This window comes from Lissotriton vulgaris, chromosome 8 (assembly GCF_964263255.1).
Source record: "Lissotriton vulgaris chromosome 8, aLisVul1.2, whole genome shotgun sequence".
In the NCBI taxonomy this organism is placed as follows: Eukaryota; Metazoa; Chordata; class Amphibia; order Caudata; family Salamandridae; genus Lissotriton; species Lissotriton vulgaris.
The window spans coordinates 478351951-478496129 of NC_141696.1; the positions used below are offsets into that span (position 1 = coordinate 478351951).

The 144179-nt window shown below is 44.0% G+C and overlaps 2 protein-coding genes across 3 annotated transcripts; both read left to right on the plus strand.

The window, feature by feature from the left end:
- The first annotated feature begins 15146 nt into the window (after positions 1-15146).
- Positions 15147-102334, plus strand: LOC147697206 (zinc finger protein 425-like). The gene is made up of 5 exons (XM_086934274.1): positions 15147-15283; positions 50190-50363; positions 54607-54733; positions 80194-80277; positions 98634-102334. Exons 2-5 carry the CDS (start codon positions 50325-50327, stop codon positions 99599-99601), a joined length of 1218 nt encoding a protein of 405 aa, XP_086790400.1. The 5' UTR covers positions 15147-15283; positions 50190-50324; the 3' UTR covers positions 99602-102334.
- Positions 15175-38837, plus strand: LOC147697207 (zinc finger protein 212-like). Of its 2 annotated transcripts, none has more exons than XM_086934276.1 (3): positions 15175-15283; positions 23169-23295; positions 37184-38830. In XM_086934276.1, the coding sequence occupies exons 2-3, from the start codon at positions 23262-23264 to the stop codon at positions 38140-38142; spliced, it is 993 nt and encodes a 330-aa protein (XP_086790402.1). In that variant the 5' UTR covers positions 15175-15283; positions 23169-23261; the 3' UTR covers positions 38143-38830. The 2 variants fall into 2 exon arrangements, with proteins under 2 accessions (XP_086790402.1, XP_086790401.1); XM_086934275.1 differs by having other exon boundaries at positions 15279-16140; positions 37184-38837.
- Positions 102335-144179: the final 41845 nt, after the last annotated feature.

Here is a 144179-nt window from a genome sequence, read left to right on the forward strand (position 1 = left end):
ATCATGTCCGATGGTAATCTTCTACCGCCGTGTGTACCGAGCGGCTGCGCAGTTTACGACGTAGCTCCGGCGCCCCAACTTGGGAACAGGTCTTCGAGCTCACTCTCAATATCTATAAACGCAGGGATTTCTGGACCACCCAGTTGGCTCATATAACTGGCAGAGCGTTTCAGCAAAGAAATCTTCATAGATTAGGCAGATTGTACAGCCCCGATGCAGGATAATTAACGAATCTTGCGATGGCTCGCCGGAGCTCTGAAACTAAGCAGCCATCTTAGGTAAGCTCCGCCCATATATATATAAATATATATATATGTATTCCAATTGATAGCGCTCTGCAATTGAAGACAACCATGCAGCGTTAGTTTCATCCTTTTATTGCAGGGCAGCAGCAACGGACATGGATTTTCCTTCAAACAAAGTCCACCATTGTCCTACGCCTATCAGAAGCAATCTTCCTTAGTCATGGCATGATGTTCATTAGTGGGAAGAAAGAAGCAGAGTCTTTTGAGGTGTTGCAGGTGATAATTAGTTCCGCCCCATTGGGCGTGTCACCAGTGAAGCATTCTGGTTAATGTAGTACCAGGCATAATGTACTCCATAGTGGATTCCGCTTTCAAATCCCCTCAACACTGTGTTTTCCATCGGGTTGCTCTCCGGATACACCCAGGTCCGCTGCTAATTTCTGCTGATTTCTGCAAGGCACGTTGCTCCATTCAGCGTGTTTACACGGAAACACAGGGTAATCTTCGTGACCCAAGCCAGTCACAATATACTCCAATTGATAGCGCTCTGCTCTGCTATACATACATACACACACAACACCCATTTATGTCCACTAAAAGAAACAAAGGCTTAAGGGATGTGATAGGTGATAGTGACAGTTAAAACATACTGTTTTAAAAGAACAAATCAACAGAAGTTCATCAGTTATAGTTAACTCAATTGTTATCTCAAGTAACTACAACTATTGCCCCAAAGTAACTATTACTTGTGCCAGAGGGAATCCTCAGAGGTATTATGTTCAGCTCCGCAATGGATCCTCAAAAAAATATATAATAATTTGGCTCCTCCCTATATGGCCCAGAGTGTCAGGGTGCCTCATCTTATTTTGTGTTATTTTGCAGGGCTTGGGAACCGAGTCCCTGAGTCCTAAGATGGCGGCCATAACTTTTCCTTCAGGTTGCAGCCAGCCAGGTTGAGCTTGCAGATTTGTGGATCCACCGCAGATCCACTGTGGATCCTCAGAGGTGTGAAATATGCAAATATGTTTTGCACTGTAATTTCTCGAAAAGTACTGAACGAATTTACAGCAAATTACAAAAAGAACACTTTTTGAACAAATGTCTTGCTTTCAGCCAAATTTGATGTGATCCCGTTCTGCCATTTTGGCTGCAGCTGCGTATAATTTTCATATGGAAAAATTAATGATGAAACTGTGTTTTGGGAACCCCCATCTTTCTAAGCCCCTGCTTGAAGGATCGCCTCAAATTTTTCCATCAGTGATTTCATTTGCGATGTCATCAGTAATGTAAACTTTGATGTCACTGACCATCTAATGAGTGATGTAACATGTGAGGTTGTAAGCAGTGCACTGCGGGGGTGCAAGTTATAGTTAGCTCAGCTAACTATAACTGCTGAATTGTACGAGTGAAATGTCAGGCTAACTATAACGCCCATATAGCCTTTTTTCCAGTGAATTTCTAAGGTTTTTAAAATTATATTTCCTAACTATACCGGCCGAGTAACCTTTGATTTTTTAAGTAGCAATAGTGTTTGCAGAGTAATGGGGAAAGGGGACGGGCTACTGATCAGCTCTCAGAAAGCCCGCTGTGTAGGACTTACAGAAAGTACCAGGAGGGCTTCTTGGTCCCCAAGAACCCTTAGCATCCAAGAAAAATTCATTCCCCAACCAGTAGTGTGCCAGGAGATGTGTTTGCAGAGTGGTGGAGAAAGGGGGCGTGGCTTCCGAAGACCTCTTAACAAACTCACTGTGTGAGACTTGCTGGAGGTAACAGGAGGGGTAGTTGGCCCTCAACGACCCTCAATAGCCAAAAGGACTTCATCCCCAACTAGTAGTGTCCCAGGAGGCGCACTTGCAGAGAGGTGGAGAAAGGATGTCCTTGATGATTGCACAGGTAGTGCCTCTGTGATTCTATAAGTCCAATTGCCAAGGACACACTGCGAATATCGGGTGTTTTTGACGAAGTGTAAAACACATATATAGACATATTTTATATAAAGTTTCAGTGTAGCTATTTAGTAAGATACTAATTTAACTTTCCCCTTTGTATTTATTTGTCGAAATAACTACATCAAAAATGCATTTTTCTTATTCACAGGAACACCAGACATTGCAGTGACATCAGTAGTCACGAATACAAATGACAAAGTGTAAAACAGATATATAGACATATTTTACACAAAGTTGAGTCTAGCTGTTTAGTAACATATTGGTTTAACTTTATATTAACAACATATTTCTAAAAAACAAGTTTCAAAACATAACTTTCAACATCTGAACTCATGAACACAACATACATTTCTCAGAACAAATTTTTTGAATTCCTCCTATCCCAGTTGCCATTTTTGTTACCATGAAAAAAAACTTGCCGAAAGCACTAAAATAAATTCAAAAACAAAACAGAAAATCATGTTACTGAGAAATAAAAGAATATCATTGGATAATACACTTTTCAAATAAGAAGAACACACCCATTTATCTATCTTGAACATTCTTTAAGAGGAGTTCATAGTGAGCAGATTTGCGAAATGCACAATAAGTTACAAGACATTGTCATGGGGTACAAATAAAAAATATTCTTGCGGGACTAAGTACATGCTTTGCCATCTAAAAACGCACATTACCAATAGTGTAAAAACAGAGAAAAGATAAAGCAAGGCTGAAGGACCCTTAACTTCAATACCAATTGCAACAACAGCAGAGAGTTCCTTCAGAAGTCCAATCTCAACTTGAAGATTTGGCTCCACAGTTTTTCCAGATGGCATCATACTGCATGGATTGTGGAATTGTAGTGAGTCTATAACAGCACTTCGCAACTCTGCAAAGAATCATAAATGTTGATTTTTTTTTATGTTTGGCCCTTCATAGTTTTTCTACATTAGCAGGCATTTTATTATGTTACAAAATGGATATCTAATATCTATGAGGTCTTCATTTTATTATCTTATAATTTATTGTAACACTACTTACATATAACATGCTGTATGGACAAGTCAATGCATTTCTCTACAAATAAATACACAGCTAACTTTTGCCAGTTATAATTATTTACTTTTTTATTTTTTAAATACAAGTCAACAATCTGTGTTTGAATCTTCTAATGAGTGTGTCAACAACATATTTATTATTTATTATTTATTTATTATTGACATTTATTGAGCGCACGGCTACCCCCAACAGGGGTGTCCCAAAGCTGAGGATTGCGAGCAGATGGGGAAAAATTAGCAGCCAGAGAATAGAAAGGTCTTTAATATGCCCCTGAATTGAGATTCGATGTCAATGAGACGAAGGCTGATGGGTAGGCAGTTCCACAGTTCAGATACCACCACTGCAAAAGCTCTACCCCCCTTTCTCGCAAGGCGGAATCTGGGAGGGAGTAAGAGACGGAGGTGGTTTGATCTAAGGTTGAGAGATGATTGGACTAGTTTTAGTCTATGTCTAAGGTATCTGGGGCCTTTTCCGTTCAGAGCCCTGAAAACTAGTACAAGGGCCTTGAATCTAACGCGAGCAGTGATAGGAAGCCAATGCAACTTCTTCAAGTGGGGTGAGATGGAATAACGATAGGGGACTTTACAGATCAGCCTGGCTGCGGCGTTCTGCACGATCTGCAGCCTGTGTAGTAGGTAGGCAGGAAGTCCTACATACAGATAGTCCAGGTGCGAAGTGACCAAGGCGTGAGTCACTGTCTTCAGTGACTCAGTGGGGAGAAAGGGGGATATTTTTTTAACATGTGGAGTTTACCAAAACATGCCGAAGTGACTTTCTGGATCTGGGTTTTAAAGGATAATTCGTTGTCGAATTGGACTCCAAGATTGCGTGCCACCTTTACCGGGGAAGGCGGCGGATTGAGTTCCGCAGGCCACCAGGTGGTGGGTGATATGGGAGTCTCTTGATTAAAAAACAACACCTCCGTTTTGTCCGTATTAAGTTTTAGCGTGTTCAGAGTCATCCAAGCTACAATATTGGAAAGACAGGTTCTAAAATTTTTAAAACCAAGGGGTGAGTGGTCTCTGATGGAAAAGATAAGCTGAGTATCATCAGCGTAGGAGATCACTCTAACCCCAGATGTCTCAATCACCTTTGCCAGGGGTGCGACATAAACATTAAAAAAAAGGGGACTGAGGGCAGATCCTTGGGGCACCTCACAGCCAAGCGGTTTCTTGTCTATAGACCAGAATGGTCGGCACCATACTTGTTGTGTATGGTCCGTTAAAAAGGAGGTGATCCAGGCTAAAGGGGTATCACAGATCCCCCATCTCTAGGAGTCTGTTCAGGAGGATGGCATAGGAGACCGCATCGAAAGCTGCGGACAGGTCGAGGAGCACAAGCATGGCTACCTCTCCCTTGTCCACACTCTCCCGCACGGTCTCTGAAACCTCCAAAAGTGCTGTCTCAGTACTATACCCGGTCCTAAATCCGGATTGTGAGTCTTGTAGGAGATCATTGCTTTCTAATATACATACATACTCTGGTTTTTGAGACCCCACTATGTTAAATTTTGTAATCTCTTTTTCAAAACTATCAACTGTAATATCTGTGTCCTGCTCTGCAGCTCCTCCTCTTAACAACTCTTCATTTTCCCTAGAATCCTGCTCAGGACCAACTAAACGAAATTGCACATGATCACAAACCTTTTCTACGCCTGCCACAGTATCATGCAAAAGTATATTTTTAAGAAATGACTTTGTCCTCTAACCAATAGCTCTTTTTTTGTTCACCACTTTTTCTTCATTTTGCCCCTTTTGAGTCTCAGTTCTGCATAGATACTGTAATTGCTTCTGTTCCTTTTTCTTCAGAGTTTTTGTAGGTATTCTGTCTGAAATTATGCAGCTATTGTTCTGTAAAAATATATATATATATTTAAATTTTCTTTCTAGTCAATGAACCAACTACTTTACTACTGGCTTACACAGGATACAAAAACAGTTTGTATGTTATGTTGCAGTCTTAAATATACAAATTAACCGACCTATATAACTACAAACACTTACTTTAATGTACCAAACCCAAACCAAAACACAAAACTTAATTTATTAGTTACCTCTTAATATTATAGCACCCTCTCCTACAACACACCTACACCATATCTCAGGTCTCACTTATTCACGCTTCAAGACTACTTTATCCCTTATGTACTCAATTTTAAAATAAACATCAACCAAAGTGTAAAAGTACATACAGTGTCTCAATAGTGTAAATCCAAAACTCAACACAAGAGCTATTAATGTGCTTCTCTACCACTGTGTCACTGGTACATTTAGTGTTTCAATACTTTTTTACTTAGATGTGTCAGATTTAAATTTGGAAATTTTACCTATTGGTACTCGCAAATTGCGCATGCAATTTCCCATTCATTCCTATGGGCCTGTAGGCCCTAAGGAGTGAATGGGAAGCCATTCCTTAATTGCGACTCGCAATTTGCGAGTCACAATTAAGGAATGTTTAGGAATCACTATTTTAATATTGATTCCTACAAGCATTGGCTTTTGAGAATTCTTAATTGCGATTCCTTAATAATCGCAATTAAGGACTCGCAAAAGCTTTTCTTGAGGCATGTGCCTGTAAAACTTGTAAAATACGTGTTTCTGGTTGAGTACAACAATACTCCTGGGATGATTGGATAGATAGATAGTGCCTAGGTGATTCTCTCAGAATATAGGTAGTGCCTGCATAATTCCCTGAGTATGAAGGAACTACATGGGTGGTTACATATCTGCATAGTTAGTGCCTGTGTATTCACATGACTATATTGCTACTTTCTGGGTGATTGGATGAACACATGGGTGTTTCCTGTGTAGTTCAATGAGTGCATAATTAGTGCCTGAATGAGTGGAAGAGTGCTTGTGTAGTACCTGGGTGATTGAATAAGTCTAGATATCACACTTGATATATAATTGCATATATGGCTCTCTAAGAGCATACGTTGTTCTGTTACTCAGCGTGCACATGCATCAGTAAGTTTCTAAAACTGAAAACAACAATTTAGTATTTAGGGGAGACCCTGAACAATGCCTCTCATATACCTGCCACCTACAAAGAAGAACGACAGAAGAAGTTGCACAGCAGAGGAGACTGTGGAGAAGAACTGACTTGGCCCCAGCCCTACCAGCCAGTCTGCAGTTTCCGGAGATCCTGCGCCAAAAGTCGACTTGTCCTGCAGTCAGTGACCTCCAGACTCCCTGTGAGGGCTGACTGCTTTCAACAAAGTTTGGCTATCCTGCGAACTGCAGCTCTGTTCCAAAGAAACTCCAAAGAAAGACTCTAAGCCTGCCGAAGACGAAGAAACTCGATGCCTGGAACCGCCATTGCACCTGTTGCCTACGGCCCGAGTACAGGTGGCACATTGGTCCCAGTGAGGTTCCCCAGTACTCCAGAGTCCAAGTCTACCATGAGTTGACCCCTCCAGGACTCCCCGACAATGCCTGCATCCTCTGCATGGAGAAACCCCCAACTGCGAGTGGCCCTGTAAGGTGAAATCTGACCTCATAAGGCACCCCTACATCTGACCGCCATGCGTCCTGGAGAAGAGGACCTGAGGTGCACCTACATCACTGAGCCCTACAACTTACCCGCCCAGCTGTTGGTTCATCCCGGAAGACTTCCTGGACGAGCCTGCATCCAAAATCCAAAACCGGCAACCACCATAGGATTGCATTGGGGTCCCAAAATCTCCTAAGCACCCTGCACCCAGCTGTGCCTACGCCGCTGGTGGTGTGAACTTGGTGCTGACCTGGGACCCCTTTGCCCTGACCTTACTGCTAGGAGTTTAGCTCCCAAGACCGAGTGGCCTGCCCATGAGCAGCCCCAAACCGAGGTGCCCCCAAGCCCATTGGCTAACATTGGGCCCCTGCACTCTGCACCCGGCCGCCCCAGTGACGCTGGTGGTGCAAATTGAGAGCCTAACTGGACCTTGGGGAACCTTGGTCCTAACCCCCAAAACCTATTCTTGGAGGACTTTTACTTACCTGCAAACCGATTATCTTCTTTTTCCCCAAAGGAACCAATGAGTAGCGAGTTAACAGCCGGGGTGTTCAGGACTCAGTTCCGATTGTATCACTGTTACTAATAGACATCGACTTTGCACCGGCTTTACAGGTCTTCTATGTTGTATTCCCATAATCCATTGTGATGGAGCCCTCTGAATCCCCTGTGTGGGAATAATTGCTATCTGGCACCAGTGTCTTTCTCGTTGTTTCTTCTTTCTATTCTAAACTCAATAAATATACCTTTGAAAAAAAAAAATGAAGTAAAAGCTATCCTCATGGCTAAATACACCTGAACTACTATCTCGAACACTGTTAGTACTCTGCACCGATCTGTACTACATGTTTGACCCTTTTGATTATTTGTATTAACTGTCTTATTACTCACATGTTTGGCTTGTAGCCTCCTATTTGTAATGTTTGACCTATCTGTCTGACTTTGCTCCCTCATGTACTTCTCTTTGTAAAGCGCTCTGATATCTGCAAGGATCTTGTCCGCGGCTATATAAAACTTTCTAAATAAATGTGATTTGTTGTTCCTAAAAAAAGTCTGTTGAGCAGAACTTTTTGCATTGAAAACAAAGTAACTTTGCTTTAAACCCAAAATTGTATTACTTACCTGTCAGTGGTAGAATGCAGTGTGTGATATCCCGGCATATCACCTTCAATACTCAAAGTAACTGAAAAGTAATCTAAAAGTACTCAAGGGAATTTATATGTATTCTAAATTGTTTTTAAAGCAAATACAAACCTGTAACGATTTCAATTTCACCCAGAAATGCATTTCCTTGTGGAGTTTTGCATTTGAAAGCATATTCCACTTACCTGTAAGAAGTCCTGCTTAGCTCTAAAAATAAAACATAAGTATACCTTTTTATACTTTCCTAATTTGTCTGGATTCTGTCTCTGAGTGTGTGTAATCAGGCCTTGATTGAGTAAATACAATAAATGCTTAACACACCCTCCTGATAAGCCTAACTGCTCGACCAAACTAGCACAAAGAGAGCTGTTAAGTGATTATCAAATTTAGCCTCTGCTATACCTCTGGGGAACCCCTGGACTCTGTGCACACTATACCTTATTTTGGTATAGTATATACAGAGCCAGCCTCCTACACTGGGCCTGCCACAGGAGCCGCAACCCTTGGTGGCGGCCTCTTGACGTCCTGAGGACCCAGCGTGGCGTTTTGGGGATGCAGGGCACCAGCAGGATGACTTGACCAGTGGGCTGGCGGAGGCAAAGCTCCAGGCTGCGTGTGTCCACCTCCACTGCTGCCATGTCCATGCGCTGAGTTTTATTTCTTCATCAGATTTTGTCAATTTCTCCATCATTTGTTTCTTAAATCATGCAATGCCTGTTGGTCACTCTCCCCCTCAAGTTCCCTGTTAAGCTAATTCATTTCTTTACAAATCTTTGCCAAGTCCTCCTGAGGCTTGAGCCGGGAGAGACCAACGGTTTGATAATATTGCTGAATCTTGTTGTTTTAAATACTAATCTGATTTTTAAAATTTGCACATACCTTTTAATATTGTTGGCACTTGCACTTTAGCGTGGCTTTCACTCCCGGGGTCCGCTCCTAGAACGCGGGACTCCCATTTTGGGAGTAGTTTTGTTTAGAGGGCTAGTCTTTACGGCCCGGGGGAGATAAAAGTGAGGCTGGCACGAGCTGGCTTTCTGTAGTCCTCCTGAGGCTTGAGCAGGGTGAGACCAACGGTTTGATAATCTTGCTGAATCTTGCTGTTTTAAATATTAATCTGATTTTTAAAATGTGCACATACCTTTTAATACTGTTGGCACTTGCACTTTAGCGTGACTTTCACTCCAGGGGTCCGCTCCTAGAACCCAGGACCGCCATTTTGGGAGTAGTTTGTTTAGCGGGCTAGTCTTTACGGCGCGGGGGAGATAAAAGTGAGGATGGCACGAGCGGGCTTTCTATAGTCCTCCTGAGGCTTGAGCCGGGAGAGGCCAACGGTTTGTTAATCTTGCTGAATCTTGCTGTTTTAAATACTAATCTGATTTTTTAAATTTGCACATACCTTTTAATATTGTTGGCACTTGCACTTTAGCGTGGCTTTCACTCCCGGGGTCCACTCCTAGAACGCGGGACTCCCATTTTGGGAGTAGTTTTGTTTAGAGGGCTAGTCTTTACGGCCCGGGGGAGATAAAAGTGAGGCTGGCACGAGCTGGCTTTCTGTAGTCCTCCTGAGGCTTGAGCAGGGTGAGGCCAACGGTTTGATAATCTTGCTGAATCTTGCTGTTTTAAATATTAATCTGATTTTTAAAATGTGCACATACCTTTTAATACTGTTGGCACTTGCACTTTAGCGTGACTTTCACTCCAGGGGTCCGCTCCTAGAACGCAGGACCACCATTTTGGGAGTAGTTTGTTTAGCGGGCTAGTCTTTACGGCCCGGGGGAGATAAAAGTGAGGCTGGCACGAGCGGGCTTTCTATAGTCCTCCTGAGGCTTGAGCCGGGAGAGACCAACAGTTTGATAATCTTGCTGAATCTTGCTGTTTTAAATACTAATCTGATTTTTTAAATTTGCACATACCTTTTAATATTGTTGGCCCTTGCACTTTAGCATGGCTTTCACTCCCGGGGTCCGCTCTGAGAACGCGGGACCGCCATTTTGGGAGTAGTTTGTTTAGCGGGCTAGTCCTTGCGGCCTGGGGGAGATAAAAGTGAGGATGGCACGAACGCGCAGCGGGCGCGCCGAAGGCGTGCCGAAGGCAAGCCCGTCTGCGCCCGCCTGCGCCTGGTCCGCGCCTAGCGCCATAACCCCTGTGCAATTTCTCCACAGCACAGTCTCATAACAAATTCTCGAGATGAACTGCTAATGTTGAATTAAAAGATTACAACCTCTTGTAGTACATCACTCAAATTTAGGAATGAGCCAAAGAGGTGCGAACATTGTAAGGTGCACTTCAGTTATAGGACAGTGAAGAAATTGATCATTCAGGAAAAATCAATACATATGGTTAATTCTAAAGTGTTTAAAGCGGTGTCAATCAATGGAGGTTCACTAATAAAACATAATACAGAACTAGCAGAATTGATAGAAAGTTAGATATGGTCTTTATAACCGAGACCTGGGCAGATGCAGCATCAGATCCAGAGCTGACATTAGCACTCCCCACAGGTTACTCTATGACTAGAGCTGATAGAGAACACAAGCGGGGGGGCTTGCCATCATCTCCAGCGAAGGATTGAGAGTGATTGGATGTGCGAAAGGCAGCTCACCGGACTGTGAAATATTATCCTTCCAGATAACACTCAATAACAACTATACGCTAAAAGGACTTCTTATATATCGCCCACCGAAAGCACGAACCCTGCTGATGGAAAATATTAGCCTTTTTTTGGAGTCCAGTACAAATTGTTCAGACTTTACAGTATTAGGAGATTTTAATTATCATCTAGAAAGGGAAGATGATAACAATACTGCAGCGTTCATTGATGCAATGGCAAGTTTCTCTCTTGGGCAGATAGTCAGGCAAGAGACGCCTATTGCAGGGCATACCCTGGATGGAATTTTCACTTCTAATCCCAGGGTAGAAGTGTCGGAAGTTATACCGGTCTTATGGTCAGATCACAAAGCCATAATGTTCACCGTACAGGATAATTGGCAACAAACAATACCAACCAACACCCAGGCCACAGTCATCTATCAAGATTGGGCAAAATGAACATCCCAAATCTACAGGCTCTACTAGGGGCATCAAAACCAAATTTGGAGCCAGACTCTAATGCTATGGTTAATAGAGTTAACTCCTGGGTTAAAGCAGCTGTATATACAGTAGCCCCCAAAAAGAGCTCTCTATCCAAAAGGAAAAAACCCTCCAAACCTTGGTTCTCAGAAAAACTTAGAGAACAGAAAAAAGTATGTAGAAGGTCCGAAAGAAAGTGGAGAGCTAACTATGATGAAACTAGGTTAGTAGAATATGCACACACCTTGTTAGACTATAAAAAAAATATTATTGAGGGCAAAAGCAAATACTTTACACAGAAAATTTTGGAAAAGCCAAGAGCTCCAGCAGAGAGTTGTTTGACACAGTGAAAAAACTTGCTAACCTTCCAGAGAATTCCCAGAAGATGAATAACCCAGAGTTTTGCAATATTCTAGGACAATTTTTTACTAACAAAGTGAAGACAGTATGCAAAACCTTTAGAGATAGTAATAATTCGTCTTTTGATAGAACTAAGCCAGGGCCACATACACTAGCATCCAACATTCGTTTTTCCTTCCTCCTGCCCACGGAGGAACCGATTACCCAAGTGGTAATGACTACTAAGCTTGGAGCCCCATCCGACCCTTGCCCTCCTTAAGTCTTTCATATGTTCACAGAAATGATTAGTGAGCAACTTAGAACAGTATTTTTGGAAATAATACTGTCAGGTCTGTTTCCAGAGTCTTGGAAAACAGCCTCAGTTTGGCCTCTACTAAAAAAAAACAACCTCGACCCTACTGAACCGGATAGTTATCGGCCGATTTCCAGGATCCCCTTCTACTCCAAGGTGTTGAAGAAAGCACTTAATAGGCAGATTGCAACCTTTATTTCCGATGGAGATCTCTTAGACCACTCACAATATGAGTTTAGAGAAGGCCACGGAACAAAGACAGCTCTGGTTATGGCAGTAGAGGAACTCAGAAGAACATTGGATGAAGGAAGGAAGGAAGGCCGCCTTGATTTTGTTAGATCTATCGGCGGCCTTCGATACGGTCAACCATGGAATTTCAATTGGTAGACTAGAGGAGTTGGGATTCCAAGACACCGCCCTTACTGTACTGTCATCATATCTAACGAACAGAACTTTTGTTGTAGAAATGGACAGACTAGCTTCTAAATCTTTTAAACTGCCATGTGGGGTGTCCCAGGGTTCATCATTGAGCCCCACACTTTATAATATTTATGTGGCCCCTCTGGCAGCAATTACCAGGCAAAGCAGCTTTTCTGTTGTCTCCTATGCTGATGACACGCAGGTGGTGGTATCAGTGTCAAATAATATTGAGGAGACAGCCGATCGCTTTACCAACTGCATGTCACAGATTAAATATTTGGATGCAGAACAATTGCCTTAAATTAAATTACAAAAAAACAGAGGTTTTGATACTAGGGTCAAATACCTCCTTTTGGTCCCCAAGATGGTGGCCAGCTGATTTGGGCGATTGCTCAACTCCTGTCACAAAGGTTAGGAACCTAGGGGTAATATTTTATGAAAGACGGACATTTGAATGTCAAATTAATAAGCTTGCCTCCACCTTCTGGGGCATTTTAAAAATGATCAGAAAGATCCGTCTTTTCATCCCCTTGGACGCATTAAAAACGGTGGTCACAGCCCTGGCCCTATCACGACTGGACTACAGCAATGCCTTATATGTGGGACTTCAGTCACAGCTCCTACTCAGGCTTCAACTAATGCAAAATGCAGCGGCAAGACTGATTCTGGATATTCCTAAATTTGAATCAGTCTCCCACCGACTGAGAGACCTCCACTGGTTTCAAGTGGGAAAGAGAATTACATTTAAGTCGCAATGCGTGGCATATAAGGCACTATAGGGGAAAGGGCAACTGTACCTGAGAACACATCTTAGGAAATACATGCCAGCTAGAAATTTAAGGTCGGCTCAGGCACACCTACTGTCAATCCCTAGGTACAAGCAAGCTCGCTGTGGGTGGCAGGAGCTTCCTTTTAGGAACAGCGAAGATCTGGAATTCTCTACCTATGTTGATAAAAAACAGCAAGTCGCTGATGTCATTTAGAGGACTGCTGAAAACATGGTTATTTACAAACTGAATGGTCAGAGGTATAATGAACCTGCAAAGTTCAACATTCCCGTCATTCATAGCGCCAAGACTCCCTTGGGCATACGTGCGCTCTATAAGTCTGTAAATCAAATCAATCAAATCAAATCAAGTCCAATTCAACATTAAGATCTTCACCATGTCCTAAATTAAGTTTGTGGTGAAGTCAGCCCAGCCTTGGATGTGGGGACTCATAGGTGGGTACTGTGAAAATACTTAATCACACTCAGCTATTATATGATCAAGGACACTCTTGGGAACTGGCTTGGTAAAACCAAACCTTTACATAAATGTGGCCAATGTAAGGTCTGCAAATATACAGGTAATACCAAGGAGCATGTCCTAAGCACGCTAGGGGAGAGAACCTAGGCGTGCCCGAATATATTGACTAAACTCCTTAAATTCAGGATAAATGCCAAGTTGGGGCTAGTTAACAATATGGAAGTAATCATGCTGCACCTGTCACATGTTGAAATATCTGCACAGGAGTATGGACAGAAATATTTGTCAAATTAATAATCCTGAAGCTTGCCCAGTGCTGCATTCGCGCTCCAAGTCAGCGACTCTGTCAACTGTTGTGACTAGTATTATCATAATTTATTAGCATGCTGAGGCAGCTCAGATCCATGCTGGGACCTCCCTTACATGATATTGTTTCTGTTTGGTTGCAGTCGGGTCCCAAGTGGAGAGCCTGGATAGACTCCTGTTTGTACCCTTCCATTTCTGGTTCTTTGCAGCAGTTTTAAGATCTTCTTAGATTTTCTTGTCGCTCAAATTGATGTAATTTCTGCTATTTATATGCTGCCATTGTCTTAATTGCTTGATTTTGGCTCACAAAAAAAGGTCACTCATAGTCATTGAATGCCACTCATAATTACATTGAATTTATGAAAATGTCACAGATAAGCAATTTGAAACCTTGGCAGCTTAGGGTGACCAACCGTCCTTAAATTTCATGGACTGTCTGTTAATTGGAAGTCACGTCCGTTGTCGGGGACGATCCCTCTTATAGACGACTTTTGTCCGTAATTTGGGGTGTGACAGTGACCTGGACTGCTCAACTTTGAGAAGCCTCAGTGTTCTGAGAGCTCTCTGCTGGGGGCGCTTCGCACTCCTCTGTGTTCAAGAGCAGCCCCTCTCCAGCCTCTCACAGACTCTGATGGACCCATTGTCCTTCTGTCTGCCAGCTGATTGTGGCATACAGAATGACAATGGGACAGTCTTGGCAATTTAGCCATGTGGGGGGCCTGAAGGCAAGGAAAAAATATAGCACATTAGATGGAAGTAACATTGACCAGTTACTTTTAAAAAATAAGCATATGCAATCGGTCACACATTTGTACAAGTTAGAGCTTTTGTTTAGCTAATACCGAATATAAACTTCTTTTGACTTGCACTTATGTTGGTTGTCTATTTACTTATATATTATTGCACGATCTCCTCAGATGGCTTTAAAGCGTACCTTTTTGTCCCAAAGTTTTGTCCTGAATTTTGACCTTCTGTCCTGAATTTTGACCTTCTGTCCTGAATTTCCACCCATGCCAGTTAGTCACCAAATGGCAGCTACGTTCGTTACTGACGCAGCACATCTTTTGAAAAGGAGCACACCAAATGGCTCCACCTCTTCCTTAGTTAATAGCATAAAATGCATTATTTTAGGATTAGCTCGTGACTAAATTTCGAAGCGTTCATTATTTTTCCTGCCAGAATGCCTGCAAAGTATTTGGCTATAATTGGACTACATTTAACTTTGTCACCTCGTCCTGGCCAATGTCCACGTTACAAAAAGAAATACTCCATTGCTCATCCCTTTTGGTACAACTGTCCAGAGGATAGGGGATGGTTGGGCTCCGACCTCTCCCTCCCACCAGGCAGCGTGTTCGGCACCTGACTGTATTTTCCAAGACGTACTAGTAAGGCCCTACGTGCAGAGTGTAAAGGCAGTATGGAAATGTATCTCATTTTACTTCCATGGGATACCAGCGTATGGTCTGTGATAGCCAACGTGAAAAATTGTCATAAGCGGTCTAGTGTTTAATAGGCTGTGTGGGCTACGTTCTATGGCGGTTGGTTGGCTTTCACATTACGTCAGCGCGTAACGTGATCAGCCTTCGAGCGTTCATTGTGTAAAGTGTAGTAGCCCAGACTGATCTCGCATAGTGTAGGATACCGAAACAACAGATTGCAAGAGGTGTTCGCGACAGGGCCTTTTTGAGTCGCAGTCCTCGTTGGTGCCAGCATGCACCGCCTGTAAGTATCAAAGCATTGGGTAGGACGGCGGTTTTTCTGGGCAGTCCCTGAAGGAGAGCCGAGTGATGACGATTGGCAGTACAATGAGTCTTTAAAGACACTGCCTGGGACTCGATATATACACCAAATATATAAGGTCGACCCCCGAGGTAGTTAAAAAAAAAAAAAAAACACCTTCCAGCAAAAGAAGCAGGGTCTATAGGATTTATTGTCTCTTGGGGAAGTATACACGCACCCACATTTACAGATGGTCTAATGTGAGAGATGCAAATACATATTATCACTGTGTGCAGTATAATACAGTATATATCTACACAAACGAAAATGTCACGCTGACACTTTGAAATGAAGTAATGGCATGCTGGACGAAAAAACACCCTATAACTGACAGCATGATATTATTGAACGCACGGAATGAAGGCAACTACGCGAGGAGGTCTGTGCAGATAGAAGCTTTATGCCACTGAAGTCCCTTTCCCAATGTACCATGTTGCCATCTGTTCATATATGTCGCAGTGGACCCTTTCACTGTCGAGAATAAACGTAGAACAATTGTCACCGTATAATTTTAATGGAAATTAAGGGTAAACTTTCAGTACGAAGAATATTTATCAAACATAGATCTGGAATGTGTACGAATAATTCTGTCACAGGAGCTACCATTCATCCTTTGCAGACGTAGATCCAAGAGAGGGGAGCGGGAAGGGAAAGATAAAGATTGTTCACTTCATCTGGATATAAATAGATTTAATTCAACTGAAGGACTGGATATGATCATCCCCGCGGCGTGACAGCAGAGAAATAATCGTTTCATCTGGACATTGGGTCGAAAAATGTCTACACAGAGCAGTGCTAAGGTAAGACAAATTACATGATCTGTACCGAACATCAGCTTGTGCTCCAAATTCCCAAGTTTTTTACATCCACTTCATAAAAATCGAACAATACACTTGCTTGTAGGAAGGACATGTTTGGCAGACCGAATTGTGCAAGAAATATTCAATTTATCTTGAAAACCTATCTATGTACTACAGCGAGAGCCACGTGTGTTGAGGGAAAACGTCTCCCGGAGATTGTGTTTACCTATTCCTCCTGCGATTGGTTTTCTGTTGAGTATTTCATGGGTGCATAATTGCACTGTGTCAGTCTTCAAGTAGATGTGCACACTTGATTTAGTATACTCGTGATGGAGAAGGTGCGCCAAACAATCAATTTAACTACTTTGTTGACTTGCTTAGGCTGATGACATGCGAGAGACTGCTCGAGCTCTTTGGATCCCTTGCTATAAGAATATCTTTCTTTTAAATCTTGTTTTGTATCTAGTTTTTTGAGCAGTATTACTATCCCTCGTGGCTTCTGACACGTTTGCATGTTGACCTAGTTAAATCGTCAAATGAAAAGAAACTCTTAATAGGTTGTCTGTGGCACGAAGCCATGCACCATTTGCATAATGTTAAACTAACCATTTTACACAGATTTCAAAGTAAGCTGGTCAATAAAATGTAAAAGCGTTCATTCTGAGAACTAACTTACGAATTTGGTCTTTGATGCCGATCCTAATTAATGTGGTTTATACCCGATATATCTGACCCTATAGGATCTGTGGCAGTTGGTTCACAGGACTTAATAGTGACCTTTTCTTTGCTGACAGTTTATTCCACAGTCCATGACGTTATACAACTACCTAATGCTACCTCGGAAATGCTCGTGGGTTTCTAGTCTAAAAACAAAACACGTGTTCCCTCTTTCTGCAATGCTGTTGACACAATTTGTCCATATAGGATCCTTCTTAATTGATGTATCATACTTTCTAAATGGATCACGGCTGTATCATTACACCCGTACCATTTTACTTCCATTGAAATGGGCGACCCCAAGTTACAAGATACTATTGCTACAGCAAAGGAGTTAGAGCAATCTGAGAAATGGATGTCAGCTGTTCAGAATGTCAATGTACATGTGATTGGTACTGAAGAAGTGTGTGTTGTGAAAAAGGTTGATGAGCGTCGTACTGAGGGACGTACCACAAGTACTTTGGGTGCAAGCCCACGTGTAAGGAGTTATGCAAGCATTAGGAAGTTTGACAAAGAAGAGTGGTCAGGTGTATGCTATAGATATGGTAGTAGTATACACATAGAATAATTTTCTGGTTGTCCTGCTATTAATAGGGAGTGCAAGAAAAGTGGCCGTGTAGGTCATTTTGCATGTGTTTGCAGAGATTTGAAAAAAAGATGGGGTCAGAATAGGGGTAAGGTGTCATGTGCAACTGAGGTATGTGAAATCAGACCTATATGTGAATGAGAAAATGTATGGACGACGAAAGAGGCATAGTTCTATCCATCCAGGAGAGTGGGGAAAATTTTGCTGAGGATGTGGTTAGAAGTTCCCCCAAGTGTGTGGTACAGATTTCTGGAGTGGAGTTAGATTTTATGGCAGATTCTGGTTTTCCTTGGTCTATTATTAGTAGGAAATATTTTAAAGAAAAGTTCAGAGAGGGTTGGGGCATGGAGGATTTACACCAGTCGAATATTGTGGCAGAGAGTTTTGATGGCTCCAAGATAATGATGGATGGCTATGTGTGTGTAGTAATATATGTCAAGGGGAGAAGTGCTCAGATTAAGCTCTATGTGGTAGTAAAAAGGGGTGAATGTATTAGGGTTTAGAGAACAGTTGAAGTTAGGCATAATGCTGATCCCCCTGATGCGAGGATCCTGAAATTGTATGTGAGACAATTTGCGACAAAAGTGTTTCGTTCGTGGTAGAATGCGATGGAGAGAAATGGCTGAAAGAACATTTTAAGAGTGTGTTTTCTTTGAACTTAGGTAAATTGAAAGACTTTACACACAAGATCAAACTGAAGGATTGAGCGGTTCCCGTAGACAAAAGTTGAGGGGTGTGCCAATCAGTGTGAGAGGTGAATTGATAGATATGCTGAAGGATTTGGTCAAAGGAGGGATTATTGAAGAGATTGAGTCGAGTGAGTGGGTTTCTCCCATAGTTTTAGCTTGTCAAGTGAATGGGTTTCTCCCATAGGTTTAGCCCGTAAGCCTGATCAAAAGTTGCGTTTGTGTGTTGACTTGAGGGCGTTAAATGCTAATATGTTGATTGATTGTTATCCATTACCTAATATCAATGAGGTTGTTTCTATGCTGAAGGAAGCAAAAGTATTTTCCACATTAGACCTCAGATCAGCATATGTCATTCTAGCTAAAGTATCCAAAAGTCTGACTGCAAGGATCACACCACAGGGTTTGTTCCAGTTCACAAGAATGCCATGTGCTCTGGCTTCTGCTGCTTGTGCTTTTCATAGGGCTGTGTTCCACATTTTTAAAGATATTTATAATTATGTTAAATGCTTCCAAGATTACATTTTGATATTTTCCCATAACAAGGAAGATCATTTGCAACACATGACTGAGGTATGTGACAGGTTGGAGAAACATGGGTTGACACTTAAAGGTAACAAATGTATGATGTTCAAAGATTCAGTAGAATATCTGGGCTGTTCTTTGCCTGGCAATGGAGTAGTACCTAAGAAATCAAATGTAGATGCTATTATAATGCTCCTGCAGCCACAAGTAAAGAATAGTTACTTTCATTTGCTGGCATGTGTGAGTATTACAGCAAGTTCTTGGAGAACTTTGCCACCAAAATGGAACCACTTAGAGAACTGTTGAGGCACAACGTACAGTATGTATGGTCAGACAGGCAACGTGTGGCATTTGAGAGCATTAAACAAGAAATTGCTAATGCTCCTACATTGAAACCATTCTGTGTAGGGAAGGTGTTTTCTAACTGTGATTACCCGGGATGGCAAAATATTGAATGTGAAGAGAGTTGCAAGATGTAATGTCATGGACATGAACGGTGAGGACATGAGTAGGAATGACGACACAGAGGAAAGACGTTAGGGTTTCCTGGTGAAATTCGACATGAATGCACCACATGGTTATCATGATGTGGATGTCAATGAAGGTACGGGGTCTTTTGACCGTATCAAAGGAATTGCTGATTCTGTGAGTTCAAAGTTAAAGGGAAAAGCAGAGTCAGACATGTTCCTATAGGATTTGCTGATTTTGTAAAATAGAAAGTTTGTTTATTTGTTTTTGTGTTGTTGTTTCTCTTGTTTTATTTTTGGGTGGTCAGGAATGCTCTTTGTTTTGTTAAATGGTTTTGGAGGGGAAGGACGTATTGCATTGTGACTTGTAGTATAACATATTTGCATACGTTCTATGCACATGCCATGTTATGTTTTGTAGTGCATTCTAGACTCCGGGTGAATGTTAATCCTGGAATCCCTGGATGCACTGCAGTCAGTTGAACTGGAGTTGTCCTACTCTTAAGACGCTATGCTGTGCTGTCAAGAATAAACTTCTTATCTGAAATGGATTTTTGGAACCTAGCCAGGATCTCCTCTGAGCTGGGTAAATAAAATAGGGCCTGGTATTGTTTTTCAACATAGTTGCTGCTCTTCCTGTGGTATGCCACGTATGTATGTATACATTGTTTCCTCCTGGAGCGATTCTTTATGTCTTTACCTTGACTGGATAATAATGTTCCATTATTTCTGATTTTCAGTCTCCTGTTTCATATGTTCTTAAGCTTCTTCTCTTTGCAAGTACCATCTTGCCCTTGGTCTATGAGGTCCTTGTTCACCTCGCGTAGGCCTAGATTGAGATACTCATGGAGAGTTGAGAAGTTATCTCAGACTTTCTAGAAGAGGTCAGTCCTGTATCTTTTGGAGATGGGTTCCTCCTCTTTGTGGCCATTGTTTGTGTATTCATTGCAGGGAATGCATTTAGTTTATTGTCCTTATTACTGTTGGCGTATGGACTCAAGCTTCTGAAATAGCAACATGTCTGGTATGTTTTTCTCTTTTCTGTAGCCATAATTGTGGTGTAGCTCACCGCGGCCTCTGTGGCAACCATGCTATCTGTTCTTCCCATTATGTTGTGCTTGGTGGGCTCCCTACTATCCGCAGAGGTTAGCTCCTCCTTATTCTCACTTTTCTGTAATGGAGGCCTTGTCGGGTGATTCCTTTCCCACTGGTAACTGTATTTTGCTTGTCTGCTACTAGGGCCTGATGGGGTCCTTTCCCTGCACCATTTGTCATCAATTGCACCCAGCATGGCTCTCAAGACGTCAGACCATCTCCAGTACTGCTACGCTCAACGTCATTTTCAGGGGCAGTCACTTGTAGATTCCTCTCATCGCTTACTTGCGGGTTAATCTGGCAGGACCACTTTTTTTCATTGCTGTGCTTACCCTTCACAGGACCCTACATATGTGAATTCTCATATTTTGGTCTCGGGGGTGTTCAAGTAATACGGTTCTGGCTTTGTTTTCCTGATGCTCTGATTCCTGACCTTTTAGACTTGCTCCAGAAAGGTACTGTCACCTTCCTCCAGCAGTCTCACAGTGTATCCAGGTCACCAACGCCTCAAGTCACTCTCCTTCATCAACACTCCCTGTCCCCAAGGCCGTTCCTTTATCTTTGGTCACATGTGCTGTCTTGATAGGCTGCGGCAGACCCTCCATTTTTGCCTGTTGACCGCGGCTCATTGCGTATGTCCTCTATGCCACCCCCTTCCCCACTGTGTGGTTCGGGTGAGGTGTCGATTTCATCCCAGCCAGTACACAGAGGTTCCTCAGCCTTGTTGGCTGATGTCGGCACCAGTGAATCACAAGCTCAGGATAATCCCTCTGTGACTTGCCGTCTTCCTCCAGCCTGTTGCAGTCCATCAGATCTTGGATGGCTCGTCTCTGTTGCTACCTTGTGAGGATTTGATTGGATGTAGCTTTAGGCCAGGACAGAGAGGAGGACGCACATGTCCTACTGCTCTGTCATCTTGGTCACGCTCCATTATTGACATTTTAGACACTGAGCATCTGTAAATCTTCCATATGAATACATGTTTTTTTTATTGACTTTCCTTGTTCTCAATTTGTTGCTGCAGCAGAAGGTGTCAAACTCTATCACATCGTTTTTTTGCGTACAGGGAATACTACACAGCTGTTTGATTGCGGTCTACGGCACCTATCCTAGTGCCATATCTGGGTGGAAGGGCCCCTTGTATTCACATTCAGCAAAATAATATATGCTCGCTGTTTGGAAATCTGACTGAACATCCATATATGAATGCACATGTGGACGCTTACATTCTCTCTTCATTAGTTTTTCTTGGGGGATCAATGATTTGCTGACTCTTATCGCAATGTGATTGGGATCCTGAATGACTTTTCTTTCTCAAACTATAATTGACGACATTAACTTTTGAATGTATTCTTACCTGAAGAAGTCCAATATTATGGACGACCCATGTTGTCTGTTTCTGCTGTAAATTGGCGACACATTTTAGAAGAATTTGAAAATAAAGAGAAGTGAATACACTCGGGACCATTTTCTTAAATTTCTTTGTATCATTATTAGTTGTGGTGCACCTACATTTTGTTAAAATCAAACTCAACAAATGTTAAAAACAAAGAAGGAAATATTTTTTAAAAGACCAGCAGAATCCGCTTCTTTTCCAAAATAAATGGATGAATTGGAATGCATATACTGCAGAAAAGCAGACCTAACTGTCTAGGCACTTTAAATCAAACAACCTATAGCAGCATTGCTTTCAGCGTCTTCCAGAAGGCCTTCAGTGATAATGACAAGCAGGTGGATATTATGGTGAGTAAAGGTGTGGAAGAGTTCTAAGAACTTTATATCAAAACACAACGGTGGCTGAGAGGAGGTGGGTGTGAGAGGGAAAAAGGATTTGACTTCAGGGCATTCAAGGGGAGATATGGAGAAATGTGAATGGGTGCAGCAGAGGTCATGTGTTTTTCAGTGAGCACAACGTTTGTACATCCAGGAAAGTAGACAAATAGTACAGTGAGCGCAGTTTGCATATTTTTGTCCTTAATCCCACTGAACTTTAGAAAGCTTTCTACAGATTTTCACATAATTTATTTGAGGTTGACGTTGATTCACCTTTAATCTGTTCATACTCCCCACATTTTGATTATAATCATTTCAGAGAATAATTCTCAAATCCTGAAACGTTTTTTGAATGGGCAGAGGTTTAAAGGCACAAATGTAATTCTTTTAATTGAGTCAACTAAAAGAAACCTCAGCATTATGAGCTGATTACTGTATAAAGTAAAACAAACAAGATGATGGACGGAATGTTGCACAATGGCAAAACACTCACCCCCAGTCACAGATCTGGGTTTAATTCATCGTTATTTTGCTCACCAATGGCCATATGCAAATCAGTCTTGACCCTGTGCCTCATGGGAACAGTCCAGCCCGAACTGCCAAGCCATGTCTTAAAATTGTTTTTATTTAGGATAGCTTGACTCCAGTGGCGTAGTAAGCAAGGGACCCACGTCTGGGCATACCCTTCCCACATAGGGTGAACAGCAAAACAAACAAGATGATGGACGGAATGTTGCACAATGGCAAAACACTCACCCCCAGTCACATTGTGCAACATTCCGTCCATCATCTTGTGTATTTTGCTATTCACCCTATGTGGGAAGGGTATGTCCAGACGTGGGTCCCTTGCTCACTAGGTCACTGGAGTCAAGCTATCCTGGCTGATGAAGGCTGATAGCCAGAAACCGGTCCTAGGATGCTTGTTTCCGGTCCAGGGAAGACATGGCGTTGCAGTTCGGTCTGGACTGTTCCCATGAGGGGAACAGTCCAGACCGAACAATTCACTAGGTGGTATCGACACCACCTTTTTTTTTAAAACTGTGTGTTTAGGATTTGATTTGACTGTTTCGAAAGCCTTTTGGAATTATGGCATTCCGGTTTCAAATAATCTGTATGATTTTGTAAATATTTGGATTCATAAGGATCAACATACTGAATAAGCACACACTGTTTTTGCAGGTGCCTCTTACATTCGAAGATGTTGCTGTTTATTTCTCTGAGGAGGAGTGGGAGATTCTTGAAGAGTGGCAGAAACAGCTATACAAGACTGTAATGCAAGAAAACCACGAGCTCTTTATTTCACTAAGTAAGGGAATTTTGTGTGTTTTTTACTTAGCATTACCAGGTTGTTTGACTTTTCTTATCTGCACCAGGTGTCTTTTCAGAGGGAATGTGCCTTCCCTGTCCAGTACTGGCCTATCCGCAACTGCAAGTAAAGCTCTCCTCATTTATGCCTTCAGGTTTGTATTACACTGTTCAGCATTACTTTTGAATGCAGTGAGATGGAGAAGTCTTCTTAAAAGTTCTTCACAAAACAAGCATTCTGGGCATTGCAGCATCAGAATCCCTCAACTGTAGTCTCATTGGCCACATGGAGGCAGATACTGCCTGAGGTCTGCTACTCCCTCCCGCCCCCCTTTGCCCTCTTCCTTCACTCAGAATAATTACTGCTGGTTTCTGTGAAGATGAAGGTGGCGAGCATCGTGCCTTCTACTACAGTTAGCCTCCCCTGCAGCTGCTGGCTGTGAACCGGTTTAAGTATTTGATATTTGGTTACTAAACTGATGATTTCTGAAGATAGACACAACCCATTTTCTACAAGTCCTCTCATGTTGTTACTTCAGTAATTGATATAGCCTTGATATATACATCCATATTCTTGACTCTCGTCTCCATTCTGCTTTCTCACACAGTTCTTAGCCTTAATTATAACCAGTATTGCTGTTGTCCTTTGAAACATAAAACCGGGGTTCAACTGAGAGCTCATGGAATTACCAAAAAGTCTTCAGACTTTCAGTGAGTAGCAAGGCAAACAGCAAGCTTTACCCCTGGACGGTGTTGTCGGGAAGAAATACCTATGTCAGTTAGTAAATGCATCTGTCACAATAAATATATCTCCCAAGCAGTGTTATTCTTTTTATCTCTTTGGTATAACTGTGCTTCAACTAGGCATACCTTTGCAGTTGAGTAGCCTAAGCTACAACCAAAGCATAGTGTTGGGTTAAGGTGCACACAGATATTTTACTATCTTCGATAGATGAAACATTCTTCTGGTCGGCTGCATCGAAAGGAGTCGCACTCCTAGGGCATTATTTGTGTTGGCTAGTGCTGCGCTTTTCTTTTCATGTGCACTGTATGATAATCAGCAGACACAGTCTGAAGAACAAAGTGAAGCGATGGAGATAGAAGCTTTTGAGTAATTATGGCTGGTCTGAGAGACTTTGGTTGGGGAACAGAGATGCTATGTTCTAGAGTGGCTTCACATTCATCCTCAGGCCAAGGCACTGCCATCTGCAGATGGGATTCAGGTGAAGGAGACTAGTCAATGGTACATGGTCTTCATTCTATCGTTGCGGGAAGGGCTCTTTAGGGGGATCATCCATTGTGGTGGAGCAACACGTGCCCTTTTGCAAAGGATGCGGTTGCTCGCAGAAGTCTCACAAAGGCACTGGCCAGGTGAGAGGTAGCCTGGCCCTCAAGTCACAAGTCTCGGTCATTGGGAGACTTTTCAGAATAGTGACTTCTGTCTGGGTTACAGTTGATCGTTGTTTAGGATGGGCTTTGCTTTCTTCCTCTGGTTCCCTCATTATCCCAAACAGTTGTACAGCACTACTTCAAATAAATGTTGCATACTGAATAACCCAAAGGGGGCAGCTGATATCCAGTATGCTGATAGTTGGTTTGCAAAAAACTGGTCACTCAGGTGATGAATTGGCTGCTTTTACTGCACTTTTGCTTTCAGCAGAACAGGATTCCAGATGCTTGTGATGGGCTTATAGAACATATTTGTGTAATGTGTGCAACTTTTGCCATATACTTGGCCAGAGTAGTTTTTTTAAATGGTGCATCTCTCCGGTTACAGGTGATGGAACTAGCTTGGTATAAGACAAAGGATCCTTCCTGCTTTAGTCTAGAGAAAGGCAGAGAGACAGCGGAGAGAAGGGGAGACAGCAGTAACCACTACACCCTATTCGGCGCATACAGCAGGCGACCGTAAACATGTATATCACAACTCTCATGTGCCCAAGCACTCTCCTGCACACCACATAGAAACTAGGACAATTGGTAATTATCAATTTGTGCTAGTAGTTGCAGGTAATGGGCACCATCATGATCTTTTGGGGACTGGGACTTATTAGGTCTCGGACTAGCGTTGCACTGCGCAGCAGTGCTCGCGCAGCCGAGATTTAATGTTTTTTAGTATGGGGCTTGAACCCGCCGCTCTTCTCCATTGGCTGGCTTCCTAGCGGAAGCCAGCCATTGGAGGAGAGGGGCGCCACTCGGTTCAAGCCTAGTCTTTTCCAGATTCGGGGGCATGTTTTTTCTCTTCTTTCTTGTTTTTGTTCTCTCCTCTTCCCATTGGCTGAAATTTTACCTTCCTGTCAATGGGAAGAGGAGAGAACGAAAACTACGCCCCCGAATCCCAAAATGAGGATGCTTTCTCCTAGGCATTTCTTCCTTGCCTTGGAGAAACATGGGCGTGCTGCTTAGTTTCCCGCCCGCCTCTCAGCCACAGGATTTAATATTGTTGTCTTTTCGTTTGAATTAATGTTAGCGAACGCAGCAGTATTTGTATTAATCGGCTAACAGCCCGTCCCGACGTTGTCCGAGTATGAATTGCTGCCGGCCAGTAGTATATTGTTTTGTAGGATTTCGTTTTGATAGCATTTCTTATCTGTGACAGGCCTGTGAAACGCTCCGATTCACAGTGCACTGCTGATGCACTTAAGAGTGTGCGTTCAGTAGTGTGTGAACTCGAGTTTCCCTACTTTATTTTTCCTTGCAATATTATATAGCGCGAACTCAACAACATGGCATGAGCACAATTTACATTTCAGAAGAACACATTAATTTGTGGTAGGCACGGGGAGACAAAGCGATTTGCCTGGAATCACAGGATGTTGAGCTGATGCCGAGATTCGAACGTAGCTCCCCAGCTCTAAAGTTCGCAATTCTAGAACTTGTGGCGGGAGGTGTGTCTAAAAGTGTATGTCGGTGCTGGCCATCAATGAGAGAGACCTGTGCATTTATCAAATCGGTGGTGAAAAAATATGAGTATGTTGCTGGAGATGTGGGCCACCGTGCCACCAATGTACTTACCGGGGGAGGGTAAACACCCATTATTCCGCAACTTTCTTTCCGCATACCATCACTCGGCCTACTTTCATTAAAAAGTACCATGACTCCGCAATGCCATTATAACGCATGGCATTACATTTTATATGCTTTTACCACGCATACATTTACAACGAAATTCGTTGTAAATGCATGAATGGTAAAAGCATGTTTTTTTAAATGTTTGGATAAGGTAAGTATGGGTATAGGGGTATATGTTTTGGGGTACTTAGGTATATGTTTTGGGGTGTTTGGGTATTTTAAGGGTTCAGATATAGTTTTGGGTTATGGGGTACAGGGGTAGTTTTAGGGTTTAGGGATAGGTATGGGTTTTGGGGTACAGGGGTATTTTTAGGGTTCAGGGTAGGTTTGGGTTTTGGGGTACAGGGGTATTTTAAGGGTTCAGGGGTAGGTTTGGGTTTTGATGTACAGGGTTAGTTTTATGATTCAGGGCTAGGTTTTGGGTTTGGGGTACAGGGGTATTTTTAGGGTTCAGGGGTAGGTTTGTGGGTACACTGGTATTTTAAGGGTTCAGGGCTAGGTTTGGGTTTTGGGGTACAGGGGTATTTGTAGGGTTCAGGGGTAGGTTTGGGTTTTGAGGTGCAGGGGTATTTATAGGGTTCAGGGCTAGGTTTGGGTTTTGGGGTACAGGGGTATTTTTAGGGTTTAGGGCTAGGTTTGGGTTTTGGGGCACAGGGTATATTTATAGGGTTAAGCTGGGTTAATGTTTAAGGGTGTTGGGGTATTTTAAGGAGTAAGGGTGGGTTTTGATTATGGGGTGCAGGGGTATTTAAAGGGAGCAAGGTGGACACCCGGAGCTGGAATGTACAGAACCTGGAAAGAAAAAACAATGAAATATTGGGCACAATGCTTGCTTTTTTTTTCCCGTAATCCCGCGCCCCGCACACGCCCCCAGCCAACGCCCACAGCACACGATATGAGACATGGCATGAAGGGCGGAACGTACCACACGACCCCAGCGTTTGTCACGCCCCAAGCACATGCCCACAGCACAACGCAGACACGCCCACAAGGGACTACTTTGCTGGCACAGTTCTTTTACCTTTAACATGTATATGGTGGGCGTCTTCATAGCCTATGTCCTTCTGCTGCAACTGCCCTTTCCAACGCTGTATTGGGTATTGTGATTGGTGCTGTGGTTCCTGAGATTACCCGCCTCAAAGGTTTGGTCTCTCTCTTTATTATATTAGTACTAGCAGCCCGTCCCGACCTTGTCCGGGAGCAATCAGGCTTCCCCGACCCCCGCCTGCCCCGACATTGGCCCCGTCCCCCGGCTGCCCCGACCCCCGCCTGCCCTGACATAGTCCTCCGGAGGCTTACCTCACACAATTATGCCAGAGGCCCAGTGTTGCAGTGGTGGCCAGCAGCAGCGCCTGAGGCACTGGGAAGCTTTCTGGGTAAGTGGGGCTCTGGCGCTCTGTTTGCAGGGAGGCGAGGATGAGCAGAGGTTGCAGGGATAAGAGCAGGAGTTCAGAGAGTATGGAGAGGCCGGCGGGAGTCGGGAGCTTGAGCACAATTATGCCAGAGGGTCCGCCGCCTGTCCCGACCCCCGCCTGCCCCGACATTGTCCCCCGGAGCTTTTTTGTTGTAACTCCCCATCCCCCGGGTGCCCCGACCCCCGCCTGCCTCGACATTGTCCCCCGGAGCCTTAACTCAGCCGCCGCTCCTCAGTTCAGTGCTCCTCGCCGCTCCGCCGGTCCGCTGCTGCTCACCGCCTGTGTGCCGCTCATCAGTGCTCCTCCCCCGGGCCATGTCCGCCGCTCAGCCGCCGCTCCTCAGTTCAGTGCTCCTCGCCGCTCCGCCGGTCTGCTGCTGCTCACCGCCTGTGTGCCGCTCGTCAGTGCTCCTCCCCCGCGCCATGTCCGCCGCTCCTTCTCGCGCTCCTGGACGACGTCAGCACGCAGGTCGCGGCCAGCGCTACATTGAGGGGACTACTTTTTTTTAAATGTAAATTTTTTAAATATAATGTATTTTTTAAATTTATATAGCCTATGTCCATCTGCACACCCTGAGGATTCCAACGATGTATCGGGTGTGTGGATTGGCGCTGTGGTTCCCGAGTTTACCCGCCTCAAAGTTCTTCCTTTATAATAGTAGTATAGACTAGCAGCCCATCCCCACGTTGTCCGGGAGCAATTAGGCTTCAGGGCCCCCGCCCGCCCCGACGTTGTCCGTGGGTCTCCCGGAGCCTTCCTCCATTTATTGCAGTATTATACCTCTATGTTTACTTTGTACGCTTTTGTAACCTGCACACGTCCTCCTCCTGTAATGCAGTATTATACCTCTATGTTTACTTTGTAAGCTTTTGTAACCTGCACACGTAACTTTTTCCTCCTGTAATGCACCGTTTGGCTCACTTTTGTAATGCTTCGTTTGCTTCCTCTTGCTCACGATGTACGCATTTGTAACCTGCACACGTAACTTTTTCCTCCTGTAATGCACCGTTTGGCTCACTTTTGTAATGCTCCGTTTGCTTCCTCTTGCTCACGATTGTCATTTTTGCTTCATTTTTCCGCCGCTCACCGCTCCTAAATAAATAACCTACCTCATCCGCCCGCCGCTCACAGCTCCTCTCCGCCTGTCTGCCGCTCCTCACCGCCTGTCTGCCGCTCCTCACCGCCTGTCCGCCGCTCCTCATCGCCTATCCACCGGTTCTCACCGCCTGTCCGCCGCTCCTCACCACCTGTCTACCGCTCCTCCCCGCGCCATGTCCGCCGGTCCTCCTCGCGCTCCTGGACGCCGCTCCTCCCCGCGCTCCTCAGGTCAGCACGCACGTCGCGGCCGGCGCTTCTTCCAAGGGACTACTTTTTTTTGGGGGGTAAATTTTTTAAATAACGTATATTTATTACGTTTATATAGCCTATGTCCATCTGCACACCCTGACGATTACAACGATGTATCGGGTGTGTGGATTGGCGCTGTGGTTCCCGAGTTTACCCGCCTCAAAGGTTCAAAGTTCTTCCTTTATAATAGTAGTATAGATAGATATAGATCTATAGGGCTTACCCCCAGCACAGAGTGTTTCGCTTACTCCGGCCAGTGTGAAAGTATTGTTGCTCCTGGTTTTTGCGTTGCGTGGCGGGCCCATTTCTTGTGCGGACGCTTTCCGTGACAAAATAGCGGCGTTGAAACAGGCTGCAAGAGCAGTTGGGGAAAATTGTGGCGTGTGAGAGAGCTGCAGCGGGTCTGACCAAGAGAACCACTGAGCACGGCGGCTTTGAAAAACCCTTCGGTTTATAGATGAGATGCGACACATCCGCTGGTCTTACAGTGGAGAGTGGAGAGCGGAGGGCGAGCGTCTGGTGTAGATGAGCTGAGGCAAAGACTGGACCGGAGCCCAGCAAGAACAAGACCAGAACAAAAGCCGGGATAGAACGTCTACGACATCTACAAAGCTTCATGGACCCGGCTCCAGCGGCTTCACGACACCAACAAGTGGGCAGACAACAAGCAAAGCCAGTGAGATCTAAGCCGGCCTCGGGGGAGGCGCCCCACAGCCTCATGGCTCCCACTGCTCCACGGTCCTCAATGGCAGGTATCAAAGTAGACAGGCCATGGGGCAGCTCATCGAAGGCAAACCTCAGAGGACCTCAGATGAGGTGTTTCACCACTACCCGGCCCCAGACAAAGATGCATCGAGGCAGAAACAGAGAGTGGACAGGAGCAGAGCCCAACGGTAACGGGCCCAGACCAAAGCAGAGCAGAGCAGACCTCGGGGGAGAGATGCCGCACGTCTCCACAGCTTCGCCGCTCCCACAGTCACACCACCCCAGTAAGCAGCAGGTAATGATTCGGCTTCACAAAATCGGCAGGCAAACAGCGGGACCAAAGGAGACCTCAGGAAGAAGCTCCTGCAGCCTCACGATTCCCACAGCTCTGTGACCCTCAGCTGGGAAGTAAGTAGTGGGGCCAGACGAGCAGGCAGGCAGACGGCGAAGTGGCTTCACAGTGGCTGAAGAGTCAGAAGCAGGCAGCGTCTTCTCGGCTCCAACGGCTCCGCAGCACCAGGCGGTGAAATCAGCGGGGTCGACCTTACTCCACGGCCCTTGGATAGCACTTAAAAAGTTATGTTTTAAGCTTAGCAGCAAGCTATCTGTTGGGAGCGCAAAATGCTGTTTGTAGGGAGCATAGGTGGAGGATCACTGCGGCGCTAGCGGTGGAGCAGGGAGAGTGTCAGCGCACATGCTGCTTCACACCGCCATCTTCCTTTTCCCCCGTGCCATTGTCTGGATATTTTTAAATGGTCATTAAATATCCACCGACCTTTTGCCATGCAAACTTGGGCCCTGTTACATATTGCATCTGTGTTTTTTAGTATTACAATTCTTGTTAGCTGCAGAAAATACTGTGCATTGCGTTACCATTCGGTCTGCATCAGCGTCCATACCCGACCATCAAAAATTCTCACACAATACATCTTTTAATGTAGACATTCCCATATGCCCCCAATGACACAATTTCAACAACCGTTCCCTTATACCTGCCGGAGGAATGCATTTGTCATGTCTAAACATCGCCAATTACGCTCCATTCAGAAGCCACTTGAGCAAAAAAAATGTAGAGCACCTTTCATATTTTTAATGGATGGCTAACCATCACGTATGTATTTCGTTATCAGCTTAAGTTCATTATCCTTGGAATTTTTTTCAATCCATGCTTCCTCCCTCAATGCTTCTCCTAGTGCTGCAAACACTTCAGTCACACATGCCACTACGTCTAAATCTTCACTTCCAAAGGCATTCTCTTCTACGTCCCCACATGGTGATCTCGATAAACAATCAGCAGCGCTATTTTGTTTACCAGACACTAAAGAGACATCAAAGTTTTATCCTTACAATTTTGAACACAGACATGCAATACAAGCATAAGAATTTTTCCCACTTCCAGGTGACAGCATATTGACTAAAGGCCACATTCCTGGAGGGGCACACGCCGTGAGGGCAACGGTAGTGCACAGCGGCTCCACAGACGGCCAACCTTCCACCAGAGCGGCGTGAGGGCAACGGCAGGGTCAGCACAGCTCTCCCCCTCGCAGTGAGGGACTCCAACTCCCAGGTGCCCCAGGGCCGAGCGGCGCACATGGGACGTCCCTGGCTGCGCCCGGAGGCGCTAATAACCAGCGGAGCGCCCAGTGGGGGCCACATTCCTGGAGGCACACACGCCTTGAGGGCAACGGCAGTGCACAGTGGCTCCACAGACCGCCAACCTTCCACCAGAGCACCGTGAGGGCAACGGCAGGGTCAGCACAGCTCTCTCCCTCGCAGTGAGGGACTCCAACTCCCAGGTGCCCCAGGGCCGAGCGGCGCACCTGGGACGTCACTGGCTGCGCCCGGAGGCGCTAATAACCAGCGGAACGCCTCCCGCTGCGCGGGACGCGCGCGGGCGGCGCCGGGCTAAAGGCGGGCCGTCTGTGGCCGTCCGGGGGCGGAAGAGGACGGGACGGGCCCGGTCTCTAACCCCCGTGGTTCGGGAAGTGCCTGGGAACACTATTGGACAAGATCCGGGTCAGTACGTGAAATACCCTTTGACATTATTTTTAACGGGTGATTGTGTGAGTCACCATTGGAACTAGAGACGCTTGGGAGTGATAGCGGGCAAGTGTTACTGACTGGATATTTAGTGTGTGGAGGGTGGCGAACCTGGGTAACCCCTTGTTGCCCCACTTACCAAAATTGATTTGCACATGGACATGGCAAGCACAGTACAAACAAGGTCGTCAAAACAACCCAAATGTACCCCTCTGGTTCCCCTAAATGGTAGTAAATCTAAAGGTATGCCTATATCGATCACGGATAAACAAACTGCCATTGACAGAATGCTACGACAAGCACTATCGAAAGTAGCATCTGAGATCGAGCGAACAGAGAGACGTCTCTCATTAACCCCCCAACCTGTCTTACCAACCCTGGAGCAGGATTCTGAAGTCCAAACATCCTTACTGGCTTCCCCTGACCTCGGGTTATTTGATATCCCTTGTGCTCAAGATGGGACCTTAGTGGCACAGGAGACAACTTTAAGGGAGGAAACCCCACAAAGGGGTGAGGTCAGGAAAACTAACAGGAAAAAGTCCAGGTGTAAGAGAGTCACCCCGAATAAAGCCCCGTTAGATAGCTCCACCATAGAAATAAGGTCTCCTGGGGGGGCCAATTTAAACACACAAGTGCCCCCAATGTGGGTAGCCCAAATAATATCCAATCTACAGAACCATTTAGAACAACTTATCGCCAACCAGACCAAATTGATCCTTAGTAGGCTGGATAAAGTAATAACCTTGGTTAAAACAAAAGGGCCATCCGGTGGCAGTAATCCTGCCCCCTCAGGCAATAAGCCAATGGGGGAGGATATTAGTAATAGCTCAGAAATATCATCCATAAACAGGCCCCGAAATGACCAATGTAACACCATCACACAGTCCTTGACACCCCCGAATACACAACCAGTAGGCTTGATACAGGCTCCCACCAGTTTGCCCGCTACCAGCAGGGAAGTCCCCCAGGAGGTGCCAAAAGGCACACATCGAGTAATGGTTCATAGACAAGCCCCGACCCCCCCGTAAGCCAGATCCTACCGGAGAATACCACTACTAAGGGGCACTCCAATACGTCAGTAACCCTCAATCTACCTCCTGACGCAGCACCCTATGTAATTATCCTTACAGGAGTCCCAGTGTTGAGACCAGAACAGGTGGAGACTTATGGCAAACTTAAAAACAAAACCATGTTCTGGCTAAATAAGTGTAGGCCTTTGGTAGGCACGGAACAGGGGGAAATAATGGTTTGGCGGGTGAACTGGGTGGGAACCAGGCCTAAGGATGATATCGGGGATTGTGTGGTGGTGAACTTTAGAAACACGCAGGTGGTGGACCAGATATTAAGCTGGGGCCCAATTACAGAGGCTAGCAACATCAGGCCTATGCCCCTTAGTTTCTCTTACCCTAAGGGGACCTATAGCCAGGGGAGTGCCATGGCTGGCTTGAAGGGCAGGGAGTGGAACTTAGTTGGGCATAGCCGCAGATCTCACTATGTAGCCATGAGGAATCAGGGTGGGATTGACCTCCAGAATAGATTTGACCCTCTGTCGACCCTAGAAGGAGTGGACTGACTAGGGATAGACATAAACCCCAGACATAAACAAGTTAGGGATAAGAGCCACGAACAGATAAAGACACCCCTGATTAAAACACCTCAATGAGATCTACCGCAGGGAGGGGAAGACAAGGGGGTAAATAGGGCGGAGAGTTCTCAACCATGTACTGTAGAGGAGATCGAGCTAACTGGGCCAGACATCATCGATTTAGGTACCCAATTAACACATATAGATAATGTAGCTGACCCCAATGATATCACGATACTTGAGGGAAACGTGTCTACCCACCCCCCATGGCCAGGGCAGGAAGAACAGATGGGCGGGATGGATTAAAAATATTATCCTGGAATGTAGCAGGACTTGCCGCCAAATACGAGGAACAGGAATGGAGGCAATACATTACTGGGTTTCATGTTATATGTCTTCAGGAGACCTGGATGATTGATTGTAACCCTTTCTCCCTGGAAGGGTTTATGTGTTTCTCAGTCCCCGCCCAAAGGTCAGCTTCAGGAAGAGCCATGGGAGGGTTGATCATATATGTAGACCTTCGTATACAAGGGGCCTGGTCCAACTTCAACTGGGCATCACAGAACATGCAGGCGGTGGGCTTCCTTTCAAAAGGGTTAAACATCACCCTGGTCAATTGGTACAATGCGGTGGGAGCAAATGGTAAGGGAAACACAATAAAAGAATTGGACTCCCGCCTAAACGCCCAGTTAACGATGGGGCCAATGGCAAAGTCGGCAGTAGCTCCATCTGTAGTCCTGGTAGGGGACTTTTAACTGTCACCTGTATGCAAATCTAAGACCATTTAACAAGGATTGGTCACGGTGTACAGTGGAGAAAGGGCCACACTTCTTGCATTCTCCGGAAGGGATGGAGCTAGATAAGGTGCTGAAAGGCTGATACCAGAGAAGAGGGTTTTAAGTTTTCGGGATCTACAGGCGCTCAAGCAAAGTAAACGTAATAAGTTTTTATCAAGAGTAATGGTGCAAGCAGGGAGGGCAGACCCTTGAGAACCCCTCAATTAGAGCGTAACAAATACACCCTTACAACATAAACACAAAATCCTGCGCACTCAGAAAGAGTCTCAACAACAATGTGACAATAGATTCGAATTAGCACAAAGAGAAATTTTTGTCCAGCGTCGTTTTCATGCAGGTTCATGTGTCTCTCCTTTTTATTAGGTCTTCAAATAGGTAAACTTATATACAGCCAGCCGACACGTGTTTCGTTGTAGGACTGTACATACACAGAAACTACAACTCTTCAGGGCTCAATGGCTGGAACGTCAATACCTAGGCCCAATTCCGGTGATATTTCCAACCCGGAAGGGTACCCCTTATGGTGTAAACCACGAGAGAAGTCGTCACCGCTATATCTCAGAAACCTCAATCCAATGCGTCAATATTAATCCTTCTAGTTACAAAGCTCCGCTTGAGTCTGGTCGTATCCAATAGGTTAAATTCCAAAGAACCTTTAGTACACAAATACTCTACAGTACTCACTATAGTTCTCTATTACACACTCTACTACACACCCTTTACTACGCTCTCTACTACTCACAAATACTCACTCAAATAGTCACTCTATAATACTCTATAATACTCACTATCAAATATTATCAATACTCACTCAAATACTTACTATACGACTCCATAAATGGAGTGGTGTGGCTCACTGGTTAGAGGCGGCAGACCCGAGAGCAGAGGACGGCCCTGGACCAGGGTTCAATTCCCGACGCGGCAGGGTCGTGGACCAGGTTCATCGGACTTGATAATTCTCATCTCGGTGCCTACTCTAACCAGGGATCACACTCGGCAACTCTGGGCATTACCTTGCCTCATCTCCACAACGGCCCCCCACATACGCCGGGGATGCCTGGTTTCACCTTGGAGATACCCAGTAGGGACCATCTCACAGGGAAAGCCAGGACAGGTTCCCCAGCGGTCTACTGCGTAGAGATACTCCTTCGGGAGTCGATTCTAGCGCATTACAAACCCACAATTAATTAATTAATTAATACCACTCTCTACTCATTGTAATACTCAATATCAACTACTCGCTACTACTCACTGTACTAAATAGCATCTAATGTATAGTAATTACTGTAATACTGTACTACACACTCTGCTACACTCTCTACTACTCAACATTAATCACTCATAATTAGTCACTATACTACTCACTCTTTACTACAAAAAATAAAAATACACTTTGTATTCTTAAAGGTGTGGCTGTGTATGTAAATGTGTGTGGCTCTAGGAGTCTTTACTACTCTCTCACTATATAATACTCACTCTTTCACTTTTTACTACTCGCTCTCTAATACTCTCTTTACTAATAACTCTATCCTACTCACTATCAACTACTCACTCTACTACTCTACTACTTACTCTGTGTGCGGGTGCTAATACAATAGGTCTCGCATATGCAAGCGATTAAGCTATTGGCAATGTAAATGACAATGCCATTTATTTATGATTTAAAAAAAAGAAATCATGACTAATGCTAATAGATCTACCTTAAATGCTGCCGAGACCATTGCATTGTAAATGCTTGTTTTTCATCAGACAAAGCTCCAGAGCAAGTGAGAGATTAAGACAGAAAAATGTGAAAGAACAAAATGGTAGAAAATCAATGGCAAGGGTAAAATGCAGTTATGGGAAAAAACGCCTGTATTATTGAGATAGAGACAGGAAGTGTAGGGTGTAATAAGAAAGAGGTGGGTGGTAGAAACAAGTTTAGGCACCCATGGTATTGTGCTGGCACTGGTGACGGGCTCCCAAGAAAAGCTTTATGCCCCTGCAATTTACTTACACTTTTTTTGTTTTTTACAAATTAAGCACTGGAATTGGGGGGGGGGCATCACATACTATACAGATTTTCACAGCAAGACCCAGTAGGTAGTCTCCCCTCTTTTGTACTGTGTTTTTATTGTAAAAATATAGGCAAATGTAATTTTAACATAGAGCAGGCTACTTTTTAGAAATCCATAACATCTAAGTTTACTTCATGTTCTCTATATTTTTCTGCTTATTTGCAAGGATATGTACACCAAAGACCATTAGGAACTCACAAAATTAACATAATTGATTGGAGAGTCATTTTAGTCTCAATCCATCTAATAAAGCATGTGACCTAATATAAGGAAACTCAGGAGAGCTATTTTAAAAATGTAAACCTTTTAGGGTTTGCTTTCAGCCATTTTCAGAAAAGAATGCATTGTTTCCACAATGTTTAAGATGCTGATGGATTGGCTGTTTTTAAGGAAAACACACACCCTAGGAATTGTAAAGAATCAAAATCTGGTTTAAAAATCACATATTGGGCACATATATTGTAGAATAAGAAATGAAGGTTTAAAATATGAACATGCCCAGATGTCATAAACTGCCTCTGGTCATTGTATGAAAATGCTTTAAGGATTATGAGAGATATAATGTGCTCTTTATCACCCACAGAGGTAATCATTGAACCACAACACACTTTATTTTAATGGATTTTTTAGAAGCCGCATCTTACATTTGTGACCTAAAGTCCAAGGTTCTGCATTATTTATAGTTCTTTTGCTGGCTCTTTTCTGTCTTTTCAGAATTTACTCCAATGCAAAACTACATGTTTCATCTGAACAGATGTAAATTTAATTTGTTTACCTTGGATTGAAAAACTGCTTTTCGTCTGACTAGAGGCTGTTGTACTTTAAAAGCAGTGTCCAGTACCAGTTGACCAGAATCTTTTTCTTTTGACAGACGATGGCCCACTGATTAAGAAGGAGTTGGACTGCTTTCCAGAAATGAATGGTGTGCCTCAGTGTTCCAACGTATGGATGTCAGTGAAAAATGAGAAGATGTCTGTGACAATGAAGAGTGAGCCTTTGACAAGTAAGCTAAGAAAGAAGCCAGTTGTTGTAACCAGCACCAGTAACTTGAAGCTTCGAGAGCACATTGTACTGCAACGGTCGCAGGCTGAAGGAAGACCCCATAAATGTACTAAATGTGAGAAAAGCTTTTATAAAAAGTCCCACCTTACAGCGCATATGAAGACTCATGAAGAAAAGCCTCCAAGAATATTGGAGGAAAAGCCCCCACAAACATGTGAAAAGTGTGGGTTAGTGGGCTGCAGTTGCCTTTGCCCCCTTAATATTCCTCCTAAAGTTCTCAGTGGAAAAAAGCGCTACAAGCGCAAGAGATACAAGAAGAGCATTAGCACCTTGCCAAGGTTTGGATTCCGGAAGAAGCCATATACATGTGATGAATGTGATCGACGTTTCAGTTTCCATTCAGAACTTCTTGTTCATCAGAGAAGACACACTGGAGAGAGACCATTTAAGTGCACAGAATGTGATAAAAGTTATACAATGAGTGCCCGACTGACGGAGCACCTAAGAGTTCACACGGGCGAAAGACCTTTTGAGTGTCATGTATGTGGCAACATGTTCATGTATTACTCTGCCTTGAGAAACCACTTAGTAATTCACAGTGAAGAGAAACCGCATCGCTGTACTGAATGTGGAAATAGCTACAGTCGCCGCCGGAGTCTTATGATTCACCAAAGAACACATACTGGGGAGAAACCGTACACTTGTAATGAGTGTGGGAGAAGCTTCAGTCAAAGCTCCAATTTCATTATGCACTTGAGAGTTCACAGAGGGGAGAAACCATATTCCAAGAAAAAAAAGAGAGCCTTTAAAATAGATGGTAGTGGGTAGTTTTTGCATCTTGAGATGTACATGCTTCAGTAGTCAATAGTGTGTTAGACTAAAGAGAGCACTATGTGTTGAGATATGGACATACATGTAATCTGTACTAGTTTTCATAATCCTGTGGACCATTTCATATTCTAGAAATGCTTCACTACAGCTGTAACAAAATTTGGTAACATTTGTGTGGTCTACAATATTTACTAACACCTCCTTTCTGTCTATGGTTGTGTCTTTGGCTGGTGGAAGCCATTTCTGCATGCTCAGTGGATGGATAGGTATCAGAAAACTAATGTTTAATTGTAGTTTTAAGCATTTTATCTAATGAAAACAAATGCACCCCATACAAAATGGCAATTTATGAAATGTTTGTTAAATATATGCAAAGTTATGTCTTTGTAATCAGAAAAATCTACTTTTATTGCTAAGCCAAATTCTCTGCTCCTTCACGAAAAATGTCCTCACCATCAACCAAGCTGCAGCATTAAAAATAATTGCAAAATAAACTAAAACACTAATGTTATTATAAAGCTCTTAAAAGAAAGTTTGCAAAGTTTAACAATATGTGGCTACTTATACTGCTTTCAGGATACTCTCTGATTAGATGGAAATATATGCAGACGCTTGAAAGTAAGATTGATGATTCTTTGCTATCAAAATAAAATGTTCATTAAAAGAAATGTAAATAGTATCAAAACGTTTTGGTAAATGTTAGAAACGGGACCCTGGCCGGCCAAGACTCGCGTCGAGGTCAGTCAGGGATCACCATTTCTAAAGTCAGGGCAAGGGAAGTCACACACCAAGGCAACCCCCACTCGCCCTCTAGGTAGCGTGGCGCGAGCAGTCTAGGCTAAACTTGGAGGCGGTATGAGTTAAGTATTTGCGCACGCACCCCAGCAACAACACCCAAGGCCCACCACAAAGAAAGGACTCCACACAAGGATATATAAAAAAATAGCCTTTGTATTATAATAAACAACACATTAGATAACACACGCAAACTGTACAATGTGCCAGGGGCACGGGCAGAATTTACAAGGGGAATTATGTACAGGACAGGGCCACATGGACCACTGTCAGGGGTAGGCACTTGTCAGAAAATAATACTGGTAGATATACACTTATGTCGTAAACATAGAACGAGTAGCACCAAAATTATGGAAGCAACACACATCCAGTAATCACTGGAAAAGTAAGGACCTCCTACGCAACCCTAAAACACTGTAGGTAAATCACGCAGGTAACTAGGACCTAAGGAAGGAATACCAACACCTAAGCAGTTCACTCTTAGCAAAGGGAAGGAAACCTAAACATAAAATAAACCATCCACAATCTACTATGCAGGTCACATTTAGCAAAAGGAGATAACCATAAGAATACCTAATCAGGTCACTTTTAGAAAAGGTAAGCAGAATCAACATTTCACTGTGCAGGTCACATTTAGTACAGTGGATAAGCCTAAACAATCCTCTCTGCAGGTCACATTTAGCAAAAGGGGATAACCATAAGAATACCTAATCAGGTCACTTTTAGAAAAGGTACAGGTTAGAACACATGCGCAAGAATTACATAACAAGAAATTACAATGCGCGGGGTGCACAAAGCACAACACTCAAAAGGTCCCTCAGGCCAACTGGCCTCGAAAGGGGCGGAATGCCCTGAGTCTCAATGTCAGGGGGTCTGTGCAGGCAGCACAGCGCACAAACCTAAACGTGGCAACTGTCCACTAAGTGCTGGACAGTTGTAGATATGCACTGGGCAAACGTTGGAGCCAGGAGGGCTCAAGAACCAAGTGGGCAAGGAGCCTCTCAAGGGCTCACAAGCAAAATGCGCAAATCTAGAGCTCCGCGCTCTAAGTCAATGAAAATGCCCTCACAGAGCCTCGTGGCTCTCAACTTAAGAATTGCTGCCCACGTTGGAGCCTCGCTGGGCTCAGAACACACAACTTGCCCCCAGGAGCCTCGGGGCTCCAATCTGGATGGCAGGCTTCGTTGGAGTCCCTCACGGGGGACTCGCGATCAGGTAAATGCCCCCTGAAGCCCTCGGGCTTCACAAAGTAGTGCGCGCAAGATCGCGCACGGGGGAGGGGCGGACACCGAAAATGTGTCTCGACGCCCCTCTCCCTCTTCCATGCACTCACCGGCTGTCTTGCCTGCGGGATGGCTCTTCGGCAGCTCAGCTGGGGCCGCGGGCGGGGCTCCCCTTCACTCGGGAGCCTCGGCGGCTGCTTCCTGGATCTCCAGCGTCCCTGGTGACGCGGCGGGGAGGCTCGGCCGGCTGGGCCAATCCCAGCGCGGCCGGGCGCTGACGCCAGCGGCTGCTTCTTCTCGTCCCCGGGCTGCAGCGGTGATAACGGGCAATGCCGGGTGGGCACCGGCTTGTAATTAAATAAAACAGTACGGGTCAATGCCGGGTGGCACCGGCCTTCAAATGAAAGAAAAAGCGAGGTGGGCACTCGCTCGCCTAAAAATCGGCGAATCGCTCCAAAGCCGGGTGGGCACCGGCAATGCAAGTAAAGAGCTCCCCAGCGCTCTGGGAGCAAGGCACAGCGCTCTCAAGCGCCAAGGGAAGCGCGCTCGGCGCTTCAAGGAAAGTAAAGCGCGCCTAGCGCTATAATCAAAAATCAGGGTGCCTCCAGGCACAGGAAAGCTCCAGCAGGGTCTGGAGGCAGGCAGAGGGGCAAGGCAGGGCCAGAGCCAGCACACTGGGTCTCCAGGCAGGGAGACAGCCAAGTGGCGGTCCTCTTGGCCCCTGCAGCAGCAGAGCCCCCTCTGGCAAGATCCTAGGCAGAACCAAGAACAGGACCAATTGCATGGGGACACAGCCCCTTTTTATACAGCAAAACCCCTTTGTCTCAGGGTGTAGGGTGGGGGGAAAACCAGTTGCAGCTGGTTCTGAAGTACTCTGTTTACCTCAACCACTCTCTCTATTCACTGGCAGGGCTGGGGCCATCAGTCGCACTACAGGGGGTGGAGCCAGCATTGTGTGGGGAAAGTCCAGGCCCATCAGGGACCAGGTGCACTCCTCCCAAGCCATCAAGCATGCTAATCTCACACTCACCACCGGGCAGACCCATCCATCCTTCCTGGAGCCAGGCTCACCAGCCAGCTCCAGCCAATCACACTGCAGGCATATTTTACATTAATATGCCAAGTCCTAGAAATGGCATTTCTACACATGACACACTCACGCAACATACATCATTGCGAAGCATTCATTCCCACGAACACGCACATACCAAATTCGAGCATGCACTCCCCACGCATCAGGAACTACTAGGGACACAGACATTCCCCATGCATTCCTATGGGAGGGCAGGCCAGCCTAACTACATGCACGCACTTTACTCTGGGACACAGAGAAAAAGTGCGCACAGACCAGAAAATCATCCACACATATCATTTATCTAAAGCAAAAAGATTAGGGGTGAACTTGCCTTAAGGGCCAAGTCCAACAGTACACTACTGTGAAATTTTAGGTACAATTTATTTTTTGAAGCTTCATTTAGTAAAACATGTTAAAGCATGCTAGTATTTTCCCAAAAATATTCCTAATGCAAAATCAATGTAACCAGTTTCAACAAAATTATAGAACATGACCGTAAACAAGAATTATTATAAAGAAACAATGGCCCTGGACCAGTTATTCAAGGAAGTGTTAGATTAACAGAATTATCAACTTATTTGAGCTTACATTAACCCCTTCGCCGCAGGGCTAACTCCCCTGCGGTGCGGGGGGAGGGGGGCCGCGCACGGCGCCGCAGTGCTGATGACGAGCCCAGGCTCGTCATGCAGCACGGAGCTCGTGTGCTGGTGACGAGCCTGGGCTCGTCATGAGCCCTCCCACGCAATGTAACGCTCAGCACAGCGGGGGAATTATCCCCGTGTGTGAGCGTTCCACGGCTCATGACGAGCCCAGGCTAGTCACCAGCACACGATCACCGTGCTGCATGAAGAGCCTTGGCTCGTCATCAGCACTGAAGTGGTTAATCAGCTCACAAACGTCTATAAATCGTGAAAGTAATTAAAAAAACAGATGTGCAGAAAAGCCACTAGGTATTATTACAATATATTTATTTAGTCATTTAAAGAAACAATCACTAGAGGGTCAAGAAGGTAAGAGAATGTTCTAGGGAACGTGTAAGAAACAGTGCTCAGGTGTATATAAAGGATTCAAGAGAGCTCAAAGTGCGTAGAAAAGTAAAGGGCATATATTTACAAGACTGTACAGAACTGATATCCAAGAAACAGTTAGATGCAACCTGGCCACATGCAAATGATTCATTTGAATTATATTTTCTAAAGTTGTAAGGAGAGGTTCCTTAAGGCTGTAAAATGGGGGTAATGGGGAAGGGGAAATTGGTCCAGGTGCGGTGGGGTATAGCGTCTACGTTTCGATCCGGCTTATCGGCAACCAAGGGATTTTAATACCTCAGCCATGTGGATCTTCCTCAGGACAAGGGGACAGGTGAAGTGACCTTCATCAATCTTGCATTGCTCTATTGGAGTCCAAAACCTCTTTACACCAATGCCCGTAAAGTGGCAAGGGCCAACTAAGGACAAATCCCGTTAGTCAGTAGATATAAACCATGACTGTGGTGCTCGGACCATCCATGGAATGTAATATTCAGGCCCGTATGTGTGGCAAGAGTTGGCTGAATGAATCCGGCAATCCGGGGCACAGCGTAATTTATACGACTGGAGATGATCTGATCGACGTCCTTACTCCATTGCGAATTATAGACTTTTTGAGCTGATTAATGTAAGGTCAAATAAGTTGATAATTCTGTTAACCAAACTCTTTTTTGAATAACTGGCCCAGGACTATTGTTTTTTTTATAATAACCGATACCCAGGTCCAGGGACCATTTGGGAATAAACAAGCATTGGCAAAGCCAATAGGTAGGACATTGATGGTCAGCCTTTTGGTTTTGTCAGTGCGTGTCTTGTTTTGACATGGTTGTTGTACAACTTGATTTTTGTGGAAGATGCTGGGCCCTCATCATTATCAAAAATTTTGGTAAAAGAAAAATATTTTTAGCCTCAAAAATCATACATTGCCACTGTAGTCTCTGGCACTGAATAAAACTACTTTGCATGCCGATTTTCTTCTTGTGAAAGAGCAGAATGCGGTCTCTCACGGTGAAGCCAGGCAGTAGAGAGAGAGACAGAATTTTAATAAAAACAGCTGGTAATCACAATAGGGTCTATTTGATGTTTATTGAATATGTGATTGTTTGTCATCAATAAAAAGAAATAAAAAAACCAAAAAACAAACAACCAGTCTTGGTTAACGCTAGACCTAAGTAGAGGCCCAATTCTTAAAGAAAGTCACAAAAATGCAGCCATGGTTTATGTCCTTGCATTACTGCAGATATACGGCTTTCATTTAACACAGGAATTTACAGGAGTAGGCTAGAAAATCGTACTCCTAGAAAATATCTGTTACCTGCATTTTAGGACGAGCAAAGATGCATGTGTAGATTTACTCATGTGAAAATCTGTTGAGCAGTTACAAGTTCACTTTTCCACCAACCATTTTTTCCCCTTACCCTGGAAGAATGTTTACTTCTGACCCTGTCTGGAGTACATTTCCAGCCTTTCTCTATATGGTAAATATTAGAAAGAAGCTGATGAAAAACCATACAACATGCTTGGAGGTTTGCATAGAGTCAAAGAGGCATTCCAATCATGGGGAACTATTGCTTACCGCTACCTCCAGCCCCAGTATGTAGATCTGCGGAACGTTTGCAAATTAAGTGAATTGCTAGTATTCAAACCCTACTATTGTATGAGCTCTGGTATAGACATAGAGGCTATTATCAGAGCTCTTCTATAAGGAGATTGCTGCCATAATTTTTCACTACACTACATGGCACCAAAGGGACAAGTGGATTTTGTTATTGGACAAGGAGAATTATGACACAACCTGTCCTATGGACAAGTAGATATTTTATTACATTCCACACGCCTGTGTTTGATGCGGTCACTATTACAACACTAATAATATTCGTATGTCTGGATGGGTATCATCAAACATAAGTAGCTTTTTCTACAGAAAAGGTTGGAGACCCCTGTTGTAATGGATTCCCATTGCATTGCCTAGCCTAGAAGCTCATTTGCACAGAAGAGAGGAGGCCTCTCCCCTTCTTAGTGTTAGTGCTTGAAATATAATCCAAAGGTATATTCTACATAAGGGACAGTTTTTAACTTTAAAATCATCCTGTATGCTGCCCAATTAGTGTCTCGGTCTTTCCTGAGGCAACATTCCAGTTTCATTTGATAATGGTTGATTTGACTATCAGTATGATTTGGTTCTCAGCACCCATTGGTTACACTAAAACATATGTTCAAAAGTTTTTAAAAATCTTTATTTCTTCTTTCTAAAAAGGTGTTTATCATTGAGTAGTTCTGAAGCTGCTGCAAAAAAAGAGACATGTATAAGCTACAGGGATGTGGAATTCCTATAGCCCGACGCCCAGGACATATTGTTTGGGGTCAAGGGCAACAAGTTTTCATGTGTATTTTGTTCTTGGGACCAGTAGGCCCATCCCCCCGCATCACAAACCCTTTGGCTGCCAGTTAGCAATACCACATTATGGAGCATGGAAGGGCACTGTCTGCAGTTAAGGTAATTTTTTTGTCCTGATGTTAATGCTGTTCAAACGTGTATTCATGGTTCATTAATCGAAAGCCTTTGGTATTAGGGTGAGCGCTCTAGGTAAATGTTGTAAGTTCAGACTGTACTACTGACAGTGGTTCCAGTATAAAAATGTGTACAAGCGTTTTCAAAGTTTAGGAATATGAGGCTATGTATAATGCTCCCGAATGCTCTCTGATTTGATGCAAATATTTACAGCAGCTTGAAAGCAAGATTGATGATTCTTTGCTTTCAAAATAAAATGTTCATTAAAAATGAAAGCAGGCAAAATAAATGCATTTCACTGAACTACTGTAACATTTTAGGTACCATTTCTTTGCAGCATAATTTAGTAACATGTGTTGATGCATGCTAGTATTTTCCAAAATATTCATAATGGAAAATCAGTGTAACCAGTTTCAATAAGATTATGGGAAACAATAATATATAAGCATTGGCAAAGAAGTAGGTCTGAAATTGGTGGTCAGCTTTTCAATTTTGTCAATGTGTGAATTGTTTTGGCATGGTTTTTGTAAAACCTTATTGGTGTAGGAGCTTCCAGGCCCTCACCAGTACAACAAACATTGGCAAAAGCAAAAATTGTTTTTGGTCCCAAAGAGCACCCACTGCCACAGTAGGACTGAACACAACTAATTTGAGTGCAGATATGCTCCTTGTCAAAGAGCAGAATGCGGCCACTGACAGTGAAGCCAGCCAATACAGAGAGAGAGACAGAATTTTAATAAACACAAAAGGTTTTTGTCAACTGCAGATCAAATTAGGAGCTCATTTATTAAAGAAAGTCTCAAATGTGCACCCATGGTATATGTCCTTGCATTAAGTGCAGCTATACAGCTTTCGTGAATTCCCAAGAATCTACAGAAGTAGGACAAGAAATAGTACTCCTAGAAAATATTTGTGAACTGCATTTTGACATGAGCAAATATGCATAGTTAGATTTGCTCATGGGAAAATCTGAGTATTTGCAAGTTCACTTTCCCTCCAACCACTTTTTTCTCAACTCTGGAAGAAGGTTTACGTCTACCATTGTCAGGCGTAAATTTCAAACATTTCTCAGTATGGGAAAAGATTAGGGAAGAGTTGTTGAAAACACTTAAAACATGCAAGTTAGTAGGTTTGCACAGACTCTAACGGGCATTCTAACCCTGTAACTATTGCTTACCACTACCTTCAGCTCCAGTATGTAGATCTGCGGAAATATGGCAACATAAGGGGATTGCAAGTATTCAAACACTACTATGGTATGAGCCTTAGCATAATCAGAGAGGCTATATCAGAGCTCTTATATAATGAGATTGCTGCCATAATTTGTTGCCACACTACATGGCACCAAAGGGACTAGTGGATCTTGTTACAGGACAAGTAGATTTATGAAGCAACCTGCCCCATGGACAAGTAGATATTTTATTAAATTCCACATCCCTGAGGCTATATCACTTTACTGAGAGTCCTGCTTATGCCATAATAGATTCTCAATTTTCAGTTTAGCTGTTTTACGTACAGTAGTTCTTTTTTTTAACCTTTTTTATTTGATATTTAAAACAAGATAGGCAGAAAATAGCATTTTCAGTACAGAGATTTGATTGGGACACAGAAGTGACAAACACAATGAAAATTTTTATATTGCGTAATCCGGAGGGCCTACTAACAGCCAGTACACAACCCACTTTTGACATAGGTACAAGGATAAACTGATAATGGACGGACTCTGAAAATGTTCGCACTATTTCCTCCATATCTTTGCATTTTTCTCTGTAATCCTCTGTTTCTGTACACTGACTCCTCTGCTAGAGCACATCAGCACATCATGCAAAGCCAGTCATCAAGAGAAGGGGCAATCTATGGTCGCCATTAACAAACAATATCCCTTTAGGCCACAAATAGGTCTGTTGTCATAAGTTTTTTATCCACCCGTGATATGTAAGTACAGTAGGTCTTGAGAAAGGTTTTAGGATGAATTACATTTGAACTCAGTGCTCCTCAACCAAGGAGCTATAGGTGGGGGTGTATAATTGAACTCCTAAACAAACACTATAAGGGTATAAAATGATGGTTTGAAACTATTACGCTTCAAAAACATTGAGCAGATGGCTTCTATATATAACAAATTTGATGTAAAAAGTAACTTTTAGCTAAAAAAAAACATATGCCCATATAACATCATTGACTAGCATACTTAAATATCAAGTATTCATTATGGGCACCAGAGAATATAGGGTTGATTATTGAAGTATTTCACAACAGCACCTCTTACTTATTATTTTGCAACAGTTTAAGTGCCTCATGGCAATAACAGTGGTGTATGCTGATCTAGGTAGACATTTACCCAGATGGTGAGAAAGGCTATGCCTGTGTTTAACTGATTTAACTACAGTCTAATATTTTGTGGTCAGTCTAGATCCTTGAAAGGGACTTATCATCATGCAGGGAAACCACTAGAGATGTTTATAAGCACAGGAGGGACGGTGGAAAAGTATATTTGAATGAGGGAACTAAAGGGCTGGAGGACCACATCATGAAGAGAACGTGGTCTGTGAATGCCTTTGGAAAAAAAATGTAGCACAGAACATACATCACAAAAGCAGAAAGGAAACTGATCAAATGGTTAGAAATCATTAATGTTGAAGAACTAGATATCCTTCTTATACATTTAGTGTTATTCACTTTCAATGATTTCTTCTCCATATTTCTTTATATTAGGTAACAATGTCTCAAACGGAATTCATGTAGAAAGACAAATATATATGACAGATCAATGTCAATCACACAGAGAAGGGAGACCACAAGGATTTAAGGAGGGACCAAGACATTGGTCAGTATATTTAGAGGTAACAGTAGTTGTATCAGCAGTACATTACACTACATTATTTTGATGGTAATCCAAAGTACACAGTGCTCAATAGTGCTTGTGGAAAAGTAAACGGCACAAGTGACAAGTGGAAATAGTGAGAAAAAGTGATAAATGGCTACAAAAACAGTAGATAATTCTGATGTGGAAGATGTCCAGAAAGGATCGATAACCAGTTCGGTAATAAAAGGAATTAATCGTCGCAAACAGCCAGATTCAGTCCACGTTCCCGCTGCTCCGGATTCACTTGTGGAAAAGTGAACGGCACAAGTGACAAGTGGAAATAGTGAGAAAACAGCGAGCAACGGCGCAAGGAACAAAAGTAATAAATGGTAACAAAAACAGTAGATAGTACTTTTTACAAGGTTTGTGCTGTTTTATGGAACCAAGATGACGCTTAGACAAGTGCTGAATAGTCGACGGCGTTTCTACCCGGATGAATAAGGGTCATCATCACGACTGGGTTACTTTACGTTGGAATGTGCTGGAAAAGGGTCACAAGTGACTCGAGCAGGTGAATAATTCTGATGTGGAAGATGTCCAGAAAGGATCGGATAACCAGTTCAGTAAGAAAGGAATTAATTGTGATAAACATCCGGTGTAGTCACTAATCCAAGGGCTGCAGGAATCGGTAAGAAAAAAGCGGACGTGGAAGTTCAAGATGACCTGCTAGCTGAAATATCCATGGGCTGGAAGAATCAACAATTCAGGACCGGTGTTTACCACGATTAATTCCTTTCTTACCGAACTGGTTATCGATCCTTTCTGGACATCTTCCACATCTGAATTATCTACTGTTTTTGTAGCCTTTTATTACTTTTTCTAACAATTTCCACTTGTCACTTGCGCTATTCACTTTTCCACAAGCACTATTGTGCACAATGTACTTTGGGTTACCATCAAAATAATGTAATGTAGTTCTGCTTCAACTACTGTTACCTCTAAATATACTGACAATGTCTTGGTCCCTCGTTAAATCCTTGTGGTCTCCCTTGTCTGTGTGATTGACATTGATCTGTCATATATTATATTTGTCTTTGCACATGAATTCCGTTTGAGACATTGTTGCCTTTTATAACGATTTACCCAGTCTCAACTGGACCATCGGGTTTTCCTCATGTTGTTTTCTTTTTCTCCAGATTTCTGGCATTCAGAAAAATGGTGATTGTTCTAATGTTTTAGGTCTGACTTGACCGTGCATTTGTCTTTAAGTTGTATTGTTAACAATTTGTTGAACTATAAATTAGTGTGCTTTGGGGCCACCCAGATGAATAATGCTCATTCACCTTATGCTGTTGGCTATTTTGTGTATTATTCAGCCTTACTGGAAGTACTTCCAGTGTAATACAGGAGTGATTATTTTATATTTTAAAGTACACTCAATCACCAAGCTTTCACTTCCGTTCTTTATTTTCTGTATGCATTCTGTACAGAGCAATTCTTACCACTTTATTCCTCACATTGGCAGACAGGAGGCTTTGATGATACAAACTGCATTTGTGAATTCTTTTGTTAACGTGTTTTAGCACAGTACAAGCCAGACCTATTGGCTTTGCCAATGCTTGTTTGAATTAAAACAGATACAGTACACTTTAAGATTGATTTTCGGATACAAAGGAAAATAAATAAAGGCTAGTTATTACTTTTTTTTGGACATCAATGGCCATGTAATGATTAGTTAATGAATGGTGTGTAGGAGGGGGATTTTTCAGGACTTCTTTTTGCCTGAATGCTACAGGTTATGGTTGTTTAATCTCTAGTTTGTATGTGATTATTAGAACTAATCTTCTCTAAATGGGTCTATCCCTGCTCCCGAATGACTAAACCGCGAAAAGAAAACTATGGCAAACTAAAAAAACAAAGGTTTTAGGGTTTTGGAGTACTGCAAATCAGTAGTCCAAAACGGAATGTGGATCCTTGAGACTGTGCTGGAGCAGAATCCTAACGGAGGTACATTTAGTATGGTTATCTTGGGGAAACCATAGAATGGTTCAGATTGCTTCATGTTCCAACATTCATTCTTAAAATAGATTTGCATCCCACTTCACCGAAGCCTAACCTTTAAAACAATTTAGTTTTGTCTCAGTTTTTTGGTTATTGACTTGCCACAAATGTGACTTCTCCTGGGGCCTTGATAACATATTTCATTACTTGCCAGTCTAAGAGTGCTGATCAGGTTGAATTAAAGAACACAATGAGGTTGCCAGTTCACCATAAATCCGTACCGCCTGAAAAACTTTAAAGTTGTTGGCTGTGTCCATTAATAACTGCCAGTACTTAAAAAAAAAAGCTAAATTTCCACTGACAAATATCACTAATATGATGATGAAACAGCTTGTTATGCAGACTGCCAATTATTACTAGTTTTATCCAAGTGGGTTTGTAAGTAAAATTCTGAGTCTATAAATATCCCAAAGACTGTTTAGTTATGTTAAAATAGATTGTGTGAACCGAAAAATGCATCCAATTCAAAGTGAAAGAATACATATAAAAGTAGACCACCACTTCCAACAGTTGAATGAGAGGAGCAATAATTTGTCCTTTTCAGATCGTGGCCCGAGAAGATGGAGTGAGGAAGTCTAGCAAGAACCTGCTTTTATTGATAAACATCATCTTACATTTCTACATTGTGGATTCATACGTATCGGCATCATCTGCAAAGTTCTTGAAGAAGCTAAACTATATGATGGAAAAGATATGTCCTGGACGGACATCAAGACAGGTATATTCTTTCAGTATTGTTTGGGAGTATGGTATGTGCCCTCGAACAGTGGTGTGTATGTGGTTGACCGATTTGGTTAGAATCATTGGACCTTTTTTGTTTTTTTGCACATTCCATTATGCCATAGTAAAGCTAATTTTGTATGTCCTAAGAACATTGTGAAAGCAAATTGCTGAAAAGAAGAGCTTGAATACCAGCCCATCTTTGTGATAGACAATTTTCAGCTTTAGATTTTGGAAATGTTCATCTCGTTATTACTTCTCTGATAAACTTCTTTTCAGTATCGGAAACATTGTGCCTTTGCTGGCTGTCATGAAACTGCACGACCAAGAAAGTATTGCTTAGTCCTTACAAAAAAAAGAAGCAATTCATTCTGGGCTTAAAAACAAAGTTTCAGGTACATTCTAGCTGATTTTAGGTCTCGCCTGGCATTAGCAGCGCGCATGCGCTGCTCTCGCCATGCGAGTGCCTCTTGGAATAAATAAGGTTTCCTAGAGTGACTTGAAGACCCACCCCTTCTTTCGATTGGCTTGCGTCATAGCTTATGCCAAACGCAGCCTTTCTATTGTGAAGGAGCTTTTTAATCCCTCCTTGTTGCTGCTCTGTCCGCTTTTAGCCCCGCCCACGTGGACTGGAGGTTTTACTGGCGGCGTGACACTCTCCCCTTCATTACTCGGTGTAGGCACTTTTTTGTGGATGAAAGCGTCTGCCGTTCCACAATGGCGAGAGCTTGTTTTGCCCCCATTACCGAAAAATCGCTCAAAGCAGAACGTCTTCTAAGGTGTTTTTACTATTTCTGTGTGGCCGCTATCAGAGCTTCATTAAGCAATAGACATAATTGCTGTGGAGGAACAGCTATATTTGCACTGTTGCCCTTTGTAAACTGAGGGCGGTTCAATATGCAAGTTTGTTGGGCTGCTTTCGGCAATCAACTTGTTTCCCTGCGCAGTGACGAGGGACAGCCCCTGAGTACACCATACCTCGGGAGGATCTCGCCTGAATAGGAAAGTTTCAAAATCCCCCCGCTGGCCCTCCTTGTCCCTCTTTCCGCTATATTGCAGTCCCGGTGAGTACCTGGTCTTGTTTTTTAAGTGCACCATTGCACGATTTTACTATAACGGCAGCCACGCTCCTTTCGTTATAGCAGCTCGCCGTATATAAGTTGTTTTTTTTATACAACCCATGCCGCGCTTTTACTTTGTCAGACACATGCCTTTATTTATAGGCTCACCGTATTTACATTAACGAAGAAATTGTTTTTACAAGTGCACCCATTCTGTGCTTGTACTTTTCACATTAATGGCAGCCGTGCACCATAGATTGCCTTGCTGAAAGGATTTGGGAAAAAGGATGTCGGCGTAGGCGCGGACGGCCTCACAATGTAAAGAAGCCAAGCGACGAGGAGAAGTAGGTAATTGGTAGTCTAATGTGCTCTCTGCACTATGTGTAGCTCACTTTCGGGTTACTCTTGGCATCTGTGTGAGCTTGACGTTGTGAAAATGATTTTGAGAAGCAGGCTTGTTTTATTTGGTTTGTTCAGGTGGATAATTTGTCTCTGTTGTTTTGTCAGGAGAAGAATGAGTGGACTCTTGTGCTTTGTGTGTTTCTCTCTGTATCGCACATTGGCTCTCCATGCCTGTGTGGAATTAGCAGCTCGCCATATATACTTTTTTTTTTAAACGCACCCATGCCACACTTTTACTTAGTCAGCCACGTGCCTTTATTTATAGGCTCACCGTATTTACATTAACAAAGAAATTGTTTTTAAAAGCGCACCCATTCCGTGATTGTACTTTTAACATTAATGGCGGCCGTGCACCCCTAGATTGCCTTGCTGAAATGATTTGGGAAAAGGGATGTTGGGGTAGGCGTGGGAGGCCTCACAATGTAAAGAAGCCAAGCGACGAGGAGAAGTAGGTAATTTGTAGTCTAATGTGCTCTCTGCACTACGTGTAGCTCACTTTCAGTTACTCCTGACATCTGTGTGAGCTTGACGTGAAAATTATTTTGAGAAGCTTGCTTGTTTTATTTGGGTTGTTCAGGCGGATAGTTTGTCTCTATTGTTATGTCAGGGGAAGAATGAGTGTGCTTTGTGTGTTTCTCTCCCAGGCCTGTGTGGAATGTGATGGAGTGTGAGTGTTGTCTGGGAATCAAGAGTTAGACGTTCAGCCGTAGGCAAAGGCTATGGTGCGAATATCTGCTACTCTTGGTTGGCAATGCAATAGGTCTCTCATTTGCGAGGGTTTCAGCTGTTGGCTTTGTAAATGACAATGCCTTTTATTTATGCGTTGGTTTTTAAAACAGATAAATAAAAAGCAATGTCATTTACAATGCCAATAGCTTAAGCTGTCCCAAATGCAAGACCTATTGTATTGCAAATGTTGTTTCAGGCTTGCACTGATGTATTCGGCTTGGGTATTTGAAAGATTCTACTTTGAGAAGCCAGCAAGTTAATTCATTAGGTTTAATCAATCAGTGAGCTTGTGCCTTTGAATTGCACAATTCACGGACGAACCTCTTCGCAAAGGTGACTTTACAACTCCAATAATGGTTTGAACTTCAAAAATGTTTAGACTTTGTTCTCTCTGACAGCTTATGTTTTCACAATCTTTCAGTGGCAGACGTTTTTGTGGAGTGCTCCTCCAGCAAAGATATACATTGAGTGTTAGACCTGTGATGGGCAGCAGTTGTGATACCAAAAGATGAGTTTACAAATGCCCATTTAAATGTATTCACCACATCTATGAATTCCTATAGTTAATGCTGAAAATGCACCCTAGGGTTTTACTAATGCTAAGCCATTTAAAGTGTTGGTGAATTCGACGTTCTTTATAACACGAGTACACAGATCTATTCGGCATCTTCAGACAACTTTAATTTTGCACCTGTTGTAAGTGCAGTGTAAATGAAAGCACAGACATACTTTTAGTTGGTGCTCTTTTTTCCTTTTTTGTCTTTGTCTGTATTGTGTGTGTGTGTGTGTGTTTGTCTGTCTGTCTGTCTGGCCTTTCAAATCCGTGCTGTACACCATGCTAGTAGTGGTCACATTGGAAAATTGGCACAAGAAAGATACTTCCGGTTTTAAATTGGGTAGGGTCCATCCTTTAACTGTATTATCTGCAGGAGAGTTGGTAAAGTGACATGAAGGGGGATGTTCTTCAAAAAAGTAAAAAATCGACTCACAGCCCCGTTTAGGTCAGTAGTGCGTGTTTTTGGTATCATTTGTCCTAATAATTTACCATTTGTAGAGAGAGAGAGCATTGCACAAATATCACTGAAGCTGATGTTTTAAAGAGAATAGGCTAAAATCCAATATAATTATTGTATTGTTTCTGTCCAGACATTTATACTGTCTGTTTACTTCAAGCATGATTTTAAGATGTTGCAGTAATGATTGAATGTCTTGCTGAATAAATTGCCGCTAGCAGCATACGCTACAGCAGCTGTGTAATAGCGGTACATATAGTTTGTATATTGCTTGTGGAGTATCAAGTTTACAGGGGAAGGCTGGGAGGTTGTGGAAACTAAATTCTCCAGAGGGTTTATTTTAGTGCTCCTCTCTCTTACCTTGGTAATTTGCCATTGGTATTCCCACATTTTATTTTTTTGTGTATATAGTTTAGGTTAACATGAAGCGTTTCAATGATTTGCCTAGGTAAAATTATACGGGGTATGTGATTACTGGAACCATGAAAAAGGCTTCCGGGCAAAAAAAAAAGCCACATAGTCCATATCTAGGATTTAAAAGCAAAGATTTGCTGGTGCTTCTTTGTTTTTTATTTGACCAAGTCATTTCAGAGAAGCCTGTTTTCTAGTCGATTAGAATGTTGTGTTTAAAGTGAGACACTCCTTTACATGTTTTAAGAAACAAATCAATCATTGCAGATGCTTAGGATGAAAGTCTGCAAAAAAAATAAGGGTCGACATATAATCAATTTTCTGTTGTTCTTTTTTGCCAATTTGGTATTTGTGTTTTTTAAACCAAGTAAATAGATGGAATTCTAATATTTGGTTTTCATGCTGTAATGCAACCAAATGACTAACAGTAATTTAGTTAGTGACAAGAGAGGTCTAATTATAAAATTAACTTGTGGCTTCTGAAAGAGTAGAAGTGCCCTTTTTCCACCAATACTGCAAAAATATGTTTTAAAATTAAGTACTAAAGCCACAACTTATGGTCACTTGGAAATATGAGTGTTTGCTTGGTGTGACTTATGTGTTTATGTGTGGGCTTGTATTTCAGGGAGCACTCAATTTTGAAGACATTGCAGTCTATTTCTACGAAGAAGAGTGGGCAATTTTAGAAGAGTGGCAGAAGGAGCTGTACAAGAATGTAATGCAGGAGAATTACGAGACGTTGATATCTTTAGGTACGGAACTGCGTTCATGTGTTTTTTTTTTATTATTCAGATCATTAATTGCCACACTTCTTTAATAACTGTAACCTTTTTGCAGTAGAGTAAACAGTAACATTTCAGTTATAGAATAGGATGTCTGATGTTTTGAAAGCTGCAGACACTAGTGTTGTATCTTTAAATATTGATATGTGTATCTAGTTATACTATTTTTATTCAATGCTTGTCACCCCTTACCCTCAGACTGTATTTAATTTAAATGGAGCACGCTGTATCCTATCCATGTTTCTGTATAGTTATGAGAGACAGGCCATTACGCTGTTGCTATATCTGCAGTATAGAAATCACGAGGCTGTCCAGCTTGACGACAAAGCTAGAGCATAGACTTGTCATTTAATTAATGAATACCACTAGCAATCCCTGTGGGATCCTGTATGCCTTGTAGTAAATGTGGAAACCCCTTACCCAACCACACCTCTTTTTATTGATAAAAAAGTGAGTACACCATTAATTTACTCCTTTGATGTTCTTGGTGTCTCCTGCTGCTGTCATACCTATACTTTTTTTCATTAGCTCTTGGGATGGTAATGTTCAGATTTTACTTGTGTTCCCTCAAGTATTTCAACAGTTTGGGGGATCTGTTTTCACCAGTTTGATTTGGAAGGTAGGCTTGTGGTCATCCATTTGTCATGGGAGGGATTTGTCTTGCAGAATGAAAAGCCTTTTTAATTTATATGAAGAAGGCTCTGATATATTTTGTTTTAATTTCAAATATTGGGATTGACATTTCTTTGACAGCAAAGTTTGTGGTATGTTTACAGCAAGGTAGAGTAAGGAGTGGCCGGTTGTTTGGAGATTTAATGAGGTGCTTAATTTCACGTATCGGAGGATCAAGATGGAATTTGACTGTTCTGTTGAAGAAATACCAATTTTTCAATAGAGAACATTTGCAGGTCATGGTGATTCTGCACTGTCGGTTGCTTAAAAATCATCTGGGATGTTAAGAGTGACAATTTTAAGGGGGTTCCCATTTCTTTCTGTATCTTTTGATTATTGTTTCATGTGTTGTTCCATCATTAATAGATGTATTAAATCTCCATTTAAGTTTATGTTGATGTATGTTGCTTGGTCAGCAGTGAATAGTTTATTTAGTTATGGTTTACCTTTCACAGATTTTTAATGGATGATTTTGTTTTCTGTTCATTTATATCTTTTTGATCAGATTATCAGTTAAATTACCTGTAGAGGGGAACCTGTTGCTTCATGGTTTAATCTCTGTGCCTGAGTTCCTGAAGTTGTTTTTGGAAGGAGCCATAGTCCCAGTTAGTCTGTGGATAAGAAATAGTCCCTTTTATTCGTCATATCTGTCACAAACACCAGCCATCACAGACAGTACGTACTTTCTAAGTGTGACCAGCCAGTTGTTTCATAGAAAAGATAGAACAATATGGTATAAAATCTGAGATCCGTCATCAAACAGTCTGTTTTACAAAAATATTTTAGCCTTCATAGTTTAAACAATGAGCATTTGTGCTATTTTGGAGGATAGCTTTTCTACATTTCTGCATGTATGCGGCATTTGTTTTGCACAGTTGTGCTTAATAATTCTGGTTATTTATTAAACTGGCACCTACTTTCATGGTTTTTGGAGTTAGATCAGCTGAAGTATTAAGAACGTTTTAAAACTGTCTTTTTTCTTATTGTATAGTGTAGCTCAGAAGTTAAACTATCAACTTTTCCTTTCAATCTTTTTGTGAAATAGTTGGAACATTACATATCACAGTAATCTAAATACACATTATTGCACAATCAAATCAAATTTCAAAGCTTTATTCGACATTCGTCATAAAAGCAATTCCTCCCTTAATAACTTATTAACTTAGTCTTTTTGGTGGTTTTGCTAGTATGGGGAGCACAAGGTCCTATGGCCTAATCTGTTGTTTGGCGGACAGAATACAGACGGCCAGGGTGGTAGAGAACTTTAACTGCACCACTCTGATGGACTACCGTCTGCCAGATTTAGAGATCATTGCCGGCTCGCTGTGATTCCTGTATGTTTTAATAACATTTTTGTTTTTCTGAAACAGAACTCCCAGAGTGAGAGTCAATTATTGAAAAACAAAAAAACAAATGATCCCACATCCAGGTTTTTTCTCTGGGTGTTGGGGGAATGGCATAATTTGGGTTTTTCTTTCAGTCTGTCATTGCCAGGTTTTACCGGATTCATGGTGAAAAAGATCTCCCTCTGTCCACCCTAAATAGGATGGGCAGTGAAATGCTCTTCCTCCAACTGGATGCTTGATTGGGCCGGCAAAGGACGCTTCCCATTGATGGAGCCAAGAGGGCTCAGTCACGGAAAGCCTGTCCACCAAACTCTAAATCAGGCTATAGACTCCTAAATGCAGCCTTACTGCTTTGGACCAAGTTACTGATTTACCCTCCGGTGTCTAAATTTACAAATATTTTTTTGTTTAAACAAGGATTATGAATACTTAAAGGGCTAGTTTGCAAAAAAGCAATGCTTGTTTGGTCCCAATGATAATCAACAGATGCTAAGGCACAGCAGGCAACAGCTGGAAACCGTTTGACTCACTTTTTAATGGTTCTTGGGAGTTTGGCAGCTAGCTATGGTTTTGCCTTGTATACATAAATGAACTTAAAATGGCTGCTTGTTACGTCTTTTGTAGAGAAGATTCAGTAAACTGATTGGATTATTCTTAAAATATCATGGTGACAAGGTGCAAAATAACTACTGTCTCTTTGCTTCAGGAACAGTGGCTCTATTGATATCGTGTTGGATGGCGGTCTCAGAAGGTGCAGTCAGATAACCTATGGTGCAGTATCCATTAGCAGTAGACACTGGGCAGGTGGTGTAGGAAAAGGAATGTAAGCTTCTGAATGAGAGGTGATTAGCTTGACAGAGCAGTCTTTAAAGAAAGACAACGTGCCCAGCCTGAGGCATGATGAAGCTTATGCTGGTATCAATTACGTGGTTCTTGGAGCACATTGTTTCTGGCTAGTTGCCTGAGTGAAATGGGTGATGGTAGCTGAGACAGGCCATCTTCAGCTTTGGTGAGCATCATCCCTATCTTCTAGAATAACAGTACGCACATTGCATCCAGTGACTGTTAGCTCTGCATTTATGCACCATCTAAGATTCTTCATTCATTTAAAAACTGTCCTGCATAGGTAGGCAACAATAGCCCATTAAAACAAAGGAAACACTTTTCTTGAAATCTAATGAGCCGCTAGTGCAAAGATGATCTTTGTTTAGCCTTCAGTGGAGAAACATTTGTTCGGCTTCACGTAACTCTTTAATTACATCCTTATAGAGGAAATACGTAGAATATGAAGACTGACTTCTATAGAAAATTACATGCTTAGTCTGTCTTGACGTGAAGTCATTTGGTTTCAACATAGGGGTCCAGATTGCAAAAAGGCAAGAAAGCAGCAGAGAAATTATTTGCAGTGTATAGGGACATGTAGCTGATTTTTGGAATGCCACACTCAAGAATCAATCCATGTTTGATGCTGCAAATGCTCTACACAGCTTAACTTCACTCTTTTATTACATGCATGGTATAGTTTAACACTGTTACAGATCACAAATCACTGCAGTCAGTTTGAATAGCACAAGGTTTCACTTCAAAAAGAGGTCCTCAGTTTCACCCCCCTCCCCCCCCAAAAAAAAGATCAAGGCAAGGATTGGACCAACAAAAGAGACAATAAATGAAAGCATGTGGGATGTAAAGTATAGTTGTGGTGAAAGCTTGGTTACAGTGACACAGTGTGAAAAACGATGGATTGGGATGTGGTCCAAGTGATTGCTAGTGGCTGTGATGAATTCAAATATTCCATCCATCACCTTCTTGTTGTTCCAGTTGATGCCTTAAGTGGGACAGGTATGCCCAAACATCAGTCCCGTGCACACTGTGTCCCTGGAACCAGGCTATACCCATCTGATGAGCCCATAACAAGGGCAAAACAAGCATTTGCAATGCAATAGGTCTTGCATTTACGAGAATTTGAGCTAATGGCATTGTAAATGATAATGCCTTTTTATTTGTGTGTTGGTTTTTACAAACCGATAAATAAAAGGCATGGTCATTTACAATGCCATTAGCTCAAAGTCTCGCAAATGGGAGACCTAATGCATTGCTAATGCGTGTTTTAGGACATGTGCCTGTGTGGCAACAAATGTTCTTTAAATCACACAAATATGTATATTTCAATTTGAGTAACTTAATTAGGTGTTGCAAAGGAGACATATCGCCTTTATGTAGGTGAAGCTAAAACTCCACATTTTATTTTCAGAAAGGTAGCCACCCTAGTGGGCAACACAGCACTATTGGTAGCACGGGGACAACTGTGCAGCAAAGGAATGCGAGCTGCCGTTTTATGAACCCCGGTATATTTAGAAAATAAACGCAGCAGCAGAATGTTAACGCCCAGACCAAGTAATTAACAGGGGTCGCTGCCTGAAGTCTCCTCTCTGGTCCCAAGGCCTGCCACCGGCAGCAGTGCTTGGCCAATCTGCCGCGGGCTTTTCATTTAAATGAGAAAGAATGCAGCCTTGTTTAAGTAGGACCTGGGCCAGGCCGCCTCCTCTGATAAGCCGCTCTGGGACATTGGTGTCTCCCGTCTGTGCTTGCTCTGGGACCACATTACACAGATACTTAGAGCAAAGTAAACCCGACCTTCAGCTTGGACACGGGAATGTACCAACTTTATTCACTCTACCTCGGACAAGGGATGATGGAAAGAATCATCACAAGCTCCAGCAAAATAAAAAAATTAAAAATGAAGCAAAGGAAGAGGCCCCCTATCATTTAACCGAAAGAGTGACCGTGCAGTACTGAGAGATAACAGTTCTGGTCTACGGTTACAACCGGTTCAACTTCTTGCTGGCACGCAGTGAGAGCTTGTCAGATTGACCTTTTTACTGGGTTCTTCATTTACAACACTTGGGAATATTTTGAACGCCATCTTTGAGCACTATATAGCGCCGATATGTTTTAGGAGTGAAGCGCACAACCTGCAGGTTAGACAGAGGCTCCAGTCACGACAGTCGTGGCTGTGAATATTAATCCACTTAAGGACCACAGAACGAGCACCACCAAGCTGTGGATTGGTACGGTACCCCGCAATAATGAAATACCAACCTAAAAACGGAAATTTGTTTAAGTATCTTTGAGAGCAAAAAAAGCCCACTCAGGAGGCGCTCAATTTATGCTCTTACAAACTCATCAGCATGAAGGGCAATCGCGGCAAGAATCATTTCATTTTTAAACGCATATAACAAACAGGCCCTAGGCAGATTAGGGGGAGTTCAATGACCCCATGATAACTGTGGTAGGGTAGAGGACTATTAAAGGCGCAGAACCGAAGTGGCATGCATTGACAAATCAAGCAACACGCCGAACAGCATGAGGCGTCCACGCTGCCAGCTGCCGGACCCTTGCCAAACCTGACTGGGCCCACGGAATGCGCGTCCCGGGGGCTCTCGGTGTCACGAGTGGGTACGTTCTCCCGCCCTCCCGCCGAGTGCTGTGTGATGGCTGCTACGAGCGTGGCCTCAGCGCCTTCTGGAAGTTACACTAAGTCCTGGTGCGATTGGTTGGGTTGTGCCGCAAATCCAAACATACGTCGCAGAGAGGCTGACGTCTTCCACCGTGTCTACTAATGCTCCCGTGTAAAAAACCCTGCTGCAGAGTGTACTGAAGGAGACAGACCGGCCGAACACAAGCTCGTCCTGGGGAGGCTGGCTGTCATCACCTGCAGGGCCAGTCTCAAGTGTGATAGTCCCCGAGGTTTGGTGAAAAGGACAGGGTGCTCCGCAAGCTTTATGCTTTCCGTTTTGGCACTTGACACCCCAGTGGTGCTCAGAAATGATTTGGCGCACATCTGTCACTTCTCATTATTGTGATCTCAGGCGAACACCTGATGCCCAATAGCTCCGGTCTCTGGGCGCACACAGAATCTGTACGTACAATTTTCTCTTTTAAAGACGGCCCACTTGGATGGGCTTGTCTGCCTTCCTTCTGCTGCAAAATGTTTGTTATCTTTATGGGGCCATGTGGCCCATAAAGATAAGGAACCTTTTGCGGCAGAAGGAAGGCAGACGACCCAGTCCAAGTGGGCCATCTGTAAAAGAGAAAAGTGTACGTCATGAACACCTCTTTCCCAATGGCCGTCCACCGTTTAGCATGAACGGTGACACCGGTCAATGGGAAAGAGGTGCTGGGCTTAAAGCCCGCTATTGAATCTCCCTTGAAATCATAAAATCTCACGAGAGAGACTGCGCATGTGTGCATTCGATGGCACGAGACCTAATGAGTGTTGTGCTACTTGTGTAAGGGTTCGGGAAATACCTGGCTTGGCAGTTCAGGGTGGACTGTCCCAGTGGAGCAGGGTCAAGACTTATTTGCATATAGCTGGGCATGTTTGCTTTTTCACACAATAGCTGTTTCTCAGGGAGTTTTTATTGCTATTTATGAGAACTCAGTATCTATGTGTGAGAACTCAGGGAAAGCTCGACCTGTGTGTGGGAATCTCAAAAAAATATTTCAACAAAGAGTAAACATTTACTTTAGAATAAAATTAACTGCCCGTCTAGCTTTTTTAAAATTGACAATTAAAAAAAAACGAGAATTTAAAAGCATAGACCAAGAGAAAAACAAAATATAGGAAACATTGGCAGGTAGCCCTATATTAGCAGAATGACACAGCTAAATTTGGTCAGACAGGCTTTACCCACTTGTAGTTAACACCTCTGTTCATTCTTCTCGACTCCTGCCTCTGATTGATACGATTTCCAAGACCAAAGAAGTACTCCATCTTGTTTCCTATGGTTGCATCTAGATACCCTTCAGATTTCTTAACCATGGCTATGCTCAGGAAAATAAGTTGTTAGACTTGTTTCTCTTCTTCAGATAACAAGCATTGGCACATGGGTACCTTATGGAGGAACGTGTGCAGTACTTCTTGAACCACTATTACAGCTTCCCATACCTCAGGTTTGTGTGTAGGGTGCCTTTGAGTGTGACCAAAATTTGGGTGTGTGGAACCTTTCCATTCATCCTGAGCAGCAGAGAGAAATTATAAGACACATTTGGATGGTCAGTGTTATTCACAATAGGTGCACTCTCAGATTGAAGTGCTCCCATCCAGAAACTCCTGCTCAGAAAAACTAGCCCACATTAACTGAACTGACTGGTTCAGGAAGTTCATGTGCTGTGTGGGACAAAGAGTAATTGCAAGGACCAAGATCCCAAAAGTGCAAAAGGACCTTTTCTTGATACTGCATCTTAGTAAATCAGTGCCCCAAATAAAAATACAGGCCCACTATGAAAACTGCAATCAGCTGGATCAAGAAAATGAAACTTATAATGCGGATTCTTCATTTCATTTTTCTGTCTCTTAGAGGAGACTGTATGTATTCAGTTGCCCATCTGGATGTTTGCTTCCACCTATCATTGAGTCATTAAAACTCCACTTTCCGGAGCATTGCCGGCCAATCGCACCACCAAACGCTTGCATTCAGTGGCTTTCGCAGGCACAGTGGGAGAGCTGGAATCACCGTCCTATAATATTAAAACCATACTGTACCTTGTAAATGCAGTTTCTCCTATTTTCTACTGGCATACGCGACCATCTAAAATAATGCCCTTCTTGTATAAATTCAGTTGGGTGCACAATATGTCCTCATTTATGCCCTGGGGTTCAGTATTAGATGAACCTGTGTCTGTGAGTTAGCCCTGCCAGGCACTTGCATAAAGATGACATGCAGGGCTGTTCTGCACTCTCAAACGATCTTAAAAAATGATGAAACTGCTGAACAGCTCTGGAATCTTCATGGTGGTGCTGAGGAGATGCCCGCTTGATAAAGGCCATCATGTTGGCACCTTTTTTCTTCTGTTAACGGGCATCAGACACTTCTTTTTCTTATCCTACAAGTTTTTTTTGTGTTGTGCACAGTGGCAACATGTCTCTGGTACCAGTATTTCCAGTACTGTGCTTTGGAAGAGATGCGGCGTGTGCGGCCAGAGTCACTGACTCCAGAGCGTGGGGTTCACAGTTCGTCCGGTGGCTGCTCAGCTCATCATCATGTAACTGGGAAGTAACTCACTTAATCTCCCCGACCACCTCCAGTGCTTTGGAATTGGACTTGGAAGTGGATTTATAGAGCGCATAGCTCCCCGGGGGCGTCCCGGTGCTGGTCTCATTTGAGACCCTTAGAGGTGATAAACAAGTCACTAACACAGATTCCTCAATGTTGTAAATGTTTCATCCTTTCTTCATGTTACTTCTTTTCGTGGACCTCTTTGTCTCAATGGATTTCCTTAACCCTTCCAGTATTCTAACTGTCATGCAAGAGGTTTTAATGCTTATATTCCACGTGAGAGGTAGTGCAGACAGTTCAAATTCACCAACATTCTCCTTCTGGCTTACTCAAGAGTTTCTAGAAGTAAGACCTATGCAGAGGAAAAAAGCGCAGAGAGATTGATTATAAATCTGTGAGGAGGCAGGTCTTACTTCTCGAAATTCATATATAATCCACCCCAAGGACAGGACGCAACTACTCATACAACTGGAATCTGTAAGTAGTGCTTTCCATAGTACTTTTCCACTTGATAGAGTACATGTTAATGTGTATATAGGTGTCTGCTCAAGCTTATGAAATAATAGTATACTTGCATACATCAACAAGATGCGTATAGCCTAAGAACATAGATTCTTTTAATTTCACAGAAATTTTCTGATAGGCCAATTTCATTTTCAACTATGGCAATCACTACCATTCTGGATACTGAGCAACTCCCAGATGGCCGAATTCAAATACCCTGTATTTTCTAGGTCCCTCTCAATTCTCACCCCTCGGTTTGTTTCCTGCAGCAGAGCCACAGGCATGCTGCACTGTCCAACAGTGTCCTGAATGACTTAAGGCCCTGCTTCCGTCTCAAATAGGGTAAATCTTGTGTTCCGACTGCCTGCATTTTGTGGGTAAATAAATACGAGCAACTGATGCAAAGGGTGGCTTGTTTATTTCTAGAGGAGATAGCTGAAGCTGCACTGAATGCTTTGTACAAATTGCTTTTATGTACATCCTGCTTTTAGGTAAAATAACTGTACATATGTTGTTTATAAACGAACACATTAATATCAGTTTTCTTGTTTGTCTGTCACAGACCATCACTTGATATCATTATTCACAGCGAGATCTTCATTGAACTTCCTTTAATACTTATGACACTTTAATATATGTTGAAAACGTGATTCAAAATGAACGATTTACCCTATGTTTCAAAACAAATTATTGAGGGAAAACACCCAATCCAACTCCTAAAAAGTGATCAAGCTTTCTGCTGTGCAGTTATTAGTGCTAAATAAAACATGCCTCTTACTCCAGGGTATGTAATTTAGTTTTATATATATATATATATATATATATATATATATTTTTTTTTTATTTATTAGCATTCGTAATCAGTACACAGCAATGAGCCTACAACCCTGAGGACACAGCAAATAACCAAAGATAGATAGTTTAAACAGCTCTTCAGCCGACAACGTCAGGTCCGGCAGCGTAACAAGAAATATATGCATCATGTGTGCTTTCATCGCTCATTTATACTCAGATGACGTCTTACTTCTATATTTTACAGCAAGCAGAACTAAACTTATAGACTCAATTGTTTCGTCAATTTTTACACATCAATTATGGCAGTGACGACGAGGTTCCCACACTGGTATCAGTAGTGTGGAAGCAGAAAGTAGTTAATCGCAGAACCCCTGATTACCTCTGGGCACCTCAGGCTGGCAGTGTACCTGCCTCGACTCAAACTATGCCAGCACCTCCCTTGTCAATCAGCTAGAGCAACTCAGTCATCCTCCCCCCTCATCGCCTGAGCTTTCAATATCATCAGGTGCGCAATACCCATTGGACTCACGGGGCTTCATGCCCTCCCGGTGTGTGTTAGCCCAGGCTGACACAGCTTTGCGGGCCGGCGACCGTCCAATTACAGCCGCACCCGAGTACTTGACAGGTCTTTAAAAGACCATTTACTTGGCTTTTGTCGTGTTTTCACCCCTTCTTCTTACAGCCACTCTGTCTATGGTTGGAAGAATTAGCCCCCCCAAAATATTTTTCAGCTCCCCCGAAATTTGGCTCTAGTTGCCCGCCTGATAAGCATTGATAACACATATAGTATGTGTGCTTGCATGCATTTAGCATACTTGTCCAAACCTTTTGGCTTTGCCATTGCTTGTTTTAGGTTTTTCTTTGCTTCACATGTCCATACAACTGCTAGTTGCTTTTAGTGCGAACTCCAGGGAAATCCCTCCTATTTGTTTCGCAGGTACCCATTTCATTTATTGTTTACTCAAAACGCTCGACCAGGCGATTGTTGTACACCTAAAAATCTATAAATGTTTTCACGCACCTTTTGTTGTGTCTCTGCATCTTTAATAAGTGCTGCCAGTTCCACAGTAAATACATATGCATTTTACTTCAGCGAAAGAGCACGTTCTTTGGAGTCCTTAATTGTATCAAGTGCATCGACAGTCCATGTTTACCTGTGTTGTGAAGTGGGACAATCTTCCTCTCTCTGGCCCTAATTGTTAGTTTTTGCTCTTTCTAATAATATACGTCATTCCACGCTTGGGTCCTGAACAACAGCTTCTTAGAACAATAAAGTAAAATGAACTCCAGGCCTCGCCAGTAGATGGCAGGATACGCTAACATAAAACAGGTTGGTCATATCCCAACCTCGTAGCGTAGACAAACCTGGGATGTCCCTTTTCGAGCTAATATTATCATCTTTACTATGCCCCAGCCAGTTACCAAGGTTTCTCCACAACATCAGTCACCTATACATATTTGACGGCTGGCTAAGTAGACTGTGATGTGACGGCAAGTATATATTTTCTTTTATGTTTGATAGCGGTTTATTCATTTTTTCACAATGTCAGAATTGGAAACTTTTCTAATTCTGAATAGAATTGGAAACTTTTCCAATTCTGATTGATTTCTTTTTAAATTATTTCACTATAAATGTTAGCAAAAGTTACGTTTGTAAAGCATCTATCAAACAAAGCACAGTGCAGCTATATGTACAAACAGCAGTGCTAATTATCACAACACAAGATTCTATTTTTAACCATACAAAAACGACGCAGAGAGATTGATTTCATGGCCAGCCGTTAGCAAATTAACTTGGTAGATTTTGTATAAGCATATTTTTAAGCAGGTCCTTTTAGTTTTTCGAATTTGGCTTCTATGGGAAGATCATTCCTGAAATGGGCTGCAGACATGTTTGTGATCTGGTTTGTGGTCCCCTTTAATCAAGTTGCACCATGGCGGATAGGACACTTGCCATATTAGCTTGCACACCTGTGCTGGGATCTTTCACTGCATATAATGTCTGTGTACCTGATCAGGTGTACTAATTACTTTCAATTGTTTATGTGTCGGAGTTGATCGAACTGCACTGTATTTGGAGGTAAAAGTAAGTTTGTTAATGGACACTTAATTCTTGCCTTCAGTCCTGGACTCATGCATGACCTGTCTGCAAATTTTCGTAGACTAGATACACTTCTTTTTTAGATCCGGCAAAGGGACAGCTTTTACTGCTTTGTTAGCCTCACCTAATAAACATAAATGCATAAGTGAAGAAAGAAATGCTTATAAACATATATGGTGTGGCTTTGGTAAATTCATCTTCATCTAGTTATGTTCAGCTGTCATTCACATCCTCTTCTGTCTGTCAACGCATGCAGCATGAGGCAATGGGTTAGTCCACTACAGCCATTGGCGCTTCTCTACAGTGAATGATGGGATCACGTGCTCATCCTGCTATAAGAGAAGTCACTCCCGTGCCAGGGCTGGTGTGCCTTTGCATTTTTCTTTCTATTCTTTATCTTCTACCCTTTTGTTGTTTAAACAATGTCTTTAGGTTACAGGAATCCAAGACCAACAGAACCTTGTTATTGCACCATTGAGAATCCTATTTTCCTGTGATGTGCACTTGAATTAGTAGGGCCTTCTGTATATCTACACGTGTTCTAAATATACTTCCCTGATGGCAAGCACCTGTACTCTCTTAATAAAATTATATGCTTCTTGTTATATATTTTTTCTGCACCTGCAATAGGGTAACCAGAATTTTAAAGCAAAAAACCGGGACATTTCTCAAAAATAGAAGAAGGACTATCATTTTACGTCAACCGAGTGCACAGAATGACAGCGCTCCTCAGTAGAGAATTACAAAACAGGCAATAAGAACATACATAAGACGCAATTTTTAAAACCAGTAGCTTGCCTGTGAATTAAGTTGCTTTCTTGGAACAACTGCAAACTATTCCTGCTTTGTAAAACATAAAAAAAAACCTACCCCGTTTTTAGTCGACCCTCTCCAAAAACCGGTACATGAGCTAAATTTCTCAAAATCTGCCCGGACAGCTGGTGAAAAACGGGGACCGTACTGGAAAATCCGGCACGCCGGGTCACCCTAACCTGCAAGGATATGACCATCAAGTTCAGGTAGTAGCATGTTTTCTTCCTTTTTAGGTAGGGGCTCTGCGTGCGTCAGGCTCGTGCACTTCCTGGAACCAAGACATGCTGTATCTACATCGTGGGCTTACAGCCCGCCCATAGGCTTCCCATATGCTGGCACCATCGTTGCTCCATTTTTCGTTCTCCCCATTTGTCAAGGGCATGCATACGTCATGCCTCTTCCGGTGTTTAGCCCTTCCCTAGCGCGCTGCCTAACTTATTTAAACAAACACAGCAGCCATTTTCATCCACTATTTTTGGACTACTTTGTAAAGTTTCATAAATGGGTGACCGTGCTTGCATCTGGCAGTACTTTCCGTGGACGCAGGACTCACTGCGCAATGCATTTATGGCAAGTTGCTGTTGTGTACAATATTGTACAAATACGGGAAGGAGCGTGTACTTGTATTTGATCTAGGTGTCACTGTCCATTTTGTCTTTGTATTTTGCCGTAAGTCTTGTGATCACATACTCACAGCCAGGGCTTTAAGTGGGCCGGGTCTCAAGGGGTCTGAGCACAAGCAGTTGTTTTCAGGGGACCTCGAAACGGGTCTCTATCGGGCTCTGTTTTGAGCCCTGGTACAGGCGGTCCGTTTTTTCCGGACTGCAGTGACAGCAGTTTGCTGTCACTGCAGTCTGGAAAAAAGTGCCAGGGCGCAAAACAGCCCGATAAAGACCCGTTTGGAGACAGTAAGCACATGGTTGTGCGCTGCCCACACTGCTCACTTCTCACTAGTGGAGAAGTTACGCCATGATGTCATGTCAGGTGAGCGTTGTAGGGGAAGGGAAATCCTTTAAAGAGTCCTTTTCTTTCTGGATTTCCCTTCTCTTTCTGAAACGCAAGAGCAGCAACATTGTGGTATGCTTTAATTGGAATCTTTTTCAATATTATATGTAACAAGCCATAGTTACAGCTTATTTATCCTATGCAACTAATAACCATTGACAAAGCCAATAGTCCTGACTTATTGTAGGTATGATGTTACTTGTTGTATCACATATCTGGATGCAATGACAGGAACCGCAAAATACAAGTCGGGTGTCACACTATGCTAAGCACAGATTTTTAGAGTAAGTGTTTTAAAGCCACGCCCCTAAGTACACTGGCCACGCCCCTTTGAGAGACCCCCCAGTTTTTTCATCCCACTTAAAGCCCTGGAGATTCTCGGACGTGAAGTCTCGTCAACCACCACTAAGCTCTTCAATTTTCTTTGGTCTACTGACATCAGGCGCGCAACACCCATTGGGTTCACGCGGCTTCAGCCCCTATCCCCCCTGCCCCCGTCGTGTGTGTAGGCCCGTGCGGAGACAGCTTCCCGGGCTGGCAAGCATCTAATTGCAGCCGCACCTGAGTACTTAACAGGTCTTTAAAAGACCATTTACTTGTAAATGAGGCTATTGTGTGTTCACCCCTTCTTACAGCCACTCTGTCTATGGTTGGTAGAATTAGCCCCCCCCGAAATATTTTTTAGCCCCCCCCCCCCCACCCCCACCCCGAAATTTGGCTCTAGTTACCCGCCTGACTGACACGCCACCACACAGTTGCTGCCGAATACCGCAAAATTACTCTTTTGGGGTGTCTAGCTCAATCTTCCTTCGTAATACCGGTAATGTAAAAAAACAGTAGAGGGCGCACATGCGCTATTTTAGATGAAAACTATTTCCGAAATATATAAAAGGGTCATCAGGTGAAACGTATACATAAAATAGATCACATTACCCAATCCTGCATTCCCAGTTAACCATAAAGAAGAAGAAAAAAACTCAGAACATCTGCGTGCTTCATTGTGTTGGGCTGTATCTACGTCCAGTTGTGATATCGTTCATTAAATTGAATCCATAGAGGCAGGGCTTCATTTGTAAAACAAAATAATAAGTGCCAGGGATATTGTCAGGAGGCCACTGCAACTTGCACCACCCATCACCTCTGCCAACGCTGGCAATGACAGAACCAACACAACCACTAACCATCACACTCCTACAAGTGTGACAATTCTGACTATTCCAGGCTTTCAAAGCCATCAGAATGGCGTGGGCTGCTTGGATTAGTAATTTTTAATGTACATTGAATTAATAAACAACTGTTGTTCTGCTCCTCTCTAAATAATACAAACAGTGCCGCCATGTGGCAGACTGTCATAAGTGCCGTGTTGACAACTAGGTGCGGGTGCCGAGCACTGGAACTCACCGGCTAAGATTAAGCACTGCATAGAAGATAATGATGATGGGCTTGTTCAAAGAAGGGCACAATTCTTGTGTACCTCGTTACGATTGCTGTGTCACGGTTTCACCGGGGTCGGAGCGCAACTAAATGTCTAACTGATCCATTTCTGGTGCACCATTACTCATGAAACTGCTTGATCAATCAACTTTTTTTACTTAATATTTCTCTACGAATACTCGTTAAACTTATTTTACATTATTTTACTGTCAAGATATTAAACAGTTTTTAAATGATTGGTTATCGTGTCCCAAAAATTTCGGTGAGACCCTCACGGGTGTTTTTGCAGCGCTTGATAAATCCTGATTGATTGATTAGAACACCTACATATATATACAAGATAAGCTAAGCATTGCCTATAGTAAGCAAAAAAACTATTTTCTATTAAAAAAAAACAAGTAAACGTGATCATAAGGCATTGTGCTCTCTAATGTGTTAATAATTTTTATCATTTAATATACTGACATAATATCATGTAGACACTCCCATTGCTGAGACCGATTGGCTATTGCATGGCTTGTTTATTCTATTTGCTTTTGTGGCACATGCTTGCAATAAAGAATGTAAAAAAAAATAGCCATCGGACCTGCTAGCCAAGGACAGACCTGTTGCAGAAAAAATGTTGTGCACAAGTTTACCCCCAACAGAAACCCCAAAGAGTAGCAGCTCAGTGCCAGGTTTGAAGAAACAATGTCCCTAAAGAACACAGGTAAGTTAAGAAACACATAAACAGGACACAAGGGAGTACTGGGGTATGCGGGCACAAGGACAAACACTGGGGTAAGGAGTCGAAAGAAACGGATGAAAAGGCACACTTAAAAATGAGAGGAGAAACTTACTGACGGGCGTAGGGTGAAAAGGATAGGAGGGGAATTGGGTGGGAAGTCCCCACCAACACATTAACAACCACCACCTGCCCCATCCCAGCCGTCACTCCTCCGAGCTATACCCCCATCCCACCCACGCATATGCAAATGTGAGCGAGCAAAAACCAACAAACCAGACAGTGATTTTCACCAAGGCGGCCATTCACCACATTGGGTTTGTCAACCTGTTTAAATCTGTTCCTGGTCTAAAATACAAGGAAACCTGATGGAAAGGGATTGTCGGAGGTGGTACCACCACGTTGGTTTTAGTCTGAATTCACACAGCTCTCTGCATGGACCATTAATCTCCCCCACATTCTACTTTAGCCTTGTTTTACTGCCATTCAACAGTTATCCAGCGCATTTCTGTATAGTTGTGTTTAAGTTCTTTCTTTCCAGGCATACAAAGGCAGAAAGGCATTGTCATTGAGCTGGACTTAGCATGATCTTCAGCACAATAACATTCTCTGCCTTTAGCAGTTGTTGGAGGGTTGTTTCTAGCTCTGAAAATCAAAGGTGTATGTGTCAAACAATGGTATTGGGTGACCAGATAGAGTTCAAGTGCATGCACCAGTCTCAAACTTGTGACAAAAAAAGGCTGAATCGAAATTTGCCTAGAAGTGTAACAGTAAGTTTCAATTCTATTAAGGACACGGATGCTTTTGTACCTTCTTCGCTGTTTTATTACAAAAGTCACAGCAGCCAAAAACAAACCAATTAACAACAGCCCTACCTTAGAACAAAGGATATGGGCAAAACAGAAAAACAATGTCCATCGACTACAACTCCCATGAGTATTACTAGGCAGTCCATATTATAGTCCCTTCTTAGTCTCCACTGTAGTTAGACAGGACGTCCCCTTCATGACCACTTCCTCTTTCTTCGCGCGAGGCACGCTATGTCATTACTGATCCTGCTTGGCACCATCATTTCCTATCAAAAAAAAAAGGCCACAGCGTCAGCAGTGAAAGGGCATCCAAAGCACATACAATGCAACACTGCCAAGTTACAACTGCATAAGACTGGAAAACCTGAGTACTTACTGCAGTACGGGCGGGTAATCTCCGCAGGAGACCGGGAGGGATAATCCTCGCCTCCGTGTCCTTAATAGAATTGAAACTTACCGTTACACTGCTAGGCAAATTTCGATTCTATGTCAAGACCGGAGGCTTCAGATTATGCTAGTTTAAAGCTTACTCACGACCAAATGAGCAATGTCCACCACAGGTTTAAAGTAAAACCTCTTAAACGTGGAGTCCGAAGACCAATCTGCAGCTCGCATCAAATCCTCCAATCGAGCTCCTAAAGAGAAAGCCTTCGAGGCCATGGCCCCTCTAGCCGAATGAGCACCAAACTGCTTTGTGTCAATGCCTGCTTCCTGCATTACCCACCGTACCCATCTGGCGATGGTGGGAGAAGAGACAGCCTTGTGCGGCTTCCGCAGCGCGATTAGCAACTGTCTTCCGCCTGGAGGGCGAAGTTCCCAGGTTAAGTCCTCATAAGCCTTCAAACACTGGACTACACACAACTTGGGAGTGTCCACGAAGCATGTTTAGGAAATCGTACGTGAACCACACTTCGTGCGACGTCCCAGCGTGAAAATCACCCCATCAGGGGGAAAAACTCCTGCCGCGACATCCAGGGCGCGGACATCTGACACCCGTCTGCACGACACCAGACATAGAAGCATCGCCAATTTAGCTGAAAGCTCCTTCAACGACAGATACCTATTCTGAGGCCATGACAAAAAAAGGTTCAGAACGAGATTGACATCCCACAGAACCGAATAACGTGGCTCTGGGGGCAGAGAAAGGCGAATTCCCCGTAGGATGCAACACACAAAAGGGTGCTCCCCCAGCGGTACACCCGCAATCGGCTGGTGGCCCGCCGAGATTGCTGACCGCATCGTATTGATAGTACGGTAGGTTAGCCCGCCCGAAGCCGATTCTGCCAAGAAGTTCAGCGCCGGAACGATACCCTCGACCACGGGATCCAAGTCCCGTTGAAGACACCAACGTGACCATTTATTCCAGGCAGAGCGATAACGTTTTGCGGTGCTGCCTGCCCAGGCCTTCGAGAGGAAACTCTCAGCCAGTCTCGAAAGGCCCGGGAGCGACCAACGTCGCCCGAAAGCCTCCACGCCATGAGGTGAAGGGAGCTCTGAGTGAGCAGATGATGGGGATCCCCGTCCGCGTCGAGAAGAAGTCGTGGAAATCGGGGAAGTAGGATTGGAGAATCCCAATAAAGTTCCAGTAGAATCGGAAACCAAACTTGAGACCTCCACCATGGAGTCACCAGGACTACGTCTGCCTGCTGGCGGCGAAGGTGGGCAGCCGCCCTCAGTATCATTGAGAACGGAGGAAACCCGTAAGACTTCTCCCCGCTCCAGTTCTGGAGGAAAGCGTCCGTTGCCTCCGCTAGAGGGTCCGGCCTCCAGCTGAAGAAACGCAGGAGCTGGAAATCCAGACAAGACGCAAAGAGGTCCACCGAGAACGGGCCCCAGGCGGCATTCAGGCTTTTGAACACCTGAGGGTCCAGTTTCCACTGACTGGAGTCCCGCAGATATCGGGAATGCCAATCCGCAACCTGATTGTCTCGACCCGGCAGGTATTCGGCCCTCACTTACACCTGCTGTGCCAAGCAGTAATTCCAGAAATCCTTCGCCAAGTCCGAAAGGGCCTTGGAACGAGGACCCCCCAGATGATTGACGTATCGCACGGCCGAGATATTGTCCATGCGCAACAAGACGCAGGAACGAACTGTGTCCTTGGTACAGCAACGAACCGCAAAAGACCCGGCCAGCAGTTCCAGGCAATTGATATGGAGCTCCTGCTCCCCGGATGACCAGGCGCCGCCTGTGGAGAACTCTCCACAGCGGGCGCCCCAGCCGGCCCGGCTGGCGTCGGACTCTATCACCAAATCGGGGACGGGCCCGAAAATCACTCGGCCATTCCAGGCCTCCATGCGGTATCGTAGCGCTGACTATTTCATTCACTGGCTATATCTTTCATTTGGCATTTTACTCTCCCGTGATTAAGCGCCCATTCCACCGCGTAGCGCTCCGCATTTGCGTAGTTGATAGCTGTTTAGTGCAGATATTATCTCAGGCGTATTGTGCTATTACTGCTGTTGCCCATCTGAGGAATTTTAATATTATTCGCTACCTGTGTGCATAGCGCCGATGCTCTGACTGATCGCATTTGTTTTGGTGCATCTACTCTGCCCTCGCATAGCGCCGTGTTGTTGTTTAGGAACCCTCCATTTTGTTGTGCCTGCAGCCCGTCCCTCCCCCTTCGCTAACGCCTCCCAGCTCACCCTCCCACGCTCCGCCCCCTCCACCTTCCATTTATGGCCAATGCCCCCACGCGCAGCGTCCACGCGCTACGGCCACGCCGAAGGTGCGCCAAAGGTAAGCCCGTCTACGCCCGTCCGCGCCTGGACCGCGCCCAGCGCCAGACCCCCTGGCCCTCGTATTGCCCAGCCCTCCCGCATTACCTACGATGCCACCACCCTCCTAGCCCTTAACCCCGGCCGCTCCCCCAACTGCGTCCAAGCCGCTCCTGGACACACCCATGGACTTTTCTCATGCAACTCCTGCAAATTCATCGTCACCGACAACAACTCCGCTACGACCACACCACAGATTCCCGACCCCAACCACCTACAATGCATCCTGCTCAACACCCGATCGGTCCACAGGCACGCCATTGACCTATGGAATCTACTAGACACCATCTCTCCGGACGTCGCCTTCCTAACAGAAACATGGATGAACGCCTCTTCCGCCCCAGACATCACCATTGCCATCCCAGAAGATTATAAGATCATACGCAAGGACCGTACCGGCCACACAGGAGGAGGAATCGCTATCGTCCATAAGAAATCCATCCACATCTCAACCAGCTCTGACGTCAATCTCGCCAACTCTGAACACCTTCACTTCCAGATCCACATCGACCCCAAGACCACACTCAGAGGCACCCTCCTTTACAGACCCCCAGGACCCCGCGCACAATTTAGTGAGGACATTACGGACTTCATCACTCCACACGCGCTCCCCTCCAAAGATTACATCCTTCTGGGAGACCTCAATTTTCACCTTGAAAAGAACAACGACCACAACTCCACCACCCTTTTGGACAACCTCGCCAACCTCGGACTTAAACAACTGGTCACTTCCCCCACCCACATCGCAGGTCACACACTACACCCTATCTTCACCTCCAGCAATCATGTCTCCTTCAGCCACACTACAGCTCTCCTCTGGACTGACCACAGCTGCGTTCACTTTACCTACAACAAGCCCAAACCCAACAACCACCCCCAACCAACTCTGCAAAGAAACTGGAACAAAATCACCATCGACCAGATCTCCTCATCGCTTCTTCTAAACCCCCCAGCCCACTCCTCAAACCCCGACCAAGCCGCCACCAACCTCACCCTATGGTTATCCAACAGCGCCGACATCCTAGCACCACTGAAAAAACGACAAATCAAACTTGGCAGCAAGAAGGCCTCCTGGTTCAACGATGATCTGAAGAAATACACCACCTACTGATCCGAAAGGCCAAGAAAACCGCCTTCAAGGACCGACTAGATAGCAACGCCCACAACAGCAAGGAACTTTTCAACATCGTCAAGGAATTTACCAATCCCTCGGCCAACTCTAACGACATCACCCCCTCTCAAGCCCTCTGCGACTCCCTAGCCTCATTCTTCCACAACAAAATTGCAGACATCCACAACAGCTTCGACAACGAACCCGGAGACCAACCCACCCAACCATCCGCTGGACCTTCACCCCCCTCGAACATCCTTAATGACTGGAACCCAATCTCCACTGAGGACACCATCCGCCTGATGAACTCCATCCACTCAGGATCCCCCACAGACCCATGCCCTCACCACATCTTCAACAAAGCAGACTCCATCATAGCACCGCACCTCCGAGACGTCATCAACTGCTCCCTCAACTCCGCCACCTTCCCGGAAAGCTGGAAACACGCTGAACTCAGCGCCCTTCTGAAAAAACCCACAGCGGACCCCACCGAACTCAAAAACTACCGTCCCATCTCGCTCCTTCCATTCCCGGCCAAAGTCATTGAGAAAGCTGCCAACAACCAGCTTGCCGCCTTCCGCGAAGCCAACAAATCCCTCGACTCCTCACAGTCCGGCTTCCGAGCAAAACACAGCACGGAGACCGCCCTCATCGCAGCAACAGACGACATTCGATCTCTACTGGACAATGGAGACACAGTCGCCCTCATCCTCCTCGACCTCTCCGCAGCCTTCGACACAGTCTGCCATAGCACCCTTCTACAGCGCCTCAGAAACATCGGAATCCAAGGAAAAGCACTAGAATGGATCACCTCGTTCCTCACCGGAAGAACCCAGAGAGTCCGCCTTCCACCATTCAAGTCAGAGGCCACTGAAGTCATCTGCGGCGTACCACAAGGATCTTCACTCAGCCCCACCCTTTTCAACGTATACATGAGCCCCCTCGCTGCCATCGCACGCCAACACAACCTCAACATCATCTCCTACGCGGATGACACTCAACTGATCCTATCACTCACCAAAGACCCTAGCACCGCCAAAACTAACCTACACGAAGGAATGAAAGAAGTAGCCGAATGGATGAAACACAGCCGTCTGAAACTGAACTCAGATAAAACAGAAGTCCTCATCTTAGGTACCTCCCCCTCTGCATGGGACGACTCTTGGTGGCCAGAAGCCCTTGGAAAAGCACCCATCCCGACAGACCACGCACGGAACCTGGGCGTCATCCTGGATTCCTCACTTTCGATGAACAGACAAGTCAACGCCGTCTCTTCATCCTGCTTCAACATTCTTCGCATGCTCAAAAAAACATTTCGTTCGATCCCCACCGAAACTAGGAAAACAGTCACCCACGCTCTGGTCACGAGCCGACTGGACTATGGAAACACCCTCTACGCCGGTACTACCGCTAAACTCCAGAAAAAACTCCAACGAATCCAAAACGCCTCAGCCAGGCTCATATTAGACATCCCATGTAAAGAACATATCTCTGGTCACCTGAAAAACCTCCACTGGTTTCCCGTCAATAAGAGGATCACTTTCCGGCTCCTAACCCACGCACACAAAGCACTCTACGAAATCGGACCAGAATGCCTCAACACACGACTGTCCTTCTACACCCCCTCCCGCCAGCTACGATCATCCAACCAAGCCCTTGCCACTGTACCTCGCACCAACAAAACCACCATGGGAGGCAGATCCTTCTCCTACCTGGCAGCTAAAACCTGGAACTCACTTCCCACTTACCTTCGCCTTACCCAGAACCACCTAGCATTCAGAAAGCAACTTAAAACGTGGATATTTGACAAGTAATTCCCCACCCCTCCTCAAGCGCCTTGAGACCCTCTGGGTATGTAGCGGGCTATATAAATTCTTGACTTGACTTGACTTGATCGTACGTCAGGCCTCTCCGGAGATGGTGCGCCTTGAGGCGCTGCAGGACGCGATAATGCAGGGGCCCCGGAAAGATTGCCTGGATGGAGGACGATAGTAGGCCCACCACCCGGGCAATCTGACGGAGAGAGGTGTGTGATCGCAAGACTGTCTGGCGGAGGATGTGCCGGATTTTCCCCAACTTCTTGGAAGGGAGACTCAGGGTACACCATACCGAATCCACAGTAAAATTGAGGAACACCACCGTCTGAGACGGAACCAGAACAGACTTCTCGCTGTTGATTACAAATCCCAGACCCTGGAGTAAGGATACCGTCTGGCCGAGCTGAAGGTCCAACTGTACCGGGCACTGCGCCATCACCAGGATGTCGTCCAAATAGACTATCATCCGGATACCTTGGCTTCGCAAAAACTCCACTGCCGGTCGGAGGAGCTTGGTGAAACACCAAGGGGCTGAAGATTGTCTGAAAAGAAGGGCGGTAAACTCAAACACCTGATCCCCCCCACCGGAACTGCAGAAAGCGACGGTGCGGGGGATGAATGGGAACCACCAAATAAGCATCCTTGAGGTCCAAACGCACCATCCAGTCGTTGGGAAGCAAGACGTCTCTCAGAAGATGGATACCCTCCATCTTGAAATGCCGGTAGATCAACCAACCGTTCAACTCTTTGAGGTTGATCACCGGACGCTTCCCCCGTCTGGTTTGTCCACCAGGAACAAATTGCTCAAAAAACCTGCTGGGTGTCGAACTGAAGGGCAAATGGCGCCCTTGCGCAGCAGGGCCGACACCTCCTCGTTTACCAGAAGTGCGTCCGCACGAGAGAAAACAATAGGGGGGGGGGGCCTGTCTTGGCGGGGCTGGTCGTAAAATTCCACATGGAAACCCCGTATTGTTTGCAAGACCCAAGCGTCCGCTGTGAGTGCAGCCCAGGCGTCTGGAAACAAAGCCAATCGTCCCCCCATGCGGACCTTGTCCGCCGAAATGACACTCACCGTTAGAGGTGTTTCCGGCAGCATTCTTGAATCCACCACGGCCACGGAAGCGTTGTCCTCTGGTGGGGTAGAAGGTAGTTGTAGTTCTAAGAGGAGTTATACTGTCCTCGTCCTGAGCCTTGATTCCTGTTGGTCGCCTGCTGACCACCACGGCCGGTCGCGCGGCCCCCTCCGCGACCGCCCCCCCTGGAGAAACGTTGGTGGAAGACCTTTTTGATACTCGACTGGGCCCTATCCAGGGACGTGAATGTATTTACAAACTTCCCCAGTTCTTTTATAAATGGTTCCCCAAAGAGACCACCTTGGGCCACTGCTCCCACTTCCGAAGAGGCTAGGTCACCCAACTTAGGATCCAATTTAATTAAGAGGGACCTTCTACGTTCGGTAGACAACGCGCAATTCGCGTTTCCCAGGAAAACCACTACTCTTTGCGCCCAGTTAGAGAGGACCTCAGGGGAGATGGCCGCCCTGGACTCCTTGGCTTCCTCCGCCATGTCTAGAATCTTCGTAATGGGGCCGATGGCATCCAAGAGCTTATCCTGGCAAGACCGCCAGGAACGGTCAATGCCTTTGCGGGGATCCTTAACGAATTTAGCCAAAAACGTGGCCATTTTTGGGTCCAACTCCTGAGTCAGGGCCACCTTTCCCTCTAGTGTAGGCCTAGGGCATTCTCCGCGCAAACAGCTCCTTGCCTCCTTTTCCAGGGGCTTGCGGAGGCGGCCAGCGACGAACTTCGCCACCTTTTCCCCAGGGGCCCAGGCAGCGGACCGCGGATGCATGATTTCATCCGGGTCCAACATCCCTGAGGTGTCCCGAGGGAGCTCGGCGGCGGAGCCCAAAGGGCCCCAAGAACGCTCCGTTCCATCCTTATCATCAGTGTCTGCCGGGGAGGTAGGTACAGGAGACAAAGGAGCACTACCAGCGGATCCCGAGGGGCCCGGGGCCGGGGAAGACGCAGGGGCGGGATCCATCGCCTTAGCTAGGAATGCGTCACGCAACCTCTCAAAGGTGTCCCTGTCCACACCATGCGAATCACCCGGCACCACTTCCCTACAGGGTTTCTTAGGGGCCGGGGGAGTAGACCCCGTCGGGGTGGAAGAACCAGCAGCAACCCCTAGGAGCGCCTGGGTTACCCTTTCGCACTCCTGAATAATACGTGCGGATAGGCGTTCCTCCATAGGCCCCACAATTTCAGAGACACATCTATAAATCGAGCTATCTACCGCTTGGTAGAACTCGTCGTGGTTGAGGTAGCCCTGCGACTCCTCCTCCTCATAGTATTCGTCCCCCATCACCGCTAGCTGACCAGTACCAACCTAAGGACTCTGTAAGAATGAAAATGGGCAAGGGTCAACCTGGGGAATAGGACCGCTGGTTAGAACCAGTACAAATATGTGGTTAGAGCGCTGCTGCCTAAAGTTGGTGCCCAGTGGAACCGGGAATTCTGGGGGGCACTCACCCCACTAGCGCGCAGGCCCTCCTGAAAGGACCGGGCCTCAGTCACCTCCCAGCGCGCTAGGCTCGTGAATGGAAGCAAAGCCAACACTAAGTGCCCTTGAACGCCCGCAGGCGGCAACGCGGTCACGCCGCTATACAGACCCCCACCGGGGCGTAGGAATTAATTGTGGGGCAATACTGGCTCAGCCGAGCGTCAGGGTGAGGTGACAGGGAGCACTTGACAGAAACGTTCTCCTCAGCGCGATTCCCCGACAGGAAAACCGCGCTGAGGAGAACGAGACGCAACAGCACCCTCTAGTGGCCGGAGGCAGCCGAAATAATGGCAAAGTCGCGTAGGAGCAGAAAAGGCTCCCGCGACCGAACTGGGCTCTGTAAAGGAAAACGGAGCTCACTGCAAAACCCCACAATATTGCGCTACACGAAAACTACTAAATAAAATCCCAACAAACCCCAAATACAACAGAAATGAGGAGAGAGGGCCGAAAACCACTTAACTGGCTGCGAAGCAGCGAAGAAAGAGGAAGTGGTCATGAAGGGGACGTCCTGTCTAACTACAGTGGAGACTAAGAAGGGACTATAATTTGGACTGCCTAGTAATACTCATGGGAGTTGTAGTTGATGGACATTGTTTTTCTGTTTTGCCCATATCCTTTGTTCTAAGGTAGGGCTGTTGTTATTTGATTTGTTTTTGGCTGCTGTGACTTTTGTAATAAAACAGCGAAGAAGGTACAAAAGCATAATCTGAAGCCTCCGGTCCTGACATAGAATTGCTCTTGATGCTCCCAGTTTAAAGTCTGTGAAACCATTGTTTGCATATTCAAACTTATTACTAAAATGTACAAATGATAAAAAAATGAAGCTTGTTTTTTTACTTTTATGACGGTTGTGAGCAGCATGCAGATATGTAAATGTATTTCTTTTTAACTGTAGATTGTCGGCTTCTCAAACCTGAAATTCTGAAGTTGATTAACGAAGGAGAAGAGCCATACCTAAGAAGTGAAAACTCCTCAGTCAGTGAGTACAAAATATACCATGCTGTTTCATCTCTCAGTAGACATAGGACTATGCTACAAAGTTGAGGGAGTCTAGGTTATTGTGATTGACACTTTCTAGTAAAATAAGGCTTGTGAAATTCTGGAAACTGCTGGAGTTCACAACTTCTTACCCCGAATTGTGATAAATGCTCTTTTTGGTCGTATCTAAATGGTTAGGTTCGCAGGTGCCCCTTGAGAGTCCTGGAAGCACGCACATTCCAATATTAGAGCAATCTAATTGGCGAGGGGGCTTTTTACCCGTCGGCTGCCTCGCTCCAGTATGAGTAAGATTCTTTTGCAAGTCTCTTGGAAGCTTGCGCTCTGATTGGCTGGCTGCAACATGAAGAGAAATGTTATGGGTGTCATTACAGGAAGTGGGGACTTGGTCACTTGGTCCTGAATAGTAAAAAAAAAATAAAAAAATTAGTTAAAAGGGGGCAAAGGAGTAGGTCCTCTGCCTGACCTCCTGGACCTTGTTGGCGGGGGAAGGGAAACAAATATAGGGAAAAAAGTGTTTTGTTTTTTGGTTGCTGCGATCCAGCGTGCGCCACCCACTTAGGTATATGAAAGTCCTGCTGGAGCATATAGATCCGAATTGGCTCCCGAGATATTCCCACAAAATTGTGAAACCATTTATTTGCTTACAAAAACAAAAGGGTCGCATGAGTGTCTGTGGTGGGTTGCTTGCTAATGGGCGGTTGGCCTTTGGTTGACCCGTGGATAGTGGTCTCTCGCCAAAGGCCATACGTGACTGGGTATTAGCATAGTTAGTTTTGGTAATAAAATATGACTTTATGTTAAAAAAAAAAACTAGAAATTCCCAGAAAAATACGTTATAGTGATGTGAAAATGTCAGTTTAAACATAACATATTAAACATATAAAAAACACAGAAATGTTATAGTTAACTGAAGTAACTAACTCAGGCCCTCACCCTTTCACAGCGATGTCACTAATTATGTAATTTCAGATGACATCAGTGATGTTATCAATAATACCATAGAACATATCATGAGTGATATAATATGTGAGATTGTAAGCAGTGTGTTTTTTCAGTAATTATAGATAGGTATGTGATTCATCGAAAGGCCAGGATGGACATTTCACAATCAACAAAACTTTTCAAATGGGCCCGTATACACATTAACGTTTTTCCTAGCTATTTCGCTGAGGGTCAAGTTTATATTCACTTTGATCTTGATTTATTAATGTCTAACTAATCTTCACAGATCAACTCTCTTCCTTTGGTCAATGGACCATTAGTCGAATAGTTGATGATAATATTAACAATTAACTTCATAAAATAACCACATTCTCCGGTTAAGATTCAATAATTTTTTTTACGATCTAAAACTCAGTCAAAGTGAACGCTCATATGTACAAATTCACAGTGCAAACTCCATCAACTTTCATGGGAGAGAAATTAATTTATCATATACATTCAATTAATAGACTCATTCAACAATATAATGCATTAGGAGTGGATAAATGAAGAGACAAAAGGCATAATATATCATACATTTGCAAAGGATCTGCAAATAAGACAGAATAATAATTGCCCAGTGGTAAGAACAGGAAACCCAACCCACTGGCCGAAAGACTGGTGTTGGTCTCCTGATTAAGAATCAGGAGACAAAGAATATAGGACAGGATCAGGATAGGATAATACTTACTAAACTTCTCTAGAACCCAGATGCACCCAAACGCTTCCCTCTCTTACACTCTCTCCCTTCTCCATATTTCTACGCAATCTTCATTCTAACCAGGTTGTCTTTCAGGAATGAATCTTCCCAGTCTGTTCTCTTGTTTTCAGCAGCAGCTCTCGCCCACACCTCTCTCAGTAATAAGCAGCAATCTCAGCAGCATGCTCTTAACGCTTAATCTTTTGGTCACCTTAACCCCTTGCGTGCGGCGGGAATTCCCCGCCCATGCTGACTCCGCCTTGCGCGGGCGGAGTCATGACGGAACGGTTCCGTCATCAGCACAGCTCACCCGTAGCTGATGACGGAACTGCTCCGTCTTCAGCATGCAAGGGGTTAATTATAGTCTTCATTTCTGCATGTCCCACCCTTAAAAGTGGCAAATATCAGAGGATCATGGCCTGTGATTGGACATGATCAGGGGAGTTTTCATCACCCCACGCTGTCATGCTCAATTTCTTAACTAATTCTTTGTTAAGCAAAACCCTTCCCCTTTAGCTCATTTGTTATTCTGCCTTCTTATTTTCCCATGCGTTTGTTGTATCAATTAAAAAAAAACAATCAATAGGATTCTACAGTCGATAAACGCGTTCACACAACGACTTGCCCTTGGCAGCCTGTCAACGATCCGGTCAGCGAGTCACAATTTTATCACACCGCGCATGTCCCAACTAAAAGAAACATAAACAGATGTTAATTTCTCAAATATGTGATAGTCACTGTTCACCACCCACTTCTACACTATCCCATGTTAAAATCTCTTTTTTTAAGCAAAAGCATTAGCAGCAACAGCTTCTTAAATTTCAGGCAAGCATATGCCAGACACACAGTGCCTCAAGACATAAGGTTAGTAACTCTTGCGCACGCATGAGAGTTTTCCCTCTCAAACAGGTTAGTCATGTGGTTATTTACGTAGGTTTTGGTTTGCCCATGCGCAAAAGCGTATTTCGGTTTGAAGCAGGATTCGGTTGCGTTGCAAATTATTCTTTGTTATTTAAGTGTGCAAAAAGCTCTTTTCCCCATATGTGAATGTTATGCGCATGTTATTTTCAGTTCTTCTCTATTTCTAGGGATTAGTACTTGTTACTGAGAGATTGATCTGAGCAAATTTCATTTTCTTGAATCCTTGCTCCATCATATGCATACATGTAATATATATACACGTGTAGATTTACACATGTATATATTCACAATAAACACAAAGGTTAATCCTAAATTAGGCAAACTTTATTTATGTTTAATATACAAACCCAACTTAAAAAACCCAACCATTAGAAATTGTACAGTTCAAGTTATACCTTAAATTTATAAATTAAGCAGCACCTTCGCACCAATATGTCAAAACTCACATTTGAACTTGCACAGCACCATAATATTCACATAACTCGCACACCTCTGTACACAGTCTTCTCACCTCACTCTCCACACTACAATAACGATAACTCGCCCCTTCTCCATCCATTACCTATACCATTGCGTATTAAAGAAGTTGGAGCATGTGAAATCACTGCACTAATAACACAACATGTCAAATTGCACGTCAAATTAGATGATTTGCCTGAGCACGCTGTATGGTACAGTGGCGAGTTATAGTGCGCATGTTGAAACATCAGTTATAAGTATGACCTATATTAGTGTGAAAGCGGTGCTTAAATGATCCAATTAATGTATAACTAACTGTTCAATTTCTAATGTTTGTGTAGTTTAAGTTGGGTTTATATAGTAAAAACAAATAATGTTTGCTTAACTATAACTTATGTTTAACCTTTGTTTTTTTTTGGGTGAATTCCAATTGTTTTTGTAATGTTAGTAACAAATGTATAATATTGGTACAGTTTACTGTTCTGGAGGGGAGTATTATAATATGGAGTGTGGAACAATATGGTGGTGGATAGTGTGTCAAAATTTACTATTAGTATAGTATATCTTGGTATACTAGACTAGAATACAGTGGAATGTGGTTGATTGGAGTGGCATACACTAGAATGGCATACAGTGTAGCGGCGTAGAGTGGAGCTGCCTACAATGCAGTGGCGTATGCTGAAGTCGGATACAGTAGAGTGCCGTATATTGCAGTGGCATAAAGCTTAGTACTCTATACTGTAGTGGTATACAGTGGGATAGCATAAAGTGGAGTGTGGTAAAGTGGAGTTTTGTTTGGTAAATTTGAAGAGTGTATTCACGGACATTGTAGTATCGTTCCGTTGAGTAGTATAGAGTGGAGTGATGTAGTGACATATATTGGAATATTGTATGCTAACACTGCGAACATTCGAGTGGTGTACAGTGATTGTGGTAGAGTGAAGTGGTGTAAACAGGAATAGCGTACTCTGGAGTGGGGTACATTGGAGTGCGTTATGGTAGAGCGGCGTACTGTTCAGTTGTGTACAGTGAGCTTCCATAGGATCGACTGTGGTATAGTTTAGTGTTGTAAATTAAAATTGTTTAAAGTGTAGTGGCGTATATTGCAGGGCCGCACAGTGTTGTAGTGCATAGTGGAATAGTGTAAACTACAGTGGGGTACAGTGCAATAGCATATAGTGGAGTTCTATATAGTGTAGTGCCGCACAGTGGAGTAGCTTACAATTAAGTAGTGTTTACTGCAATAACCTTGAGTTTACCGTTGTTCATTCTTGAGACCTACATTGCAGTGGCATATAGTGGAGTAGCATACAGTAGAGGGTCTTAGAATTAAATAGGGTTAATTGTAGAAGCTTAAGAAGCATAGAGTCTTGTAACGAAGACTGTAGTGCTTTTGACTGGAGTGTCGCAGAATGTTACTTAAAAAAAAAACTGAAATATCATACAGTATATTGTGGTACACTGCAGTGGTGTATACTGCATGGTAGCAGAATTTATTAGTGTAGAGTCAAAAAGCATACACTGGAATAGCGTACACTCCAGTAGTGTACCATAAGGTGGGGCATACTATAGTAGCATATAGTGGAAATGCGTAAAGTGGTGTTGCGTACAGTGAAACTGTACACAGTTGGGAGCTGTATAGTGTAGGGGCATTAAGAAAAGTGGCATACACGAAAGTGTAATAGAATACAGTAGTGAACAGTGTAATAGGGTACAATATAGTGGTATGCACTAGAGTGGCGTACAGTGTAGTTGGGTGGAGTACAGTTGAGTAACGTACAGTGGTTTAGCGTAGTTTTTATTGGTGTACAGTAGTGTCATAAAGAAGCCTGGCATACTGTAAATAACTGAGAGTGCAGTGGGGTAAAGTCAGCTCATATGGACTGGAGTGGTGTAAAGCGGAGTGTGTAAATTAAATAAAAGGTACTGTAACATTGTATGGAAACATCGCAATGTTATGTCTTGCAAAATATCAATTATAGTATAGTATGAAACACAAACAGTTGAAACAACGGCTGACTGATGAGAAAGCACCTCGTTCACAAAATGTACAAAGAGAGTTCTGTGCACCACACATCCGTTATCAGCCGTTGTTTGGTACCACGGTCCTGCAGTTTAGAGAGATGATAGCAAGTGGAGAGGTGCACCATTAAAAGTCCAATAAGAAAACCAATATGTATAATCAAAGATCAAATGTTTCTTTTTTCTTCTTAAATCCAAAAACATAACCAACGTGTTTCGTTCCAATTACATTTAGAGCTTCATCAAGGTAATCTGTCAGATTATGTATAAAATAGAGTATGTATAGTTCCATCCAAATTGCATGGTATGTATATAAACCGATGTGAACTTAGTCATCATTCTCCTGATGTTGTGAAATATTTGGATTTAAGAAGAAAAAATAAAAAAATAACGTGTTCTTTGATTAGACATATTGGATTTACTTTGTAAAGGCAGTCACTAGCCAGTCAGCTAATGACTTGTCATCAGAAGTACCAACAAGCCACACTATTTCACTGTATGGCACTCTATGCCACTTTACTGTACACCATTTAATTCTATGATATTTCCTTGGACTGCACTCCACTCTATGTCTCTCAACTATATGCAGTTCCACTCTACACCTCTCCACTGTATGCACTGCATTATTCGCCACTCCATGTACCCAACTCCACTGTATGCACTGCACGGAATACCAATCTAGCCTACGAAACTCCACTGTACACTACTCTACTATATGCAATTTCGCTGTACGCCAATCCACTGTACACTACTCCATTGTATGCCACAACACTCAACTCTATTCCACTGTATGCCACTCAAATCTACTCTAAAACACCCTGCAACACTCCATTCTACGCTATTCCATTAAACACTACTCCACTGTATGGTATTCCAGTTTATGATGAATTGTACACCACTGCACTGTATGGCACTACACTGTGCGCTATTCCACTGTATGATACGCCATTTCACACCACTACAGTGTATATCGCTGCACTGTATGCGGCTCCACTGTACAACACGCTCTTCCACTCTCTATAATTGCAATCTATAAAGTTATACTGCACTTTATGGGTTTGTATGAGACTTTGCTTTACTCTGTCTACGTATGTGCCTCTGTCTAACTTGACAGTCCAGTTTGTGCCTGTACATTTCATTGTACAACATCTATTCCACTAAACATTATTCAGTACTCTACAATGCAGCACGTCACTCCTCTGTACGAGGCACCACTCCAATTAATAAGAGTTTGCTCGACTCAATGCTACGCAACAACACTCTAATTAAAGCCTCCTTTCTTTCCATTTTTACTGACATTTACAGATAAAGACAAAAAAACATTGATTTTCCTGTCTGTAATTATTTTCAAATGTGGCTGAAAAACGAAATTGGATTCTTTTTTGAGAAATTCCAACTGCTTTCCGTCGTGACTGCGAGGCCAATAGCTGTGCGGATTGACAGATAAGGGTTTAAACAAGTATTGGCAAAGCTCATAGATCTCGCCTTTAGGATCTATTCTTTTTGCCAATTATTTTATCCATGCCAACATAAAAAACATAAGGCACTCTCTCATAAGTTGTAATGGTTCACCTGCTAATTTTATATGTCAACTTTAGTTCAGATAATTTCATGAGCACCACTTTCTCTGAATATATTCTAACGTCCGTGAAAGTTCCAGTCCTCCCCGCCAGAGGTTTGAAAACCTTTTTGTCCCATTCCAGTTTGAAGACTGGTGCCATCTCCCTCTGGAAAATACCCCATGATGAGCTCACTGAAACTCCAGTTTGAGGGAAGAATGCCGAAAGGGGGCTTCTCTCAGGGGTTCATACCAACCCTGCTCAATAGATATACCATCTCCCTGTGGAAAGAGTGCCACCTGCAAGGATTCAAACTTGTGATCTGCAGGCCAAAACAGATTTCAGCGGTGAGTGTTAACTAACCAAGACCTCGTTCTAACTAAAATCAGATGTTCATGCAAGTCTGTACTGAAGGTACAGAGCACGGTCAGTGAACTTGAACACACAACCACCTCAGCCTTGGAAAACAAATATACGTGGGACACCCGCGAGCGGCAATCCAGACTCTGGAAGATAACGGGTCCTAGGAAACTCCTCTATCTTATGCCGCAGGGCGAGACCCGTGAACAACATCCACAATGCCTCAAAACTCCCTAGCCCATCTCCCACACCTGACCCTCCAGCTCCACTCATCATGGAGCGCACCTCGCTGTCGATGGTATCGGACGCGCATGAATCACAAGAGGAAACCACGATCTCCAAACAGGAAATATTATCGCTGCCTGAAAATGTAAAACGGGTAACATGGCAGGAGGTGTGAGAGACAGGAATGGTATCACTAGGTACAAAAGGAAGTCTGAGGGCTGTAATGTCTTATACTCTGCACGGGAACCTGTCAGAACAGCAAAATAAAAAAATAAAAAACACAACTTGTGGGTAGGTGGAAGCAGGTATGCAGTGACATGGGAGGAGGTGGGAGGGAGGAATACTGCATTAAAATGCAAGCAGCTGTGGGCACGAAGTTGAACGCAGGCAAACAGTAATTCGAGCAGGTAACAAATAAAAAAATAGTCCCCCAAAGAACAGATAAATGATCAAAATGTAAAGATATAATACTTGTTTCCTGCTCCATGGGAGGAAACAAAATACAACAATGATGGAATAAGAAAAAAGAATACCCAATAGCAAGCAAGACTTTTTTTAATGACAGCACAAGTAACAAATTAAAAGCTAATGGGTGGGCTGTAATCCTAGAAAGTGAATACAACATGCCTCAAAGAGGCAGCGCATGTGCTGCCTAGACTTCACCTAAAAACAAATGTAATTTTAGTAAAGCAGCTTAACGAGCAGTAGCTATGCGCTACCTTGATACTAAAATGTTAATTTTTTCACTTAAGTGCATTGATTAATCATTTGTGGGTGTTCCTATTATCGGAACCTATCGGGCGTGTCAGCATGAATGCACATTTATGGGCTACATAAATGTGGAAATATACTAGTTTGAACTCATTCATTCACAAAACCCAAAATAAAGATGGATAAATACAGAACATTAGCAAAAAAGAAATATGGGTAAATACAGACGGAAATGCCCAAAAAAGAAATACCATAAAACCGGGAGCCCTTACTATAATCCACTCCACACCACTCTTTGGCACACTAATACAATGTATTATACTTTAATCCACACTATGTTGCGCAACTCAGCTGAACTCTACTCCGCTGTATGAGACTTTACCTTGCTGTACGCCACTGTCCAACCATCCACTTTATCTCACTCTACTGTACTACACACTACTATACTCTATGCAACTCCATTCTACAACCCTGTACTACACTGTTTCCCACACTTACTTATACCTACTAGCCATCCTGGAGTAAAGGCCCTCAACCAGGACTCTACAGCCACCTCTGTCCAGAGCTTTCCTTTCAATCAGACTTTAGGTGTAACCCATCTCCTTGCAGTCAGCCTCTTGGACAGAGAGACCCTTTGGAACCTCCTCCGAAAACTACAGTGTGCCAGATAAACTCGTAAGAATCACCTACATTAGGCTACGGCAGGGACTGCGAAGTGTCCTACCACGATTCCCAGATGAACCGTAGGTGGTACTTCCGCTACAGGCCATACTGGTGTCAGCGGATGGCCGACATCTGGTTTCGCATCTTTACCGAACAGGCCATACTGGTGTCAGCGGATGGCCGACATCTGGTTTCGCATCTTTACCGAAATATACGCAGACAATGTGATAGCGGCGAGAATAGAGCACTACAACACTGGAGTGCAGATATTGGCAAGGAAATAACGGCGGGGCAGTGGATGTATTGCTGTGGCCTCACGGCTAGTGTCTCGCCTAGCTCAAGATAAAAGATTATACATTATAAGTTTTTACAGAGGATGTATTATACACCAGAGAAAAAGATGAGGTTTCGATTATCAGACCATGCTAGATGTGAACGTTGTGGATCGGAAGCGGCAGGCTTCCTACATGTGGCATGGGAATGCCCAGTTATATTTGACTACTGGACAAGGGTACATGTGGCGCTCCAAGAGATGGTTAAAGAGACGATTGCTAAAGATCCACTCACAATGCTGTTAGGATACACTATGCAGACACCTAGATCGGTGAGGAAATTAGTAGATGTAGCATTATTATTGGCAAAACGCAGAGTAGCGTGCAGATGGGGGAGAGGAAGAGCCCCGAAATGTAAGGATTGGTTGGAGGATCTGATTTATTGTCAGGATCAATATACAGTATATGCAGACACTCAGCCTGTGAACAGTAAGACTAAAGATATTTGGGGCCCGCTACGAGAATACTTGCTGGCCACCGCAGCTGCATCAAATGATGGGAGCCAGGTTGATGTCAGCGATGACACGGTCGGGCAGGAAAGGTAGCCAAACACTGCAAAGGCTGGCCTCTACATAGCCCTGGGGTATGGTCAGGAGGGCTCCTGGGAGACTGAATGAGTATGATTACCTGTGCCTATATTTGGCAATTGATTGCAGCATTGATGATCACTAGCGACGCTGGGGAGCTGTCTTGTAAATCTTTCCCCCTTCGCATTGTTTTATTATAATAGGCCTATCCTACCGAGTATTGGTTCTGAAGAATGGTGTGCCTTTGTACTGATACCTACCATATGTGCCTCTGTTGATGTATAAATACTGGATAATTCTGCAACTACAGACTTATGCTATATTCAAGTAGGACAAGGATGACGTTCCTCCCCTCCTCTAGTGCTGCTCATGTTAGGGTTACATGTTGGACACGTAAAACTTCGGGGACCTTTGTTAAATTTGTGCCATGCAATACACTGTATACGATGTATGCTAAAGTTCTTTTTTATGCTGCCGGACCTCCGGGATGTCGGTAATGGAACTGTGTACAATAATGATGTTGATGACAGTTTATACTAAACGCAGCTGGCCCATATGGTTGTTGGCATTGTGCAGTGTGAAATTGTGTTGGTGCAATAAAGGTCTTTAAAAACAAAAAAAAACAAAAAAAAAACGTAAGAATCATCAGGCACCGGAGGACTGGAGTCTGCGAGGGTTGTTTGCTCTTGCCTTTTCCCTTCCTGCTAGCCATAGACTAGATCTTGAAGACATCCACAGCAAGGAGAAGAAATGGGATCCAGTTGGCCCCTTGGATGCAGCATGATGACCTGGACTTTGCAGGCGACCTGACCCTTTTCTCCCATACCCATCTGCACATACAAGAGAAGACCAACAGGGTGTCAGCCACTTCAACCCAACTTGGCCTCAATATTCACATTGGAAAAACCAAGATCCTGAAGCCTAGACTACCAGCAAAACTGCAGTTCTTGCAGGCGAAGCACTGGAAGAAGTCGAGGCCTTCACCTACCTGGGTTGTATCATAGACAAGCGGGGCAGCACAGATGCGATGTCAAGGCAAGAATCGGCAAAGCAAAGACTACCTTCATTCATATAAAGAAGATCTGGAACTCCAAGTCCCAATGTCTCAAACCAAGATAAGGATTTTTATCACCAACGTAAAATCGTTTTTCCACTGTATCCTACTACATTCAACTGAACTGCCACTATACAATACCCCACTCTACCAACACTCAACTGTATGACACTCAGCTTTTTTTCACTGTACAACACTACAATTGACAAGACCGTAATAAACAACATTCAGTACTATAATTTGAAACACATTTTAAATAAACTCATAAAAACATTTAAATTCCATGAAAAAAGCAAAGGTAAGGTATAAGTTAGAGCTAGTAAAACGTTTGTTATTGTTTTCTATACAAACCATTCTTTCGAAAAGAAATATTTTTATTGGATTTTTCTTTGGAACAATTCATGATACACAACATCATGCTTATCAACAATGCTACATGGGATTCAACTTGCAGTCATATATCGGTACGATTGTGCATTACAGAAGCAGCATGTTCCCCATAGTTAAGCCTTTAGAGGTCAGAGGATCCTCTTCCTGTATCTGTATTTAGTCAGAGATATCACATTGAGAAGGGCCCATCCATCACCCCTGTGTCTATATCGTAATACCTGAGCCAGGGACCCCATACTTTACTGAACTTCTTGGGGCATCCTCTTGCCTTGTATGTTACCCTCTCAGCCACCATATAAGGGTCCATCCCTACTTTGCAGTCCATGGGGGTGGGTGACTCGGGGGCTCCCCAATGCCTGGCCACGTCTCGTTTTGTGACTGCAAGGCCCACATTGCTAAAAAGGAGGTCACTCTGGGTACATCTACTTCCGTGGATATTCCCAGTAGGAAACATTTAGGGTCTGTTATCAGGCCCATGCCCAATATTCAGTTAAGTTCCTCAACCACAGTAGACCAATATGTGCTTATCACAGAGCAGTGCATAAATGACCCATTCTGATCACTGCATCTTGACAGTTAGGTGTCTCTGCTCTACCAAATCTATGTAAACTGGCCTTGTCATAGTATACCCTATGTAGCACCTTAAATTGGATTACTTCTTGGTGGGACTTAATCGCCACGCCCCTTGTTTGTGTTGTCTAGTTCGCCCACCTCGTCCTCCCATTTCATTTGAAGTTTCATCAGGGTATCTAGGACATTGTTAGGAATCGTCTTATACATCCAGGAGACAGCTCTTCCAGCTATCTCACGTTGAAGGAGCTGTCCTTTTAGTGGTGCATATTTGGAAGGTCATCTGCCACTGCCTTCCAGGCATGATGTTTTTGTAAATACTTAAAATATTGGGTTTTGTGTAGTTAGTATTCCTGTTGTAGGGAACTAAGCGGAATCAATGCACCCTCCTTTATTAGGTAAACCAGCTTAGAGATTGTGATTGTGTACCGTGGCCCAAAACCTTACAACGTCTTAAATTCCTGCAAACGTTTCCCCACCCATAGAGGTGTCTTCCGTTTTAACCTCTTGTCCCACTTCGTCATCCTCTTCACCCCTTTCTTGGTATCAATGGGCTTCTGGGTTGCTGTCAGTACGTTCTTTGACCCTTTCTTCCATACAGGTAATGTAGATATGAAGGTGTCTGGAACTGGGTCTTCTCCAGCGCAATGTTGGGTGATCCCTGCACATATACCCACTGGGGAGGAAAATGCCCCCATTATATTGATTCCTCTGCAATGTCCCCAGTGCCAGTCTTGGGTTACCCTTTTTCCATACTAGTGTTCGAACTTCGTCATCTGTTCTGGCAAACACGTCTTCTGGGATCTTATGGTAGTGTGTATAGGAGTTTTGGGAGTGTAACCATTTTATGCATGGCCGCCCGCCCTAACAGTGTCCGAGGCTGCGTTCTCCACCTTTTATCATCCCAGTGGTAATCTGTGTATATTATGGTCTAGGCTAACTTCTTTATTTGCAGTCACGTAAACACCCAAATATTTGAATCCTTGCTTGTCCAGTCACAATAGTCCGGGACAGTCTTGGTCGGTAAAGGGGCCTCCCACCGGGTATAGACTAGTCTTGTCCTAATTGATGCGGTGAACCGCATAAGCCCCACGGTTTTCAAATATCTGTAAGATAACAGGTAAAGCCTCATTTGGTTTCGTGACATATAGAAGGATATATTCTGCATACAATGATATCCGTTAAAAACTCTTTTCCCCCTCCCATGTTTGAAATCCACATAGTTCCAGGTGAGTTCTAATTAATCAGGCTAGGAATTCCAACACAAGTAAAATAAAAGAGGCGATCGGGCACCCCTGCCTCCTGCTCCTTTCTGTGAGGAATGTAGTGATAACTCACCCCCTTCACCCTGACTCTTGCAAATGGGTTTTTTATAAAGATCGATCCAAGCAATAAATTTGGGACCAAACTCGAATTTTATAAAAAGCGGGTTTAGGAAAGGCCAATTGATGGCATCAAATGCCTTTTCGGCATCTAATGACAGGAATATGTGGAATTCTTTCCTATTTTGAACCACCTCCCGCCAGTTATAAAGTCAGCAGAAGTTGAGCCTAGTCGATCTTTTTGTCATTCAGCCCGATTGGTCCAGGTGTATTAAGTTACTGATCCCCGAGATGTGTCTGGTGACTAATATGGTAGCCAGGATTTTTGTTTCAATGTTTAGGAGGGAGATCGGACAGAATGAACTGTATTATATTGCCGCCTTGCCTGGTTTATGAATCACTGCGATAGTGGCGCTGCGAAGGTCCAGCGCAGGTGCATCTGTCTTTTTAGCTTCACTGAACATCTTGAGCAAATTTGGAGGTAAGAGTAAGGCGTTCCTTTTAAAAAGTTCAGCCGATATGCCATTAGGGCCTGGGTTTTTCCCTGTCTTTAAGTTGCCAATGGCTGCCAACACTTCTGATAGGCCCACATCCTCTTCTATGACCCGTTGTTTTTCCCCCGACAGGGTTGGGATTGATACCGCATCCTGGCAGTTGTCTATTTGGGTGGTGTCAACCAAGGGCTAGGCCTTGTAAAAGGCATGACACAGGAAACCCTGTCTTTTCATGTAATCTGAGACACCCACCTGGCCTGTGTGGCTTACCTACCCAGCCAAGCTAACAGTCGCCGCCTCGCTTTATCACTGGTGTCATATTAACAATGTTGTGTGGATAAGATCATAGTTCTGGCTTCTTGATGCGCCAGTGTCTTGTATTCTCTGCGGGTTATCGCGATCTTTCGCAATATGGCGGGATCTGAGTGTGCCCTTGGTCCGCCCTCTAACTCTATAAGTATCTGTTCCAGTTTCTCCACATCCTGCACTTCCTTTTTAGGTTGAACCTAGAGTCAGCACGCATGCACTGCTCTGTGAGACATGCTGTATCAGAGTATGTACTTGAAGCCCTGCCCACATTTGTCATTGGCTTATGTCATGGTCCTTCGTAAATGCTAGCTTGTTATTGGTGAATGGGCTTGTTAGTCACTCCTTATTACCACCTTGTCTTCATTTGTAACCTCCCATGAGAACTGGCCCTTTTACTTCTGTTGTTACATGGTACATCTTCTTTAGTCTGGAAGCACAATTTTATTTAATGCCTTTCTCCTGCTGCAGGCAAGACATGCTTTCTTTCAACATTCAGCACCATGCGCTCTTTCACTTTTAAAGCAGCCCAGGACAATCGCGGATGCTTCTTTTCAATGAAATAGGTTTCGCTAAAAATGTTAGAGGCTTAACCATGTGTTATCAACATCTCTGTTTCAGTCTTTCCTTAGGTGAGGGTGGGCATGCGTCACTCACAGGGTGGTGAAATGATTTAAACAAAACCGGTCTAGTCACACGCCCAAACACCTGGCTCACTTATCAGAGCCTTCAAGTGAAATTATGAATTACATAATTAGGAGTTGGCATTTGAGTTGATTTGTTTTGTTTAGGTTGAGCATTCCTTCCTTTACCACCTACAGAAGGTGAAACAAACAAAAATGACGGCTATACATACCTCCCTGCAGCAGTGAGACACTTTACATGTGACCTTTTTAATATAGCAGCAGCAACTTCTCAACACTGCTCACTAGGGATCTCTAGGAGCAGCTTGCGGTACTGCACCTAGACATACAGTGCTGGTGCCTTGCTCACTAGGGACCTCTAGGAGCAGCTTGCGATAATGCACCTAGACATGGAGTGCTGGTGCCTTGCTCACTAGCGACCTCTAGGAGCAACTTGCTGTACTGCACCGAGAAATACAATGCTGGTACCTGGCTCACTACGCAAGCATTTGCAATGCACTAGGTCTCGCATTAGTCAAAGTATGAGCTATTGCCATTGCATTATTATTTACAACGTCAATACCTCAAACTATCAGTAATGCGAGACCTATTGCATTGCAAATGCTTGTTCTTTCTGTGGGCTATGTTATTCTGTGCCCTATCCATGAGTACTACTTTAGATGCCTCTCAGAGGACCAGTGTGACACCACAGTGGTTTTCATTAAAATACAGTTCCATATCTACTCTGATTTCCCTAGTCATCTGTTGTTCTTGCAGTTTCAAGGTGTTCAACCTCCAGATCTGTCTTATCCTACGTGTTCAGGCCTGACTGTAAATCAGAGTGGGGAGTAATCGAAAAGTCCCCAGAGCCAAGTATTTGGCTCTGTCTAACCTTCATCCTCACCAGCCGGTGCAAAGATATAGTCCAGTCTGGCGAACACCCTGTGTGCTCCTGAGTAGTAGAAGTACATATGGTCAGTGAGGTTATGTCTGCGCCAAAGGTCTGAAAGCCCTACAGTGTCTGCAAAGCTCGCCAGGGCTGTCTGCTTCTGAGGGACCCTTATTGGGCTAGTGCGGTCTAAGGTAGGATCCATAACATTGTTAAAGTTGCCCTCAATAAAGTGAAGGGAGAAGCAGGCCACCAACAGCAACCCTGCCTCTAGGGTTGTCTTTTAGAATCTCAGGGAAGCATACACACTGACCAGGGTAATGTTTCTCATTCCCCCCCGAGTCTCTCATTCCCCCCTGAGTCCCTTCACTGTCACGTAAGTCTCATTTGAGTCCACCTATATTTTCTGTATATGGAATGGGCGTGCTTTCCTGATTTGGATGGCCACAACGGAATCCTGTGGTGAAACTGCATGTGCTAATGTTATGAATGCTCCCCTTCCCAAGAAACTGCAGTGAAAGCCTTGTAGATATGCCTCCTGTAGGAGTTCAAGTCTTAGGTTGCAGTGAAGTTAGCTACATTATCAAGGGTTTTATATCGATTCCTTAATGGGGGTGTTATTATTTTATCACTGTAGATCCCAAGCACGTCCTGTGTGCATTGACCTTCGTTATTATTTCTCACGTTTGTTCATAGAAGGTTGTTGTTTACAACAAGTAAGCAATTAGATTTTGTTTGAATAGGGTGCTGGTATTAGGTTTGCATTTGGTGTAATCTTTGTGATCACTATCCACGCTGGTTCATTGAACATTGTGGTTCACTTCTGTTTGAATGGCATGTTGGCACGAGGCGTTTCGTGTTTTGATAGGTGTCTCCATTTGCTAGCTCTGCATTCTTTACATGTCTTTTCTCTGATTCTTGGTTAACATGTTGGGTCATTATCACTTTTGCGTTACTCATTCTGTTTACCTCCTCATTCTCACTATTTTCAATAAACTGTTGTATCATCTTTTGCCATCGTCTCCTCCATGCATATTTGCTGTTGAGGTACTTATCCCTGTATATTATACAGCATCACTTCTCTTACCCATTGAGTTTTATTCTTTTGTATTCATAGAGGCCCCTGAAGAAGGGATTTGAATATCCCAAAAATGCATTGGGCATCACCATCAACAAAATGTTAAAGAACCTTGTAATATTGTAGACCGACCAAGAATTATTGTATAAAATCCTTTGAAATTAGTTGGATATTGTTACAACTGACTGTACAAGTTTTGGTTTGCTTAAATATGTCGAACATATAATCAATTCTTCATCCAATAAGCATTGGAATGGAATGTGAAAATCTCATATGGTGAAATTCGTACAATTTAGTAATAGGTTAATGATATGTGACGTTTTATTCATGCTGGGCAACTAGGTATCAAGTGAAGAGTCACTTGTTCATTCTCTACCTCCTGTAGGAGGACCACATTAGGTTTGTGTGTCCTATTGTAACTATTTTATCATATCAAAGGGGGGAGAAAGAAGAATCTGTGATTCATTCAGCTTCCTTATGCAAATACCAAAAGAAATCAAGTGGGGAATGGATCACTTGTCCTGCGTAACCAGGGTTTTTAAAATGTTCGTGTAATATACCGATAAAAAACCCTCATTCACGTACAGAGGTGGGTGTGGCAGTATATCTTGGTTCTCCGCCTGACTCTTTAAAAACATGATAGCACCATCATAGGGTTAGTTCTTATGCTTCCTCCACCCAGAGGTGTACTCCTGGTTAGAGCAGTAGTGATCAGTGATAAAGGGGTTCTCATGTGGTGAGTCTCAAAAAAAGATGAAAAATATTAAAATAATCGGATAGCCATATTAGAGTTTTAATAGGTCTGGGTTCGAAGTTTTATGAAAAATAGTCTTGTGCGTAGGGGGGATTATTAGGGATCTCCTGCACTTCAGTATGTCCATAAAATGGTCGACATGTTTCAGCCTGAGCGTTTGCCCATGCGGGTCAGGTGGGCTTTCCTCAGGACCTAATGCCAGGCTCTATGGCCAACCTGCGCAGCGAATGCACAGTGTGATTTAACCATCTGTTTGGGGTTGGCCAAAGGCCAGGTCCAAGACCGTGCAGGTGCGAAAGTTGGTTGCATATGGGGCTTGAGAGAAGCACTTGGCTACGCGTTGTGACCTACCATCACAGTACATGGTATGGCCAAAGGTCTTGCTCAGAAGGGTTTGGTCACTTGAAGAGGGGATTGGAGGAAGGGTGCTCCAATACAGTTATTGTTGTGAATCATTTAAAAAAACTGTATTCTTTTGATTATGGTTAGTTTCACAAACCAGAAAACGTTCATGTGCCATGGAAACCATGACTCGCATGTGTCTCAGCCCACCTGAACCATGGCCAGCGTTATCGTATCTTGGGACCGAGGCTGAGGGATAGCAATCCACTGGCTTACCCCACCCCTCTCCATATCTCATACAAAATCCCTTGGGCTAGATGTCTGCTTTGTGGGTTCAGCTTACAGAAGTGTCTTCACGCTAATTAACAGCTTACGGTAGTTCATTGAAGGCATGTGAAGGGCTGAATGATTCAGTACTGAAGCAGAAAAGGTTATTTAACGTAAATTAATGTGGGAACTTGCTTTCTTCTCCAGTGAGAAATTTACTTATAAAAGTCAGAGTATCTAAAGCATATGCAACTCAGAAAAGCATTAGCACTCTTCCACGGTTTTGATTTTGAACGAAACCCTATAAATGTGATGAATGTGAGAGTAGTTTCAGATTCCTGTTGGAACTTCATGTTCATTCACGATGTCACACAGGGGAGAGACCATTTAAGTGCACATTCTGCAATAGGAGCTACAGCCGGAGTGCGCAGTTGAAAGAACATATGAGAGTTCACACAGGTGAAAGGCCTTTTGAGTGCCATGTATGTGGCAGTACGTTCATGTACTACTCTTCCTTGAGAAATCACTTGATAATACACAGTGAACTCGAATCATATTGCTAATGTAAATGTGGGAACTGCTTTTTCACTTGTTACTAATGTAGATAGCGTTCAAAATTGTATATAGTCGAGTTGCCAAACTTTTTTTCCTTTTGGGAAAAATACTTAGATTTTATTGAACTAGTGCAATTATTATTTATATCTTTAATTGTTTTGAAAATGTGGTTCTAGCTTAAAGCCGTGTATTCTGTGACGCACTGTAACACTGTTTTCTTTTAATCCAACAGAGGCTAGTCATATGGCTAAAAGAAGGATGCATACAGAGTCAAGTCCAGCCACATTCAATATTCACAGTTCATCCATAGACTCCTTTGGTGTGGCTCATTGTTCGAATGTTGCAACATCTTTGAAAAGCGAGGGTGGAGCAAAGAGTTTTTCATCGTTGGATAGGAAGCCTTTAGAATGGAACCTCAGAAAGCTGCCTGTTATTGAAAAGAAAATCAGTAACTTCAGGCTAAGAGAGCAAATTGTACAACTAAGGACCCAAACTGAAGGACGACCGCACAAATGTACCGAATGTGAAAAAAGCTTTTATAAAAAGTCGCATCTTACAGCTCACAAAAAAACACATGAAAAAAAGTCCCTGCAAATTTGTATCAAATGTGAGCAAGGAGTGTGTATTTGTAGTGCTGAAGGAGATGTCCCAACGAAAGGTCCCAAAGGAAAACGGCGCTATAAACGTAAAAGATTAAAGAAAAGTATTAGCACTCTTCCACGGTTTGGATTTCGAAAGAAACCCTATAAATGTGATGAATGTGAGAGGTGTTTCAGTTTCCTGTCTGAACTTCATGTTCATTCACGATGTCACACAGGGGAGAGACCATTTAAGTGCGCTTACTGCAATAGGGGCTACAGCCGAAGCGCGCAGTTGACAGAACATATGCGAGTTCACACAGGTGAAAGGCCTTTTGAGTGCCATGTATGTAGCAGTACGTTCATGTACTACTCTGCCTTGAGAAATCACTTGATAATACACAGTGAACTCAAACCATATCGCTGTGCTGAATGTGGGAACTGCTACAGCCGCAGTAGAAGCCTCATAATCCATCAGAGAACACATACAGGAGAAAAGCCATACACCTGCACTGAATGCGAGAGAAGCTTCAGCCACATCTCAAACTTTCTTATGCACCAGAGAGTTCACAGAGGGGAGAAGCCATATTCAAAAAAGAAAAAACAAGAGGCTGCAGAATAAATCTCTGTTCATACTAAGTTGAAGCATCACTTGGCGCCCGGCATAAAAATCTGCAAAAGCGAATATGAGTTGTCAAAAGGAAAAGAAGAGACTATAGCATTTTTTTTAAACATGATGGATAGCCAGACAAACACAGTAGTTGAAACACTTCTTCTCTGACCTGTGACCTGCTGTAGACAAATCAAAGTGGAGCATAATAGTACACAAGCTGGGTGCTTTTTCTCACCTCCATGTCTTCTTTATATACTTTCATAGTGAATCAAATAATTTTTTTAATTGAGGATGTTTCATATGTTGATTGAAAGACAATACTTTCTTTTGCAGTTCTGGTTCAGTAAATATGGAAAACACTTAGTTCACCTGTTTAATGGTCAATTAGATTGTCTTGTGACATTTGAAATCTTAATAATGCAAAGACAATTTGAGTGGTAATAGCATTCTGCTGAAGGCGTGCTCTCTTACCTTATCCCACTACATTAAAACATTTTAGCCAACAGTGTAGTCATCTGCGAGGATCAGAGGTGGAAAGTAGGGGAACCTCTGGATCATGACACTGGCAGCTATTTCTATGCTGAATCCCTCGGAAACTTGCTGAATTTGTCATGGTGTCATTTTCAGACACGGACATAACTCAGCAGTGCCTGCATTTCGTTTGGAGCAGCAACCTACAGGCAGCGAGGGGACCTTCTTATTGCTGGACCTAAAACAAAGGCCTAATTTAAAGGGTCATCAGACTTTTTTTCAAGTGTAATAATGGCTGGGAGCCACCTGGAGCCGAACCCCTAGATGCAAAAGGAAACAAAGGCACACAGCTTATCATTTCACAAGTATTTTTGAAAAATTATTACTGTGAGGCTGTTTTTTTTTTTACTTTGTTCAACCCACTATGTAAGAGGTGTGTATGCACTGTAAGAATGCATGATTTATCTGGGTGTATGAGTAATTACCCACATAATGATTTAAAAAGCACCTACGTTAAAAAAAAAAAGAAAATTCATAGCGCTACTCATCTTAATGCAAACTGTCAGAGCTCTTTAAATCACACCGAGAGGCACGGTACATCAAAGAAGTGTGTAATTCAATGTCCAGGATATGTAACATTAGATAACGAGGCTTATAAGTTGTAGGAATCGCATATCGTCTGTACCTGTAGACATTATATGATAAGAATGGTCATGAGAAACACAAAGGATATAAAACGTAATGCAGTGATTGTGGTTGCCTGCACTGAAATGGCTTTAATTCTTCACAAAAGTAACCCTTCTTTGCAATCTTAGAAGAACAACAGATTGAGAAAGAAAACAGTAAGGCTCTAAACCAATGACCTGCAGTTTGCATGCAGCTCTTTGACGTTGGTAAATAATTATTGTGCTGTAATATATGAACTGGAAGTAGCAAAATAATCTGTGTCAAAAGCAGTGGCCCACTTACCTATCTACATAAAATAAACCTCTGTGATCTGCATGTTACACAATGTACTTTGCAGCCCTCTAAGCTACTTTGGCAGTCAACACTGTGACTGGACAAAACACTGAACTCTCCATGAACTGTGATAACCGCGAGAGTTCCATTACCAAGCTTATAACCCCACTCACAATTGCTGGGCACACAAAGATCTCTGCAGCAGGTCTCTTAACCCTGTGGGATATTTTAAAATGCATCCTCTTTGTGACTTGTAAGCTAGAAAAGATTTAGTCGCCTGTCATTATTGCCAATTTCTTTGCAGCAAATGGTTGTAAAGTAATTTGACTGACTACTTTTCCAGCTTCCCCACTCATGACTCCACTTCCTTTCCTCTGCCAGATCTTGAACCCCAATGTATGGGGTTCTAGGGTATTTTTTTCTTCAATTCCAGAATTGTCTATAGTGTAGAGACCTTTTAATGCAATATACTGGTAACTTCAGTTTTAGGGACAAATGTAAACATTTCTAAACGTTGGCCTTGTAGAATGCAAAATAGGTGTGCAGCACACAGTGATGATTTGGATTGTAGTACCTGCTGTTTGCAGAACACATACCCCAGTTATCGGTTTCCATGTTCAGTAACATCCATGTTATAAACGTATTGCAGGGGCAGAAATGCCAGGTTGGGTTTGCTTTTCAGGCCAGTTTAGTCAGCCTGATGTTGTGTATCAGGAGTCGACCCCTATAACTACTGTCTGCAAAATATTTAGTATTAGTGGAAGGCCGCAGACATTTCTGACTCTACACAACATGAGTGTTGACTGCTAAAAAGTTACAGTGACTTCACCCCTAAGGAGTATAAAATAATCTGCAGATTACATATGCAAACGTACTGTTAATAGAAATGTGCCAATTTCTTTGAACTGTATATAGAAATATATAGGGCATAAGAGATTTGGCAAACCTTTATTGCATCATTTCAAGTGAGGTATCACATATTAGAGTCTTTGGTGCTGTAAGAACAGGTCCTGAATAACACGTTTTGATTTGTTTTAAAACACTAAACTTCCACTGATACTTTGAGTTGTTCACCCTTATTCCTGGAAGAGCTTTTACCCACATGTATCATAAAGGTTAATAATGGCATTGCTACATTTGTTCTGCCTCTTGATACGGCCAAGTTTTATATTTCTGTGGATGAAATCCACTTGAAGTCATTGTTTTGCCTGGAGCCTTGCGAATAAAAAGATTAGGCCATTTCATCCATGGCTAGGACAGATATTCTGTCATGTAGTATCATGGTTGCTGAATAATAAAGACACCTTTCTATAACGCATTTGAAGTTTCACTTATTTCTTCAATCTGAATCTGTGTTTCACAATAAGCCACTTGTAGTAGATTTGTTACCCACATATAGCTGGTTCTATCACTTGGTTGCTGTAATCAAAATGTGTACAAGCTTGTAGGTCACTGGTTTACATTTTGGCAAAGTTGACCCAGTCTTTCATCCTTCTTAGTAAAAAAAATAATTGCATATCTATTCTCTGTAATCTAAAATTCTTTGGATGAAATCATCAAATGCGAAGTAGCTCATGATCTAAATCTTTTGCATAATTTAATCCTTCCAAAGCTTATTATATGTTGCCCTTTATCCACCAAATCACTTAGCACTTTTCTATTTTACTAGGACAAGGAAGGCCAGCAGGTTCATTGGACGAATTCAGCTCTTGATATATCCATCAAGTGGTGTGAAAGCAGAATTTCTTGACCAGGCACAAACCTCATTGGTGCTTCTGTGAATTCAGGATTAAAAGGTGTATTCTTTTTTCAAAAGAGCAACAACATTAGTTATAATCCACTTGGTGAGGAAGTGTTCCAAAATATTTAATTTGATTCTACGTCCTTTCAATTTACAACTTCTTAAGAGCAGCAATACAGGGCTAGACAAGAGTAAAAGTAATTGTTTACCACACCTGTAACATTAGTTTGAAACGTGAAGTTGACCATAGTCTGCCTGCAGCACATATATGTATTAAAGGATATCCTATCTCTCTGTCCAACATCTGGATGACATGCAGCTTAGTGTCCAGACCAGAACCTGCTTTTTACATCTTTCAATGCTTAGAGGTTGGTGAAGTCAATGCTGTACACGGGTTATGACACAGATGCAGTCCCCCCCCCCCCCTTGCATGTGCCTTGGTACTTTTTTTTCTTGTTTTTTTGGACTGTAAACTGATTCTTTCATGCTCAGTATTGTCCTACCTTTCTCCTGTATTACTTGCTTTGTTCTTACCAAGTCTCCTGAAATTTGGACTGACTTTGCCATAGTGCTCAAGGATCGAGCCGTGTGTGAAGTGCCACAATCCGTTTTAGTAACAGATTGGCGTTTGTTTCTGTATGACCTACCTGCAGAACAACCATCTGATGTTTATCTGCATCCTGTGCGAAATGTAGAGGACGAGATCTTAAAGGTCCATCAGGTGTGTTTGCAGACTAAGGTAAACCCCATAATGCAGGGGATAATTGATTCCAATTTTTAGTTTGAAGCCTACCAGACAGTGGCACTGTCTGGTTTTCTTAAGACATCTTGGGGACATTCTGAAAGCTTCCTTGGGAATACTGTCTACCCGTTGCTGACCATTGACTTTGTGGTTTGTAAATCACATTTTCTGGCTTTCTATTTGCTGGCTTTATCTGTTTTGGCTGTCCGGTTTCAGTTTGTCTTTCCCAAAGAGCAAAGCCTTTTCACACTACCTTTCTTTGTATTCTTCCCATGAATGATCCTTTCTGTAAACAGACCTGTAAATCTTGTTCTTATCTTGTAACATTTGCTGTGTAATCAAAGACGGAGATCAAGTGACTTTGTTCTTCTCTTTGTCTGACTTGAAAGTGAGAGGATTATATGACATTCTTGCTGAACATGGGGAGAGTTAGAGGAAAAGTTCTGTTTCTAGCACTACAGCATTTAAATGAAATGTGCAAGAATTTCACAATATACCTACATCACTACTCCACTGCACTCTACACAACTGCACTGCACTGTATGACACGCTAACCCACTCTACTCTGCACTACTGCATTCTATGCCAATGCACTTTATGCCACTGCACCCTATGCCACTCTACTCTGCAGTTTTCCACTCTACGCCACTGCATCCTGCAGCACTCTATTCTACGCTGCTGCACTTTATGCCAATGCACTTTATTGTACTATACTCTACACCAGAGCACTCTACGCCACTAATCTGAACCACTCTGCTCCACTCCACACCACTGCACTCCACTGTGCAAAACTCTATGCCGGTGCACTCTACGCTACTATACTCTACAACACTGTACTTAGCTGCACATAACACCAGTTCACTCTATGCCACTCCACAGTATGCCACTGTGTACAACTCCACTCTGTCACTCCAATACACAGAATTCTATGGCACTTTACGCCACTTTATTCCACTCTTCAGCACTATATTTCACTCTTCGTCATTTCACTCTACTACACTCCATGCCACTCTCCTCTACACCACTAACTTTCAGCCATGCTGAACAGCTGCCACACTGGTGTACAACATGGCTAAAACACATTGGCACAGCCAATAACTCTTGAACAGGTGAGACCTATTGGTTTTGTCAATGTTTGTTAGAAGATGGGATGAGGGGCAAGTGCATAGGTTCGAAACAGAGCATGTTACTTCAGTCAGTGATGAAACAATTCACTTTATTCAACAATCCTTCTCATCCAACATAGAGATTTGCGACACTGGTCAAATACTCTACAAGCAACCCACAGAAAAGGAATGCACTTGTTTGCAGAACAGTCTTTTCCACAGTACCCAAAACTTGTCTTTAGCTTATCCCATTGCAGGATTTGTAAAAGGGAATTTCAAGCCCAGGGGCTGAAGGCTTAGGAGTCAAAAAGTACACTTTCTCCAAATACACTATTAGTTATCTGGTTGAACTGGCCATCTTCTGTGTCCATAGAGATTATTGTATGCCATTGAATACTGTGATCAAGGCAGTCTCTTCAGACTACAGAGACACTGATATGCTGTACTGAAAGGATGAGTGCACTTCCCTTCATCAAAAGGTTTCAGCAGACCATGTCTAGCCCAAATTTGATGATTCAGTGGACAAGAGTTGTATTAGAGAGCTAGCCTGCTCCTCTGAGCATTGCTTAGATCGGTGGCCTGATTGGGTCTGTCATAACATAACGTGTATTTGTAAAGCGCACGTTCACCGATGGGTCTATTGGCGCTGAATAACAGATGTTTATTGTTACCCAACTCAATGGTACTCATTTTATCGACCTCAGATGGATGACAGGCTGAGTAGACCCACCAGGATTTTAACTTGTGACCATGAGGTCGAACCCGGCCCCCTGCAGTGGATGCATTAGTCCACTGAGCCACCTGGCCTGCTTCATACTCCTTGCTAGTAGTCTTAGCATATTCCAACATTGTGCCAAAAATAGTTGAGAGGAAGAACACAGTCACACTGTTGAGCAAAAGATTTTCTAGAATGAAGTAACATGAATAACTTCCAAGGTGAACAAGCCATCTCAAAATGTAGCTATTTGTAGGCACTGTAGAAAGAAGTGTAGGAAATGCAAGGCGTGTGCATCAGCTAACCTCACCCCACGGAACTCTCATCTTTGCCAATCATTTGACAGGCAATACCTGTCAGAGGTCTACACTGACCAGTGGAGGAGTGTGTGACCCTCCCTCATCTCATCCTGGAGGATGGGGATAGTGCAGTTTGTGTACCTCAAACCCCTGGGCAGTAGATTTCCAGCAGTCCATTAGTGTCTGTTTCCGGACTTTGCCAGAACCCCTTCAGTGCCAGGAGTCCTTTGCCTCAACTGGACTAAGAAGGTCTGTTATATGATGCGTGTTATCTGAAAGAGACACGTTAGTGATAGATTCCTTACCGTAGAACATCCCCAGTCGTCAGACTGGATCCGGAAAGCTTTCGTCAGCAGTACCCCTGCACGTCGATAGGCATCGTCATACGGCTTCGCATGCGTCCTTTGCTTCGTATTCGCCGAGATGACGTCACTGGAGCAAATTAGACGCGCCCACGCGTGCTGACGTTAGTTCTTTCTTTTTCCGCATCAGCAAGTGCAGATCCGGAGAGAGTGGTACCCCGTCACTTGTTGACTAAGTCATTTTTTGTTGTTATTATTTGTGAGAACACTATACCCCTGGTGCATAGGGATGCCCGGTTTCAAACTTTGCGAGACCTGTCCGCGCAAGATGTCGCTGATGGACCCTGCACCGTAAGTGTCTCTTCTGCCTAGGGTGTGACCACGACTATGAGTCGTACTCCCACTGCCGGGCCATGGCCCTGGAAACTTTGTGGTAGCGGTCCCGAAAGTGGCTGGAGGTCCGGGAGTCGGCTCCACGTCGTTCCAGGTCCTGGTCCCGTGGGAGGTCGAGGGCCAGGTCGCGGAGCAAGCTCCATCATTCGTAGTCTTCCCACTCTGAGTCAGGTAAGGCGAAGCACAAAAAGTCGAAGAAGCGTTGCTGCTCTTCGTCCTCCCCTCGCTGGTCGCAGGACACAGCTGAGAGGGCAGGTGGCACCGCCCTTGCGGCTCCAGGGGAGCCTGAGCAGTTACCGTTGGTTTACCCACCCTTTCCCGGTCCATCTACGACTCCAGCTGAATTGCAAGAGTTTGTCGCTGCAATGGCACGTATCTTCGGCCCGTGCGACCCCGTCGACACGCCTTCGGCCCTGCAGGCCCCACTGATCCACGTTCTTCAACAATGCTGGCTCCGGCCCCGACTACGACGCCCAGAGGCCTCCATGGCTCTGGCCGTGGTTCTACGTTCTTGCTGGTGGACCACGTATGGCCCCCTCTGACACCGGCATCGACTTCTTTTTCCGACGTCGGCACGGTACCGGAGGGATGTTTCTCGACGCCGATCCTGACTCCGATGGGGGACTTTTACCGTTTTATTCACCCGCGCCCTCGCCCACTTGTGGAGGAAGGGGAGGACTGGCAGGGGTTTGAAGTTCCCCTCGCAGCACAGTGCAAGGCTGTCCCCGACTGGCATGAGGATGCGGAGGCCTGTGGCGGTGGCCTGGATTACACTCCGGTGCCTGGTTAACCATCCCCTTCAGCTACTACGGAGGAGAGTGGTACCTTTTCCACGGTGCTACGTAGGGTGGCCGAGACTCTTAACCTCAAACTCCCTACAGTGGCTGTCAGAACCAACCTACTGACTGAAGTGCTTCGGCCAGCTTCTTCTTCTACAGAACCTCTGTTGCCGTTTAATGATGCACTTACTGATGTGCTTCTGGGCACTTGGTCCCGGCCCAACACGGGGGCCCCTGTGGACAAGGGTGTGGGCCGACACCATCGCCCGGCCCGGGCAACCCTGCCTTCCTCACCCAGCACCCTACACCTGAGAGTTTGGTGTTTCAGGCCTCAGCGTCCCTGAGTTCGATTCCTTCTGCTCCACCGGACAAGGATTCCAATAAATTTGAGCAGTTTGGGAAGAAGATTTATTCATCCGCAAGTTCTGGACTGCGGTCTGTGAACACTACCTGTCTCTTGGGCTACTAATCCCATTCCGTATAGGATACGGTTGAGCAGATGCTACCTCAGTGTCCGGAGGGGGCCCGTACAGTTCTCTCCTGTGCTCTTATGGACGGGAGAGATACGGCCAAGTTCACTATACATTGTGGTCTTGATACTGCTGATTCACTGGGTAGGGTGATTTCCACAACGGTGGCGCTACACCGTCATGCCTGGTTGAGGACGACAGTTTTTTCTGCAAATGTCCAGAATACTTTGATGGACATGCCCTTCGATGGCACTCACCTTTTTGGTGATAAGGCGGTTTCCACCTTGGAGTGTTTTAAGGACTGTCGGGCCACGGCCAAGTCCTTAGGTCTTTCGGCCACACGTACTCCATTCGCTTCTAACTTTCGTTCCTTTCAAAGCTCCGGAAGGGGCGTACACACATCTTCATTTCAGAACCAGCCGGTGCAGCAACAGTCCCAGCGCAGCCATGGACGTGGGGCTCGCAGAGGCAGGTCACGGGGCCATCATGCGGATCAGTCCACCAACACCCCCGCTGCCAGTGCCTCCATACCTTCCTAGTCCGGTGTGTCAGGCCCACCAGGCGCCAGTGGGGGAAGGATTTGTCATCAACTCCCCCACTGGCGCACCATTACATCACACAGGAAGGTTCTGGAAATTGTTCGAAAGAAGCTACCACCCCTTCAAGTCTACCCCCCCAGCCATGCCACCGCAGTTCCACCGCATGTCAGGGGATCATTTGGCACTTTTTCAGCTGGAGGTTACGGCCCTCTTGGCTAAGGGGGCCATTGACCTCGTTCCGACACCAGAAGGACAAGGGTCTACGTCCCATCTTAGACCTTCGGAATGTAAATCGCTTCCTCCGGAAGGCGAAGTTCAAGATGCTCACTTTGGCTCAGGTCTTGTCTGCTCTTGACCAACAAGACTGGATGGTGGCACTGGACCAACAGGACGCTTATTTTCATATTCCCGTCCTGCCTGCCCATCGGCATTACCTACGATTCACGGTGGGGCAGGAGCACTTTCAGTTCACTGTGCTCCCCTTTGGCTTTACCAGCGCCCCTTGGGTGTTCACGAAAGTGAGGGCGGTGGTCGCAGCTCATCTGCGCAAATCAGGGGTTTCAGTCTTTCCCTATCTAAATGACTGGTTGTTCAAGGCGGGCTCGCCTCAGTCGTCTCCCACCTTCAGGCCGACCTCCTGCATTTGCTGGGGTTTTCCAAAGTCGCACCTGATTCCCTCCCAGAAGCTCCTCTTCATCGGAGCGGCTCTGGACACAAAGCAGTTTCGGGTTTATCATCCCGAACAGCAAGTCCAGGACATTCGGGCTATGATTCCGATCTTTCAGCCCTTGTCTTGGGTTTCGGTCAGGACGACCTTGAGGCTGCTGGGACTCATGGCCTCCTGCATGTTGCCGACCAACCATGCCAGTTGGCATATTCAGGTTCTACAATGGGACCTGAAGTTCCACTGGGCGCAGCATCAGGGAAACCTATCCGATTACGTCCAGATCTCGGGGGGCACTGCACAACAATTGCAGCATTGGGTCAGCATCAGATCCCTCTCCCTTCCCCAACTGGAGCACACAGTGGTGACGGATGTGTCCCTCCAGGGATGGGGCGGCCACATAGGAGAGGCGGAGATCAGAGGCCTCTGGTCTCCAGTGGAGCCCGGCTCCATATCAACTTTCTGGAGCTTCGGGCGATCCTTCTTGCACTGAAGGCATTCCTCCCCTCTATCAGGGGGAAGGTAGTGCAGGTGTTCACGGACAACACCACCGCCCTGTGGTATTGCAACAAACAAGGCAGGCTGGGGTCGTGGACCCTATGTCAGGAGGCTCTGCGCCTCTGGACATGGCTGGAACGTCACAGCATTTCCTTGACAGTTCAACAACTGGCCTGTTCTTAGAACGCCAGGGCAGACGAACTCCGCCACCGGTGTCTGATGGATCATGAATAGCGTCTTCACTCGGAGGTAGCGCAAGGTCTCTCAACAGTGGGGAGAACCTTGGATAGATCCATTCGCCACAGAAGAGAACGCGCAATGTCCGCAGTTCTGAGTGTTGGAGTTTCCAAGGCGGCACTCGCTCGGTGACGCTTTTTGTCGCAAGTGGAGCTGCGGTTTGTTGTACGCCTTTCCGCCTATACCTCTTCTGCCCAGAGTGCTGAAGAAAATCAGCCACAACCGGGCCCAGGTCATCCTTGTGGCTCCGGACTGGGCTCGAAGAGTTTGGTATCTCGAGCTACTCAGTATGAGCCTGGATCCCCTGATCCAACTGCCTCTGCAGGAGGATCTTCTGTCGCAGCAGCAGGGGATGGTTCTCCACCCAAACCTGTCCAGCCTCTACCTACATGCATGGAGATTGAGCTTCGATAGTTGATTCCATTTGACTTGCCTCCCGAAGTCTGTGATGTCATTCTGGCAGCTAAAACAACAATTGATGGACGGAATGTTGCACAATGGCAAAACATTCACCCCTAGTCACAGATCTGGGTTTAATCCATCGTTATTTTGCTCACCACACCACCCCAGTTCAGACATGGGATTTAGGCCCAGATCTCTGTACTTGGGTGAATGTATGACATTGTTCTGCATTCTGTCCATCAACTGTTGTTTTTGCATTTGTCACTCGTGTGGGATGTGTATACTCAGACGTTAGTCCCATGCTCTCCACACCACTGGAGTCAAGTTATCCTGGCTGATGATGGCTGGTAGCCAGAAAACGGTCCTAGGATGCTTGATTCCGGTCCAGGAAAGACATGGCTTGGCAGTTCGGGCTGGACTGTTCCCATGAGGCCCAGGGTCAAGGCTGATTTGCATATGGCCGTGTCTGAACTGGGGTGGTGTGGAGTTCAAAAAACGATAGATTTAGGCCCAGACCTCTGTACTGGGGTGAATGTATGACATTGTTCTGCATTCTGTCCATCAACTGTAGTTTTTGCATTCTGGCAGCCAGGCGTCCCTTCACTAAATCGCTCTACACCTGCAGCTAGCTTTATGGTCACCCAACGTAATATTATGCAGAGACTTTAATTTGCATTTGGATGAAACATTTGATATTTACGGAAATACTCCATATGCAGGGAGGAAGAAGAATGTATTTAAAGCAATTAAGGGGATCATTTAAGAATATGGATTGATAGACGTGGGGTATGAAAAAAGGGGGGGAACTTTTGGATCTACTTTCTTTTCTGCCCCCCATCAAAGACATTTCAGGTTGGACTATTTTTTTGTTGCTAAGACATTACATAATGAACTTGCTCAAATGGAATATAGGGTGTTACCAAAAATTATATCGGATCATAACCCCATCACTCTTAGCTTTGACTTGAACATTCTACCCACCCCTCGACCGTGGTCTTTTGATCATAAACTCCTGTTTGATTTATCTTATGTTGAGTATATGAATACCTGGATTCCTGCGTTTTTTTCTAATAACAAGGGATCTGCTTCCGCAGAAGTAGTTTGGGATGCTTTTAAGTGTAGGGTTCGAGGAGAAACACTGAGCTATTCAATAAGAAAACAGAGGGAGACTAGAAAGCAAGAGGAAACAGCAATGAATAATCTAAGACTGTTTGAGATTCGGCTTATGCAGGCTTGTAACAAAGGACTAACTACAGATACTATTATTAAGGAACTACTTGCTCTTAAGGTTAAGATTCATCAAGGATTTGCTTTAAAGTTTGCTCAGAAAATTGCTGCTTTTCGAACGGAGGTTTATGAAGTGGGAGAAAACTCAGGAAAATATTTGGCTAAGAGGGCAAGGCAGAAAGCGGTGTTTGCTAGCATTGATAAAATTAATAACATTGCAGGGACGACTAAACAAAATAGATGATATACTCAAAGTGTTTTGTGATTTCTATTCCAAACTATATGCTGAGGATGTTTGTGAGAAGTTGGCCTGAGTGATCACTATGTATCATTCCAAACGACCCTTATTGATGATTGGTTGTAAGTCAACCTTATAGACCAGCTATCCTAGTAGCATGGACAAGAGCAGTCTTTAGGCTAAACTCTAGAGGGCGTGTTAAGCCAGCTGTTATACCATCACATATACCCCTTGAACACCAAGTGAAAGGACACCACACAAGTTGTTATGAAAATAAAAGGATATTTATTTATAACAAGTCTACCCTGATCTCTTTATGAGTCAGGGAGCTAAGCACACAACAAAACTCTTAAGAAATACTTTAAGTTGCACAATTTACACAAATGCCCGAGGGGCACGAAAAACCATATACTACAAAAGTGGAATGCGAAATACTAGCAGGTAAGTAACAAGATCCAGAGGCTTTAGGATCGCTAGGACTACACTACAGAACCTTCAGGTTAGGAGCAGGAGGCCTAGGGAGATCGGGTGCAGAGTGTGCACTCTCACGCACCGAAATGCTCAGGTTACCTAGCCTAGGGGCTGCGGCTGCATAGGGTTCAAAAGACGTCGGGAATCCTCGTTACAGTCTATGGAGCCTGAAAGAAGAAGTTGCTGGCAGGCGATCAGTGATGATGTCCGGAGTGATCCAAGCCTGGATCGAAGATGGAGACGACCTGAAAGCAGAGGGGACTCAGTTCTTAACCACTAGCCAGTGATTAGGTGGGCACCAGGATGGCACCGGATGAAGTCACCTCGATCAGGTGAGTGGGCGACGCTGGGCTCTGCAGTCTCTCGGACCAGGAGGCGTTGTCGGCGACCAGGATGGAGGTGCGAGCTGTCCCACGAAGGTGTCTGCTGTCGGCGATGCTGGGCCCAGGATTGGGGCAACAAACCTTGGCAAAGGCAAGCCCACGCGGTGGACTCAAAATGGCGTCTGGAGTGAACCTGGAGGGTCCGGGGTGCTCCTCTCTTGGAAGGGAGCAAGGGCCAGCCTGGAGCAACCAGACCAGCGATGGAAGTGTCATGGTTCGTCGTCAAGAGGGCCACAAGCCAGCAGGCAAGTAGCCGGACAACGCGGTGAGCAGCAAAGAGCAGAAGGGCCCCACGCAGATCTTGTGGATGCTGGGGGGCTGGACTTCGGTGCTGGAGCTGCTCAGGGTTAGGGCTTCTCAAACCCCAAAGCACTCACTCGAGGATCCCTCGGCGGTCGTGCTGGATAAGCGTCGTGCAGTTTTGAAGATGGCCGGTCCCTCGAGGTCTCGTCACACCCACGAATCTCAGCTGGGCTGATGATGTAGGTAGAGGTCAGAGGTGCCAGGGAATCCGGGTATCGTCGAGCTGGGCAGTCTTGATCCGGAGGATGGACTTGCAGCAACCTGCATGCGCTTAGATGGTGCCCGCTGGTGCAGGGTGGCTACTCCTTAGCCACAAGGGAGAGTCTTCAGAAAGGTTCAAGAGTTATTTCGTGGAAAGTCATCAAGATTCAGAATTATCTAATTTGGGAAGGGGGAGCTCCTACCTTTATACTAAAGAAAGGGGCTGGCACGCGACTAGGTCCTGCCCATGGGTGGGACCAGGAGGGGGGTGGTTACACCCCTCTCCCTTGTCCGGACTTTCCCCAGCTCAGGGGCTGGTGTGCCCCTGGAACTGGTTCAAGCCGGCATATGCACAGTGAGCACCGGGCAGTTACCTTCCTCTCAGCCCTGCCTACCTGGGATACACAAAACCCTGTCTGGGATGGTGCTAGCACCGCCCCTGACAGGAAACCCTTTGTCCAAGCTCTCCTCGCTGGAAGGACTCCCAGCAGCAGGAGGTCAGACTTGTGTCTGTGGTGGCAGCATCCATTTTGTGATGCTGAGGCTCGAGTTAACTTTAACCGGGGTTCACAGTTACATACATGTCGTGTCCCTCTAGAAAGGTGGAATGCTAACCCCGTCGCCAGAATTGGCGAGGGGTTAGTATTCCAATTCGTATGACACCTTACTCGACATGTTTTGATAAAGCGATACCAAAGATAGCAAATAACCGCGAGGATTATATTGCACTTAAGAGTATATGGTACGCGTTATCATGGAACAGCTATTAGGACTTGGTTCCGCAAGCTGCAAACGGGCTCAGCTCATGCCAGAGCACCATCTCACATAATTCCAAGCACTCTGCCTTCAGGATTGTTAAGGCCTGCCATAGGAGTGACTGATAGGAATACATGTGTCCATTTTAGGGTTAGATATAGGAATACTATATCTAAAGCAAAGGGTGATTACACCACCTTGCCCCAGCTGTCGTGCAGCCAGTTGTGTCGGATTGGGTTGGCCAGCCAGGGGTGGCATAATACATGCTGCAGCCCCTGGTAGGCCCTGGGTACACCTATGCCCTGGGTACCTAAGGTACACTGTACAGGGACTGATAAGGTGACTCAGTATCCACTTAGATATGTACCTAAGGTACATGGAATCAGTTTCAGTTTCATTGACTTTTATTCGATTATCATTTCAATAATCATAAAAAGTACATAGTTTAAAAAGAGAAGAATTTTAACACATGATATAGAAAACACAGTATTAATAACATTTTTGAGTGGAAATAAAGAACTAGGGTTTAAAATACTGTTCAGTTCTCATTTAACTAGAAATGCTGCGACGTAATGTTAAGACTTCTTTAAGGAAGGTCGCTATAAATTTGGCTTCATGCATTGACTTTAAAGATTGCAAATAAAGATATGCTGCATGCGTTTGTCTGTAACCACTGATTCGGAGAATCGGAATAATCCATTTTTTCCTTGATGTTTTATAATATTTGCAGAAGAGGACTACATGGATCGTAGTTTGTTTAGAAATTCCGTCACAGGGACAGTTCAGCAACTTTGGCGACCAGTTATTAGTTTCAGGGAATGTAACTAGACGAAATAAAATGTTAAATCGAAGTCTTGTTAATAGATACCTTTCATAATTAGATAAAAAATACGTCAAATAAGGCTGTATGCATTTTCCAGTTTGTTGGGCGCCGATTTTTTCGTTTAATGGTTTGATAATCTCTGTCTGGTTCCGTAATTCCCTTAGGTGGTCCAGACACATTACCTTTAACTGCTTCCTGGAGATATCTTCTACTGTGGGTGGTTCTTCAAAGTAGGAAACGCGGTCCAAGTCTTTAAAGAAGTTGAATACGTAGGTTAACCATGGGATTTTACGCCAGTTTGCCAGAGCTAGGCAGTCAGCGATGAGGGAGCGGGTTAAATGACATTCAGGCTTGCACCATATTCGATGCCACAAGAGAATGGGCTGACATCGAATGGTGTCCATTTTACAGAGAGAGCAGTGGGCCTGGGGCCCTGAATAGCAGGGTCCCAGGTCAACTAAGTCGAAAAACCAGCAAAACACCAGGCAAAAAGTTGGGGGTAACCATAGTCAGGTATCCACCTTCCTACAATGTTGTCGGAGACTGTTCAGACCAGATTACTCAATTTATTGAATCAGTTTTGAATGATATCTTACCTATACATGAGAGTGAGAAACTGAATCTGTCAATTACTTGGGAGGAGATTGAGCTGTCTCTGATGTCCTTAGCCTCTGGAAAAGCTGCAGGCCCTGATGCTATTCCTTTGGAGTTTTTTAAGCATTTTTGGGGTATCTTAAAATCAGAACTAGTGGATTTATGTTTAAGAGCCCAACAAGGTATCGCCCCTCAATCATGGCATGATTCTATAATAACTATTTCTTAAAAAGGGTAAACCCCCCTTGCTGCCTTCATCCTTTCGTCCCATATCTCTTATAAACGCCGATAGTAAAATTTTCTCTAAAATTCTTGCCTCACGATTATCTAATATTATTTCTCCGCTAGTCTCTAAATACCAACATGGCTTTATTCCTGCCCGAGACACTGCGGATCATATTCGACGGGTGATCACGTTTCTTGATTGGTCCCAAGCAACTCGGTCTAATGTTGGACTTGTATTCTTAGATGCTGAAAAAGCCTTTGACCGGGTTGCCTGGGGCTACTTATGGGAAGTGTTGTCCAGGAAGGGACTAGGTTCAAGTTTTATAAAAGCACTAAAAACTATGTATATTGCTCCAAAACCTTGTATTCGAATTAATGGTCAAGTTTCCGCTTCTTTTTCAATCACCAGGGGCATTCGTCAAGGATGTCCCTGCTCGCCTTTACTTTTTGCACTTTATATTGACCCTCTAATTAATCGCTTTATTTTGTAACAAAAAATTAAACCTATTTACTTGCCTAATACCAACTATCGAGCATTGGCCTACGCCGATGATATTGTGATAACTACCAATGATGTCCAGACAGCCCTCGCGGCAATTAACGATCTTGCTAAACAATTCGGATTATTCTCTGGTTATAACCTTAATCTGGAGAAAACACAGATCCTTTGCTCTGGGGATAATCCACCTCCGAATATCTCCACTACTCCAGAGGTTACATATTTGGGAGTTAAGATTTCTTTGCCTATAGAGAAAATACCGGAACTTAATATAAACCCCGTGATAATGCAAATTAATACCATGTTACAGCGTTTAGATCACTTACACCTATCACTGTATGGCAGACTTAATATCTTAAAAATGCTGATTCTACCAAAAGTGTTGTACATATATCGTACTATACCGCTAGAATTTCACTCTCTTTCTTTTAAAAATTTAGAAAGGACTACTTCCCGGTTTTTGTGGTGCTACAAACGCCATCGTAAAGCCCTCAAGAAAATGATACTTAGTAATGAGTGTGGCAGTTGGAATGTCCCTTACTTTTTATTTTATTATGTAGCGGCTGCATTACAATTTATTAGCCCTCTTATAATGGGAGATAGGATAAATGTACCCATCTGTCAAACCCCAACGATATTTGAAATGACTATGGGCGAGAAAGTGAAAGGTAGTTTTCTTAAGGTTGTTGAGCCCAGTTACCATAAAAAAAACAAAGTATAAGACATTGAAGGCAGCTTTTGGAGTTTGGCAAAAAGTTTGAAAGCATTTAGGTCTATCTAAACTAAATTTTTATATCCCTTTAGCATCGTCTGGTCTTTTGCCAGCTATTTTCTGCGATTCGTCGAATAGGTGGGAGCAGAAAGGACTACGATATCTGGGAGATTTATTTGGTAATGGTCAAATTGCTTCATTTCAGGAATTAGAGAACAACTTCGCTTTGGCAAGAAATTATTTTTTTAAATTTCTTCAACTTCGAAGTTTTTTACAGAGTTATCTATCTACCACCTCAGCTAGAATGATGAAAATTCCATTATTGGAACTTTTGCAGAAAAAGCCTCGTATAGGATCTCTTTATCTAAGTTTGATTCAAGAATGTGGGGATAATCTGGGACAATGCCAGTTGAAATGGGCTAATAAATTAGGCATCCCTGATATTGATATCTTGCTTTCTATTAAATCTGCCTCAGATTGTTTGATTACAGGGATGATGAAATCTCAGCATTTCATGTGTATACATAACCTTTATTACACTCCAAGTAAAGTCGCTAAGTGGAGTACGACCACTGGAACAAATTGCAGTCGCTGTGGGTTATTTGCAGCTGATGATTTGCATATGTTTTTTTCCTGCCCCAAACTTAGGGCGTTTTTTCAACAAATTGAAAACTTTCTTTCTGTCGTTCTTAAATGTGAGATTACTGTAACCATTGAGGTGGTGTTATTGGGTATTGAGCATACTCCTCCTAGATTAAAGCCAATATCTTATTTCTTATTTATATGTATGGCGGTAGCCAGGGCCTGTATTACTAGGGAATAGATCAGTCCAGATCCTCCTTCATTCTTTACTTGGCGTGAAAAATTATTGTTTATGTATAATATAGAGTCCGCTATCTATAAGTTAAAGGGGATTAAAAGAAGAGCTTTGGGGGAGAAAATTTGGGCTCCTATTGCTGAATGGATTTAATCATATTGTTTGAACTGTATACATTTTGTATATTGTATGTACTTAATGCGGATTTCTTCTTACTTTTGTATTTTTGTATTGCTGTATTTCCTTGCAAGAAAATAATAAATTAAAAATATTTTTTTTTAAAATACACCTGCAGGTGGAACAAATTTGTGGCATGGTGCACAGCCAAGACTGTGGATCCCCTTTCTGTCCCTCTTTCTGAGGTCCTTTTGTTCCTTCTTTCTCTGGCCCGGCAGGGCTCTGCTCTGGGCACTATCAAGGGCTATCTTTTGGCCATTTCTGCCTTTCTGAGGCTTCCAGACCTGCCTTCTCTTTTCAAGTCCCCTGTTGTACAGAGATTTTTAAAAGGCATTATGCTTATGTTCCCTCCTGTTCCTTTCATAATGCCTCAGTGGGACTTGAATCTTGTTTTGACTTATCTCATGTGCGCTCCCTTTGAGCCGCTTCACAATTGTCCTTTACGTCTTCTGACTTTGAAGACTGCCCTCCTGGTGGCTATCACCTCTGCCAGGAGAGAGCGTGAGCTTCAGGCTCTTTCTTGTAAGCCTCCTTTTCTGTCTGTGCATCCGGACAAGGTTGTGCTTCGCACTCGTACTTCCTTCTTGCCAAAGGTTGTCACTGCCTTCCACATCGGGCAGACTATCACCATGCCCACTTTCTTTCTGCCTCCGCATCCTTCCAGAGAGGAAGAGAGGCTCCACCATCTGGACCCAAAACGTGTGCTCTCCTTTTATCTGACTCGCACACACTCATTCTGAGTGGATGACCAGCTCTTTCTTGGCTATGCAGGAGCCAAGAAAGGCCGGGCTGTTCACAAGAGGACTATCTCCCGCTGGGTCATCTTGTGTATCAAGGCCTGTTATTCTGTGGCTAAAAAGAAACCTCTGGTGGACTGCGTGCCCATGCTACTAGGGCGACTGCAGCTACTACGGCATTGGGACATGGTGTCCCCCTGCAAGACATCTGTCAGGCAGCCACGTGGGTTTCGCTGCCCACTTTTACAAAGCAATATTGCCTTGACAGTCCGGTCCGGAGGGATGGCTTCTTTGGCCGTTCTGTTCTCCGTGACTTTCTGGTGTAATCTTGTTCGCAGACCCACCACCGGCGTTGGTATTTCTGGGGTATCTATTCTAAGGTAAGGAATCTTTCACTAACGTGTCTCTTTCAGATGCACAAGTTACTCCTTGGGTAACAATATATCTGTAAGAGACATTAGTTAGTGATAGATTCCTTACCGCCCCACCCATCCTCCCCGTTCTTCGAACTGATTTCCAGGGTTGAGGTCATCCTTTCGGGCCCTAGTTTCTATGCACCAGTGGTCAGTATCTTACATGGCTCTGCGTTCCTGTCACAGAAAGTTGTGTACAGAACTGACGTCAGCGCACGTGGGCATGTCGAAGTAGCTCCAGTGACATCATCTCGGCGAATAGGACCCCAACGACGAACGTAGAGCCCTACGACGCCGCCTATCGACGCACAGGGGTACTGCTGACGAAAGCTTTCCGGATCCAGTCTGACGCATGGGGATATTCTAAGGTAAGGAATCTATCACTAAATAATGCCTCTTACAGATATATCGCTACACAAGTAGTAACTTGTGCATTAGTGCAAAGACCCAGGTCGTACTACAGTGAGCTGGTCAACAATCTAGTTCAGCCAAGGAATAGGGCCACCAGAATGATGTTATCCATGCTTGTGTCTGCTTCTTTTATGGACATCTTGAGCACTCAGGAGATTTGGCCTGAGGACTCCTGTTTCCTCTCCGTTTCATCTACGCACTTGTGTTTGGACCTGCAACGAATCTCTTGTGCAATAATTTCCTGAACTTTCGGTGATGTCCATCCACTTGGAGATTAGGGCACCGATACTCTAGTGGCTGTCTCTGCATTCTCACCAACGCCTTTGCTCCTGTTGGAGCTCTGGTTCATTAAGTGGGTCAAAAAATCTGATTAGGTAAAGCTATCTCTAAATATATGGACAATACATTCGTAACCTCAAAGGACAATTGTGTCTTTCTCCTGGGAATCACTGTGCTCAGTATGGTGTTGGTGAAGACAGCCTCTCTTAAAGGAAAAACTGTGTTCTCCCCGTGGATAAGGAGACCAAATGTGTCGACGTACAGAAGAAAACTTGCTAGTCCAATGATTTCTCACTCAGACAAGCTAAAATCAATGAAGTCATGGGGAACTACAGTTCTTCAGAACTGAATGTTTTATAGAATCACAGGCCGTGTGTAAATTTCTGCATGTTACGCTAGAGCTCGTCTGGTGTAAAAAAAAGAAATACATTTAACATTTAAGCCTTTTTGAAAAGAAGCCCTTAAGGGGCAGGGCCGGACTGGAAACTTAAAACAGTCCTGGCAAAAATTAACATTTCAGCCCGCACGTGCTAATGTGCGCTAGAACAAGAGCAACTCTTTCAAGTTTCGTTCGCGATCGGTAATGAGCAGGATCATTCCTAGAGGCTGAAACCGGCCTCCTAGTGTAAATACCGGCTTTTTGCTGCTCCAGCCTCCCGGTGAATCGCCCACTTGCCCGGCTGGCAAATCCGGCCTTGTTAAGGGGGTATTTCTGCACTCAGTTGATTTCACTTTTACCTATATCTTAATGCCCTTTAGTGATCTCTTAATCTAGCAATTCCATTGTTTAGATTTTTCCACTTGCTAGAACATAGGAGCCCTCCCATTAGCTTTGTTTTATTTCATCTATTTTATTGGATTAAAGGTTTTTCTTGGCTTCAGGTTTGTGTCGGGGGAGGCGTTCTCCTGCTCTTCCTATACTAGGTAGATTGTACTTTTGTGTGAACCTAATAGAAGAAAGGTTTTATTCATAGGTTGTCCGAGATGTGGCCAGAGCAACATCTTTGAAGATGACCCACACCAGTAAGTTGTGTGTACTGCCTGTATCCTGTTTGTGATGTTAGAAAATATAACATAAACCATGTTTCTGTCTCTTTGGATTTTGAACAGGAAAGGAGACTGAAAAGCATGTGATTCTAATGGATAGTTCTAATCACAGATCCCTCATGTTTAGAGTATCTACAGACACCCTACTGGATCTAGAGAATTCATCAATGCTCACACAGTGTGGCTCCAGAGTAAATGTGTACCACCACAGGAGTGCCCTGCACAGACACTGGTACCTTTTTTCCTGTGGCCTTCGACATTGTTCCAGAGCTCTGCTCCCAACTTTCAGTCTTATAAATGTATTTTTCTATATGCAAGGGAAAATATCCCCCCCAAAGTATTCAAGGTGTCCCAAAACTGCAAGAAGCAAATGTCAATCACGGACTGACACTACATATGTCTTTGGTGTTTGTGATCCAGTTACAACTCAAAGTTGTGTTATAAATGTGCCGTCATGCACTCCAAGGCAATCTGGGAGTGGGAGGCCAAATTCTACCGTTGCAAAAACAGAAGACGTCACATTCAAAAGAGAAGTCCTTCTCCCGCTCCAAGTTGTGGGGCCACTCGCAAATTTGTTGAAGACTTCAGTCCCTTGCAAAGTACTGTTTCCACTCAAAGTCTTTTGTTAAGCTGAAAATGGGCATAGTGCAAGAAAGTTGAGAAGTTCTCCACCACATCTCGACATTCGAAATTAGGCAACAAGGTACAAGGGTGTCAATTGAAAGATCTTACCCCACAAGCTTCTTATGCCTCTGATCCGGTTCTGCAATCGGTCCGGACCATTGCTGATGCCCCCAGCTACGATTGCAGCATTCACGGAGGCTGTGCCACAACTCTCAAATGCTCCACAGTGCCTCTGGCTTGCCTTAGGTCCCGCAGAGCCACAGGGGCCTGCAGCTTGAGTTCTGCTGCGTGCCGTCCCCTGATGCAGCTGACCCTTGTGTCCCATTCCTGGACCCTACCTGCACCAGTTCAGACTTTCACCCCAGTTCCTGGGTCCACACCAATTTAATTTTTTTCATGCTGGTACCGATGTTCACTCTGCCAGGGCCAGCCCTGGACCCAACATTGACGCTGTTTTCTGAACCAACAAGGGCCTGCACAAGGTCTATGGCTCACTACGAGGTTACTGAAGTGCATCCTGAACATTTTGCAACCAGTAATTCTCAAACTCTGCCTTAAGGCCAGTACTAATATTGTCCATAGGCCATATTCAGGTATGACTCTGTCGCAGTTCAGGGGATACAAAATGTTTCTGATGATGAAAAGAAGGCAGACAACCTACTTCCCCCTCACTATAAATACTGATAAAAAGCTCTATCTGGATTTACAGAATGCCAGTGGGCTGGATACATCTCCAGAGACTGAGCTGCACTTGCGATCTCTTCCGCAGCAGTAGTGTGAAGGGAAGAAGTGGTAGACTTAAAGCCACCTACTGTTAAAACCAAGGCATTTTTTAAAAAACTTAGGTTCTTCGAACTAGTCCAACATCATCCTACTCACTATTGCCATTCAGCAAGCCTCCCACTAACGCTCCTATAGCCTCTTGGTCTGAGGCATGATCGGGCACACTGGTCAGTTGCTCTGTGGCTTTGGAACATAAACTGTCCCCGAGGGCAAAGTATCCTATGGCTGAAAGACTGGTGTGACAGGTGTCAACAAGTTAAGTCGCTCCTATTTCCTTTTCTGCCAAATGTATTGATGCCTTGAAGCAAAATGTTCTCTGTGGATAGTTTAGCCTTAAGATGCTTGAATGCAGTGTGCCTTCTGGGTAGGTGGATCCATGCTTTATGGGACATGGCAGGTAAGATCTTGTCTGGCATCCTGGAAGAACTCCGAGACCCACTGGCTAAAGTGATACAGGATGGACATGCATGCTGTCTTGGACTCCACAGAGCTGTTGGCACAGTGTCGTGCTTAAAAGGCATTCCTGGAGGAGATCAACCATGCTTTCTGGAGATGTCCAAGCTTGGACATGGTTTTTGGCTCCAGATTGTTTGTAAAGAATGCTGGTTCAGCACTGAATGAGCCACATCACAATCCTTGGGACTCTTGTGTCCCACCAAGCAGTTCCAACAGCAGTATTTAAAATGTATGGGGCTGTTCCAGGGGGCTTGCATATAGACTGCACCAATTCTCCAGATCTGTGCAGCAGATCCACTCTTTCAAAGCAAAAGTCATGGTGGGGGATGAGGCCATTCACACCACCAGTGACCGCTTTCCTCTAATTTTTCCTCCCCTGCTGCAGAAGCTGCAAAGTTGCTTTCACTGTCCTGGCAGGCTCACAGCCAACTACTTGTAGGAAGAACATGACGTTTCTTCCCCAGTTGGCGATCCATCACGTTAGACCGATGGATCTTGGAAATCATTCAAAGGGGCTACACCCTGCTCCTTTCATTTCCTCCCTGCTTCATTTTGCCCACACATCAGAGTGACTCTCTGCAGACCATTTTGTAAACTTGTTGCAAGAAATCAACCTTCTTCTGGCCAAGATTGCCATCTTATAAGGTTCTAGATTCGAAGAGCGGAGAAGCGTCTCATTCGTGCAACTTCCTCTTACAGAATAAGGATGAAGCCCTTGGGCCTATGATGGACCTCTGTCCACTGAATGCTTTTTTTAGGAAAACCTCAAAATGCTCACCCAGATTCTATATGCTCCCAGTGAAGGAAACTGGATGTGTCACTGGACTTTCACGGCACCTATTTTCATATACCTGTCCTGTAGTCCCACCGGTGCTACCTGCAGATCATGGAGGGATTGGAAAACTTCTAATTTGCTGTGCTCCCCTTTGATCTTACCTCAGTCCCTCTGGTGTTCATGAAAGTGATGTTAGTGATCGCTGCTCACCTTGGAAGGTCAGAGATACATTTATTCCCATGCCTCAACATTTGGCTGTTCAATACCGACTCATCAATCGTAGGCCACCTCTGGATGGCGGCCAAATTCCTGACCTTTTTGGCATTTTCCATCAATGAGTCCAAGTCCCTCTGGAGCCCCACACAGAAGATTCCTTTCATTGGTGCTGTTCTAGACATGGTGCCGTTCAAGGCCATTGCACCACCACTGCTAGTCTGGGACATTCAGGATATGATTTGATGTTTTGGGCTCTACTTTGTTCTCTGTGAGGATACCTGTGAAACTTCTTGAACTTCGGGCCTCATGCATACTTCCAACAAATGGCATATGTGGGCCTTGCAGTGGAACCTCAGGTTCCAGTGGGCTTAGCATTAGGGCTGCCTATCCTACTCCATTCAGATCTCACAAGAGATGATGCAGGCTCTTCTGTGTTGAAGGACAAGTGCCAACTTGACGTGCAGCACCCCACTCCTGCCGACCCTTTGACACTCCACGCTTGTGAAGGGCATGTAGATGGTGGGTTTAGGGTGGTTCACCTGAGACAGCTGGATATTGGAGGCTTCTTGTGTCCAATGGAATGACAGATTCACAAAAATCATATGGAGCAATCGGCTAACTATGAAAGCCTTTCCCCCGACAATCAAAGTGAGGCTGGTGCAAGTCTTCACGGACAACATGACCTCCACGTTGTCCTGCAACAAGCAGCTCGGAGTAGGGTCTTGGATCCTGTGCCCAGAAGCCCAATGTCTCTTGAGGTGGCTGAGCCAGAAGAATATCTTCCTGGTTTCCAACCATCTGGTAGGATTCCTGAGTGCCAGAGCAGATGAGCTGAGCAGACACCCACTAGTAGACTGAGTGGCGACATCCTGATGTAGAGTAGGTATCTTTGATCATTGGGATAAGCACTGGCTACATCTGTTTGCTACCATTGAGAACATGCAGTGTCAATACTTTGGCATGCTGGGGTTTCCTCCATGGTGCTCTCTGGCAGACGCATTCCATCTGCGGTGGGACACAAGGCATCATTACATGTTTCCGCTGCTACATCTGCCTGATGTTCTAAGGCAAATTAGGTCTGACTAAGCCCAAATCATCTAAGTGCCCTCTACTTGTCCAGTAGAGCATGACGAGAAACCTGAGCAGCGAAGCATGAGCAAATGCTCTCCCATCCGGTTCCACTTTGGGAGAAGCTCCTTTTTCAGCAACAGGAGATGCCCTGTGCCCAGGTCTTTGCAACCTTTGCCTCCATTCATGGAGATTGAGAAACTATAGTTAGAAGCATTCAATTCAGGGTGAAGTAGTTGCTGTAATGACCACGGAATTGAGACTGCTTAAAGACTAACGTAGTTTCAGGAAAAAACCCAAGACTTGGTTGTGCCCATGAGTCCTCCTCCTCCTCTACGCCGTGCCTCCTTTAGGCAGCGCTAGGAAGCCCTTAGGCAGCCATGCACATTATAAATCCCATAAACATAAACATCATAGCACCCCAAAGCCCTTCGAAAAATGCTATTTTTGCTGGGATAAATTCCTTGCCTGGGGTAGTCTTTGTTATACTGATCCCCTGAGACCAAACGTTCAAATGTGTTATTGTTTGTTCTATTGTTGGACCAGCTAAGCCTTGCAGTGGGCACTGTTAGGGGTTATCTGTTGAACTGTTCAGCTTTTTTGTGTTTACCCGATAAACCCTACCTTTTTAAATCACTTGAGATAAATTGCATCAACGGTCTTACATCTCTCCCCTGAAGCCATTAGTCATATCACAATGGGACTTGAACTTAGTGTTGATATTCTTGATGTGCAGGACTATTGAGCTAATACACCCTGCACCATTCAAAAAAGGAGAGGCTCCATTTTAAAGGGCTTTGAGTTTCTATATTGACTGGACAAAAGACCATTGTATGAACGATCTGCTCTTTTTGGCATGCTGTGGAGTAAAGAAAGGGAAAGTGGTACAGAAAAGTTTGGAAAAATACTGGAGTAATGTATTCTACACTAGTTTCTATCCCTTCAGATGTTTGAGGTACTAGCTGACAGAGGCTCTACCAGAAGTTCTGAACAACTGTTTATTCTCTGTAGACCTACACAATGCAAATCTGTAAGTGCCTGCCCTTTAGGCTCACAGGAAGTTCCGTCATTCCACATGGTGGACAAGCATTACTAGTTCAAAATGCTGTTCTTCGGCCTCAATGCACCTTTGCGAGCATTTAAAGAAATTCTGGCTACTCTAGCAGCATATTTTGGGGAACAAAGGGTCTGTTGCTACCACTGCATAGATGACAGCCTCATGAGCATCTCCCACAGGGCTGGATGTGTTTAATCTGTCATACTTCACTGGACATTCTTTGATATTGATTTCTCTATGAGCTCTCCGTTTCCCTGTCTGACGCCATCAAGACACAAAGTTCCATTCTGTATGTGGGTCTGGTAAGGACCTTCCCTCCGCAAATATTGATATTGATCAAGAAGGACTTAGTCCTGTACTTTGGCACTTTGGTAATGCCACAGGTTTCAGAGAGTGCAGACCTTTCCCTTCATACTTTCTAGCACAGATTCTGTAATTTCAGTTTCTTAGCTTCTTCCTCCCTCTTTAGAAACAGCCGACATGTTGTTCCCCAGTGCACACCTACTTGCAGGTTGGTAACTTTTGCACTGCTTTTCCTGTTGGTTTGCTTGGTAGGCCAGCAAAGAAAGGTGCTGGGGAGCATGGAATAAGGCCACCTGTCCACTGTTATGCCGCCTCTTAGAAGAAGTCAATGTGTGAAGCCTTCTACTGTGGATCCGGAACAGTGTGGTCGGGGTGGGAGAGAAGACCTTCTTCATTAGACTCCTGCAGCTTCGCCTCCTGCAGTCCTGGGTACAGGTGCTGGGCCATTAGTCTTTGTCTGTTCTGGTCCACCAGTCTTTGTTTCCATCTGTGAGGTGATGTACCCATGCTTCAGATCTATTGGCTGGGTGTGCCTCTGCATAATGTTCATGCAGCTCTTTGTCATAAATGATCTAGCAGAGATTCGGGGTTAGTGGATGGCAGAATGCCATTTCAGGGGACTTTTCATAATCATTTTTGTGCTGTGTGGGTTAGGTCAGAGATATAATTCTATATAAAGCAGTTGGAGGTGAAGTCGGTCTTCATGGCCTTTAAGACTTTCCTTACAGTGGTGAGGCCCTCAGTGGTCGTGATGCACAGTAGATGCACCATGGCTCTCTTCTACTTCTGAAAATAGCGACCCTGAACACAGTTCTATCAGCTATCAGTAGGACTGTGGTAGTCGCTCATTTCCAGGGCATGATCTTCCCCAAAAAGGGGGGAGACCAGAAGGCAATCAGCTTCAGCAAGAGTCTGCCTTCACTCCCAGGTCAAACATGATATCCCCCTACTCTATCAGGCTTGGGCCAATCAGACTTGATGATTTTGCAATACATTTAAACACAAACTGCAGCAACTTTGCCTCTTAAATGAGGAGTGGCGTAAGGTCCTTAAGGGACATCCTTCTGTCAGACTAGTGAGGTAGATTTCATTATGTCTTTTGTCAGACTCAGCTGGTTCCGAGTAGCCTTCAAAGCTTGAAGAACATCCCCTGGTTCTCGATCATCCTAATTTCACCAACCTAGCCTTGCCAGGTATGGTTCACATTCATCCTTTTCCAGAGGAAAGTCATCTACCTTCATCTCAGGCAAGACCAATTCTTGAACATCAGTAGAATTCTCCATCCATTCGTAAAACCACTCAGCTTGAGCACCTGTTTGCTAAAAATCTTTGGCCTGTTGGCTTCTCTTTTGATGACCTAGATGTTTTGGAAGATTCCAGGCAGTCCACCACCATGTTTCCTCATTGTAGCAAGCAGTATAATTTTTTTTCACCGAGTTATGTCTAAGAACATCAATCCCATAAAATAATGGATGAATAACACCCTTTTAGGTAAAGTCGAACCTGCCAGATCACACAAGCTGTCTAGTTGGAAAACACTGTTTGCCATCTTACCAAGAACTTACAGTAGGCTTAAAGCCCATCATTGCTTACCGTCAGTTGGTTTTATTTGTCTTTCTCATTTGCTTGCTTATTAGCAAAAAGGCTTGCCTTGTCCATTTTGTTTTCCCCTCCCCTGTAACATATTTACTTGTATTCTTCCGCCGCTCACTTTTAGGGAACTACTTTTTTTTATTTGCTTACACACTCCATGAGTGTATGTATTTTCCGGTTGTTGCCCTCATGTGCTTCTCTTTCCCCATGTTGCTCTCTCTTGCCTGTAATCTTCTCTCCCCCTGCATGCTCTGTTGCGCTTTCTCACCTGTGTGGTTCTCTCTCTGTGTACTCAGTGGTGCTGTCTCCCTTGTGTGCTACTCCCACTACCTTCTGTGTTGCTCTATCCATTTACCCACTGCCCAGCCTCCATTGCTTTCCCCAGGCCCGCTTCTGCACCTACTTCCATGGTGCCGCCTCCCCAACCACTATTTTTTTTGGGGGGGGGGGGGTTACAGCTAGTTGCTGTTGGCCCTCCAGAAAAAATGTTTTTGCTGTTATTTTTTTTATTGACCAATATGCTTGCCACTGTGTGAGATCAGTCAAAAAATAAATGAAAATTGTGGCTCTATCACTTTGTAGGCATTTGTATGTAGGTTGATGCATGCAGGAGTCTACAGAATGATTTTCAGACCAGCAGAATCATTGCGCCTTTTTTATTTCATTATTTTTTTGCTGATATCAAACAGTGCTGGTGAAAAGTATTCCTTTTTACTAATGCTGTTGAGCATCGCAAAACCACTGGCAAAGGCAGTAGGTACCAAAGTAGAGACCCTTTGCCTTTTCCCATGCTTGTGCAGACAGCAGACCGAGTTTTTTTTTTGTACACGGGGAGCCAATTTTCTCCTTCAAGAGGCATAAAACGTCATCTTACTACTCTTTTGCTTTTGTTCCCTTCAGTGGGGATATCTGGAACATTACATTTTGTAAAAAGCAGGCTGAAGCTTCCTCTGACTATCGGTTTAAAGCGTTGTGGAGAGTGGTGGGCACTTGCAGCATGGATTTACTCTGCAGGGTGTTGTCAAGTTAGCTGGGTGTCTAGATACCTGCATCAGTAGGGGCAGGATGAAGGACTGGACTGATGAGGCACTTTGCGTGGAATGGGCAGACCTGTTGCTGGCAGTATGAGGCCAGATGATGGCTTCTGAATGGGTCTTCTGATCCTTTCCCAAAACTGAGTCAACAATAGAATTGGACCCATCTCTTGTGGTCTCACCGACCCTGTTCTGCCTCTGTGTTGGTAGCTGACTGTTAGACCTAACAGCCTTTGGTGTGGGCTTCCCCAAACATTTTGCCTTCTCCCCTCCTGTTCTCAGAAATCAATTGTTGTTGCCATTAGAACTCGGTGAACTTTACTACTGCTAACCAGTGCTAACGTGCTTGTGCTCTCTCGTTTAGGTATTGTAAAATTGGCTTACACCCAATCGCCACATTTAATTTACTTATATGTCCCTAATAAAGTCGTACCACATATACCCAGGACCTGCAAATTAAATCCTAGTAGTTGGCCTGCATCACCTATTGTTCCTCCTACTCATGTAGGACTTTTAAACATGTTTCAGTCCTACCATTGCAACCTGTGTGCAATTTTAAACTGCCCGTTCGACCTCACAAACTAACCTTTTGCCAGGTCTAAACCTCCCTTTTTAATACATATGTCACCCCTATGATAGTCCCTAAGCCCATAGGATAATGTGCATTGCATTAAAAGTGTAGGATGTGTGGTTTTATGATTTACATATCCTGGAAGTAAAAAACTCCCAAATGTGTTTTTCTTTACAATGAGTCCTACCTCTCCCATAGGATAATATTGGGTTACCTTATTACATTTAAGTGCTAATGTTTAATTGGAAATAGGTAGAAATGTAATGTTTGGTCTCAAAATAATTGTCATTTAAAATCCTCTTTAATGATGATAATGTCAGATTTGAAGTCACAGTTCTGAAATTGCCACTTTTAGAAAGTTGGTATTTACTTGTCCTAACCATTTGGTACTTGCAGCCTGTGTCGTGGTTCATATGACTGGTAATAGTTTGCAGTTGGCCTTTGTGTAGTCCTCCCAGACAGTGAGACAAAAGGGGACTCATTTTTGGCAGGACTCTTTGGTTCCAGTTAGACTTCTTCTTTTGTGCTCTACTTTTTTTCTGTACTCAGCTTCCTAGCACTTGGACATTTCAGTTTAACTAACCATGCCCTTTATAAGTGACATTATTATTATTATGTACATGGCGTACATCCTTTCCTCCAAGTCCCTTCTCCAGATCCCCCGCTTTTCACGCAAAAAGTGGGGCGGGTCCAACTTCTCAACTCTGGCCCCTACTTTCTGGAACTCACTTCCAGACAATCTTCGTTCTGCAACTCAGTACCTCTCCTTCCGTAGAGACCTGAAAACTTTCCTTTTCTGCCAGGCTTTCCCCGTCTAAACTTACCTCACCCTTTCCCTGGACTTTCTCCCTCAGTTGATGAACCCCCAGCGCCAAGAAACCGCAAGGTGTACGCCGCGCTTTACAAGTGTTTTAAATTAGAAATTAGAATTTAAATGTTATGCAAGAGGTCAAATTGATACTTTATGCATGGGTAGATTAAGTGCCTTGCCCAGAATTACAGGACGTTGACCCAATGCACATAACAATGACAAGGATGCACTTCAAATTGCGTACTAAGGGCCAGATGCATCAAAGGGTTTTGCCCATTCTGTGTCTATGGGAAAATGTGTTCATGCATATGGCCCTAAATTACTAATACTGAAGAATGCTGCCTTTTTTCTTCCAACATTTTTTACCGTGAATGCTTGAAAGAAGACACACGTACATTTTCGAAACTAAAGTCCTTGTGGGCGCCGCTTTGTTTAAAACATCTGCCTTAAACCCTTAAAACAGAAAGCTATAAAAAAAAGTTCATTTTACAACAGTAACCCCTTCAATTTCTTTACGTCATGGTTTTCCAGCATTAACCGACAATGCCGATCGTCAAAAGCATTATAATGACCACCTAAGAACACGTGCCCGTCGTGCTCCTTCGACTTTAATTGCAAACCTATCCATATTCTTTAAATTATTTGACTTTTTCTACTCGCGACCAGAAATGACTTTCTTTTGCAGCCAAAAGAAAAGCAATCATTGCTCTTTTACTCACACATACTTTCCAGTTAGTGCGATGACAGCAACTGCCTTCATGTTCCTGTCCTCAACACTGCAGTTTTTGGATCAGTCCACTGGTTGATGTACTCAACATTCTCTTAGTTTTCATGCACAAAGCGTTATTTTTTGGAAAACATTCCTTGTCACTTCATGTGATATATATTTTTTTTAGTGGTCAATTAATCTACAGGATGGCATATGTTTCCAGGCTTTCGCTCTCATTTGCTTCTCCTTACCTACATGTCGCTCTCTTACCTGTGTGCTTTTGCCTCTCCCTCTGTCTTGTTGCTTGCCCGCCCCCTTCCGCTGTCCATGTTGTGGCTTGCTGTCTCCTCTGTCCATGTTTTTGCTTGTGCCCACCTGCTGTCTCTGTTATTGCTTTCCTCCACCCTCTCTCTATCTTTATGCTGTTCTCCTACCATTCCCTGTTTTTTTTTCTTGCTACCTCCTTTCCTCCCTGTTCCTCTTGCCCCCTCCTGCCCCTAGTTGCTTCTTGTCCTCTTCCACTGTCAATCTATTTGCTTGCCCCTTCCTGCACTCCTCTTGCTGTCCATCTTGCTGCGTACCCCCTGCTTCCCTCTTGCCATTATCGATATTGCCCTCGCCCCCACCATAACAAAAACAAAAATGCTACAACACAGCCAACTGTGATGCATCATAGCGTTTTCTTTTGCTGTTTTTTAAACTTTTAGCCATGCTGCAGAGCCGCTCTGTAGATATCCAAATGGCTAAAAACATTGATAAAGCCAACAGTTTGCATAGGTCAGACCTATTTGCTTTGCCAATGCTTGTTCTGAATTGGTGTCAGATTTTGTTTTAGTGTGTTTTCACTATATCACTGTTTGTGTGCTGCATAAATACTTTACACATTGTCTCTAAGTTAAGCCTAACTGCTTTATGCATTTCTACCAGAGGGTTATGCACAGGTTAATTTACTGACTTTTGTGTTTCATCCTGACCAGGATTGCGGTTTTCGCATGCGTAGGGTTCTCACCACCCTCAACCCAAATTCTTACAGTGAGTGTGTGGTTGATTAGAGGTACAGTGTAAGTTGCTTCCGGCTGATGCTGATGTTATCCAGTTCCAGATGAACATTCTTTTTAGCTTCTGGTTTGTTTCTTATCTGTCATGCAAAGTATTATGTGTACCAATTATTTGTTTGTTTTTTAGGCTCACAGAAACCCAAAGAATCCTTTTTCTGGCTTGTCAATAAAACTGCCTACATGACAATTGTTACCAAATGACAGAGTAGTCTTTAGCTTCACCCAGAAGAGTTTCTCCTCATTATATTGGCTACTGGTATCTTTCCACCCTTGAAGAAGTTTTGTTATAAAGCATGAGGGACTAGTTTACATCTGAAAAATACACTTAATCATCATATTGTTTGTCATGTTGAATTCTTCATCTCCAATGTACTTTCTATGCTGAATGTAATCCAAAGCCAGTAGGGCAGGCTTTAATTTGACAAACCGCATTGGTGCATGCAGTTAGAGCAAACTGCAATTGTGAAAACCTCTATTTACATTCATTGACACACGATACAGCCAGAGTTATTGGCCTTACTAACTCATGTTGTTTATCACTGCTAGAAATTAAAAATGTATTTTGCTTGTTGTTTACCTCAGTTCACCTCAGATGAGCCATCCGCTGCATTTGACTATTGTCTAGCATGCTGTGAAAACCTTCATAGATCCCACGAATGTCTGCATTACTCGCTGGAATCTGCTCCCATTTTGGTTGATCAGTGGTTCCCACCAGTGGACAAGAAACTCTGATACTCAGTTTACACCCCTTTGTCATCACAAATTCCAGTTTTCATTCACTAGTTTGCAGGGCACGAGTCGGGGGTTCACCTGGGTGGACGGTGTCCCCTGACTATTTTTACAGGGTGGACGCCGTCCACCCTGCTAATCAAAACGCCGTCCACCCTGATCATCAAAATCGTGCTAACAGCGCACCAAACAAGCATTTCCAGGTCATTCCGGCTGAATCTGGAAATTTCTTGGACTGCTGGTCACCGTCCATCTCCACTCCCGTCTCCCTCCCTGTCACCAGCCCCACCTCCCTCACCATCGCGTCTCTCGATTCCCTCCTCAACTCCCTCTCACCACTATACTTTCGCTCTCCCAATGCGCCTCTGGACATGTTTTGGGTCGATTCTTGGTGAGTGGAGTGAAGAGGATGGAGGGAAACCTGATGAGGGATGCCTTAGGTTGGAGGTGGAAATTAGGATCTATATAAACCTGTGGCAACACAAGTAAAACATTTCGATATGTTCTTACATTTTCTACTTATAAGACATACAAATGTGTGGCCAAACCATGCCAGAAATAAAGGTACACATTACATGTATCTGCTGTCACTCTTTGTAGGCCCTGATTGATTATGAGTTAGGCATATTGGTAATTACCACTTGCAGGGATAAATAGCGCATTAATTTAACAAATCATCTGATCACAATTTAGAAACTGCATTTGTTATTTAGCACAAGTGCAAAATACTGCATGTATGTAGGTCAACATTTGCTATTTAATGCATGCACTTTTTACTACATGTGAAAAACGAAGCATGTAAATTCATACTTGTATAGCGCACTACTCATCCGCAAGGGTCTCAAGGTGCTTGTACGAATACCGCTGTGGAACCCATCCTGGCTTTCCCTGTGAGGCGTCCACTCCTGGGCACCCCCAAGGTGGAGGCCAGGCATCCTTAGCGTTGTGGAGATTAAGCAAGCTATTGCCCAGAGTTGGACTCCATGATTGGAATAGGCACCGAGGCGAGAATTATCAGGTCCGTGGAATTTTTGAGCCCAAGACCCGCTGAGGCGGGTCTGCTGCTATAACCATTGAGCCACACTTCTCCACTCATTGAGCCACACTTCTCCACACAAGCATGTGGTATATAACACCAAATTACAAGTATGAGAGGTCATTGAAAACCAGTGGAAAATGCCACCTTAAAATACCACTGGTCAGAAGCAAGTGGTAAAGTTTCCTGAAAGTGTAGGGTGTGAAAGAAGAGCTGTAAAACAACTTTAAAAAATGTAGACCAAGAGAATAATCTAAAAAATACATTACATGCACTGTTGGAGCTGAAACAAATAAAATGTTACATTCTTGCACATAGACTTGGACCTACGTAAACAACTGTGGCAGGTTGAGCTTTCACAGATTGATTGCAGCAGCTCTTACTTCATTTCAGCAGTACACCACCAAGGCTACAGCACTAATAGGCCACTGTAATCATGCTATGGCAGATCCTTGTTCTGCTACATGCAAATCATGCAGCATGAGTATGGGAGACATGCCACCAATCAATGACCTCAAATGGTGCAGCAACGCAGGATAAAAGCCAGGCTCGATATGGGCACCGTACCAAACATTTTTTTTATCACTACGGACAACCTGGAGCCCAACTTATGGATTCACTGCCATCCCCCAGTCCTGAAAATGTTAACAGTATTACAATTCTTTGCAATAGGGGCCACACAGCAGACAGTAGTATTGGTACGTGGCATCCCTTAAAGAAACATTTAGAAAATACTCTGCTAAGTGATGGATGCTATGCTTTGCAGAGAGTGAATGGGCATCATGTACAGTTCCCCTTGGATACCCTTACAGCTAATGTCAGCAAACCAAGCATTTGTACTACAGCTGGATATCCTGACATCCTAGAGCCAATTGACTTCACTCATGTGCACCTTGTATCCTGATGTAGACAGCAACATGTGTGCCTAAACTGTAAAATGAAGCACACTATTTATGTGCAAATGCTGTGTGATGTGGATCTGTGTATACTGAACTGCTGTGTTAGGTGCTCGGGATGAAACCACATTGTCAAGGAGCAAAATTATTTATACTGTGGTGACACATCGCCCTTGAGCTCCAAGGAAGATGTGTCTCAATGTGGCAGAAAAATTAAACCTTCATCATCGAGATTGCAATGCATTATGGTTGTTGTGGTCCAATCTCAATAAATGTCAGCAGTACCATTAAAAAGTTGTTACCCCCAAGACATCACACACATGGATAAATGTGAATATGTGCAACAAATTAAATCAGTCGTTCTTCACAATGATTATGATTCTCAAGCAATGCCAGCTTTTTAACAGCGACATGTAATTCCATTGCAACTCTCTTTTCTCTTACCATGGATTCCTATGAAATCAACACCTTCTTTCATGTTTTCCAATCTGGACAAGTTGAGGATGGCCATAATTGTTTCTTCCCACAGCTTGAGGTGGAGCTGAGGTGGAGAACGATTCACAATTGCCATGCCTTAGTGCTTTTGCTTGGCAACTCACTTAAATATCTAGAATTTCAAGGGTAAGAACCTGTTTTTAATGTTCTTAACATCATATGTTGATTCAGTATTCATTTTGTCCATTATCTCCCACAGGCAGATAAATAAATGTACTATATTAATAATTTGATATTGTGAATACATTTGATGTATTCAATTTCTTGATAAAAAAGTGGGTTATAAGACTTGTTTTTGACTCAAACCGTTGGGCTGTACTGCGACTTATTGCACACTGAAATGATGACTAGATATACTCCTTCTATTCATTTACCAGCCAGGTTGTAGTTTGCTTTTCTTGTGGTCACACGGTATGTGACACAGATCATTCACTTTCCCATTTCTTAAAATCCTTTCACAGTCCCTTTTCCTTACACACATATTATAATTGTTCACAAATTTTAGGCATGGAAGGTCTGCCAGAAGTGGGTATTTTTGTTTGTTTTTGGCTGCATCTTCAGCAGCATTAAATCCCACATTAGATGGAAATGATGTCTTGGAACCTCCAGCCCAGGATCTCTTATTTCCTTTCTCTTTTCCTAGGTTCATGATGAAAGAGTTTGACATGGTTCTGCTTATGATAACTGAGTAACATCAGATCATGGCACTGGGTTCTGTTTGTCCTGTGTCATGGTGCTTTCTCCACACAAAATGAATGCCAATGCACTCCCACAAATGGGAGGAGTTATTGGTGTACTTTTAGGGTGTCCTAAGGTCCTTTAATGTGCTGATCTGTTTTTTTCTGTTCTCTAGGGATTCATTTCCTCCCTCTGATAACTTCCAATGCCTGGAAATTGTCAGTTCCTGATGGTTTGTGTATATATTCTATTTATTGGGTGCGGTCTGTACCATAATAACTAAATAACACAAATTGTGTATTTAAACCAGGCACTAAATGTAGAACTCTTGATCTGTGTTATTCAACATGTGGTATTTAGCGAACCCTGTGGAACGGGTATTCACCTTACCTGTATGTTTGGTGGTATTTACCACCAAACTCGTAAATTAAGTTTGTTTATAGTGTCTTATGCATTGCTCTTTTACAACCTCAACCTCCTATTCTGATTTCAGAGCCTAAAAATACCCTTACCACCCAAAACCCAATCCCACTCTGAAGAGAAGTAAGGGACAAAGGGATATATGTAGGAAACCAAATTGCGATCGCAAACGCTGAAATTTGCAGAATTTCAGCATTTGTGATCGCAATTTGGGAAGTGTACTAGGCAGCAGACAAAAACCCACTCACAAAATAAGGAATCACAAAATTTGCGATTCTCTATTTTGCTTATGCATTCAGGAAATCCCAAATTGCGATTCCTTAAATGCAATGTAGGAAGCACCAAAGTTGTGCGATTTTGGCTTAAGGTATCGCAAGTTACCACCAACTTCAGGTTGGTGGTAATTTGCGATTTCTTTGAGGAATTCACTTTTTGCATTTTCAAAGTGCCATGTGGTGCACAAACATGCCCTTAGCGCATGTTTGTGCGCCAAATGTGCACACACGCTTATTTCAGGGGTGCAACAGGGTGTCCTATTGACACCCTTGCAACCTTGAAATTTCATTCTCAATTTGCAATTCTCTAATTGGGAATTGCAAATTGAGAATGTCTTCCCATTCATTCCTGTGGGCCTTCTAGCCCATAGGCATGAATGGGAAGGTATTCCTTATTTGCCAATCTCAATTTGGGATAAGCAAATAAGGAATATGTAGGATTCGCAAAATATTCTGCAAATCCAAACTACATTGAGTTTTGTGATTCTCTAATTGCGATTCCCTAAAAATCGCAATTTGAGAATTGCAAAAACCGTTTGACCTATATATCGCTCTAAGTTGCATATGTTTGTACATTTTATTGCAGTGATTAGCTGATAGGGCACGGCCTATATTACGACTTATGGTAATGTGTGGGGGATGAAGCTGCGCTTTAGCCTGGACTAAAGAGTGAGAGATACAGTCCTATATGCACATACATACCATCTTTATGCGAGTGACTAATTCTTTCTTGGTGGTGGTTGTCATTGTCTAGCGCTGGTTTGAAGGTTTTTACTGAAAGGGTGTTCCCTTTTGGGAACAACCAGGTGTTTACTACCTTAAATCCAGGTAATCATAGCTAAATAGTCTTTGTTGGCAACGAGGCAGAGAGTACCTCCTTATGCACAATCACCAAGCCTTTTTATGTACACCAAGTTACATCTTAATTGTTCAGTTAAATACCCACTTCTTGCCTAAAATTTGTGAACATTTATAATATGTGTGGATGGGCACGGGACTGTAAAGGCATTTTAAGAAATGGGAATATAAATGATCTGTGTCACACATCATTTGACCACAGGAAAAGCAAATAACAACCTGCCTGGTAAATGAATAGAAGGAGTATATCTAGACAAAGATTTCTGTGCGCAATAAGTCGCAGTACAGCCCCAAGGTTTGAGTACAAAAGAATTCTCATAACCCAGTTTATACCAAGAAATTGAATACATCGAATGTATTCACAATATTAAATGATTAATATAGTACCAGAACAACAATGTAGGACGTCTGAAAGTCAGGTTTAACAGTACAACAGAGCTAGACTGCAGGGGCGCATAGAGTAACTGAATTGTTCAGGACCAGTAACCTGGAGGACATTGGGGACTTAAGATGTTGACGAGACTAAGCAAGACTTGTATGTTTCAACCAATCAATCAGGATTTATCAAGCGCGGCTAATCACCTGATAGGGTATCCAGGCACTTGTAGGTCCCGGAGGCTTATTCGATCAGCCAGGTCTTGACGGCCAATATGAATTCCGGAAGTGAGGAGATGGTCCTGCCTATGACCGTCTGTGGACCACTGATTATTTAATTGAGGCTGTCATTCATTTAATTACTCTGGTCGTCACTGGTCAAATGTTTTGCCCATTTTGTGGCTCATGGCTGTTCTCACTGACACCTTGTGCTTTTCTGTCCTTTGCCCAAATAATAATTGTAGCCCAGATGGGGCCTGGGGCCCGAGAGACCCCTTCACCCTAGAATGGGCCCCTCTTCAACCTATAAAGTGAGAGCAGGACAAACATCAGCTGCTGCCTGGTTGCAACCTGCTGTGTAGGTGTTCTGACCCCACTAGGCCAATGGCAAATTCCCAGAAGAAGCTTCAAAAACAAAGTTCTAGTTATGTATGGTAAAGCTTGGTGTAAGTATTTCTTTCAGCCCTCTTCATCTGCATGGGTAAAATGGTGTGGAACTGTACAATCAGTCGCGAATTTTAATTGTCTAGAAATCATTTTTTAACACCCTGTCTACAAAAAGGTTGTATCGCCTTAAACATGTAAAGTCGTAGTCAGGCAGGTTGTTCTGTGGTAGTTGATTGTAAGTGTGTATTACAAGCCTTTGGGAGGTGTATTAAACTCTTTTTTCCTCTAATGTTGCATGATTGTGGGACCTACGTACGTTCATTTGTAATTTCATTGAAAACTTTATGAAAATAACTTTTAAGATCGATTTTAGGCCTGGTTGAAGGTGTTCTGGTATCCGCATTGAGAGTAAGAACAGACCTATCTGCTCTTGGACCTGTTAACCTATTCAATAATGTATTGTATGTGTCTGCAGTGTATGCATTGGAATATGCTGATCCGAACAGAACTAAGTAAGTTGCTGGTAGAAGAGGCCACTTGAAAACGATCTGGCGGAACAAAACATACAGTCGCGGCCGGCTTTAGGGTGGTGCAACCCGTGCGACTGCACAAGGGGCTGACCTGGAGGGGAGGGCACTGACCTCAGGGGGGTGCTGTGCTTAGCTTTAACTTATATTTTGAAAGCACCTGCTGCAGAGTCCATTGTGCCTCCAGCTTTTAGGCAGCAATAACAATGTCAAGATAACTCGTGATTAATATTCCCGCTAGAGAGAGATTGGAGTTTTGTCTAGTGACAGTTTTTGATTCGCCATAAAGTAGCGCAGAGGGTTAATATGTCTGCTGCAAAGAACAGATCGGTATTTTATGTGAATGTCGTGGCCTGGCACAGGGAACTAGGACCCTAGACCCGACTGGTGGGAGGGGGCAAGGAACCAGACACCACTTCCGGTCAAGGGGTGGGGGACGGGCAGAAAGCCAGGATCTGGGCATGAGGCAGGACGTATGGTCATGTGTAGCAAGAAGGCTAATAAAGATACCTGACTGAATGAGAAGACTCCTTTCATGCTTAGTCGATAAAGACACGACAACTAACGATGAGGGAAAGCAGAACCGGTGCATGTGTCCTGGCACCCAGAATAGAAGAAAAGGAGCCAGAAGCCCACCTGGTCCAAGTGCTGGCGTGGAGAAACGGCGCGAGAGCCCACCCGACCGCAAAAACATCTGTGCCTGAGTGAGGAGATTGGAGCCATCCGGCCGTGACTACAAGCTGGTAAGAAGCCCCTAAGAATAAAGCACGTGCGAGCATCCCAAGAGATCCCGCGAGAAGACGTCGGCCATCTTAGGGTCAGGCGAAAGCGGCCAATCAGCGCCGCGAAAGGCCCGGCGGCCATCTTTAAGTCATGCAGGAACTCTCGAAGTCCCCGCAATCTCGCAAGACTTGGGCGGCCATTTTGAAACTAGGCAAAATAAGCGAATCAGGAGCCAGAAAGGCCTGGCGGCCATTTTAAAGTCAGGAAATAAAGGAAAACAGAAGGAATACGTATAAAAAAGAGCAAACCAAGTCAAAAGAAGAAGTAAAGGCGCACTAATAATAGTTAAGAGACATTGGATAAGAAAAAGCAAAAGGATAAAGCAGCTTAAAGCAAGGAAACAAGAAAGAAAGTAAAACAAAGGGGAAAAAAAAGAAAAACAGAAGAAAAGAAAACACAGAAACACAAAAAGAAGTGAGAAAAGAAAAAAGATAAATGAAAGTGACAAGTAAGAAAAACAGAATAAAAAAAAGAGGTGCCACAGGCCAACAATGACTGAACAAGGGAGTGACAAACAGAGCGCCCAGTACTGCTGACCACTTCCATTCAACCTATCTGAACCACAAGTAGGCATCAGATGGGAGTGATGGGTTCGCAAGTTCGAAAGATACATGCGCGCCACGGATGTAACAGACGCCAAGCAGTTGGATCTGTTTTTAAACCTCGTAGGTGACGAAGTAGACGACCTACTAGTGACATTCCCGCATGACCAAAAGGCTACATATAAAGGGGTAATCAAGTGCCTCACAGACAGATTTGATTCACAAAGAAACATTGACTTTGAGAGATACACCTTCGCAATTGCATTTCAGCACACAGACGAGTCCCTTGACGACTTTGCAACAAGACTGCGCAAATTGGTCACAGACTGCGAATTTGACAAGTTCGACAACAAACAAGCAGTTTGCCCCTCACAGCTCCACAGGATGGTGTCACCCCGAGCTAGTGCTGGGCAGATCGAGCAGGACGGGGCTACCGCAGCTGTAAGCAACTGCAACGCCAGAGCAGAGCAGTATTGCCATCAAAGACCAAGAGGCCAGGGCGAAAATGAAGGCATATACTGATGCAAGGAGACACACCACCTCGGGGCACCTCAAGGAAGGAGACACCGTGGTGGTGCGACAGCGGCGGAAATCGGACAGCCCGTCTCAATGGAGCCACTGACGGTGACCGAGGTAAAAGGGCCCATGATAACAGCACGCTACCACATCACGCGAAACAGATCACACTTCAAGGAACTCAAGATCATGGTTGAAGACGGAGGAGAGGTCGCAACAGGAGACCGAGGCGTGAGACAGGATGAGGATGCGCAGATGGACAAAGGAGAAACACGTCAAAGAAGAGAATGCAAAAGACCAAAGAGACTGATTGAAGAAAATGTAATGAGGACACATGTTCTCTCTCTCTCTCTCTCTCTCTCTCTCTCCCTCTCTCCCTCTCTCCCTCTCTCCCTCTCTCTCTCTCTCCCTCTCTCTCCCTCTCTCTCCCTCCAACTATTTGGCAACAACCATCTCTCAAAAGGGGAGATTTCGTGGCCTGGTCACAGGGCACTAGGACCCTGGACCCAACTGGTGGGAGGGAGCAAGGAACCGGACACCATTTCCAGTCAAGGGGAGGGGGACGGGCAGAAAGCCAGGGACTGGGCATGAGGCAGGACATATGGTCATGTGTAGCAAGAAGGCTAATAAAGATACCTGACTGAATGAGAAGACTCCTGTCGTGCTTCGTCGATAAAGACACAACAGTGAATAGCTGAGTGGATTGGTAAAGTCATCCTTTACCACCGCTTTAAAACAAATAAAATGTATATGAGAGAGGGGCTATGGAGAGACGCGCAGCATTTTTGCGATGGCAGTGAGGATATCCGAGGAAGAGTTCATTGGAGAGGCGAAAAAATTATCACACCGGCCACCACCATCGCTAAAGCTGGCCCGCATACACTCCTTTGTTCCTGATAAGTGATAAGTGATTTGTAGGGTTTCTTCCTCTTTTGTTCCCATAGTAACTTCAGCCTCCTGTAGTGACTGAAAACCACACTAAGAGTAAGAGGTGCACTCATACTTTGACTTTAGTGTCTTTCCTCTGCCTGATGTTATCTAGTTAGACAACATTTTTGGAGTTCAGTGGTAAGACAATAGTTAGCCTCTGGTGTAGGAGCTTGGTTTCTGAGAGAAGAGATGGGCATTGAGGGCATTCAGATCCTTGGCCCGTTGTGTGGTACTAGCCCCTAACATATACTCTCAATTATAGTCAAGGGGGGCTGAGGCTAGGAATTTGGTTTTACAACTTTCACAGCTGAACCAACATATTCACATATTATGATGACTTTTTTGATCAGTGTTTCATAAATTAATTTGTAACTTTCTTTTCATAAAGCTCTAGCCTATTGTCTTTTGTATCACACAATGCTGTCAAATAGTTTTGATGCATTTACTAGTTTGAAGTCAAACTAATGTGAATTTATGTAAATTCTGTTGCGGTGCCAGTTCTGGAGTAGGATTCGTCTTCACATGTGCAATAAGTTGACTTGGCTGCTTACATCATTCATGTTGTGGGAAGGAATGGCTACCATCTTGGAGGACGCAGATTAACCCCTTCCATGCTGATGACGAACCCCAGCCGTCATGCACTACGGTGCTCGCGTGCTGATGACGGCTGGGGTTCGTCACGGCCCGCCCCTGTTCGTGTGGTTTACAGCACACCAGGGGAATCGCGGCCGCATGGAAGGGGTTAAAGTGTGTGCCACACAATCACTGCTTTTCCACACAAACTTGTGTCATTAAATCTCTCTTGGTGACAGAGACATGATGGGCATGACATCTTCTGAACAATAATTTGTATACATGTTGCCCCTTCTCTGGCGTGTTATTCATCGCATATTGTTGTACTGGAGTGCAGCCTACCAATAGATACAATGGTCAACATAGTAACGCCAAGGAAAAGAGTAGTTGTAACATACTCTGTAAATTTATAGAAAGAATCAGCATTTTACCTCAGGAAAATCTCCTTTTTAAATTACCTAAGGGTAGGAATGCTATTTTGTTGTTGTAATCAATCAATCAGCATTTGTATCGCTGTTCAGCATTTGCGTTCTTGACTGTACGACTTTTGTGTTATTTACTGTTACTAAGAAAGGGCGGAAGTCCGAGTGCAATGTCTAATATAGCTTTAGAGCCTGTGAGGGCCTTTAGCAAGCGAGCAGGCCTTTAATGGCCAGTAGATCCCACTACGCAGGGCTCATGGTATTAGAACATTATGCGCCTAGAGGGCAGAATGTTCTAATTTCTGAAACAAAAGCCTCACGGAGCCCGAGTAGGTTGAAATCCCCTCGGGCTCCGTGAGGCCTTTGCTAAACGTTGGAATGTTGATGCTCCGGTCTTCTACCGGCCATTAGAAGCCCAGAGCACTCTATTGTTTTCAACGGAGTACTCAACATTCTAATGTTATAATATAGCCTGCCCCAGCGTTAGACTCTTCCGCGCGTCCGAAGGCCCCCGGCTGTCTGACAACACATTGGGCGAGTGCGTCAAATTCCTCAGCAACGCGGAGGAATTCCGGCCGCAGCGAAGCTCAAGCCGAAGGGCTATAAGGCTATTAGACCATTCTGCCACTAGAGGGCAGAATGTTGTAACAAAAAAAACAAAGGCTTCTCGAAGCCCAAGGGGATTTAAATCCCCTCAAGCTACGAGAGTCCTTTGTGAAAACATTGGAATGTTGCTTAGCGGGCCTTTACTGGCCCGGAGAAGCACAGAGCACTCCATTGTCTTCAATGGAGTGCTCCCCATTCCAAAGTTCTAATGTTAATTGGCGTATGTGGAAGATGGCAGAGAAGTTACAAGACAGGAGTAGAGTAGGCCATTGATCCAAAGTTGCAATGATGGAGAACACATTTAAGTTGTTCGCGTGTTTAAGAAAAACTCTCAGGGTTTGGGGGGCGGGGCAGAGGTTGACACAGTGTTTAAAGCATGTTCGTGTAGGAGCTATCAGGGTGATAATGGTTGTTTTGAACAAGTAGTGACATCTACAGCAGAACGAAGGTGAGTACTAAAGTCATAGATTCAATCAATTGCCACTTTTGGTATTAATTAAATGTTTTTATTGATTCCTTGTTATTTTGTTGTTTCATATAATTATTTTAATTTCACTGTATATTTATTAGTATGTATTATGTTGTATATGACTTATGATTGTAATATGAATGTTTATTAAAATACAATATAGGTTTATAATAGAGTGTATTCTTTCATGTCCCTTTTTTTGCAACCTTGAGTCCTATGCTGTTGTTGTGATTGCCTAGGACTGTTATATACAAACAGTTTTTCCCTATCCTAGGAATTATATCAATTCTCAATCAGGGGGTCCTTGTTGTTCTCATACTAAAGTCAAAGAGTGACATACAAAGATTGGGTCAAGAAGTTAGATGAAAGGAAGCAAGATTTTTATAATAAGTCGGAAATAGGAAGTTGAGTATCTTGTCATTCCTATTTTCATGCACACTGCATTTGTTTACTAAAGAGGTGGCGTTGTATCAAAATTTTCATTGATACAGTGCCAAGGATGGAAGTTATTGTGCAGGAAAATGGCAACAACAGAGGTCAATGTGGGTGGCATCTATTGCGAACAACTGATTCTTAATTTGTAAAAGAATAAGTGCCAGGGCCAAAGGTTTGTTTTCAGAAGTGTGCAGCTGGTGCTGTTGAAAGTGGATGTGCCAAACACTAGGGCTGTGTAGTCTTGATTCCACCTCACTTGTCTGAAATCCATCACAGGGATTCTCTGACCCTTTATCTTATTGCTGCACTTTCCTTTTCACCCCTGCTGTCCCCCTTTGTCATGTTTTTCCATCTTTCTCTTCATCCTTAATCCCCCCTTTATTGTTTTTCTTCTCTTGATTTTGATCAAACGCTGATGAGGAAAGATAAGTGCCAGGCCCAAACAATAGGTTCCACCTGAAACCACCGGCTCAAATTAAGCACTGGAAATGTTCTCAAGCTTTGTTAATTTGACTAAAATTGTTCCGACACTTTTTTTATCGAAAAGCAACCGTTCTTCACTGTTGAAGCTAGCCCTTGGGTTGCCTCAAGCTTGAAAGGAAGTGGGTGGGGAGGGGGCGGGGAAGGGGAAGGGGGCTCCTTTGCCAAAGGAGGGAAGTGGCAGACATCAAAAACAGAAATAAGCTTTCTCCAGGGTGCCTGGCTGCTAAATGAAAGAAATGTAAGT

What these genes read in the sequence shown, in the direction of transcription:
- LOC147697207 (XM_086934275.1), top strand. Translation starts at nt 16,117, where the DNA reads ATGTCTACACAGAGCAGTGCTAAG. An exon ending in CTACACAGAGCAGTGCTAAG is followed by an intron (nt 16,141 to 23,168) that starts GTAAGACAAATT and finishes CTGTTTTTGCAG; the next exon opens with GTGCCTCTTACATTCGAAGA. An exon ending in CGAGCTCTTTATTTCACTAA is followed by an intron (nt 23,296 to 37,183) that starts GTAAGGGAATTT and finishes TTCTTTTGACAG; the next exon opens with ACGATGGCCCACTGATTAAG.
- LOC147697206 (XM_086934274.1), top strand. Translation starts at nt 50,325, where the DNA reads ATGATGGAAAAGATATGTCCTGGACGGACATCAAGACAG. An exon ending in CGAGACGTTGATATCTTTAG is followed by an intron (nt 54,734 to 80,193) that starts GTACGGAACTGC and finishes TTTTAACTGTAG; the next exon opens with ATTGTCGGCTTCTCAAACCT. An exon ending in AAGTGAAAACTCCTCAGTCA is followed by an intron (nt 80,278 to 98,633) that starts GTGAGTACAAAA and finishes TTAATCCAACAG; the next exon opens with AGGCTAGTCATATGGCTAAA.